This window comes from Conger conger, chromosome 10 (genome assembly GCF_963514075.1).
Source record: "Conger conger chromosome 10, fConCon1.1, whole genome shotgun sequence".
Taxonomy (NCBI): Eukaryota; Metazoa; Chordata; class Actinopteri; order Anguilliformes; family Congridae; genus Conger; species Conger conger.
In genome coordinates, this window is record NC_083769.1 from 2,396,748 (window position 1) to 2,507,500 (window position 110,753).

Here is a 110,753-nt window from a genome sequence, read left to right on the forward strand (position 1 = left end):
ACCTAAAAAAAATCATCAGACCCTACACCCCTGCCAGACCTCTTCGTTCAGCCTCCACAGGCCGCTTGGCACCTCCCCCTCTCCGAACTTCCACCTCATGCTCACGATGACTGTCTGTTCTGGCTCCACGATGGTGGAATGAACTCCCCGTTGAGGTCAGAACTGTAGAATCTCTCCCCACCTTCAAGCGCAAACTGAAGACGCACCTCTTCAAGCAGCACCTCTCCCCGTCCCTCCCTATGAACCTTAATTGTTGTCTTTCTGTGATTAACAGATTGTGTATCGGTATTTTTAGTTTGGCTAGGTAAGCAGTGTTTGGCTAGTTCATTTTTGGTCACTTTTGCTTTGTTGTTTGTTTATATTTAAAAAAAAAATTCTAATAGGCCCTGGTCCTTATCTTTGTTGTACAGGTAGCAGTTGAAATTGTACTTCCCTCTAGGGTCTTTCAGCGCACTTATCCCTGGTTATGGGTATGCACTTTGTTGTATGTCGCTCTGGATAAGAGCGTCTGCCAAATGCCATTAATGTAATGTAATGTAATATAAATGCCAACCATTTACCATTTCTTGCTTTGTGTAAGCCACATTATGTCAGAAATAGTTATGCATGCCATGAAGTATACTATTCCCAAGTTCATATTGTGGAAACAATTACATAAACATAAATACATTTTTTGATCAAATGAGAGACTGAGGTTAATCAATATGCCTATTTGGGTTATTGTTTTATTTAATTAATAATGAACACCATACAGGTTTGGCTCTTTCACATTTTCTTTGTCTGAATTCATTATCTTCCTGATGGTTCGGTTTAGTAGGCAGGTGTCCACACTTTCACCAATTGGGAGAATATTAATTCAACTAATTTGATCATTTAACAATGTATTTATTTTTTGCAGTAGTTTGCAATATAGCACAATAAGCTATATAATATGAACTTGGTATGCATAGCTATATCTGACAATGTGGCTTGCATAACCTAATTAAGTCTGCTTGTTAAAATTCTGAGATTGCAATTATGTTTGGAACGAAAACCAGCATACACAGGGGGGCCCAGGACCATGTTTGGGAACCACTGATCTAGAACATGGCGAAATAGCTTTTCTAGAGCATAAGAACATAAGAATATACTAAAAGAATAGACCTCTCAGCCCACATTAAACATACTGTAAGAATACATGAGGAGGAGAACAGGTCATTCAGCCTCTCTAGGTCCATCATTAACCAGCACTGCAGGAAATCTGGACCTGCACCTATTAAATGAATTATTAAACGAATCTGTTTCATATATTGATAGCTCTGTGTGTATGTTTGTGTTAGAATGTATTCACTGGACTGTATGTACTGATGCCCACAAACTGCTGACGACGCGGATCAGAGAGGTAATCTGTCATCATAGCCTTGAAGAGGCTCACTTGAAGCTGATCAAGTTCTGGCCTTGGGAGATTAATGTCACCTTTATTTATTGAGCTTATTGTATTGTTTACCTAGGGTCTTAGATGCGGCATTCAGATGTTTTGGTCTAAAGCAAGAAAATAAACTTCAAGTCAAGTTATGCCACCAGAGGTTGAATGTGTATTTATTACCCTCTAATTAATTAAATCCTAATTATCCTAAATCCCAAGAACAGGCTGTTTCAGTAACTGTGATATCACTATTTCACGGAATTCCTAACAGCTCTTTTAAATGCACATTTTCTTCATACAGATTTTGTGAAATGATTTGGGTACTATTCGTTTTGATACATTCACTGTGTTTTTATAACACCATCAACTCCTGTATAATCCACATAGAAATGGAAATCTAATTCTCCAAAATATGGGACCTTTAAATGAAAATCTCTAAGTATCTGAAACAGTTGTTGTGTGTGATGAAGGATACTTAGAGATTTGCATTTAAATCAAGAACATACACTTTAAATAAAAAATCCCAGAAGCTAGACTGTCCCTGTAAGTCACAATTGTATGTGCTTTGTTCTTCTATGCCACAGCGACATCTGATGGTCAATGAAAGTAATGGCGTCCAACCCACTGGTTGTGAAAGTGCAAAATGGATTTCATATCTCTTGGTAGCAGTGGTGGTGGATGGTGATACTGGATGGGAGGGCTAAAAACTAAAAGTCTAACACCCATCAACTGCTCATGCTCCAGTATAGCATTTGAAAACATGTCATTAGTATACATGTCATTCAATGAATGCAAATGAACTGACAATACCAGAGCGCATAGATTTATCAGTATGGTTGACATCAGTTAGCAGGGATTGAATCCATAACTTTGGCAGTGTTAGAGCCATGCACTACCAGTGGAGCTATAGGACCCCCAATGTCTTTGTCTATTACAGCAATAAAACTATGAAATTAAGCCTTGATTTAGTAGGCGCACTAAAGAGAAATCTCCATGACTGAACAGTCAGTAATGTAGCCTACCTAAGCACAATTACACACTGGCTAACGCATGCCACGTCAAAAAAAAAAAAAGAACTAAAAAACTGGTGAACAGAAACATGCCCCAGTGTATTGATGTGGTAGTTTCATCCTACCCATCGCAGAGCTAACTTGTGTCCTCCACGAAATTGAATACAATCCACGATTCTTGATAGTGAATTTGCGCTACGCTCGCTGTTAGCTAGCCAGTCCTTTCATTCAAACCAAGAAAAACCAACTTAGAATTTTGTTGTTTTTCCTGTTGTCTAAACTGCACATGGTTTGGTCCCCGATCTCTTTTTTAATTGTTTTTTTCTCCAAAGACATCCTACAAAACAGATGATTTACGAAGTATATAGTCCACCTTATTCATATTTGTGCCGCTATTTCCACTCATACGCCTTCACTGGATAACACATTGAGGGGCATGCCAAACACAGACCTGTAACATATTTAGCCCAAATGAGTAACAAGGGGCGTGTAACTCTATATAAAGCATGTAACACACTCGACACTTTAATACCTATACTGACCTGGTGCTGAGAATAAGTAACCGTGTAGCCAAAATATTGGTCATAAACCAAGTTTTTCTTATAACCATTAGATGGTGATGTTGTTCCTTGTTTCACCATGACTCAAACTAAACCGGTTCAATTAATTTACTGACATTAAATAGGACGAAAACGAGACCTACACAAGGGTAATTTAAAAAAACGTATTTCCCAGTTTTTAATTATTTAAAAGATAGGGAGGGCATAGCCCATTTATACCAGCCGCCACTGCTTGGTAGACTGTTTTGGAATAAATTCCTTAGCTCGATAATGATATTTTATTTACTACAGTAGATATATATGCGCTGTTAGCATGGCTTAGCAAAAGGCCCTGGAAAGGATGAGTTAAAGTGCAATAGTGTAAGGAGAAGACACCACGGGCTGGAGGGGGGTGACAGCCTCTCCTTCCTTTCCGGATGGAGTCTGGGCCAACAACAGCCCACCCTCATGGATGGAGTCTGGACCAACAACAGCCCCCCTCATGGATGGAGTCTGGGCCAACAACAGCCCACCCTCATGGAGTCTGGACCAACAACAGCCCACCCTCATGGAGTCTGGACCAACAACAGCCCACCCTCATGGAGTCTGGACCAACAACAGCCCACCCTCATGGAGTCTGGACCAACAACAGCCCACCCTCATGGAGTCTGGACCAACAACAGCCCACCCTCATGGAGTCTGGACCAACAACAGCTCACCCTCATGGATGGAGTCTGGACCAACAACAGCCCCCCTCATGGATGGAGTCTGGACCAACAACAGCCCACCCTCATGGAGTCTGGACCAACAACAGCTCACCCTCATGGATGGAGTCTGGACCAACAACAGCCCACCCTCATGGAGTCTGGACCAACAACAGCCCACCCTCATGGAGTCTGGACCAACAACAGCCCACCCTCAAGGAGTCTGGACCAACAACAGCCCACCCTCATGGATGAAGTGTGGGCCAATAATTATTTATAGTAAATCAGATATAAGGTAAGTATTAGCATATTCTCCTCATGAGGAGGCCTGCAGTAGGAACCTCAGGGCATGACTGCACCCTTTGAACGATGGTTACACCTGCTGTGGTTCAGTTGAGATCTTGATTTTTGCTGTAAATGGAAAGTCTGGCTGATGTGTGTTTGTGGACTTGAAGGGCAGGTGACTTTGTAACTGAGAAAAATTTAACAAAAAAACAACTGCGAGATAATTGACTCGTACCTTCCATATCTATAGCTATAAGTAACCTTTCTTTCTCGCTGATAGTGTATGTGACACAAGTCCCTTTTTGACTCACCTTCCATTAAAAGGGAGATGAACACTCACTGCCCATAGAGAAGAACGGCATGATGGGGGATCACTCTTTTACTGGATCTATGTAGCTGCAGTATCAACCAAATTAAATGAATGAACCAAAAGTAATATTCCAAAGCAATTATATTTGTGACTTTTGGAAAACAGGTGGCAATAACAAATGATTCTGGTGCCTTTACCTGGTATCATTTTAAAAATACACTCAGTGACCTCTCTATTAGGTAAACCTGTACCCCAGCTTTTTAATGCTAATATTTTATCAGCCAATCATGTGGCAGCAACTAAATGCATAAAGCATGCACACATGTTCAAGAGGTTCAGCTGTTTTTCAGACCAACTACGGAATGGGGAAGAAATGTGATCTAAGTGACTTTGACCGTGTAATGATTGTTGGTGCCAGACAGGCTGGTTTGAGTATCTCAGAAACTGCTGATCTCCTGGGATGTTCACACACAGTAGTCTCCAGAGTTTGCAAAGAATGGTGTGAAAAACAAAAAACATTTAGAGAGCAGCAGTTCTCTGCAAAAATACACTGTTAATGAGAGGTCAGAGGACAAGGGCCAGACTGGTCAAAGCTGACTGGAAGATGACCGTAACGCAAATAACCACTCATTACAACAGTGGTATGCAAAAGAGCACTCTAAGTGGATATACTACAGGACCAAAAGACCAATAAGGCTAATAAATACCTAATAAAGTGCTCACGGAGTGTATATACTACAGCAAATTGTATTTTTATATGTGATATTATGCTATTAGTCTAGTCACTACTTTTATCACATAAAAATAGACAATATACTGCCAAACATTTTCTATATGTGTGTGCTTGCCTACATAAAACAGCTATATGTAAAGAAATGCATGTCTGGTGTTGGAAAACTCTGGTTACTTCACTGTGGAAATCCTGTATGGTCCCCTGCAAAAGTATTGGAACAGCAAGGTCAATTCCTCCATTTGAGTTTGAAGTCAAAAGATGGACACGAGATGATAGATCCAAATTTCAGCTTTTATTTCCTGGTATTTTTATCTAGATTTGTTAAAGAAGGTTTTGGATCAGATCACCCAATTTTTAGGTGAGCAAAAGTATTGGAACATGTGACCTGAATGTCTGGTCTTGGGTTTTGCCTGTATTTGTGGTAGAAAAGATAAACCAACGTGAAGACCAGAGAGCTGCCATTTTGAAGCATAGAAAAGATGGGAAGTTGATCGGAGTTGATTGGGGATAGCTTGTACAATAACTTGCAATGTCAGTCAGTGACATCACAAACAATCTCCACAGGGTAGAGGTGAAGGTATCTCAATCAACCATTTGAAGACTTAGAGAGCAGCAATATAGAGGCTAATCTACAAGATGAAACCACTCATCAATAGTAAAAATCGGATTACAATGAGCAAATATGTAGAGATGAGGCACAAAAGTTCTGGAACAATGTTTTATGGACTGATGAGACAAAGATTAACCTCTACCAAAGTGATGGAAAGGCCAAAGTGTAGAGAAAGTAGGGATCTGCTCATGATCCAAAACATACAAGTTCATCTGTGAAGCAGGGTGGAGAAAGTGTCATGGCTTGGGCTTGCATGGCTGCTTCTGCAGTGGGCTCACTAATCTTTATTGAGGATATAACTCATGATGGTAGCAGCAGAATGAATTCAGAAGCCTACAAAAACATTCTGTCTGGCAACTCGCAGAGAAAAGTGTCCAAACTACTTGGGAGAAATTTCATCATGCAGCAAGACAATAACCCAAAACACACTGCAAACACAACAGGGAGAAAAAGTGGAAGGCCAAGACCAGACCTTAACTCAATTGAACATGCATTTCACCTCCTCAAGAGGAGATTGAAGGGAAAAACCCCCTGAAACAAACAACAACTAAAAGAGGCTGCAGTAAAAGCCTGGAAAAGCATCACAACAGATTTTGGTGATGGGTTGTAGGCTTGATGCAGCTATTGCGAGCAAGAGATATGCTACCAAACATTAAGTGTTATTTATTTTAATTTCCTTAAATACACTCTCTTCCAATACCTTTGCTCACCTAAAAATTGGGTGGTCTGATACCAAAGGTGCTATGTTGTAAGTCGTTTAACACATTAGGTGTAAATACCAGGTAATAAAAGCTGAAATTCTGAACTCTTGTCTCGTCTTGTCTTTTTATCTCAACCCCAAATGTATTCAGTAAACAAAGGAATTGGCCTCGCTGTCACTTCTGGAGGGGACTGGACACATGGAGTCTGTACTGTACAGAGCAGAGTGAGTGTACACCAGAGTGAGGCTGTACTGTACAGAGCAGAGTGAGTGTACACCAGAGAGACTGTACTGTACAGAGCAGAGTGAGTGTACACCAGAGACTGTACTGTACAGAGCAGAGTGAGTGTACACCAGAGAGACTGTACTGTACAGAGCAGAGTGAGTGTACACCAGAGTGAGGCTGTACTGTACAGAGCAGAGTGAGTGTACACCAGAGAGACTGTACTGTACAGAGCAGAGTGAGTGTACACCAGAGAGACTGTACTGTACAGAGCAGAGTGAGTGTACACCAGAGAGACTGTACTGTACAGAGCAGAGTGAGTGTACACCAGAGAGACTGTACTGTACAGAGCAGAGTGAGTGTACACCAGAGAGACTGTACTGTACAGAGCAGAGTGAGTGTACACCAGAGAGACTGTACTGTACAGAGCAGAGTGAGTGTACACCAGAGTGAGGCTGTACTGTACAGAGCAGAGTGAGTGTACACCAGAGACTGTACTATACAGAGCAGAGTGAGTGTACACCAGAGACTGTACTATACAGAGCAGAGTGAGTGTACACCAGAGACTGTACTATACAGAGCAGAGTGAGTGTACACCAGAGACTGTACTATACAGAGCAGAGTGAGTGTACACCAGAGAGACTGTACTATACAGAGCAGAGTGAGTGTACACCAGAGAGAGGCTGTACTGTACAGAGTGAATGATTGACATACAGGTTCCGGATCAAAATCATGTATCCAGACTGGCTGAAACAAAAAGAGTGGCTGCGTATCTGAAAATAAAAACAACCCCAGTAAGAGCTGAATTATGTACATTTATTTCCTTCATATTAACAGCAGTACCAGAGCAGCATGATGTGATTTATAACTTGATTTGTGTAGCACTTTTCAAGCATACAGCACAAAGTGCTTTACAACAGTGAAAAACACATATTATTATAATAATATAATTATATATTTATAATAATAATGACTTCCGCGAGATGGCATATATGCGAGTGAAGCTATTCTTTCCGGGGGAATTTCTGAAGGGCAGGGGGTAGAAAGCACATAGATGGGAGGGGGAATGGAAAATTGGCAGGCATTTGATCGACATACACGCCCACTGAAATCTAAATTAATATCCACAAAGGAGAGGGAGAAAAGCTTTGGAGTTAAAATATATAAATATTTTTTTATGGGGGGGAATATGTACTTTTAAGACAGGTTTGTGTAGTTATTGCAAATTGACTAAATTGATGAAAAAGCTCATTTTGATTTCACTGTTTAATGAAATTACAAATAATCAATTTTATTAAAAAGTATTATTATAATTATTTTGTTATTATTACATAATAATAATAATCCTGATTAATATAAGTCAATGGTTGCTTGGTAATTAATAGACGCACACATTACGCTAGACTGAATATTTCTGAATATTATGTCATCAATGAGCAGTCTACCTCATGATCATCTACAATGCGTATCATTAATCACCTGCTATGCGTGTCATTGATCACCTACTATGCGTATCATTAATGCCAAAGACATTGAAATAAAGACAGGAAAGAAAGCCCTTAGAAATAGTGTTTTTAAAAGGGTGTTTTACCCGACAAACTGCACAAAACGGCACTTTGTTAAAGCGCATTCTCCAAATTTCAAAAAACGAAATTGGACAACCACATCTTTCTGGTGAATTCCAGTGGTATAGCCATTTAAATTATTGTCTGTGCATTGATGTAAATAAATAAAAAAATTATAAATACAATAAAGTTCACCTTATAGCTCTGTCACAGTTAGTGCAAGTAACAAGTGCAAGTGTCTTTCTTTTTAAATCCTTGATGACACACAGTAGCATAGCAGTAGCAAGCAGACCTCACCAGTCCCCTGCTCTCTCAGCCATTACATCAGATCATCTTCATCATCCGCATCATCATCGTTAACATCCTCATCATAATTATCATCATCATCATCATCTTCAGCATCGCTCCATGCACACAAACTGCAATGTAGCAGCATGAGGGAGAGATTAATTTCCATCATACAAAACCTGATCTCTTTGCTTTTAAATCGTGGCCACAAACAAAACCGCACATCTTTGAACAAAATGAAGAGAACATGGTAATGTGCTTCATGGTTCTATAAGGTAGTACGAAAGGTAGTGAAAACCGAACATTCGATCCTGCCATCACGGTCTCTCTAAGTGTGTTCCACGTCAGCTGGTCTCTCTAAGTGTGTTCCCCGTCAGCCGGTCTCTCTAAGCGTGTTTCCCATCAGCCAGTCTCTCTAAGCGTGTTTCCCGTCAGCCAGTCTCTCTAAGTGTGTTCCCCATCAGCCGGTCTCTCTAAGTGTGTTCCCCGTCAGCCGGTCTCTCTAAGCGTGTTCCCAGTCAGCCGGTCTCTCTAAGTGTGTTCCCCGTCAGCCGGTCTCTCTAAGTGTGTTCCCCGTCAGCCGGTCTCTCCCTCAGCCAGTCTCTCTAAGTGTGTTCCCCGTCAGCCGGTCTCTCTAAGTGTGTTCCCCGTCAGTCGGTCTCTCAAAGCGTGTTCCCCGTCAGCCGGTCTCTCTAAGTGTGTTCCCCGTCAGCCGGTCTCTCTAAGTGTGTTCCCCTTCAGCCGGTCTCTCCGTCAGCCGGTCTCTCTAAGTGTGTTCCCCATCAGCCAGTCTCTCTAAGTGTGTTCCCCTTCAGCCGGTCTCTCTGAGTGTGTTCCCTGTTAGCCGGTCTCTCTAAGTGTTTTCCCCTTCAGCCGGTCTCTCCGTCAGCCGGTCTCTCTAAGTGTGTTCCACGTCAGCCGGTCTCTCTGAGTGTGTTCCCCGTTAGCCGGTCTCTCTGAGTGTGTTCCCCGTTAGCCGGTCTCTCTAAGTGTGTTCCCTGTTAGCTGGTCTCTCTAATTGAGTTCCCCATCTTTGCTTTTAAAGTTGAAAAAACAACTGATCATGGTCACAAACAAAACCGCATGTCTTCGAACGAAATGAAGCGAACATGGGAATGTGCCTCACAGTTCTATAAGGTAGTACGAAAGGTAGTGAAAACGGGACATCCGATCCTGCCATCACGGTCTCTCGAAGTGTGTTCCCTGTCATCCGGTCTCTCTTAGTGTGTTCCACATTAACTGGTCTCTCTAAGCATGTTGCCCTTTAGCCAGTCTCTCTAAGTCTATAAGTCCATCTCATCCTGGCCTCAGTGCTTTAGGTCAGATTCCAGCGCAAGTCCGTTTTTCTTAGTCTGCGGGTGTGAAAGGGGCGTAAAAGGGAGGGGGCCAGCTGCTCAGCTAGGCAGAAGCCACACCTCCAGGTAGTCCCAGTGTTTCCACAGAGAGAAGAGGAAGAGTGCAAGCAGCACTGTGGCCGCCACACGCTCCCTCGTCTTCATCAGAGGGGTGATGAAGTTGGCCAGTGTGGAGACGAAGACCAGCAGCACGGCCATGAGGGCCAGGATGACGTTGATGAACTTGCCCAGGAGGGCGCGGGCGTTGGCGTTCTCCACCCCCTCCAGCTGCACCACCTGCTGCTGCTGCTGCTGCAGCTCCAGCTTAGTGATGCGCGTCAGGCACGACTCCACCGCCTCCTGTGACACACAATCACACACACAATCACACACACAGCTACTCATCAACACACACAATCACACACACAGCTACTCATCAACACACACAATCACACACACAGCTACTCATCAACACACACAATCACACACACAGCTACTCATCAACACACACAATCACACACACAGCTACTCATCAACACACACAATCACTCACACAGCTACTCATCAACACACACAATCACACACACAGCTACTCATCAACACACACAATCACACACACAGCTACTCATCAACACACACAATCACTCACACAGCTACTCATCAACACACACAATCACACACACAGCTACACAGCAACACACACAATCACACACACAGCTACTCATCAACACACACAATCACACACACAGCTACTCATCAACACACACAATCACACACACAGCTACTCAACAACACACACAATCACACACACAGCTACTCATCAACACACACAATCACACACACAGCTACTCATCAACACACACACAGCTACTCACCAACACACACAATCACACACAGCTACTCATCAACACACACAATCACACACACACATCTACTCATCAACACACACAATCACACACACAGCTACTCATCAACACACACAATCACACACACAGCTACTCATCAACACACACAATCACACACACAATCACACACACATCTACTCATCAACACACACAATCACACACACAGCTACTCATCAACACACACACAGCTACTCACCAACACACACAGTCACACACAGCTACTCATCAACGCACACAATCACACACACATCTACTCATCAACACACACACAGCTACTCACCAACACACACAATCACACACACATCTACTCATCAACACACACAATCACACACACATCTACTCATCAACACACACAATCACACACACAGCTACTCATCAACACACACAATCACACACACATCTACTCATCAACACACACAATCACACACACAGCTACTCATCAACACACACAATCACACACAGCTACTCATCAACACACACACAGCTACTCACCAACACACACAATCACACACAGCTACTCATCAACACACACAATCACACACACACATCTACTCATCAACACACACAATCACACACACAGCTACTCATCAACACACACAATCACACACACATCTACTCATCAACACACACAATCACACACACAGCTACTCATCAACACACACAATCACACACAGCTACTCATCAACACACACACAGCTACTCACCAACACACACAATCACACACAGCTACTCATCAACACACACAATCACACACACACATCTACTCATCAACACACACAATCACACACACAGCTACTCATCAACACACACAATCACACACACATCTACTCATCAACACACACAATCACACACACAGCTACTCATCAACACACACAATCACACACAGCTACTCATCAACACACACACAGCTACTCACCAACACACACAATCACACACAGCTACTCATCAACACACACAATCACACACACACATCTACTCATCAACACACACAATCACACACACAGCTACTCATCAACACACACAATCACACACACATCTACTCATCAACACACACAATCACACACACAGCTACTCATCAACACACACAATCACACACACAGCTACTCATCAACACACACAATCACACACACAGCTACTCATCAACACACACAATCACTCACACAGCTACTCATCAACACACACAATCACACACACAGCTACTCATCAACACACACAATCACACACACAGCTACTCATCAACACACACAATCACTCACACAGCTACTCATCAACACACACAATCACACACACAGCTACACAGCAACACACACAATCACACACACAGCTACTCATCAACACACACAATCACACACACAGCTACTCATCAACACACACAATCACACACACAGCTACTCAACAACACACACAATCACACACACAGCTACTCATCAACACACACAATCACACACACAGCTACTCATCAACACACACACAGCTACTCACCAACACACACAATCACACACAGCTACTCATCAACACACACAATCACACACACACATCTACTCATCAACACACACAATCACACACACAGCTACTCATCAACACACACAATCACACACACAGCTACTCATCAACACACACAATCACACACACAATCACACACACATCTACTCATCAACACACACAATCACACACACAGCTACTCATCAACACACACACAGCTACTCACCAACACACACAGTCACACACAGCTACTCATCAACGCACACAATCACACACACATCTACTCATCAACACACACACAGCTACTCACCAACACACACAATCACACACACATCTACTCATCAACACACACAATCACACACACATCTACTCATCAACACACACAATCACACACACAGCTACTCATCAACACACACAATCACACACACATCTACTCATCAACACACACAATCACACACACAGCTACTCATCAACACACACAATCACACACACATCTACTCATCAACACACACAATCACACACACAGCTACTCATCAACACACACAATCACACACACAGCTACTCATCAACACACACAATCACACACACAATCACACACACATCTACTCATCAACACACACACTCACACACATCTACTCATCAACACACACAATCACACACACAGCTACTCATCAACACACACAATCACACACACATCTACTCATCAACACACATCAACTACTCATCAACACACACAATCAGAATCGCACAGGTTTCTGATTTATCAGGTGTTCAAATGCTTTCCTAGCACAGGTATAAGAAAGCTTTCAGTATTTAGTTTTGGACAGACATTAGTATACATTATTGCCCTGCACAGCACCATGGCTCTGATGAGGGAGAGCCCCTCCCTGCAGGAGGTGGAGCAGGTAGAACGGGTGCTGACCCACCTCACTGCCAGCAGGGACACAGAGCTCCTGAAAGAGCAGCTCAGCCAGGGGAGCAGGGAGCTGATAGAGACTCAGGGAGAGGTGAGGGAGCTGATAGAGAGTCAGGTAGAGGTGAGGGAGCTGACAGAGACTCAGGGAGAGGTGAGGGAGCTGATAGAGACTCAGGGAGAGGTGAGGGAGCTGACAGAGACTCAGGGAGAGGTGAGGGAGCTGTCAGAGACTCAGGGAGAGGTGAGGGAGCTGACAGAGACTCAGCGAGAGATGAGGGAGCTGACAGATCCTCAGGGAGAGGTGAGGGAGCTGACAGAGACTCAGGGAGAGGTGAGGGAGCTGACAGAGACTCAGGGAGAGGTGAGGGAGCTGACAGAGACTCAGGGAGAGGTGAGGGAGCTGATAGAGACTCAGGGAGAGGTGAGGGAGCTGACAGAGACTCAGGCAGGGAGAGGTGAGGGAGCTGACAGAGACTAAGGCAGGGAGAGGTGAGGGAGCTGACAGAGACTCAGGGAGGAGGTGAGGGAGCTGATAGAGACTCAGGGAGGAGGTGAGGGAGCTGACAGAGACTCAGGGAGAGGTGAGGGAGCTGATATAGAGACTCAGGGAGAGGTGAGGGAGCTGACAGAGACTCAGGGAGGAGGTGAGGGAGCTGATAGAGACTCAGTGAGAGGTGAGGGAGCTGGCAGAGACTCAGGAAGAGGTGAGGGAGCTGACAGAGACTCAGGGAGGAGGTGAGGGAGCTAATAGAGACTCAGGGAGAGGCGAGGGAGCTAACAGAGACTCAGGGAGAGGCGAGGGAGCTGACAGAGACTCAGGGAGAGGTGAGAGAGCTGATAGAGACTCAGGGAGAGGTGAGGGAGCTGACAGAGACTCAGGGAGAGGTGAGGGAGCTTATAGAGACTCAGGGAGAGGTGAGGGAGCTGATAGAGACTCAGGGAGAGGTGAGGGAGCTGACAGAGACTCAGGGAGGAGGTGAGGGAGCTGATAGAGACTCAGGGAGAGGTGAGGGAGCTGATAGAGACTCAGGGAGAGGTGAGGGAGCTGACAGAGACTCAGGGAGAGGTGAGGGAGCTGATAGAGACTCAGGGAGAGGTGAGGGAGCTGACAGAGACTCAGGGAGAGGTGAGGGAGCTGTCAGAGACTCAGGGAGAGGTGAGGGAGCTGACAGAGACTCAGCGAGAGATGAGGGAGCTGACAGATCCTCAGGGAGAGGTGAGGGAGCTGACAGAGACTCAGGGAGAGGTGAGGGAGCTGACAGAGACTCAGGGAGAGGTGAGGGAGCTGACAGAGACTCAGGGAGAGGTGAGGGAGCTGACAGAGACTCAGGGAGAGGTGAGGGAGCTGATAGAGACTCAGGGAGAGGTGAGGGAGCTGACAGAGACTCAGGCAGGGAGAGGTGAGGGAGCTGACAGAGACTAAGGCAGGGAGAGGTGAGGGAGCTGACAGAGACTCAGGGAGGAGGTGAGGGAGCTGATAGAGACTCAGGGAGGAGGTGAGGGAGCTGACAGAGACTCAGGGAGAGGTGAGGGAGCTGATAGAGACTCAGGGAGAGGTGAGGGAGCTGACAGAGACTCAGGGAGGAGGTGAGGGAGCTGATAGAGACTCAGGGAGAGGTGAGGGAGCTGGCAGAGACTCAGGGAGAGGTGAGGGAACTGACAGAGACTCAGGGAGGAGGTGAGGGAGCTAATAGAGACTCAGGGAGAGGCGAGGGAGCTGACAGAGACTCAGGGAGAGGTGAGGGAGCTGATAGAGACTCAGGGAGGAGGTGAGGGAAATACCCAAATTATACTGCCTGTCAAAATATTCCAATCAGTCATTCAACCAATTGCATAATATGGCAGTGAAGTGTAGGGCCTGCTCCTAGAGCAATATTTTGCAAAATGGGACAAACACCCCATGGAAACCCTACATACAAAACATCCTCCAGGTCCAGAGGAAAGCACCAAACAGGGCAGAATTAGGCCAATACCCATTATTGATTAACATCCAAAAAAGGGCAATTAAATTTTGGATTCACTTCAAAAACAGCGACCCCCACTCCTATCATTATAAGGCCCTGAAATACCAAGAAATGAGCTCAAAGAAGAGTCCCCTCAGCCAGCTGGTTTGAGGCTTAGTTCACTAACCCCCACTAACACAATGCAGCCTCAAGACAGCACCCCAGAAGTAATTAGAGTCGACCATAAACACAAAAAAATACATCACCTATTGGGACGCACAAACAAGAACACAAAGAAATTAGAATGTCATCAGGCCCTAAAAAGAGAGTACGCTGTGGCAGATTACCTGACCACAGTGAAATATTTTTTTAAAAGCTAAATATTAACAAAATATTGAATCAGTGACCTGGCCATTGAGACAGGTAGACACCGGCAGACCTGGCTGCCCAGAGAGGCCAGGTTGTGCTCACTCTGTGACTTTCAAGAAGTGGAGACAGCTTCATTTCCTCACAAACTGTGAGGAATACAGTGAAGCTAGATCATTGTACTTCCCCAAAATAAAATAAGTCTTCTGGGAGAGAGGAGGGAAGGTGTGCATTCAGCAGCACTTACCACAACCTGAGGAACAGTGAATAACTAATGACACAAACATTTCTTTACTAAAAATGACTAATTGTACGGTATGTGATGTAATTGTAGAATCTGATTTCTTATGGATGTTTACTGTATTTGTTATTCCCTAATTGTTGTTTGTTATGTCTGTGTATGCTTTGGCAATGTGAGTGTAGAAAGATCATTTGAATTTGAATAGTGGATCACCTTCGGGAAGAAAGAAACAGTCTACAGTCTAAAGACTTGTGTCTTCAAACTGTACCTCCTCTGCAGGAGTGCCTTAATATATTGTCCCTTATGCCTCACCAGTCTCAATCTTTCAGCCCCCTTGTACTTGGTATTGTAATCTAGGACTTGCATTGCATTTATCTCGGTATTGCAGTCGCTTATCTCAGTGTTTCCCAACCCTTTTCCTTCCACTGCACACTTTCACAGATTACAGAATCTCACTCAAAAGCGAGTGGCATACAGTTGTGTTCAAATAAATAGCAGTGCATTAAAAAAAAGTGAATAAAATGCAAAAAAATGTAATAGCTTTTAGTTCAATATTTCAAATGTAGTGGAAACATTACACATTCAATTCCAAATCAAAGCATTAGCTAATTTTATCAAGTCTGCGTTATTCTTTTATAGGAAGCAAAGAAAAGGAATATTAATCTGTTAAAAGAAATGGCAGTGTCAACATTTTTCTCTTCAAACTCTTTTTCAAGATTTAACTTCACTTTAAATTACTGAACTAATGTTTAGTTGCATAACCATTGATGCTGCGCATCTGCGTTGCATCGAGTCAACCAACTTCTGCCACCTAGAAACAGGTATCTCAGCCCAGGATGAACAAACTACATTCCACAGTTCCTGTGAATTTTTGGGTTTTGCTTCAAAAACTGCCTTTTTAATGTCACCCCACAAGTTCTCTATGAGGTTGAGGTCGAGGGATTGAGCTGGCCACTCCATTACCTCAATCCTTTTTGTCTGGAACCAAGATGTTGCTGCCTTACTCGTGTTGTGGCACCCCTGCTCCTGAATGTTGTGCCACGTGGGTGGAGAACCCTGGAGGGGCCCGTGCCGGTCAACCGCGCAGACGTCACGCATTGGGAGAGGTGTGCGAAGGGGTATATCTGCCTAGAGATGTGATGGGGAGATCAGCACCTTGGAGAGAGATCCCTCTACCTGCGGTCCAGGACCCCGGCCAGCGCACGTGAGTTAGCAGAGTGGAAAATCACTGACTCACCTGCAGCCTCTTTTCCTAATGAGCAGGGAATGGGATTTAAGGCGCGGTCGAGGCTGCAGCCAGGCTCAGTTGGTGCCATTCCTGAGCGTGTGAGAGTGTGGAAGGCAGGGAGAGGAAGGACCTGCAACGCCCAGCCATACTGAACCTGAGGAAGACCCCACCTTCACGGACGGCAACACCGAAGACCTGGAAACGGACGCCGGTCACGTGAGCCAGATAAATTACCTCCCTATTCACCCCCTGTCTTTGTGTTTCCCGCCAGCCCTGACGCGGCCGAAGAGGAGAGGAGGGAGGAAGCCCTGGAAAATACCCCGGTCTGGGAAGAATCTTCGTTTATTTTTTGCCTAAACGGCCCCTTTGATTTCTCCAGTTTTCCCCTACCCTTGCCCTGAGGGGGGGCGCTATCACCAATACCCCGAAAAAAAAAACACAGAAAAAATAAAAAGAAGTATTTTTTCTGACATCTGCTATCTCCTGTGTTGGTTCCTAGCTCTGCCCACTCTCTGCACCTCAGGATTCACCCCGAGGCACCACATATGGTGGAGAATGCTGGCATACTGATGCCACGCTGTGGAAGCTGATCTGGGCCGAAGAACCAACACGGGTGAGAACGGAGAGTGAATGGAAGCCACACCCCCTGGGGAAGAGCGAAGAAGGAGACGATTGGCTGCCCCTACCCTCGCTGAGATGCAAGAAGCGGAAGCAGAGGAGGGCTCCCGAGGGATGATGGAAGCGGCCATCACGGAGCTGGCGAGGTCCCAGCGGGCCCTGCAGGAAGCGGTGGTCGAACTCTGCCGCCTATCCCCCCGTGACGGATCGAGACGAACCCCCCGAGAGGCGTTGACAAAGATGACAGCTGATGATGACGTTGAGGCGTACCTCCAGGTGTTTGAGCGCGCCGCTCAACGTGAAGAATGGCCGCCGGCAGCCTGGGCAGCCATACTAGCCCCCTTCTTGACGGGAGAGGCCCAACAGGCCTATCGAGATATGGACATGGCTGACGCCACCGACTACCTCAAGTTGAGGAGAGCCATCCTAGCCCAATATGGGTTCAGCCTACCTGCCCGAGCCCAGCGATACCACGAATGGGCCTATGACGCCTCCCAGCCTGCCCGGTCCCAAATCGCCGCCCTGACCCGCCTGACCAAGAGCTGGCTGGCCGAGGGAGAGGGGCCACCCCTGTTGGAGAGGGTGGTGTTGGACAGATGCACCCGCGCTCTACCCCGGGAAGCCAAACGGGATATAGCCCAGATGGGACCCACCTCCGTAGAACTGCTAGTGGGCCTCCTCGAAAACCATCAGGTCACTCAGAAGATGCTCCAACCTGAACGCACCAAAACCCCGCGCCGCCCAGTTAGGTGCCCAGCACAGGTGAAGCGCCCACCAGCCCGCCCTGACCAAAATCGGCGGGGCAGACCTGACGCAGGGAGACCACGGCCGGAGTGGAGATGCTATAACTGTGGAGAGGAGGGGCATCTAGCCAGGAACTGCCCCGGGAGGGAGGTGTCCAGGCCCACCGCCAGGGGTCCGAGCAGCCCCGCGCACCCCTGCCTGTACCTGACCACCTGCTGGGCGCACCAGAGTACGAAGGCCCCCAGGTTCCCGATACGAGTAGGGGGACAGGACACTGTAGCAGTGCTGGATTCGGGCAGCGCCATCACCTTGGTAAGACCAGAGTTTGCGGGAGAAAAGAGGGGTGAAGAGGTGGCCGTGGCGTGTATCCATGGGGACACCAGAGAATACCCCACGGTGTGGGTCAACCTAATCACACCACGGGGGACGCACGCGGTAAGAGCGGGGGTTGTGCCAAATTTACCCGTACCGGTACTAATGGGAAGAGACTGCCCTTTGTTCCAGACTTATTGGGAGGAGGGGCCCCGGCCTCTGAGGGAGACGAGGCCACGACGGCCCCGCCGGGCTGCCCGCCAGAACCCCCTACCAGTCTGGGCCGCGACGTCTGGGGACAGTGAAGGAGAGGCCCTGCCACCTGAGAGGAACCGCCAACCCAGCACCCCGGCCACCAGTGGAACCATCACTGCGTCCGAGAAAGAGCTTGGGGAGGCCCTGCCCCCGGAGAGAGATGTCCGTCTAGCCTTCTCGGAGGGCCCCCAAGAGGTGAGCGAGGAGGCCGAAGCACCCACACGGTTTGGCACTGCCCAACTACATGAGCCAAAGTTCGCTCAGGCTTGGAGAGATGCCCGAGACATTAACGGGGTACCACAAGGGCCGGTGAGTACACCATCGTATCCCTTCTTCAGGGTAAAACAAGACCTGCTCTACCGAGTCTGTAACCCACAGGGGGAGGAAGTGGAACAGCTGCTCGTCCCTCAACCGTTTGTGCCCCGAGTCCTCTACTTAGGTCATACTCACCTGCTGGGAGCCCATCTGGGGATGGAGAAGACCTACGAGAGGATCCTGGCAAGGTTCTACTGGCCCGGGGTGAAAAAGGCTGTGGAGGACTACTGCCGACACTGTGCCGTGTGCCAACTCCACAGCCCTAAGGTAACCCTTCGGAACCCACTAATACCCCTGCCAATAATTGATGTTCCCTTCAGGAGGATTGCGATGGACATCGTGGGGCCCTTACCGAAGTCCAGCCGGGGACATCGGTACATCCTCGTAATCCTGGATTATGCAACCCGCTACCCAGAAGCCGTCCCGCTCAGGACCGCGACCGGAAAGGCGGTTGCCAGGGAGTTGTTCCTGCTGTTTAGCAGGGTCGGAATAGCGGAGGAACTCCTGACCGACCAAGGATCGTGTTTCATGTCGGGGGTCCTAAAGGAGATGTGCCGGCTGCTACAAGTGACCCAACTACGAACCTCCGTCTACCACCCCCAAACCGACGGACTAGTGGAGAGGTTCAATCAGACCCTCAAAGCCATGCTGAGGAAAATGATTGAAACGGACGGTAAGGACTGGGACCAGCTCTTACCCTATCTTCTCTTCTCAGTCTGAGAGGTACCCCAGAGCACCACCGGCTTTGCCCCTTTTGAACTGCTATACGGTAGACGACCCCGTGGATTACTGGACCTGGCGAAGGAGGCTTGGGAACAGCAACCGTCCCGAACCCGCAGCCTGATCGAGCATGGGGAGCAGATGGACCGGCGGATGGCCCAGATCTGGCCCATGATGAGGGCCCACATGGAACGGGCACAACGGGAGCAAGCCAGGCTGTATAACCGGGGAGCCCAGGTGAGAGAATTCGCCCCAGGAGACAAGGTGATGATTCTAGTCCCCACCAGTGAATGTAAATTTCTGGCCCAATGGCATGGGCCGTATGAGGTCGTGGAACGCACAGGACCTGTGAACTACCGAGTGAGACAGCCGGGGCGACGACACCGCCTCCAAATCTACCACGTCAACCTGATGAAGAGGTGGCATGAGCCACCCCCAGCTCCGACCCCAGTCCTCTCTGCCCAGTGGCTGCCCCCACCGACCCCTGACGTGAGTATTGGAGAGCAACTGAGCTCCCGCCAGCAGCAAGCGCTACGTGAGCTGGTGAATCGAAGCCGGGACATCTTCTCGACTATGCCCGGCCGCACCCACCTAATCGCCCACGACATCAGCACTGAACCTGGGAAGACGGTAAGATTACGACCCTACCGAATCCCAGAAGCTCGCCGACACGCCATACAGGAGGAGGTGAAGAGAATGCTCGACCTCGGGGTTATTGAGGAAAGCCGCAGTGCCTGGTCCAGTCCCGTGGTGCTAGTCCCCAAGCCGGATGGAACCTGGCGGTTCTGTAATGACTTCCGCCGCCTGAACGACATCTCCCTGTGTGACGCGTACCCGATGCCGAGGGTGGACGAACTCATTGAGCGGCTGGGACCGGCCCGGTTCATCAGCACCCTGGACCTGACGAGGGGGTATTGGCAAGTTCCCCTAACACCCCGTGCCAGGGAGAAGACGGCCTTCGCGACCCCGACGGGCCTCTACCAGTACACCGTCCTTCCCTTTGGCGTGCATGGAGCCCCGGCCACGTTCCAGAGGTTGATGGACCAGGTGTTGCGGCCCCACCAGAGGTATGCGCCACCATGCTTCACTGTCTTCACCGTGTACTGTGGCTTGAATTCAGTACCCGGGGGTGGTCTGATGTACTGTTGACGACCACTAGACCCAAAAATAACAATTTCGCTCTCATTAGTCCACAGAATGTTAAGCCATTTCTCTTTGGGCCAATCGATGTGTTCCATGGCAAAATTTATTTATTTATTTTTTCAACAATGGTTCTTTACGGGGGCTTCTTGCTGATAGCTTAGCTTCGATCAAACGTCTTCTGACTGAAACAGCACTTACAGGTACAGGTACATTCTGACTATTCTTCGATCAGTTTTAACAGTAGTCGCTTGTTTTCTTCCGCTTGTTTCGGGTTTTTGTTGCCATTTTAAAGCATTTGAGATCAAATGACGTTGTTCCTCTGAACAATGTTTGGAATGGCCCATTTTACGTAGCAATTCAGAAGGAAATATATTTTATAACAATGTGTGAAACAATTGCTTCCCTTCTTCCTTAATAAAGGACACCTGTTTTTTTACTGAATTAATTATCTATTTAAACTCTACACTGCTATTATTTTGAACACGCCCCTTTCAATGAATGAGTCAATTACTCAGAACAAGCAGTTTGCATGTCATGCCAGGTGGGTCTGTTGTTTTTATGTTACACTACTACATCTACAAGTAAAGTATTTGCCATGCAGAAATATCACTGCCACAAATAACAGTGCTTCATCAGGTTGCTGATGTTGTACTGCTATTTTTTTGAACACAACTGTACATTGATGTAACATGAGAATGGCAGGGCTGAATGTTCTTTTCGGGGGTTAATTCAGAGATAATCCATTTACAGTTTAATTCTGAAACTGTGGCAGGACAAATTAAACTGGCGGGCTGCCACAATTTAGTTAATTAACGGAAAACAATGTGATGTGTGTTTGTCAAGTTTTTTTATTAGATTTTTTTAATTCATGCAAACTTTTTAAAAAGGATTTTTCACATGGCACACCTGAGCTCGTTTGATGGCACCCTGGTTGGGAAACGCCAGCATCTGAAAAAAGCGTCTGCTAAATAACAAACATGTATTGGAATGCAATGTAATGACACAAAATGAAATGAAAGTTGCTTTAGCCCTTTGTGCGGCTCACCTGGATGTCTCTGGCTCTCTCATATGACTGGTATGCCACCTTTTCCTCCATGCTGGCCAGCTCCTGCTTCAGATTGCTCATCTCATTCTGGTGCAGCTCTGTCAGGTCATTCAGCTGCTCCTCAAGGCGTTCGTACCTACAGTACGGAATAAGAGAGAGCTCACATTTCAGCTACAGGCTCAAACACTTTTATATATGTCATGGTGCAAATGAGCCAGCCAAGAGGACCAAAAGGCCAGGGTTTGTAATTAATGGCTGAGAGTATTTCACAAGCTCAGTAGAAAAGCGTAGAAAAGTATTTGAATATGTAGGATTGTGTGCCAGCACAATTACTACAACTTTTATATCTTTAGGTTGATTTATTAAAGTCAGGGAACATACATTTCCATAAGTCGCTGGCTATCCACAACAAACTCACTGCATGGTCTCTATCTCTATGGCAACAGGATATAATCCGGGTACTTTGACGTACATGTCCCTTTTCGGGGGTAGGCATAACACAGCGGGAATAGTGTATTTCACCTAAATTAGCAATATCTTTTGACAATAATATTTTTTTTATTATATTACAAGCTGAGTCTTTTAAGCATTTCCATAATAAGTTTTTACGTTGAGTAGTTTTTGAGAATGAGAGCTTTGATTGACAACAGCACCAGTCTGCATCAACACATTCTCACCAGATAGACAGACAGACAGCAGTGGATAGATAGATAGATATATCGATAGATTGCTCAGGCAATCTATCTATCTATCCATTTGTCTATCGATCCATCTATCCACTACTGTCTATCTATCAATCGATCCGGTGAGAATATGTTGAAGGCTCTACACAAAGAGCCTTCATGAAAGTTCACACACAGAGACTTAATAACAGCTCACACACAGATACTTTATAACAGCTCACACACAGATACTTAATAACAGCTCACACACAGAGACTTTATAACAGTTCACACACAGATACTTAATAACAGCTCACACACAGAGACTTTATAACAGTTCACACACAGATACTTAATAACAGCTCACACACAGAGACTTTATAACAGCTCACACACAGATACTAAATAACAGCTCACACACAGATACTTAATAACAGCTCACACACAGAGACTTAATAACAGCTCACACACAGATACTTAATAACAGCTCACACACAGAGACTTTATAACAGCTCACACACAGATACTTAATAACAGCTCACACACAGATACTTAATAACAGCTCACACACAGATACTTAATAACAGCTCACACACAGAGACTTTATACCAGCTCACAAACAGAGATGATCTGGAGTATTGACCCTTTGCCTGGACTCTGTATTACAAACTTCCTCATCCCTACCGAATCTGTTTGCTGGCTTTTGATCTTCACCTGTCTGACCTGCCTGTTTTATAAGAAAGACTTTGTTATAAAATCTCGGTCTCGCATCTGGGTCGCTTGTTCTACGAACCTGATAGAACTCACAGACAGAGCCATTATCAAAACTCACACACACACACACACACAGCCTTTATAACAGCTCACATACAGAGACTTTATACCAGGTCACACACACACACACACACACACACACACACACACACACACACACACACACACACACACAGCCTTTATAACAGCTCACATACAGAGACTTTATACCAGGTCACACATACACACACGCACACACACACACACAGCCTTTATAACAGCTCACATAGAGACTTTATACCAGGTGTCACACACACACACACACACACACACACACAGCCTTTATAACAGCTCACATACAGAGACTTTATACCAAGTCACACATACACACACGCACACACACACACACACAGCCTTTATAACAGCTCACATAGAGACTTTATACCAGGTCACACACACACACACACACACACACACGCACACACACACACACAGCCTTTATAACAGCTCACATACAAAGACTTTATACCAGGTCTCACACACACACACACACACACACACACACACAGCCTTTATAACAGCTCACATACAAAGACTTTATACCAAGTCACACATACACACACGCACACACACACACACACAGCCTTTATAACAGCTCACATAGAGACTTTATACCAGGTCACACACACACACACACACACACAGCCTTTATAACAGCTCATATACAGAGACTTTATACCAGGTCACACACACACACACACACACACACACACAACACACACAGCCTTTATAACAGCTCATATACAGAGACTTTATACCAGGTCACACACACACACACACACACACACACACACACACACACACACACACAGCCTTTATAACAGCTCATATACAGAGACTTTATACCAGGTCACACACACACACACACACACACACACACACACACACACAGCCTTTATAACAGCTCATATACAGAGACTTTATACCAGGTCACACATGTAGTGCCTTTATAAGCAGCCTGTAGCGTAGTGGTTAAACACATGACTGAGACCCGCATGGGTAGTGGTTCAATCCCCGGTGTAGCCATGATAAGATCAGTGCAGCAGTTGTACCCTTGAGCAAGGCCCTTAACCCCACATTGACCTAGGGGGGGATTTTCCCCAGTTTATTCTAATCCAGGGGTTGGCGACCTTTACTAAAGCTCACCTTTACTATAAAAAAAATGTCTGGAGCCACAAAACATATTTGAGCCTTATAATGAGGGTAACAGAGCCTATCAAGCCTAAATTAGCCGACCAACATTACTAATAGGAGTAAATGAGCATTCATTAAAATGCTTTACCACATGTTACTGCTATATGTGACTGCAGTGGGGTATTTATAACTATTTGGTTCTTTAACTTTGAGTTTCCACTCCAGTAATACCATGTTCTGTTTCACCTTTCAGTGGTATTAACTCAATTATTTCTTCCTGCGGCCCATCAGAGTTCACATGCCTGCACAGAATATAGTTCACATCGCTCGACTCATCGCATGCTGGAGCTGAATTGATGTCCTCAATTTGCTGATGGGTGTATCGAGAGGCATATCTTTTATTTTATATCTATATATCATTTGCTTTTGAAGTCTGAGAAAAGTTGATAGTCTGATATTTCAATGAATGACTCTTTCATGTATTAAACGGCTTTCCACACCTCCTGAGGTGGCACAAAACTAGCAGCAGTAGTGGAGTTTTGAGATTCTTAAAAGTAGCTCCATTTGCTCTTCTCTGCTTTCTGCAGCAGCTCTGAAATGGCTCTCTCATATCCCCAGCCAGACACTTTTAGGCAAATGCAGTGTGTTTGCTGTTCAATATAACTTTTTTTGTTGCTTGCTAATTTCTCACCACAGATTAAGCATCCAGCAGCGTTACCAGTAAAAGAAAACAAATCTGTCCACACACTATTAAATTCTCCATTTTCCTCTGCAAATTGTTTTGGGGGGGGGGGGGGTTTGGAATCCATATCTAGGGGGACTCAAGAATAGCCATATGTATGCACTAACCACCGCTATTGAGGTTCGGAAAATGTAAGAGGACGTTGGCTATGATGCGCATTTTAGATCCACATGAGGCTCCGGAAATCGTTTTGGATAAAATCGTCAGCTAAATAACATGTAATATTATAAAACACACACACAGAGCATTTATAACAGCTCACAAACAGCCGGTACTGAATAGTATTACGCGGCCGTACCGGTATCTCTCCTCCTGAAGGCACTGGGTCATGTAGGAATAGTCGCTGTGCAGTTGCGACTTCATGTCGTCGATGTCGTCCTCCAGACTGGACTGGCCGGCCTTGACCTCGCGTAGCTCCTCCAGCACCATGTCCCAGGAGCTGTGCAGGTGGTGGTGCGTGTCCAGCATGTTGGACTTGGGGCTGCCCATGGGAGGAGGCAGGGCCCCCAGGGGCCCCGGGCCCAGGCCCCCGGCCCCGGAGTTGCTGCCTGCGGCGGAGCCGGACGTGCCGCTGGAGCACTCGTCCTCGCTGGCGTATTTGGGGCTGGAGACCAGCGTGGCGCTCCCGCTGAGGGCCCGCGGGGCCTCCTCCGCCTGCGGGTCCTCCAGGGTGTCCTTCAGCTGGGCGATGTTGTCGGCGCTGCCAAACTTGTTTCGGATCAGGCTGGCGAACTCGCGAGGCTTTGAGACCACGGCCGTGTGCGAGAGCGCCGACACGCCCCCCTTCACCCCCTCCACCACCCCCCCCCCAAAGCCACTGATCCCCGCACGCACATTGGCCCGCACGTTGGCCCCCACGTCCTTCAGACCCTGCTGCATGTCCCGCAGCACGTCCTTGGGCTGGCGGCTGGGTCCGTTCTACAGAGAGAGAGAGAGAGAGAGAGAGAGGGAGGGAGAGAGAGGGAGAGAGAGAGAGAGGGAGGGAGAGAGAGAGAGAGAGAGAGAGAGAGAGAGAGAGAGGGAGAGAGAGAGAGAGAGAGAGAGAGGGAGAGAGAGAGAGAGAGAGAGAGAGAGAGAGGGAGAGAGAGAGAGAGAGAGAGAGGGAGAGCGAGAGAGAGAGGGAGAGAGAGGGAGAGAGAGAGAGAGAGAGAGAGGGAGAGAGAGAGAGAGAGAGAGAGAGAGAGAGAATAATAATACATCTTTTCATTACTGTTTATTATTATTGTTGTTTGTTGTTTATTTTATTATTTTTTAACTGTTGACTTCATTCTTGATGTTTTACTTTTATGCACTTATATACATGTATATTTCATGTTTGCTTTGGCAATATGTACCCATGTAAATAAAGCACATTGAATTGAATTGAGAAGAGAGAGAGACAGAGAGAAAGAGAGACAGCCAAGATGCCGAGAGTGTCAAGAGCATCAAGACATCTTTTAAAAATTGTTACTTTTTCACTATGTTATTGATGAAACAAATAATTACGGTATGTAACAGAATAACAAAGAAAGGAGCACTGAACAAGTGTAGAATAGGATAATTTGTGTACAAAGTGAAAAAAATCTATGCAGAACACAATACAAAACAAACTTAGCATATATTATCAAACAAAGCGAATTAGCAAGCAAAGATAACTGTACTATCCATCCATCCATCCATTATCTGAACCCGCTTATCCTGATCAGGGTCGCAGGGGGGCTGGAGCCTATCCCAGCATACATTGGGCGAAAGGCAGGAATACACCCTGGACAGGTCGCCAGTCTATCGCAGGGCACACACACCATTCACTCACACACTCATACCTACGGGCAATTTAGACTCTCCAATCAGCCTAACGTGCATGTCTTTGGACTGTGGGAGGAAACCGGAGTACCCGGAGGAAACCCACACAGACACGGGGAGAACATGCAAACTCCGCACAGAGAGGCCCCGGCCGACGGGGATTCGAACCCAGGACCTCCTTGCTGTGAGGCGGCAGTGCTACCCACTGCACCATCCGTGCCGCCCTCAACAGTATTATTAATAACTGAAAGCAGTTATTTATTTAACAACATTAAATCATTTTACTTAAAGGCTCAAAAACAATTTTGCAAGCTGAACATTAGCACAGAGGAAGATGGAATAAAGTGAAAGTTTGAATTGGAGTGCTTCAGACATTGTAACAATTTTGGTTGCTATGGCAACAGAGCATGTCTATGTTCTGTGTGTCTGTGTGTCTGTGTTCTCACTCCGGTCCTTGTTTTTCCTCTTTCCCTATTACGTGTCTCCACCTCCCACTCCTTATATGTATTTCCTTCATGACAAATCATAAAAGACAACAACACCCTGATCAAGGCACTGAACCCCCAAACTCACAAAGATAAAATCAACCTCAGCAGAGGAGAGAGCCAAGCACTACATCAGCTGGCAAACAATAAACAAACTGTGATCAAACCAGCTGACAAGGGGAGTGCCATAGTGATCATGGACAGAACACAGTACATTCAAGAAGCACACAGACAATTACACAACACCACACACTATAAGAAATTAATAAATACATCACAAAAAAACAAAGTTTTTACCTAAGGGGGGAGGAAAATCCTAGACCAAGGGTTTTTTACCTCCTCCCCAAAATACACAAGCAGCCTCAGTCCTGGAGCGTACCATATGAGGTCCCGGCAGGGAGACCTATTGTTTCAGACTGCAACAGCGAATCCTACAGGATCGCAGAATACATAGATCATTTCCTCACTCCACTGTCAACTAAGCACAACAGTTATATAAAAGACACATACGACTTCATACACATAGTCAAAAACACTAAAATAACACAAGAAACCCTCTTATTCACAATTGACATAGATAGTCTCTACACAAACATAAACACTGCAGCAGGGCTTCCAGCTGTAAAACTCTGGATGGAGAAGTACCCAGACGACAGCCGCCCGGATACATCCCTCCTACAACTGTTAGAAATCAGCCTGACAAAAAATGACTTTGAATTCAATAAAGAATTATTTTTACAAATCAGCGGCATGGCGATGGGTAAAATATTTGCACCGGCCTACGCTAACATTTACATGGAACACTGGGAGGAGACAATTATTTTAGATACTTAGATGACATATGGGGAACATGGACACACAGTTCAGAGTACTTCAAACACTTTATACAAATCCTCAACACACACCATAGAACGATAACAGCTAAATACATCACGCATAACCAACAAATAGATTTCTTGGACACTACCACATACAAGGGACATTTTCCCAAACACACACTTTAGATACTAAAGTTTTCTTTAATGATACTGACACACACACACTTTTACATAAAAACAGTCTCCACCCTAAACACACTTTCAAGGGCCTGATCAAATCACAATTGCTCAGGTTCAACAGGATTTGCACACAGGTAATAGAATAGAGGCTACCCAGACCCTCTTCAATGCATTAAAACCAAGGGTGTATTCCAGATCTTTCCTTAGACAGGTCCGGAAAAACTTCTTAACCACCAGACACGCGGAAAATCATCCCGCTAATCACCACCTACTCAGCATTTAGCCTAGCTGCAAATAGAAAAATTTTATTTAATCTACCCCGCACCCTATAGAACACAAACATTACCCAGAACTATTAAATTATCTCAGCGTATAAAAGAAATAAAAATCTTATCATCTGGTGAGCAGAAAACTACCAGAAATTAATACTATACACAGGGCCCAGTATTCTACAAACAAGCCACTACGGTCAGGAACACCACTACTAACACAACCTACATAATAATACAAACACTATCCAAAAATACTCAAAACTGCACAACATATATATAATATTAGAAATCACACACACCTGGTGGCTCATTTCCTTCACCATGGACTTGAGGCACTAGAAATATTGGGCCTTCAAACAAATAATAACTGGACACCGGAGGAGAGATGCAGGTTAGAGAAACACTGGATTCTCAAACTTAGCACTCTATTTCGAAGAGGACTGAACAAACGCACATAGAACACCAACACAAGAGGGACCAAATTCTTCCTACTTAAAGGCTTCAGTACTCTGAATGGCCAGTGCAAACCTAATATGGGACAACTTGGGAAATAAAGATTTCTTACTTACCTAACCCTGACCCTGACCCTAACCCTGACCCATCCACACAGATCTCTGACCACTGCTACAGCCATGTACAATGTCTACTGTATGTCAAACAACATGTACTCTCCACTGGGCAAATTTGTTTAAGATTCAAACTTGAAACTCAAAGAATTCATAAGCTTAGAGCAGCGCACTGTAAAGTGTATTAGCAAAAATCCATATTAAAGTCAAAGGCGATGTACTTATGTACTTATTATGTGCTTTATAAACATGCCCATGCAGGCACGTGCACAAAGGGCCCAATGTGGGCTTTTGCACTCAGTGTTAAGTGCCCTTTTTATGGCTGGTGTTAATTGTATTTTATTTTTTCTTTATTTGTTATTGAAATCCTATCAAATATAAAGAGGGAAATGTATAGTAGTATCCACGAAAGAAATACACCATATCAATTTAAAACACAATTTAAAAAGTACTCCTCCCCCATCCCAGTGGTTTCGTCTCAATCAATCAATCCTCCAACATTCTGAACACAACTTGTCATGAAAAGCACTGCATCCTCAGTTCATTCTGAACACAACTTGTCATGAACAGCACTGCATCCTCAGTTCATTCTGAACACAACTTGTCATGAAAAGCACTGCATCCTCAGTTCATTCTGAACACAACTTGTCATGAAAAGCACTGCATCCTCAGTTCATTCTGAACACAACTTGTCATGAAAAGCACTGCATCCTCAGTTCATTCTGAACACAACTTGTCATGAAAAGCACTGCATCCTCAGTTCATTCTGAACACAACTTGTCATGAAAAGCACTGCATCCTCAGTTCATTCTGAACACAACTTGTCATGAAAAGCACTGCATCCTCAGTTCATTCTGAACACAACTTGTCATGAAAAGCACTGCATCCTCAGTTCATTCTGAACACAACTTGTCATGAAAAGCACTGCATCCTCAGTTCATTCTGAACACAACTTGTCATGAAAAGCACTGCATCCTCAGTTCATTCTGAACACAACTTGTCATGAAAAGCACTGCATCCTCAGTACATTCTGAACACAACTTGTCATGAAAAGCACTGCATCCTCAGTTCATTCTGAACACAACTTGTCATGAAAAGCACTGCATCCTCAGTTCATTCTGAACACAACTTGTCATGAAAAGCACTGCATCCTCAGTTCATTCTGAACACAACTTGTCATGAAAAGCACTGCATCCTCAGTTCATTCTGAACACAACTTGTCATGAAAAGCACTGCATCCTCAGTTCATTCTGAACACAACTTGTCATGAAAAGCACTGCATCCTCAGTTCATTCTGAACACAACTTGTCATGAAAAGCACTGCATCCTCAGTTCATTCTGAACACAACTTGTCATGAAAAGCACTGCATCCTCAGTTCATTCTGAACACAACTTGTCATGAAAAGCACTGCATCCTCAGTTCATTCTGAACACAACTTGTCATGAAAAGCACTGCATCCTCAGTTCGGTTACGGTGAATGACCTCACTCAGGTAGACACTGTTTTAAAACTTACTTTTTTATATATCCGGTAAAAAAACTATGAAGTAGGTCAGTAGGACTAGCCTTGCATCTTTACTAGCCTCAGTACTCGCAAGGAAGCAAGCTCGTCTAATTATGATTAAAACAAAGTTATCTCCGTCGTGCACAAATATGCAATTAATTTCTGAAGCATGTAGTTACATTTTGCCTAGTTTTGGAAGTTTAGTGATCAGTCACCCCTTTTCTTGTTTATAGCCAGTTTTAAAAAAATGTGATGGTTAAAAGTTTCAATCAATCAATCCATTTTGATTGGAAAGTAAGAAGCAACATAAACACTGCTAGAAGATGCAAATAAACTAGTCTCCAATGAAAGGCAGAATACTTCCAGACCCTGGATCAGTTTTTCAGACATATGCATAGATGTAACAAATATATAAGAGTGTGCTTTAGTAGTAGTAGTAGTAGTAGTAGTGTGTGTGTGTGTGTGTGGTGTGTGCACGTGCGCACGTGTGTGTGTATGTGTTTTTGGATATAATATAATTATTTTCCTCTCAGTGTGACGGTGAAAAAGATGTTACTAAAATCTAACTAACTCTAACCGTATGTTTCATTTATAAAATATATGCAGTGTAACAAAATGATAAGGAACATGAAAATAGTGAGTGATTATGGATGGCGGTGGTATGGCAACATCGTGGTGGGGAAAGTGTGTCGGTCGGGTGAGTGCCCTTTTATTTTGCTCGCGTTACAACAGCAACAACGTGCAGTTACAACAGCAATTAAAGATATGGCAGACTCTATTAGCTCATTGCAAACATACATACATCAATGGTTCAAGCCTTAGTGGGCAAGGTGGACCGTATACAGTCCGAAACGAGGGGCCTGAAACGTGAAACTCAAGCAGAAAATGGCGGACCTTGAAGACTTGAGAAAGACGCAACAATATTAGCGTTATGGGGTTAGCACCTGGTAGAGAGGGAGATAATGAGACTGAGTTTCTACACAGAATGCTTCCAACGTGGATACCATTGCTTGGCACTGCACCAATCCAAATTGAAAGGGCTCATGGGATATCTAGCTCACGATCCAACAATGTTGCCGTAAAAACTGTGCGGTGACACACAGGTGAAGTAACAGACCTTGATGCAGGCATCAGTTCCTTACAGTAGCACACCGAGGACCGGGGTTCGATTCCCGGTCCTGTCAAAGCTGAGTTTGGCCGGCTTTCATGGAGCGGCATTATTGGCTCATTACTCCGAGGGAGGGACTCAGCAGGGACTAGAAGGGGTCGCTGCTCTGAGGGAGGGACTCAGCAGGGACTAGTAGGGGTCGCTGCTCTGAGGGAGGGCGTGTTGTTCTCCCTCTGGGCTGCCGAAGGGACGGGGTCGTAAGTGGTTTATCCCCAGCTAACACTAATTGGATTAGATAAGGTAGAATTGCCTACCAAATTTGGAGAAAAACTGAAAAAAAAACTAACTTTCAAAGTTCTCAATTATCAAGACAGAGACACGATTCTACAGGGAGCTCATGAAACCAGAAAGAAAGGTCCAATACAAGACGCTAGAAGAACACTGCATTTTTATGTAGATTACAGTGCACCCACAAACCAGAAAAGAAGGGCCTACAGCGTAGCGTAGCGTAGTGGGGCCTGTAGCGTAGTGGTAAGGCCTGTAGCGTAGTGGTGAAGGCCTGTAGCGTAGTGGTTAAGGCCTGTAGCGTACCGGTTAAGGCCTGTAGCGTAGCGGTTAAGGCCTGTAGCGTAGTGGTTAAGGTACATGACCCTGCAGCGTAGCATAGTGGTTAAGGTACATGACCCTGCAGCGTAGCGTAGTGGTTAAGGTACATGACCCTGTAGCGTAGTGGGGCCTGTAGCGTAGTGGTTAAGGTACATGACCCTGTAGCGTAGTGGTTAAGGTACATGACCCTGTAGCGTAGTGGTTAAGGGACATGACCCTGTAGCGTAGTGGTTAAGGTACATGAGCCTGTAGCGTAGTGGTTAAGGTACATGACCCTGTAGCGTAGTGGTTAAGGTACATGACCCTGTAGCATAGTGGTTAAGGTACATGAGCCTGTAGCATAGTGGTTAAGGTACATGACCCTGTAGCGTAGTGGTTAAGGTACATGACCCTGTAGCGTAGTGGTTAAGGTACATGACCCTGTAACGTAGTGGTTAAGGTACATGACCCTGTAGCGTAGTGGTTAAGGTACATGAGCCTGTAGCGTAGTGGTTAAGGTACATGACCCTGTAGCATAGTGGTTAAGGTACATGACCCTGTAGCGTAGCGGTTAAGGCCTGTAGCGTAGCGGTTAAGGCCTGTAGCATAGTGGTGAAGGCCTGTAGTGTAGCGGTTAAGGCCTGTAGCGTAGTGGTGAAGGCCTGTAGTGTAGCGGTTAAGGCCTGTAGCGTAGTGGTGAAGGCCTGTAGCGTAGTGGTTAAGGCCTGTAGCGTAGCGGTTAAGGCCTGTAGCGTAGCGGTTAAGGCCTGTAGCGTAGCGGTTAAGGCCTGTAGCGTAGTGGGGCCTGTAGCGTAGCGGTTAAGGCCTGTAGCGTAGCGGTTAAGGCCTGTAGCGTAGTGGGGCCTGTAGCGTAGCGGTTAAGGCCTGTAGCGTAGTGGTGAAGGCCTGTAGCGTAGTGGTTAAGGCCTGTAGCGTAGCGGTTAAGGCCTGTAGCGTAGCGGTTAAGGCCTGTAGCGTAGTGGTTAAGGTACATGACCCTGCAGCATAGCGTAGTGGTTAAGTTACATGACCCTGTAACGTAGCGAAGTGGTTAAGGTAAATTACCCTGTAGCATAGTGGGGCCTGTAGCGTAGTGGTTAAGGTACATGACCCTGTAGCGTAGTGGTTAAGGTACATGAGCCTGTAGCGTAGTGGTTAAGGCCTGTAGCGTAGCAGTTAATGTACATGACCCTGTAGCGTAGTGGTTAAGGTACATGACCCTGTAGTGTAGTGGTTAAGGTACATGACCCTGTAGCGTAGTGGTTAAGGCCTGTAGCGTAGTGGGGCCTGTAGCGTAGTGGTTAAGGCCTGTAAAAATACCAGTAATGATAAATCAGGAAGATCTGTACATCTGTACATCAATCCATGGGAAAAACATGAATGAATGATGAATGATGTTGAATTATTATCACTCTCAGAATACATTTAATTACAGGAGGCGATATGAATGCAGTTTTTGACCGGAAACTTGATAGATCGAGGCAAAAAACCTCCCACTCACATCAAGCAGCCTCCAGTTCACTAAATGCAACGGCAAATAACCTCTCCCAATTTGGTGGCCAATTGTACCCCGCCTGATCCAATTAGAGCCAGTATTAGACACACCGCCCACACCCCGTCCCTCAGCGGCCCGAAGGAGAGAGACACGCCTTCTTCAAGCCGTCTCGTCTCATGCTCCTGACCGTGATTCTGAGTTGCCCGAGGTGTTAAAGATTATACTTGCTTTTCCGTATATCATAAAACATTCTCCAGGATTGACTGCTTTCTTCTCTCTAGCTGTGTGTGCAGCTCCAGTTAATTTTTGTTACTAAATTTTGTTACTAAATTCAAGGACGAATTAGTGAAATTTATTTACGATAATAAAGACTCTGTTGAGGACCCTATGTATGTTTGGCTGGCCTTAAGGGCTTCATAAGGAACTTTACATTCTCTTATGCATCTCATTTACACAAAACAAGAAAACCAAAGAATATTAAGATTGGAACTAACATGTGAATCACTTGAGCAGGTTCTTAAACACAAATATTCCACTACTGTTACTACTGACTTGCATACAGTGAAGGTGGAGCTGAATGATCTTTTACGGAGAAGGGCGGAGTTCATCATGCATAGAGTAAGGCAGAACTATTAGTTTAATGGCAGCAAACCAAGCAGGCTCCTGGCTCTAAAATTGAAACAGAGTGAATTACGGGCAAATACTGTCTCCATTCGATCACCTGAAAAAGGTTTAGTTTATGACCCTAAAGAAATGAAGGATACATTCTGATCTTTTTACCAATATTGATACACATCATCTTATTTTGAATCAGCAGGCTGTAAAGACGTTTTAGATAACCATAATCTGCCAAAATTAAATGGGTCTAACCAACCTCAGCCGCCCAATTTCATTAGAGGAACTACAGAAAGCATTACAAGGCTCCAAAAAAGGCAAAGCACCCAGCCCAGATGGCATCCCTTCAGAATTTCTTTTACATTTCTGGGACATACTAGGCCCAGTTTTACTGGAGGCTATACAATCCTCTATTGTAAAAGGTTTTTTTCATCAACATGTAAATATTGCACCAATCACTACACTGCCAAAAAAAGTGAAGGACCACACTGATTGCAAAAAAAAAAATTTTATTGACAGCTCTCTGGTCTTCATGTTCAACACAAATTCAGTCTTCACAGGCAAAACCCAAGGCTAAAACCAAGATACCAATAAACATTCAGAACTATTTATTGTTTAACTAAACAATCTAACAGGACACATCTGGACAACAAGAAACACATGTCAGTCACATGTTCCGATACTTATGCTCACCTAAAAATTGGGTGGTCTGATAAAGGTGATATGTTTTAAGTTGTTTAACAAATGTAGATAAAAATACCATGAAATAAAAGCTGAAATTCAGATCTGTCATCTCATGCACATCTTTTGAACTCAAACTCAATTGTCTTCAGTGTAGAGCAGAAACAATGGAATTAACCTTGCTGTTCCAATACTTCTGGAGGGGACTGTATATGGGCCTTTAGATAATTATTCATATTTGTCCAAAGGTAATTGACCAATTAAACAAAGTCATGGCAAACACAGCATTCACAGTCACTCAGTGGTAGTGTCATACACAAATCACTTGGATTATTATTATTATTATTATTATTATTATTATTAAATAAAAATTTTGAAAAGAGGCTGCATATAATAAACAACATGGATAATGATCTATATGTTATGTTCAAACATATGGGGAAAACTATCTACTTTTTTTACTCTCATGTTTCAATGTTTTTGATTAAGTAATGTAATTCTTTCTTAATCTCAGTCTAATGGAACTATATTCTGTCATTCCATTACTTTCTGTTTCACTAGAGTATAAAAATGAGGTAACAAGCCAGCAAAATCTCTTTGTCTTCCATGACCAATGAACTGAGCAAGAACCGTCAATTTAGAAAAGACAGATGGTAATTGACCGTCACTGGCAATGGGTACAAAGTACTGTATATAGTACTGCAAGGGCAAAAATAAAACAAGTAAAAGACATGGAATGGTTGCACACTTGCCAGGAAGAGGATGCAAGCACATGACCCCACAGATGGTGAGGAAGATGGTGAAGAAGATGGAGGATGGTGGGGGAGACCATAGGATCACAGGGATCACAGTTTTAGAGTTGCAGATATTGGTTGTGTCTTGGAGTCACCAAGTCTCAAAATTGCACCTCTATACCAACAAACTCTTTGGAAGGGCAGCACAGAGAGCCTTTACTATTATATTATGTATTATATTATATTATAGCCATAATAATCAAAACCAGACTTCATTGGAATTATGAGTGGAAGAGAGGGGGTGTTCACACAAAGTATTAAACCAGGGGTGCCAATAATTGTGAAGCCTGTTTTTTGGGGAAATAATGTAAAATATCCTGTTAGCCAAATAATCTCAAATTGGCTTACATTATCTCAGAGACCACAATGACATTTTTTTTCATATTAATTTCGATTCATAAAATCATTTAAATTATTGTTTGTCGAGTTAATGGATTTCTCACCTAAGTTTATTTAATATGTAAAAAGCAGGATAATTACATTAATGGGATTTGGGAGATGCTTTTATCCAGAGCGACGTTCAGATGATTAGACTAAGCAGGAGACAGTCCTCCCCTGGAGCAGTGCAGGGTTAAGGGCCTTGCTCAAGGGCCCAATGGTTGTGCCGATCTTATTGTGGCTACACCGGGGATTGAACCACCGACCTTGCAGGTCCCAGTTATATACCTTAACCACTACACTACAGACCGCCCCAAATCTACTCTGAGGGGGTCTGTTATGGTGGAATAATGACCTTTGCGTTGTGGATTATAGGGTATAAGGCGGTAGTGGACAGAACAGAGATGGAAGGCAGGGGGAGGGAGTGGTGACGAGAGAGGAGGAGGAGACAGAGGCTGCTATCCACAACCCACAGCATGCTATTGTTACTCTCTAAGTAGCACAGTGCTGCCTGTAACAGAACAGCGTGGGCAGGTATTCACACTCCCACAGCATGCCATCATACTCAGCACACGAGGACAGATACTGAAGCACCGTCTGAGCAAGCACATTATCACCACAACCAACAACAGCTCATCAGACACTGAAGCACCGTCTGAGCAAGCACATTATCACCACAACCAACAGCTCATCAGATACTGAAGCACCGTCTGATCAAGCACATTATCACCACAACCACAAACAGCTCATCAGACACTGAAGCACCGTCTGAGCAAGCACATTATCACCACAACCAAAAACAGCTCATCAGACACTGAAGCACCGTCTGAGCAAGCACATTATCACCACAACCAAAAACAGCTCATCAGACACTGAAGCACCGTCTGAGCAAGCACATTATCACCACAACCAACAACAGCTCATCAGACACTGAAGCACCGTCTGATCAAGCACATTATCACCACAACCAAAAACAGCTCATCAGACACTGAAGCACCGTCTGAGCAAGCACATTATCACCACAACCACAAACAGCTCATCAGACACTGAAGCACCGTCTGAGCAAGCACATTATCACCACAACCAACAACAGCTCATCAGACACTGAAGCACTGTCTGAGCAAGCACATTATCACCACAACCAAAAACAGCTGATCAGACAGGCCTAGTTACGGCTAAGCAGAAAGAGGCAGGGGCAGTTATGGCTAAGCAGAAAGAGACAGGGGCAGTTATGGCTAAGCAGAAAGGGACAGGGGCAGTTATGTGCCTACTGTTTTTCATAACTTGGTCTTATTATTGGCTAATCTAGCCTCTCCAAATAAGGGGGGGGGTTACAATAAAGTGAAAAGGGATAAAGGGATTGTAGATGGAAACAATATCCATCCATCCATCCATCCATTATCTGAACCCGCTTTTCCTGAACAGGGTCACAGGGGGGCTGGAGCCTATCCCAGCATACATTGGGCGAAAGGCAGGAATACACCCTGGACAGGTCGCCAGTCCATCGCAGGGCACACACACCATTCACTCACACACTCATACCTACGGGCAATTTAGACTCTCCAATCAGCCTAACATGCATGTCTTTGGACTGTGGGAGGAAACCGGAGTACCCGGAGGAAACCCACGCAGACACGGGGAGAACATGCAAACTCCGCACAGAGAGGCCCCGGCCGACGGGGATTCGAACCCAGGACCTCCTTGCTGTGAGGCGGCAGTGCTACCCACTGCGCCATCCGTGCCACCTGGAAACAATATATAAAAAGAAATATCAATACTGCTAGGATCCCTGCCAATCATTAATTGACATGCATGGGACAGGGGAAGCGGGGATGTCCCAGCTAGATTAGACATAGATCTTTGTTATAACTTAATTTTATTCTGGTTGTGAGATGTGCGTTTTGATGAAGGTTGATCAAACGGGTTGCTCTCCCTACCAATGAATTTGGTGTTTTCATTGAAAATGTATATTTTAAATAATTACCAAATTGGTTAAGTGAGGTGTTTAAACTGTTGATACACTTCTGTTCGGTATTCAGAGTGCTGGAAATTAAATGAGTGGTGACTGTTAAAACTGCTGGATTCAGGAATGGCTGTTTAAAACACATTTTACTTAATCCTCGCTTCACTGACAATGTATATAGACTACTGGGTGTATCTGTGCATGTTCAGAGATTAGGAGAATCTGAGAAAGCCAAAGGGCCCAAAGATTATGTCTTCCACACCGCAGGATGATTTCATTTTCACGCCTGATGAAAACATTTGACATTGAAAAAACTTTTGTCAGACAAAGAACACTTCAACTACACATAGCGTTCCTCCATTGAGACACAGAAGCCATTTTCTGAGCATGTAAAGGGCAATTCCAGCAAAAAGCACTTAAATTTGTTTGTAACTCATTATTATTATTATTATTATTATTAAAAAATATTCATGATAATAACAATAACAACAACAACAACAACAACAATATAATAAGACACCTATAATAATAACAATAATAATAATAATAATAATAATAATATTAATATGTCCTCAGATATTGTGTCCACAAATCTCTCCAAATACAAAACATCTGCATATCGTTTGTCCAGACTTTTTGAATGATCAGAAAATAAAATTCTAAAATCAATCTTACTTTTCTATAAAAACAGATGATAGGTTGACACATTGATACAAAAAGTAAAGAAAATTACTTCATGTGTTTTATTCACTTAAATGAAAGTATGTTTTTATAAAGCTCTTTAAAGTGTTAAAAAGGCTCTCCAAAAAGGATTACTCAACCTAAAGCTTTCTCAGAAATTTGCATGACATTTAAAATGGAATGGAACTAGCCCTGTTAGCCAGTACAATTACAGGTTTACATCTATAACAAGTCCAAATCTGTATATTCATTCTGCTATGCAAGCGCAGCGATATTCCTAAACTGCGTCACCTGAATATGACACATTATACCATATTGCCATGTTTTACATTAGTTCGCTACTGAAATGACCTAGCAACGTACGTAACAATGACAAGTAGTTCAAGATAGTATTTGCTTAGGTTTAGTCCCGGCAGAAACATAGTTTTCTCAAAAACGGCTTAACGGATTACAAAATAAACTTCAACGTTAGTCAGAAAACAGTCGTTGCTTCATAATCAGGTGGGCTACTTGGTTCCATAAATAAGTCTGCATCGAATAACTTGCAAAACAAACTTAATGAAATATATGAAAATGAAATATGTTGGCCGGACGTGGAATAAGAATAATAAGAATAAAAGTGAGTTAATTGTGAATTGTATATTTTTGTTCTGATATTGGAACATGGTCAAAATTGGTATCAAGGATTGTTAGAATATGCCTTTTATTGTCTAAGTCTGTGACTAGGTCAGGGTTGTGTACCAGTAGCATGGCATGGGGGAGCCTGGTAAAAGATAGTTGATTTACCCCTGAGCTTTGCAAAAGAAAAAAATGTTTCCATTTTCTGTGAGCCCAGAGCAAGCCGGAGGCATACTTTACCTGCTCAATTTCTTTGAGCTTCCTGTGGTAGTGCTCCAGCTTCTTGTGCAGGTGGGAGATCGTCTGTGCAGACTTCTGGTTCTTCTTCTCGAAGACCTGCTTGATGCGGGAGGCCTGCTGCTTGTCGGCGTTGTGCGCCAGCTTCAGGTACTCCGCCACGTTCTCGTCGCGCGCCTCCTGCTCCACGCGGATCTGCTCGGTGATCTTCAGGATCTTCTGCTGCAGGTGCTGGATGGCAGCGCGGGTTCGCTGGGGGTCTGGAGCGTCCGGGATGTCCCCACTGATGTTTCCATCCGAACCGGTGTGTCCGGCAGACGGAGGGAGGCCCAGTGTGCTCATCTCACCTTTATCCAGCTGCAGGCAAGGACAAGAACAGGACCACACTGAGACACCTGTACCACCAGCAGGACCACACTAAGACACCTGTACCACCAGCAGGACTGCACTAAGACACCTGTACCACCAAAAGGACTGCACTGAGACACCTATACCACCAACAAAACCACACAAAGACACCTGTACCACCAACATGACCACACTAAGACACCTGTACCACCAGCAGGACTGCACTAAGACACCTGTACTACCAAAAGGACTGCACTGAAACACCTATACCACCAACAAAACCACACAAAGACACCTGTACCGGCAACAGGACCACAATAAGACACCTGTACCACCAGCAGGACCACACTAAGACACCTGTACCTCCAGCAGGACTGCACTAAGACACCTGTACCACCAGCAGGACCACACTAAGACACCTGTACCTCCAGCAGGACTGCACTAAGACACCTGTACCACCAAAAGGACTGCACTGAGACACCTATACCACCAACAAAACCACACAAAGACACCTGTACCACCAACATGACCACACTAAGACACCTGTACCACCAGCAGGACTGCACTAAGACACCTGTACTACCAAAAGGACTGCACTGAAACACCTATACCACCAACAAAACCACACAAAGACACCTGTACCGGCAACAGGACCACAATAAGACACCTGTACCACCAGCAGGACCACACTAAGACACCTGTACCTCCAGCAGGACTGCACTAAGACACCTGTACCACCAGCAGGACCACACTAAGACACCTGTACCTCCAGCAGGACTGCACTAAGACACCTGTACCACCAAAAGGACTGCAATGAGACACCTGTATCACCAACAAAACCACACAAAGACACCTGTACCACCAACAGGACCACAATAAGACACCTGTACCACCAGCAGGACCAGACTAAGACACCTGTACCACCAGCAGGACCGCACTAAGACACCTGTACCACCAAAAGGACTGCACTGAGACACCTGTACCACCAACAAAACCACACAAAGACACCTGTACCACCAACATGACCACACTAAGACACCTGTACCACCAGCAGGACCACACTAAAACACCTGTACCACCAGCAGGACCACACTAAAACACCTGTACCACCAGCAGGACCACACTAAGACACCTGTACCACCAGCAGGACCAGACTAAGACACCTGTACCACCAGCAGTACTGCACTAAGACACCTGTACCATCAACATGGCCACACTAAGACACCTGTACCTCTAGCAGGACCACACTAAGACACCTGTACCACCAAAAGGACTGCACTGAGACACCTGTACCACCAGCAGGACCACACTAAGACACCTGTACCACCAAAAGGACTGCAATGAGACACCTGTATCACCAACAAAACCACACAAAGACACCTGTACCACCAACATGACCACACTAAGACACCTGTACCACCAGCAGGACCACACTAAGACACCTGTACCACCAGCAGGACCACACTAAGACACCTGTACCACCAGCAGGACCAGACTAAGACACCTGTACCACCAGCAGGACCGCACTAAGACACCTGTACCACCAGCAGGACCAGACTAAGACACCTGTACCACCAACATGGCCACACTAAGACACCTGTACCTCCAGCAGGACCGCACTAAGACACCTGTACCACCAAAAGGACTGCACTGAGACACCTGTACCACCAACAAAACCACACAAAGACACCTGTACCACCAACATGACCACACTAAGACACCTGTACCACCAGCAGGACCACACTAAAACACCTGTACCACCAGCAGGACCACACTAAGACACCTGTACCACCAGCAGGACCAGACTAAGACACCTGTACCACCAACAGGACCGCACTAAGACACCTGTACCACCAGCAGGACCACACTAAGACACCTGTACCACCAAAAGGACTGCACTGAGACACCTGTACCACTAACAAAACCACACAAAGACACCTGTACCACCAACAGGACCACAATAAGACACCTGTACCACCAGCAGGACCAGACTAAGACACCTGTACCACCAGCAGGACCGCACTAAGACACCTGAACCACCAAAAGGACTGCACTGAGACACCTGTACCACCAACAAAACCACACAAAGACACCTGTACCACCAACATGACCACACTAAGACACCTGTACCACCAGCAGGACCACACTAAAACACCTGTACCACCAGCAGGACCACACTAAAACACCTGTACCACCAGCAGGACCACACTAAGACACCTGTACCACCAGCAGGACCAGACTAAGACACCTGTACCACCAGCAGTACTGCACTAAGACACCTGTACCACCAACATGGCCACACTAAGACACCTGTACCTCCAGCAGGACCACACTAAGACACCTGTACCACCAAAAGGACTGCACTGAGACACCTGTACCACCAGCAGGACCACACTAAGACACCTGTACCACCAGCAGGACCAGACTAAGACACCTGTACCACCAGCAGGACCGCACTAAGACACCTGTACCTCCAGCAGGACTGCACTAAGACACCTGTACCACCAAAAGGACTGCAATGAGACACCTGTATCACCAACAAAACCACACAAAGACACCTGTACCACCAACATGACCACACTAAGACACCTGTACCACCAGCAGGACCACACTAAGACACCTGTACCACCAGCAGGACCACACTAAGACACCTGTACCACCAGCGGGACCAGACTAAGACACCTGTACCACCAGCAGGACCGCACTAAGACACCTGTACCACCAGCAGGACCACACTAAGACACCTGTACCTCCAGCAGGACCGCACTAAGACACCTGTACCACCAGCAGGACTGCACTAAGACACCTGTACCACCAAAAGGACTGCACTGAGACACCTGTACCACCAACAAAACCACACAAAGACACCTGTACCACCAACATGACCACACTAAGACACCTGTACCACCAGCAGGACCACACTAAAACACCTGTACCACCAGCAGGACCACACTAAGACACCTGTACCACCAGCAGGACCAGACTAAGACACCTGTACCACCAGCAGTACTGCACTAAGACACCTGTACCACCAACATGGCCACACTAAGACACCTGTACCTCCAGCAGGACCAGACTAAGACACCTGTACCACCAACAGGACCGCACTAAGACACCTGTACCACCAGCAGGACCACACTAAGACACCTGTACCACCAAAAGGACTGCACTGAGACACCTGTACCACTAACAAAACCACACTAAGACACCTGTACCACCAACAGGACCACAATAAGACACCTGTACCACCAACAGGACTGCACTAAGACACATGTACCACCAACAGGACTGCACTAAGACACCTGTACCACCAAAATGACTGCACTGAGACACCTGTACCACCAACAGAAACGCACAAAGACACCTGTACCGGCAACATGACCACACTAAGACACCTTTTCCACTAACAGGACTGCACTAAGACACCTGTACCACCAACATGACCACACTAAGACACCTGTACCACCAACAGGACTGCACTAAGACACCTGTTCCACTAACAGGACCACACTAAGACACCTGTACCACCAACAGGACTGCACTAAGACACCTGTACCACTAACAGGACTGCACTAAGACACCTGTACCACTAACAGGGTGATGCTAAGACACCTGTACCACCAACAGGACTGCACCAAGACACCTGTACCACCAACAGGACTGCACTAAGACACCTGTACCAGCAAAGGGACAACAGTAATACTCCTGTACCACCAATAGGACCACACCAAGACACCTGTACCTCCAGCAGGACTGCACTAAGACACCTGTACCATCAACAGGACTGCACTAAGACACCTGTACCATCAACAGAACCACAATAAGACACCTGTACCTCCAGCAGGACTACACTAAGACACCTGTCCCATTAACAGGGTGATGCTAAAACACCTGATCCACTGACAGGACAACACTCCTGTACCACTGACAGGATGACAAAGAGGCAACAAAGAGGACACTGCTGTCAGTTCACTTTGAAAAATGCTCAGTTAAGAATCTAATAGACCTGGTTCCAAATGAAACACATGAGTTATTATTAACTCTGCACAGAAGCCTCTGGGGCAGAGCAGTGTCTCCTATAATTACAGCAGAAGGGATAAGAAAAATAGTGTCTATCTCCACAGACTCCTTATTTTACACCTACACCATGTTATCCAGCCTCTGGATTCAAGCTTGCTTCCAAATAATTATGTCTTTGCATGTTTTTGAGAGACTTGTTTTGTGCCTTATGTTCCCTCACACCTCTCCGAATGTTCTCTATAATAATGTTGTCACCCCATTGTTCTAGGGTTCTTACCTCTCCTGAGGCTCCTACTGTATGTTCAAGTTCCCCATCTATGATATAATTATCACCTTTTAATATGGATCTCTCTTAAAGTTCTAACCTCACCATAATGCCCAGTTCAGACCAAAACCCTGTTTGGATGTTGCAGAGAGGAGCTGCAGCAGTGGTACCCACCTCTGATGCCAGCGTTTGCTGTTGTATGGCAATAAACTAGTATGATCACCGGTGACAAGTTTTAGGCTTAGGCAATCTCTAGCCTCAGGTTTCTACCCTATCCCAGGTTCTAACCCGGTATTAAGGTTCAAACACCATCCTAAGGTTCTAACCCTACTGCAAGGTTGTAACCCTAATGGTTCTACCACTGTCAGTATGGTTCTAACCCAACCCAGAGCTGTTAACTCCACCCAACAGCTTCCACTCAACCCTAAGGCTCCTGTGCCATGGTTCTAACCCTGTCTCAGGTTTCTGTCATGTCCTCTGCCATTTTACCTTCTCAGCAGATCGGTCAGGGTCCTCGGGCCCCCACTGCAGAGGGGAGTCGATGGCCAGCAGGGCCGTGTCGGTGGTGGAGGATGAGCGGGGGCGGCTATGCTGGGGGCCCAGGCTGAGGGAGGCCTCCTGGGCCCCGCGGCGCGCCAGGTGGGGGCTCCCCCCTTTGGAGCCCTCGGCGGCCGGGTTGCTCTTGGTCCGGCGGCTGCTGTGCAGGCCGGCCCCGCGGCGGATGGAGGGCCGGGCGCGGATCTGCTGCAGGACACGATTGAAGGCCGTGGGCCTTGCCGGCAGGTCATGCAGGGAGACGGCGTAGGACACACGGTGCATCTCCGGCGAGCGCTCCTTCTCGTCCGCGGACTCATGGTCGGAGTACGCCCCGGTCCGGCCCGCCCCTCCACTGCAGTCCTGGGAACTCTGCTGCTCGCGCTCCCGGGACCGCCGCCGGCTGTGGAACAGGTGCTTCAGCCCATGGCCAAACATGGAGCCTTCCGACATCTGCTGGATCTTCTACACAATCAGAAGCAGAACCGTGTTTCAGTACAGAACCCCTGCCCAAGACTAATCCGCCTCAGCTTCAGCAGATATTCACATGAAACATGCTTTAGACGATATTAGAACAGAAGGAAATTGATAATCAGCTGGAGAGTCACACCAGACCACTACCAGCTAAAGTACTGCAAGATTTCCTCCACACACTCATTCAGAAACTGGAATGAAACTACCAGTTTTTTACAAAACGCAGTCACTAATGCGCTGGTTGTTTTTCATTATTGTGTTTTTTGTGAAGTAATCTAATTTTTTCTGAAAAAGAAAAAAATATTAACACCCCTCACAAGTATTGTAAATAAAATAAAAAAGGTATGAGGCCAGCAGGCAAAGCGATCCCAAGAGACCAGCCCCCCCCATTGCCTGATTAACAATCAAACAACTGATTCACTCTAACCCCCCCATCATAGACCAGCATTTTCCTATCCACATATGTGGATGAACAAGGATTCATTAAAATTAATTAATTAATTAACATTGCTGAGATTGCAGAAATCCCCGACATTGAATTCAGCCACCATATTGCATATTTGAGAAATAAAATTAGAACCTGTTTCACCCTGGAGAGTAGAAAAAGGATTATACAGACAAATTTCTTGCCAATTATTGACTATGGCGACACCCTGTAGATGCACGCCTCAGTCACTATCCTAAATTCTCTTGACCCCATTTATCATAGTGCCTTAAGATTCATCACTGACGAGGGGTTCAGAACCCATCACTGCCCTCCCTTGAGCTCAGGGGAGAACATCATGGAGTCTTATTTCCATATAAAGCTCTCATTGCCAAACTAGCTCTGTATCTATCCAGCCTCCTTTCATTTCATGTCCTAAACTACCCCACTAGATCACACGTACCACTAGCATTAAACATTCCTACAGCTAGCACATAATGGGGAAATTCTGCATTTTGCATTGTGGGTCCTACACTCTGGAATTCCTTCCAGAAACAGAACGAGCTGCCATCCCTTATTTGCCTGTGAACACTTAAAGAAATATTAGCTGACATGTATGAGACTGTCATTTGTAATTGTCACTGATTATCTGATTGCACTGCATGTGCTTCATTTGCTTACTGTATTTTGACAGCTACTGTACTTTGCACTTCTGTACTTTATCACTGTATTGTGCACATTTGTATATTTTTTACTACTGTATTCTCTGTATATGTTGTTTGTAGCAGGTCCAGGTCTGTATGTTCTTCCCTGTCAAAATAAAGGTTTCTACACTGCTGGCCAAAAAAAAAGTCACCACCTGGATTTAACTAAGCAAATAGGTAAGAGCCTTCCATTGGATAATTACTGCAGTGATTAATATGTTTTAGCTGGCAACAAGTTATTTAAACCTAACTGATGCAGTGAGTAGCTTCTAATTTCTTAAACAACCATGTCGGAATATACAGTATATCCTGTGGCCGTGGAAAAGGTGTTAATCTGTTTCAGAAGGGTCAAATTATTGGCCTGCATCAAGCAAAGTCCAACGCATTATTAAAAGCTGGAAGGATAGCGGTGAACCATCATCTTTGACGAAGAAATGTGGTCGGAAAAAAATCTTGAATGATCGTGATCGGCGATCTCTTAAGCGTTTGGTGAAATCATACCGTAAAAAATCAACCGTAGAACTCACGGCTATGTTGAATAGTGAAAGTAAGAGCATTTCCACACACACAATGCGAAGAGAACTCAAGGGATTGGGACTAAACAGCTTGTAGCCTGAAGAAAACCACTCATCAGTGAGGCTAATCGGAGCTAGGGAGCATAAAGATTGGAGAAGGTCATGTGGTCTGATGAGTCCAGAGTCACCCTGTTCCAGAGTGATGTCATCAGGGTAAGAAGAGGCCATGACACCCCCACCACCGTGTTTCACAGATGAGGTGGTATGCTTTGGATCTTGGGCAGTTCCTTCTCTCCTCCATACTTTGCTCTTACCGTAAATTCATCTGTGTCTAACCAATGGTTTGTAGCCTTTATGTTCATTATGTTTTCTGTGGACATTGGTCATTGACAAATCCACAACTGACTCCTGAAGAGTGCTTGGGGAATTTTCTTCATTCTTGTCATCAGCTGTGGAGGTCTTCCTTCGCCTGCTAGTCCTTTTCTGATTAGTCACCAGCGCTTTCTTTCTTCTTAATTTTGTTCCAAACAGTTGATTTTGGTAAGCCTAAAACTTGTTTCTCAGTCTCATAATGGCTTCTTTCACTTTCATTGGCACAACTTTGATAGTTCTCATACCTGCATTAAGGAGGCAATTAAACACACCTGATTAATTATAAACATATGTGAAGCCATGTGTCCCAAACATTACAGTGCCTTGAAATGGGGGGACTATGTTTAAACACCGCTGTCATTTCAACATAGTGAAACCAAAATGTATAAAATTACCCAGTAATAAAATCAGAGAATGTGCACTTTAACCACGTTAATTGTGGGATTCCATATCTAAAATTGTGGCAAATCAATACAAAAAGACATTATGGAGGGCACTGTATGCCTTTCATTTTTATTTATAAAGGCCTGATGATGGAGTGCTGCGGAAATGGTTGTCCTTCCGGCTGGTTCTCCCATCTCTGCAGAGGACTTCTGAAGCTGTTAGAATGACTGTTGGGTTCTTCATCACCTTGAGGGCCCAGTCTCAGTGTGTAAACCTCGCTCTGAGGGCCCGGTCTCAGTGTGTAAACCTCGCTCTGAGGGCCCGGTCTCAGTGTGTAAACCTCGCTCTGAGGGCCCGGTCTCAGTGTGTAAACCTCGCTCTGAGGGCCCGGTCTCAGTGTGTAAACCTCGCTCTGAGGCCCAGTCTTCATCACCTTGCTGACCAAGGTCCTTCTTGCCCAGTTACTCAGTTTGGCGGAACAGCCAACTCTAGGAAGAGTGCTTGTGGTTCCAAACTTGTACTATTTCACAATTATTCAGAACTAGAAATGGCTTCATACCCTTGCCCTGATCTATGCCTCGACACAATTTTAGGTCTACAGAAAGTTATTTGGACCTCATGGCTTTTTGTCTTTATATACACAGATGTGTGCCTTTCTAAACTATGTCCAATCATTACATTACATTACATAATGGCATTTGGCAGACGCTCTTATACACAGTTGATTAGACTAAGCAGGAGACTGGCTCCCCTGGAACAATGCAGGGTTAAGGGCCTTGCTCAGGACTCCAATCAACTTCTAGACATATCTCAAGGATAAACAGAATGCACCTCAACACAATTTGGAGTGCCACAGGAAAGGGTCTGAATACCTATGTAAATATGGTTAGGGTTAAAAATCTGATTTCAGTTTTAGATTTTTAATAAATTAGCAAAGATTTATAAAAGCATGTTTTCACTTTGTCAGATACTTTAGCCTACAGTAAAAAAATAAAATAAAAATAAAAATAAAAAAGGGGGTTTTCAGTGATATTTAAAGCACTATCAAACTAGTGTTGTATCTACACACCAGCAAATGTTTTTATTTTCTGTAAAAAATAAGCTAGGGTGGTTGTTATGAATTATTCACATTCCAAAGTCATCTGACGGAAAAATAAAATACTTGTGCATGGACCCGAGGTTACTGTAGGTTGCGAGGGAGATTCAGGTCCATTTGGGTTCAATCCAGAAACAGATACAGCCCATTTTCACTGAAGGCACATCATTAGACCCCTTAGAATATGCCCATTTGAAAGCAAAACTCATGCATCCTGAAGGCAAGCAGGGTATTTTGATGGAGTGTTTTTTTTTGCAGTTTATTTTTATTTTTGAAAGGGATCCAGGCCAATTGTCAATTTTCACACTTTCCCATTTCCCCATAAATGCATTTCTGTGCATTGTAAGAAGTGCTAAGCACATAAAATATAACTGAATTACTTGCACTATTTTGAATTCAGGGGCTGCACGGATGGTGCAGTGGGTAGCACTGCTGCCTCACAGCAAGGAGGTTCTGGGTTCGAGGTTGGCTCATGTCACCCCGCTTCTCATTGGCCTCCACTGGCTTCCTATTGCCGCACGCATCCGATTCAAGGCCCTAGTGTTGGCATTTCAGGCTGCTAAGGGGACTGCCCCACATTACATACAATCCCTGATCACTCCCTACTCCCCAGCTAGACCACTCCGGTCTGCCAGCTCTGGTCGCCTTACGATTCCCTCTCTACGGGCACCTGGCGGTCGAGCTGCACGTTCACGCCTGTTTTCCGTTCTGGTTCCTCAGTGGTGGAATGACTTGCCTACCACTGTCAGGACAGCAGAATCCCTCCCCCTATTTCGACGCAGACTCAAATCACACCTGTTCAAACTCTACCTTAGTCCCCCCTCCTGATTTACCCCGCCCCCCCCTTCTGATACCCCTATCCCTGTCTAACCCCCCCCCCCCCCCCCCCCAAAAAAAAAAAAAAAAAAAAAAATTGCACTTATGATGACGACTATATGTTTAGAACAGCAGTCCAGGTGTATTTTTCTAGTTCTGGATGTGATGCTTTGACTTGTGGCAGAACCTATGCACTTGTAAGTCGCTTTGGATTAAAAGCGTCTGCCAAATGACTAAAATGTAAATGTAAATGTCCTGGTCGGCCAGGGCCTCTCTGCGTGGAGTTTGCATGTTCTCCACATGTTTGCGTGGGCTTCCTCCAGGTACTCTGGTTTCCTCCCACAGTCCAAAGACATGCAGGTTAGGCTGATTGGAGAGTCTAAATTGTCCGTGGGTATGAGTGTGTGAGTGAATGGTGTGTTTGCCCTGTGATGGACTGGCGACCTGTCCAGGGTGTATTCCTGCCTTTTGCCCAATGTATGCTGGGATAGGCTCCAGCCCCCCTGCGACCCTGTTCAGGATAAGCAGGTTAAGATAATGGATGGATGGATGGATTGATTTTGAATTCAATTATGTCAGTCCTCATATTTCAACATAATCAAACTCTTGATTATCAAAAGTCACAAAATTGTATAGCCTCATCCCCAGAGGTAATTTTTTTTTATTACAAAAGTCTTGTCAATGAGACCATGTCTATGTGTTGCAGTTCAACACTGGGTGCATCACTATGGTTTGCAGATCTTTGAGTACCAATTCACTGGTGCAATTGTCTACATACTGTACAACATGCATATGACCCACTCTGCTCTTTCTTGTTAAACTAGCTCTTGCTCTCCTGAATCTTTCTTTTAGATTAATATCAACCATAGCAGGGGTTTTTAAAAGTTACACCAATTTCTCTTTTTGACATTGGAATGTCAAAAACTCCCTTAAGTTTCACAGTCCAGGTTTTTTTTGCATTCATTCCTTTTTTCATGGTGCAATTTTAAAACTCACAATTCTATCTGTATCACCCGTTTTAAGATTGCTTAATGACAACAGTTCCTTATTTTGTAACATGTACGTGGCAAAACAAGTGTGGGAGTACCTCACCTTCTCTGCATGTTGTAAATCCAAACTGCACAAATCAACTGTCACACTCTTTACTGGCCCTGTCTCTCTTTACCAGCCCTGCAGTCAGTGACATCACAAACAATCTCCACAGGGCAGGGGGGAAGGTAACTCAATCACAGAGGCAATATCGAGGCTATTCCACAAGATGCAACCCACTGATCAGTAGTAAGAGTCAGAAGGCGAGATTACAATTTGCAAAGAAGTACAGAGATGAGCCAGAGAGGTTCTGGATTTTTATGGATGTGACCAAGATTAACCTCTACCAAATTGATGGAAATTGTGGAGAGAGAAGGAAGCTCATCTGTGTAGCATGGTGGAGGAAGTGGCTTGGGCATGCATGGCTGCTTCTGGAGTGGGCTCACTAATCTTTATTGATGATGTAACTCATGATGGTAACAGCAGGATGAATTCAGAAGTCTACAAAAACATTCTGTCCGCCAACTTACGAAGAAATGTGTCCAAACTAATTGGGAGGAACTTCATTATGCTGCAAGACAATGACCCAAAACATACACAACAAATGACTTCACTAGGGAGAAAAGGGGAAGGTTTTACACTGGCCAGTGTATCACCAGACCTTAACACTATTGAGCATGCATTTCACCTCCTGAAGAGGAGATTGAAGGGAATCCCGAACCCCCCCCCCCCCCCAGCTTGGAGATGTCAATGGGTCGCCGGTTTGATGCCGTTATTGCAGCAAGGGATATGCTACCAAACATTAAGTGTTATTTACTTAATACTTAAATACTCTCTGTTCCAATACTTTTACTCACCTAAAAATTGGGTGGTCTGATACCAAAGGTGCAAAAGGTGTGTTCTAAGTAGTTTAACATATCTAGGTGCAAATACCAGGAAACAAAAGCTGAAATTATGAATTATGAGTCCATTGTATTCCTAATCACACCAGGCACAGCCACAATAATCTGTATCCACTGAAAAACAGAAAATCTTGTCAAAAAAAAAACCCCACTTCCATTGTGCTTCAACTCCTGTATCTTTGTTTTAGTAATATTTAGTAATTCAGACTCTAGCAAAACAAACATTTTTTGTAGTCGAAAAGATTCAAGTAATCATTCATTTTTCAGACCAAATGTCAGAATGGAGAAGTGGCTTTGACCGTGGAATGATTGAATTGATTGATTGAATGATCTCATCCTCATGGAGATCTAGTGTCTTCTCTCCTCTTTTGAATTTAATGCAGTTTCTGTTACTTTCCCATGTAAACTTTTATTATTGTTGTCTATCGCCCTCCAGGTCCTCTGGGGAGCTTCTTGGATAAGATGGACATCCTGCTTAGCTCCTCACCAGAAAATGGTACTCCCCTGATCCTGGGTGCCTTCAACCTGAACTCAGAGTCCACCTCTCTCTCCCTCCTTTCTTCTGTTGACCTTACCCTCACACATTCTCCTCCCACCCACAAAGCAGGCAACCTTCTTGACCTGGTCTTCACAAGGAGCTGCACAACAACTAACCTCTCTGTAACACCACTCCATCTATCTGACCACTCCATCTTTTTCTCTTCTACTCTCCTCTAACCCTCATCCATCCCTCCCACCATCCACTGTCACCTGTCAGTGCAACCTACACCACCTGTCTGCCTCCACCCACTTTTTTGTAATCCTCTCCTCCCTACCACCAGTGGAGTATTTCTCTCGACTGTCTCCCGATAATGCTGCCACAACCTTCATGTCCTACGAGCTGACCGAACCGAACTGCTGTCAGCAGAGAGAAAATGGAAAATGGATAGGTTCTGTCTCTCCAGTGATATAGCTTCCTTCCACACCTTCCTATCATCTTTCTATTCCTCTGTCTCTCATTAAGTCTTCCTTCTTTCACTCTAAGATTAACACAGCTGCCTGTAACCTGGAATGCCAACACTAGCACCTTGAGCAGATGTGTGCAGCAGTAGGCAGTCAGTGGAGGGTAATGAGAGTGGGGTGACATGAGCCGACCTGGGCTGACTGGTGGGAGACCAGCCAGGAGGGAGTTGCAGTAATCCAGACAGGAGATGACGAGCACCTGGACTCGGAGCTGGGTGGCTTTCTCCAGGAGATGACGTATATAGTGTATGTTATGGACGAGGAACCTGCAGGTTTTGGCAGGGGAGGATATGTGTAGAGTAAAGGTGAGACGGTCATCAAGGATCACCCCAAGATTATTGGCTGTATGGCAGGAGGATACTACAGAGTTCTCAGAGTCAGTGAGAGTTCAATTGTCAGAGATGACTTAGCAGGGATGTAGAGAAGCTCTTGCCATGGTTCAGCTTCAGGTGGTGGGAAGCCATCCACATAGAGATACCAGCCAAGCAGGCAGAGATCTGTGTGGTGACCTGCATATTAGGAGGGAACAAAAGAAAGTTGAGTGTCATCGGCATAAGAGAAAAGCCATGGGAAGAGATAACAGAACCAAGAGACATGAGGAGAGGACCATGAACTGAGCCCTGCAGGACTTAGGGGGTGTGGGTCAGAGACTGAGCCCCTCCAAGTCACCTGGTAACCATGCAAGTTATCCCATCCCAGTCAGCGATGAGAGTAGAATCTTCTTGTTGACTCTATTGAAGGCAGCCGACAGGTTGAGGAAGATGAGGACAGAGGAGAGGGATTTGGCTCTAGCAGAGTGGAGTGCCTTGGTAACCGCGAGTCTCAGTGGAGTGGCCACTCATGGAGCTGAAGATTGCTCTGGACGACATAAGTTGACAGTTGGGAGCAGACAGGAAGTTCCAGAATTTCAGAAAGGAAAGGAAGAAGGGAGACCGGTAATTAAAAAAGTATCTCAGAAAAGGCTGATGTTCTGGTATTTTCACCCACAATAGTCTCTAGAGTTTGCAGAGAATGGTGCAAAAAACTAAAAACATCCAGTGATCAGCAGTTCTGCAGGCAAAAACACATTATAAATAAGAGACATCACAGGAGCAGACAGGTCAAAGCTGACAGGAAGGTAACAGTAAGCAAATAACCACACATTACAATTAGGGCTAGGTATCGTTCAAAAAAATTTGATACCGGTACCGATACCGGTACCTGAGTTTCGATACCGGTACCAAAACGATACTTTCTTCGATACCTATGTAAATAAAAGCACATTTCGTAATGCAATAGCCTGAAAATGTTTTTACTATTATGCAAGTCTTTTTACATTAGTTTTTCCACATAGAAAGAGTCCATGTTATTCATTTTAAGTGTGAAATGTTTATTGTTTCTTTTTCACTTGAACAACTATTAAACTACTAAATTAACTATTAAATATTTAATTAGAACTGCAAAACATGCACAAGTGCAAGTGCAAAAGTACACGCTCGCTCCTGGCTGATGGTGTCTCCTGCTGTGGAAAATATGCGTTCTGAGGGTGTAGAGGATGACTCTAGAAGCAGACTGTGCCCCACCACTTGTTGCCGTTTTTTTCTTCATGCAATCGAACACGGTGCAGCTCTGTTGTCTCAATGCCGTGCACGATTAAATGCTTCATTAAATTGGAAGTGTTGCCTGTCTTGGCAGCTACTTTCTTATTGCAAATATTGCATTTTACGACGTCTTCCGTTTTTGTGAAATGTAGCCAGACCTTGGACCGTTGTTGTGCTTGTGACATTTTTTCACTCCGTTAAGTTTACCTCAGATGCGGTCCCGTGATGTGTACATTAGCTGAAGTGTCGCATGGACGCATTTGTTTTTCCAACCTCAGTCAGTCGCTACCTAGCGATCCAAACAGCGGTCACGTTCGATTTTAGAACAGATATAGTGATTGGATGAGAGACGAATTAAAACCTCATGGCAACAAAGGGCAACCAATCAGCAAGCCGGATCAACAAGCATTAGGGGAGTGTCTTTTCCTTGTTTTAAATGCCACAGACACACATGGTTTTCACCTCGCGTATCCGAGAATACACTCTCTCGTGCATTGCTCGATGCGAATGGTTGGCAAATGCTGAACGCTGGGGCAGACCGAGTGCTACGACGTGTATTGTGCTTATTTGTGTCACTTTATGGGGTCATAAATGGGGTCAATACCCCCGTGAGTCAAAGTGACCCATCAACGGTTCACTTTCGCCCTCTACTGGTTCAAGATATATACTTTACATATAAAAAAAAAAAAGTAAAGTACCGAAAGTTGGCACCGAATGTTTTGACATATTTCGGTGCTCGGTAGTACCGAAGTGATTCGGTCGGTGCCAAACAAGTACCGACCTTCGATACCCAGCCCTAATTACAATAGAGGCATGCAGAAGACACAAAGCGTCAAACCTCTCAGTGGATAGGCTACAGCAGCAGAAGACCATTAAGTCTAATAAATACCTAATAAAATGCTCACTGAGTGTATAATCTGAAAAACATAACCATAACATAACATTTATTATAAATACAGAATCACTGAAATTAGTGCCAGTCTCCATTTTCTCCTCTCTCCTCAGCACACCTCCCCCACCATCTCAGTCCTCGCTCACTGCTGATGACTTTGTGGTATTTTTTGACAGGAAGGTTGCAGATATCTGCAGCACCTTCGCGACCACCACCACTTCTATGCCTGCCTCCCTTTCTGTGTCTGCCCCCTGTTTCTCCTCTTTCTGTCCCCTTACAGATGCTGATGTGTCTCACCTCCTGCTCTCCCACCGCCCTACTACTTGTGCCCTGGACCCCATCCCCTCAAACCTCTTTCAGGCAATCACGCCTGACATCCTCCCGTTTGTCACCTCCCTTGTTAACTCCTCTCTGTCCTCTGGCTGCTTTCCCTCATCATTCAAGAGGGCCTACATCACCCCGCTCCTAAAGAAACCCACTCTAGACCCCTCCTGCATTCAAAACTACCGTCCGGTATCTCTCCTTCCTTTTCTATCCAAATCCATTGAACGAGCCGCCTCCAACCAACTCTCTTCCTTCCTCTCTCAGAATAACCTGCTGGACCCCCACCAGTCCGGCTTCAGACCTGGCCACTCGACGGAGACTGCACTCCTCTCTGTCAATGAGTCCCTTCAGGCTGCACGAGCTACCTCTCTCTCCTCTGTCCTGATCCTTCTTGATCTCTCTGCGGCGTTCGACACGGTCAACCACTCCATCCTCTTGGCCTCCCTGGCATCTACAGCGATCTGTGGCACAGCCTTAGAGTGGATCAAATCGTATCTCTCTGGCCGGTCCTCCCAGGTGTCCTGGGCTGGAGGGGTGTCAACCCCTCGCCCCCTTGTTACAGGAGTCCCCCAGGGCTCAGTCCTCGGACCCCTCCTCTTCTCCATCTACACAAGATCCCTTGGCCCCGTTATCTCTGCTCATGGCATCTCCTATCATTGTTATGCTGATGACACCCAACTCTTTTTCTCCTTCCCCCCATCAGACACACAGGTCTCTAACCATATCTCCGCCTGCCTGAGAGACATCCAGAGCTGGATGGGCAACCACCATCTAAAGCTCAACCCAGGTAAGACGGAGGTCATCTTCATCCCTGCTTTAACCTCTCCCTTCTCTGATTTCTCCATCTCACTAGGGGATACCACAGTGACCTCATCCCCTAGTGCAAGAAACCTTGGAGTGGTGATGGACAACAGGCTGTCCTTCTCCAAGAACATCGCTACGGTGACCCGGGCGTGCAGGTTCTTCCTGTACAACATCCGGAGAATCCGACCCTTTCTCACCACCTACTCCACTCAGCTCCTTGTTCAAGCAATGGTCCTGTCCCGCCTGGACTATTGCAATTCTCTGCTGGCTGGCCTTCCAGCATCTGCCATCAGACCCCTACAACTGATCCAGAATGCTGCAGCCCGTCTGGTATCCAATGTTCCCAGACATTCACGTCACCCCCCTGCTCCGCAACCTCCACTGGCTGCCTGTTATGGCTTGCATCAAATTTAAAACTTTGGTGCTCGCATACCAGGCAGTTAAACGATCAGCCCCTGTATATATTCAATCCCTTATCAAGACTTATACACCAACAAGACCCCTCCGTTCTGCCACTTTGTGCCGTCTGGCGCCTCCTCCTCGCCACACCTGCACCTCACGCTCGCGACTGCTGTCTGTCCTGGTCCCACGGTGGTGGAATGACCTCCCGGTGGATGTCAGAACGGCAGAGTCTCTGACCTCCTTCAAGCGCAGACTGAAGACCCATCTCTTCAGGCTACACCTTTCCCACCCCAACTCACCACCATGATTAGCCTTAGACTGTAATGGCACTTATGTATAGATTGTATAGATATTGTTACAAGTATAGGTATTGTTATTTTTGTATTCTAGCTGCAATTGTGGTATGCTAGTTTGAAAGTTGATTGTACTCTTAAAGGGTTCTGATTTTCTGCAGGTTTACACTAGGACTCGGAACTATACTGTCCTCTCAGGTCCTCTTTGCACTTGTTCTTGTGTTTAATTTGCACTTTGTTGTACGTCGCTCTGGATAAGAGCGTCTGCTAAATGCCATGTAATGTAATGTAATGTAATGTAGTGCACGATATAAAAAAATGCTAACAAAAGCATTATGTAGTGTTTATAAACGTGTGATGTCGCATTTTTAAGAAGGCTTAAATGAATTGCCTTTTTGAATATTCCTCCATACAGCTAAACTGTGGATCTCACACTAAGGTCCTGGAGGACCACGGTATCTGCTGGTCTTCAGTGTTTGAACCTCCATAGGGCAACCAACATATCGAGCAGTCTATGACAAGATGGTTAAATGCCAATAGAAGCCCGCTTGAAATGTCTAGTGACAAACCTTACATTTTAGCATTGTTAATTAAGCCAATTTACAAAAATATGACTTTTGTACTTTGGCATATGCAGGGCAGAAAACTATTTTGCAATGCCGACAGCCTCCTCTTCAATTGATTCATTGCTGGATTGATTGCCTTTAGTGCATATCCCCCTGCTGGGCTCCCTATAAATGGTTTTTCTATAATCTTTGCTTGGAGACCATTATCACTCATTACACTTATCTTCGAATCAAGCATTTGGCAGACAGTGTTAATGCACTGTTAATGCAGAACACGGATTAGCATAGTAGATGCATATTTACTGAAACAATTCAGGTTATATTCCTTTTCCTAAAGTGTGTTCCCCAGTTGGGACCCAATATGGTAAATGGTAAATGGTTGGCATTTGAGGAGTGCCTTTATCCAAAGCGCTGTACAATTGATGCTTCTCATTCACCCATTCATACACACACTCACACACCAACGGCGATTGGCTGCCATGCAAGGTGCCGACCAGCTCGTCAGGAGCATTAGGGGGTTAGGTGTCTTGCTCAGGGACACTTCGACACAGCCCGGGCGGCGGATCGAACCAGCAACCCTCCAACTGCCAGACGACTGTTCATACTTCCTGAGCCATGTCGCCCCAATACTGCAACCAGTTCCAAGCCCAATTCTACATTATTATGTGACAACGCTGCCTATTCATGTCAAACTTGGGGGAATAACATCTTTCCAGTTCTGCAAAGTTTTGCAAAGGACATAAAATGTAACAATACAGAGCAGCACAGTAGTCCATCATCCATCATTATCTAATCTGATTCATGTGAAGGGTGAAGGGGGTGCTGGAGCCTGTCCTAGCATTCCTTGGGTGAGAGGCAGTAATACATCCCGGACAGGTCATCCTGTAGCGTAGTGGTTGAGGTAAATGACTAGGACACCCAAGGTCCGTGGGTCTTATCCCAGAGTAACCACAATAAGATCCACGCAGGGTTAAGGGCCTTCAGCAAGGCCCTTAACCCTGCATTGCTCCAGGGGAGGATTATCTCCTGTTTAGTCTAATCAACAGTATGTCACTCTGGATAAGAGCGTCTGCCAAATGCTAATAATGTAATGTAAATGTCACCAGTCCATCGCTACATACATATTTAAAACCACATACAGCATGGGTACACTTGAATACAGCTCATAAGTGACAAAGTTAAACATCACTGCTTCCTTCTTTATTTGAAATAACACACTGGTCCTCTGCACAGTGATAAGCCGCCTGGTACAGAATCTCATCTTAACCATTCTATTGCAAAGAGTGGCCAGTCATGGGCATAGTGGTAGCTTGTTAGGTTTTCCAGGGATTCCTACAGTATTCCCTCCCTTGGATCAAAACTTGTTATTGCTTTTTTGTATGGTGAAAACAAAAGATAGTATACCCAGTAGTATTACCATATGTGCACATGCAGTCATCCAGAGCAGTGAACATGCAACTCAGTCCCAGTGACTATGCAGCTCAGCTGGTGAGTGCGTAGGACTCTGATATGCATGCTGTTAATCTGGACAGGAGGGAGGCAAATTTGGAGATAAAAATGCAAGCAGCAAAGAAAAGCTCTCTTGAATTGAATGATCCAATTCTCAATTATCCCCACCACAAAGAGGACTTAATTCTAACAAGATACACCATGCTCTTTACAGAGAGAGGTGTGTGTGGAACAGCTCTTCTTTACAGAGAGTTGTGTGTGGAACAGCTCTTCTTTACAGAGAGGTCTGTGTGTGTGTGTGAGGAACAGCTCTTCTTTACAGAGAGTTGTGTGTGGAACAGCTCTTCTTTACAGAGAGGTCTGTGTGTGTGTGTGAGGAACAGCTCTTCTTTACAGAGAGTTGTGTGTGGAACAGCTCTTCTTTACAGAGAGGTCTGTGTGTGTGTGAGGAACAGCTCTTCTTTACAGAGAGTTGTGTGTGGAACAGCTCTTCTTTACAGAGTACATAGGGGCTTATTCTGATTGTTATTACAAAAGCAAAGACTATATACCTAGCTATAAAACAATACCAGTTCACTATCAGTAGCAACATGCAAATTAGCCATAGTTAGCTTGATGAATTAAAAAATATCCACCTGAAGCAATAACGAATATAGTAGCGAGCGTTGCAAGCATTGTTGCACACGCGTTGAGTCTCAGGTGGATATATGTAAATTCGGCAAGCTAACTAATAGCCAATTTGCTTGTTGCTACCGATAATGAACTGGTATCGTTTTACGACTAGGTATGTATTTTTCGCTTGAATAGTAAGCAATAGTATGTAGTAGTCTGGAGCGCAATTTGGGCAGTTAAACATTCCTTTTACCCCTTTAAATGCTCAATCATTTGTGTTCAGCTAAACTTTTATTTGTCTCAAACTGTAAGTTACAGTTCCATCATTTGTGGTAGACTATCATATCTTAGTTATATATCCAGCTAGTTACATAGCCAAATACGTTGCTTGCTCATAATATAGTTGGTTAGCTAAAGTGAAAATCTCAAAAAGACAAAAAATATAAATAGTGTTGTCTAGCACACCAAAGTCAACATTTTATAAAGTCATCTGTTCGGCAAACATTTTCTTGCTAGAACACCACGAAAAGACGGCAGGCTCTGTTGCATTTATCACTGTCAGCTTTCCAAAACAGTGCATGAGAACACTGAACTGCATAATAACACTTTATATTTTGCATTATATTCAGTCTGTGGAAAGTCAGTGTTCTGTGGTTTGAGGGTGTTTGTTGCTGCAATTCCTCTTTTGACTGTTAGCAGTCCAAACCTACCTATTGTACCTTCAATGTTTCGCTAAGCAAATTGGAATGTGGAGAAGACTGATTTAGGTGAAAGAAGTTGAAACAAAAATGAAATAATTAAAGGAAGATTATCCCCGATTTAGGAGTCAAGACAAGAATAAAATGTTATGCCCTGAATGGCCTGTTCTCCTCATTATGTGTTCTTATGGTCTTGTGTTCTCGATGGCCTGTTCTCCTCATTATGTGTTCTTATGGTCTTGTGTTCTCGATGGCCTGTTCTCCTCATGATGTGTTCTTATGGTCTTGTGTTCTCGATGGCCTGTTCTCCTCATTATGTGTTCTTATGGTCTTGTGTTCTCGATGGCCTGTTCTCCTCATTATGTGTTCTTATGGTCTTGTGTTCTCGATGGCCTGTTCTCCTCATTATGTGTTCTTATGGTCTTGTGTTCTCGATGGCCTGTTCTCCTCATTATGTGTTCTTATGGTCTTGTGTTCTCGATGGCCTGTTCTCCTCATTATGTGTTCTTAATATGCTAGGTGGCCTAAATGGCCTGTTCCCTTCATTATGTATTCTTATTTTATTCCAGTGGGGTGCATGCATTTTATTTAAATGTCTGTTACAATGAATGTGTATCATTCTCTGCATTATTTAATAAGATTCTTCCTGGCAGAACACATCTAGCTCAGAAATATTATTTGGCCTCCTTGCATGTACGGCATGTTTGAGATCTCAACAGATTTTCAGTTATATTCAAGCCTGGGGACTCTAGTGACCATTCCAAAACCTTAATCCGTCTTCCCTGGAGGTAGTTCATTGTTTATTTCAATGTATGCTTTGGATCATTGTCTTGCTGGAATACCCAACCTCTCTTCAACTTCAATGTCTGGACTAACATTAAAACATTAACCTCTAGAATTTCTTGATATTTGGTGGAATCCATTCTTCCTTCCACTCGCATAATATTTCCTGAGCCCCCTGCTGCTACACAAACCCAGGGGGGACAATGAAGACAACTGAGTTTGAGGTAAAAAAAAATGTAGATGAGATGACGGATCCAAATTTCAACTTTAATTTCCTGGTATTTCAATCTAGATTTGTTAAAAACATAACACTTTTTGTACCAGGCCACCCAATTTTTAGGTGAGCAAAAGTATTAGAACATGTGAATGACAGGCATTTCTTGTTGCTCAGATGTGTCCTGTTTGATTGGTTAAACAATAAACAATAAATTGTTCTGAATGTCTACTCATGAATGTTGTGTGTGAAGACTGCTTTTGTGTTAGAAAAGATAAATCATGAAGACAAGAGAGATGTCTTTGCAAGAGAAGAAAAATCCAAAAACAACAGTCAGTGACAAACAATCTCCACAGGGCAGAGGTGAAGGTACCTCAGAAAGAAGGGATCAGCCCATGATCCAAAACATACAAGCTAATCTGTGATATACGGTGGAGTTTCATGGCTTGGGCATGCATGGCTGCTTCTGGAGTGGGCTTACTAATCTTTATTAATGATGTAACTCATGATGGCAGCAGCAGAATGCATTCAGAAGTAGTTTGCGTCCAAACTAATTGGGTGGAACTTCATCATGCAGTAAAGGCCCGGACACACCAAACCGACGGTCGGCCGTCGGACATCGGTGGCGCCCTGTCGGCCGAGTCTTTCCGGTGTGTCCCGCACGCCGACACTCCGTCGGCGTGTTTTGGAGGGCTCCGACGCCGATTCAACATGTTGGAGCCGTCGGACGTCGGTGAGAGCTCTCTCATCAACGGCTCCGGGGCCTCCGACGCCGACCGTCGGTTTGGTGTGTCCGGGCCTTAAGACAATGACCCAAAACACACTGCCAAGGCAACAACACAAAAAATGGAAGGTTTTAGACTGGTCAAGTCAATCACCAGACCTTAACCCAATTCAGCATGCATTTCACCTCCTGAAGAGGAGATTGAAGGGAAAAGCCCCTTGAAACAAAATCCAACAGAAAGAGGCAGTAAAAGCCTGGAAAAGCATCACAAAAGAAGAATGCAACAGTTGCAGGTTTAGTAATTGCAAGCAAGGGATATGCTACGAAATTATTATTTACTTCAATTTACTCAAATACTCTCTGTTCCAATACTTTTTCTCACCTAAGAACTGGGTGACCTGATACCAAAGGTGCTATGTTTTAAGGAGTTTAATAAATCTAGATGTAAATACCAGAACATACAAGCTGAAATTCTGAACTCTTGAGTGTATAGCAAAAACAAAGAACTGGCCTTACTGTTCCAATACTTTTGGAGGGGACTGTAGGAGGAAAAGCAATTCAAATGGCATGCAAATCTAATCAGGAAAAGCAGTTCATAGAATACCAAAAAACAAAGCACTTGAGCACACAACAAATAAAGCCATCGCTTTACGGATTCTCTGTTCAATTTCTCATTTTGTAAGTGTCAAAAGCAAAAATATTAAAAATGAAAGCAAGTCCATATACTGTTCGCTAAAAGCGAGTTATTTTCCACCCAACAGACATCGCTTTTACTTCCACTTTGGCACAAAAATGCCTCCATCGCTTCCAGTCCAGTTCCTACTGACGTCATTCGACTTGAGGCGTCTGAAAATGACACCAGTGTTGCATTTCTGCAGACAACATCAAAACGAACAATGAAACCACCAACATTTCTGAAAAAAATAATTATATAAAAAAGCATGCTGCAAGGTCACATCAAGCGCATTCTAAACGAAGAAAAACGTTGTCCCTAGATACTCCCGAATCGCTAACTGTTTTAGGGATGTGTACCAGACTACGGATATTAATCACTGTCACGAAATGTTTTAGCCATTCAATACACGTTAATTTAGTCTTGACGAAACGCTAACCACAATTACAGTTTAATGTTTGTTTTTTCGCGTGTACACATCCACAAGGTTACACCTGTCCTGCGCATATTGGCAGTGCAGGGACCACGCCTTTACTTTCGTGTACAATGCACAGCATGCATACAGAAGCCAAGAAAATACCTTTAAATCTGGTGGTTTACTCCTCGGTAACGGAGTATGCGGACTCGGAGCCGTGCTGCTTAAATCGGGATTGCCTGCCGGGTTGTCCCCATGTTTCACCTCCACGATAAATACACTCGGCGTTTCTTCATCTCCAGCCCTACCCTCGGTTGGGCTACTGGTGTCCACAACCGAGGTGAAGTCGTCCGATTTGCAACGTTTCATCCTCGCTTTTTAACGGTCCAGAAAATGCCGTTAATGTCTAGCTAACGGTAGCTAACTAGACTAGAATAAATATCTACGTCGATTCGATTGAACAAGGGCGATTTTCTCATCGCAAATTGAATTCGACACGCCTTGCTAGACAGCTCGGCATCATCGCTAGCAATCGACCTACGCAAACGTATCGACCTAACTAAATGGATTAAATACATAAAATACATGCCATTTGAAATTGAAACTGATATGATGTGCAACTAGCAGCTGCCTACTTTAATTATAACACCCCTTTACGACAGGCAGCAAACCAATACATTACAAATAATATGGCTAGCTAAGTGGTGAGTTGGTTAACGTCTGCGTCCAGCTAATACTAGATTAGTCAAATAGCAAAACTTTTCACTGGCTACCACCCTTTCTACAAGAGACCCAACAACCGACCTGCCACCTAGCATCCTTTGCTAAAGACAGATGTGCATATTACAGGACGGGACAAACCAACCATAGCTAGCTAGCAAACATCATAACGGTATCTGTCTGAGTACCGCGCCAGCTAGCGTTAGGCAGCTGTCCAAGGCGCTTGCAGCCGTTGATATAAATAGTTAGACAGAGTGCTAACCTTAAAATGCAACTAACGTTGCAACCAACGCGCACAATGTTCTCCAGTTTGCTGGATATTTGCAAGACGTTTCGACGAGTAACTGTAATATTAGTTAGGCTAGCAATAAGAGAGTCAAATGCGTTATTGCAGAAAAGCCCCTGTAGCTTGACCAAAGCAAGCTCGGCAGAAATCCAGCGAAGCAACCCATCAATTATTAAAAACGAGGTTTGTTTAGCGAGCGAACAAAGCTCATTTATTTCCCGAAAAGTTATAAAAACATGTTGCCTTCTGACATGCTCCGCTGTCAATTACTCGATATATCTTGATATGAATTATATTCCGCTCCGTTTCATTTCATCGCGTTCACTAGCATCCACCCGAACTGGCCCCGTAGCAAACTGCGAATAGCGTTAATGCAGGTGTTGTATTCAGTTCTGAAATGGGAGGAAATAACTTTGCCAAGAGGATGTCATCGGAGGAAAAGGCCAATCATACTGCCTCTGCAATATTACTTATCAAAACACTGCCTTTGTTTATGCCCAATCCTATGCTCCACATAGAACGCAACTATGGCTGCCCCACGATCCAACTCCTTAATACCACAGAATCCATTGCTTTGGTAACATAGCTAGTATTCATTGCTCAAGGTCTCAATCAGCGCAAATATAATACATTCTGACTTATTTAATAATTCGCTAGAGTGCCGATAATCCCTCACTGAAAAGCATGAATTCTAATATCTTTTTTGATATTTGATATTGATGTACTGTCATTGTGACGTTTAAGGACCAATCAAAGGCGAGTATGTAGATATAGGGCGGGAAACTATACCGTCACCAGAGGGAAAAGAGCGAATCACAAAATTGAACTCTGAACTCCTATTAACTACCTCCCATTTGGTTGAGCTCCTTTCAAACAGAATGGCTGTTACTCGATATCGGCGATTCCTTAAACTCTGTGAAGAATGGCCGAGAGACGAATCGAAGAAAGGCCGGGATTTAGGGACTTTCCTACGACAGAGGGTGGCTCATGCGTTTCGGGAGGGTGAAAACACACAGGTATCTGCTAACGCAGTGAATGACAACCACGGTCAATGTCATTCACCGTTACCGCATTTTCTAGTGAATTTTCAGGAAATAAAGCGAAACCGTGAACTATATGTGAAGCAACATAATATTATGTTTGTTTATATGGTGTCGTTATTATGAGGCCTTAGTGCAGTGTGTTATTGAAAACAGCCTTTTGTAATGCTAATGTTAATCAATCCGGTAACGCTAATGTTGGCTATCGCTAGCAGCAACCAAGTGTTTCGCCGTTTAAAAGACAAGCTTCAATTTTTTGTGGGTAAACTTTTCTGAAAGTCTATTTGAAGTACTGCATGCCCGTGAAGGTTGCATACCTTGTATTCAAGATTACGTTTCAAACTAACGATCACGCTTCACTATGTTTCCGGTGGAAGAGCCCAGTCACAACAACCGATACAACACAACACAATCATTGCACTTAAATAAGTTTTACCTCAGAGCATTATGCCACTATTTCGACACATCCGCTATTTAGCCTAGATGGATTGAATTAACGTTATGCTGGTTGAATTGCAGAAACAGGCCTGTTTAGGTTAGCTAGTTCTTTAATAGTTGGTACAACAGCTACTACTAATGTACAAAAGCATTTTACCCAGCTAGCTCACAGAGAGCGATAACTGTACATGCATTACATTATAATCACTTGGCAAACACGTATCCAAAGCAATATACTGTCGTGGAGAACACCACGTAGTACCAAGAGAACATCACTTAGTACCAGGAATACAAAAAAGGGCTTTCACCAAGAAGGCACAGAGGCCCATTTGTAATGAATAAGTGTAATATTTACCAAACAAAGAACAATTTGTATTGTAGGTAGAGACTATACCGCTAAACAGAATCTTTACACAGCTTTCTATAACATTATCTAAAAGGAAATCCACAAAGAGAGAAAAGGAGGTTATTTAGAGGGGGTGATTCTTCAGTCTGTGTCTGAAGATGGGCAAGGTTTCTGCTGTTCTGACTGCAGTGGGAAGATGGGCCGGCCAAGCCATTTAATTTAATGTGCTGCAGATTTTCGATTGATATTCTGAAAATGATACCTAATACTTGTAGGTTTAGGCTATTAGGACCCTGCTGTTGTTTTGTCTGTTTCAGCCCTCATTTAAAACCAGAAATAGTAAAAATAAAAATCAGTATTGAACAGATCCTGAGTGCTATTTTGTTCTCAATGACCTTCAGATAGCAGACCCAGAGAAGTGCGATCAGATGTATGAAAGTTTGGCTCGCATGAACAGCAACTTCTACAGAGAGAAGGTGAGCCCCACGTGGTCAGGCAGACACCATCATCTCAGCACATGCCTCTTTCAAACACCGCTGCATATTGTGTGGATATCATAGCATTTCAGTGTCAGTGTAAAGTCTAGCTGCTTAGTGTGTGAATATCATAGCATTTCAGTGTCAGTGCAAAGTCGTGCTGCTTGTTGTGTGAATATCATAGCATTTCAGTGTCAGTGCAAAGTCTTGCTGCTTGTTGTGTGAATATCATAGCATTTCAGTGTCAGTGCAAAGTCTTGCTGCTTGTTGTGTGAATATCATAGCATTTCAGTGTCAGTGCAAAGTCTTGCTGCTTGTTGTGTGAATATCATAGCATTTCAGTGTCAGTGCAAAGTCTTGCTGCTTGTTGTGTGAATATCATAGCATTTCAGTGTCAGTGCAAAGTCTTGCTGCTTGTTGTGTGAATATCATAGCTTTCAGTGTCAGTGTAAAGTCTCGCTGCTTGTTATGTGGATATCATAGCATTTCAGTGTCAGTGTGAAGTCTTGCTGCTTGTTGTGTGAATATCATAGCATTTCAGTGTCAGTGCAAAGTCTTGCTGCTTGTTGTGTGGATATGATAGTGTTTCAGTGTCTGTGAAGCAATCCTCAGAGAGCAATCTATGAGAGCCGGATTGAGACTCGTGATGCAATGTACACTGCTATCCCAACCGACCGTTTTCCTCCCATAGCCCCGTGCCGTGTGAAGCTTGATTTATTCTTGACGCATCCGCGAGGGTCCCGGCCGCCAAAATGTCGTCACATCAGCAGACACACCACCAAAATCTTTCTAACTACATGGACGCACCCACACTGGAAAAAATGGCAGGATAATTACAGTTCATACCAGTTTGCTGTGGACATTCAACACACTTGTAACAGGGCACCTGGTCTCAATAGGTCTCCTAGTTTCAATAAAGGAAGATGAAACTCCTGCCTTGGAGACACCAAGAGTGTTTAGTGCCTTCAGAAATTATTAGTTTTGCACACTTTATTGTGTTGTTTAATTTTAAATTGATTGGCAAAAATGGTGATTTTATCAATCTGAACGACGAAGTGAAAACATTAACGGAAATATTACTTGTATATAGTAAGTATTCAGACCCTTAATTCAGTACTTTGTACAAGCCCCAATTACAGCTTTCTTTCTTCTTGGGTAAGTCTCTACAAGCTTTGCAGACATGGATTTGGACAGTTTATGCCATTCTTCCTGGCAGATCCTCTCAAGCTCCATCAGATTGGATGGGAAGAGTCAGTGCACTGCCATCTTCAGGTCTCTCCTGCCTAAAGGTGAACTGTCAGTCTGAGGTCATGTGCACTCTGGAGCAGTCCTTCTTCAAGGACCTCTTTGCATTTCGGTGCATTCCGTGCTTCCCTTAATTCTGACCAGTCTTCACTGTAAGGATGGTATTAGCACCATCCTTCACTGTAGGGATGGTATTAGCACCATCCGTCACTGTAGGGATGGTATTAGCATCATGCTTCACTGTAGGGACGGTATTAGCACCATGCTTCACTGTAGGGATGGTATTAGCACCATCCTTCACTGTAGGGATGGTATTAGCATCATGCTTCACTGTAGGGATGGTATTAGCACCATGCTTCACTGTAGGGATGGTATTAGCACAATGCTTCACCCTAGGCATGGTATTAGCACCATGCTTCGCTGTAGGGATGGTATTAGCACAATGCTTCACCCTAGGCATGGTATTAGCACCATGCTTCACTGTAGGGATGGTATTAGCACCATGCTTCGCTGTAGGGATGGTATTAGCACCATGCTTCACCCTATTAGCACCATGCTTCACCCTAGGCATGGTATTAGCCAGGCGATGAGCAGTGCCTGATGTTCGTCAGACATAATGCTTTTCATGCTCTCAGAATCCTTTAAATGCCGTTTGGCAGACCCCAAGCGGGCTGTCCTATGTATTTTACCTCATTTCTACTACCGTAAAGGCCTGACTGATGGAGCTGCTGTGATGGGAGAACCTGCTGGAAGGACGACCATCTCTACAGAGGACTTCCAAATCTCTGTTAGTGACCATTGGCTTCTTGGTCACCTCCCTGACCAAGGCTTACTCAAGTTACTCAGTTACTCAACTCTAGGAAGAGCCCTGGTGTTTCCAAGCTTCCATTTCACAATTATTGTGATACATCTCAAAGATAATTAAAGCAAACAGGATGCATCTGACCTCATCGGAGTGCCACAGCAAGGGTCTGAATACTTATGTAAATGAGAGATTTCTGTTTTTGATTTTTAATACATTAGCCAACAATTTCCATGTCTTCATTTTACCATTATGAGGTGTAGATTGAGAGGCAAAAATGGCAATTTTATCCATTTAAAATTAAATCTACAACACTATAGTTAAAAAGTCAGAGACCATGGTTCTTCTACTATGTGCGCTACCCAGCAGCCAATCATTGCTCTCTGTGCTGATGCCAACACTCTCTTCTGCAGTTTCAGTGCAGCAGGGTGGGTATCCTTCAACAGCTAAAATGTGAGGTGGCCCAAACCCTAAATGGGTTTCAGCCCCATGAAATACAATTCAAAGGGTATGTTTTCCTGATTGTGCTCTTGGTGCACCTGCAGTTCCCACGAGCAAAGGACACAAGCTTCACAGGTGTGACAGTGGAAGAATGCAGACTCCTGTTATCTACAGGTAGGACAAAATAACATTTGCATTAATATGACACAAACACAGAAATTCATGAAAGCATTTAACAAGTGTGGCTAATCTTATATTTAATCGGTGTTGTTTTTTCCTGTATAACATGAAGATATAATTGTAAATTGTAAATTAGGGTGGAGGAATCTAAGTGTAAAATGGCTTCCTGGTTCTGTAGGCAGTGTGCAGCAGATGGATGAGGAGAAGAAGGGTTTGTGGAAAACGTTGATGGAACGCTTTTCCTCAAAGTCACCAGAAGAGGGTCCTGAAAAGGGCACAGAGAAGTAACATACCTCGGCTCAATACTATATATTTGTTTTCCCTTCTTTACTTTGTAAAATTAAAGGCTTTTTTCTCTTCATTAGTAAGCGTGGTTTTATTTTCAAAGCGGGTCACATTTTACAAGAAGGCTCATACATTGGCATTAACTAATGTAGTTAACATGAACATTTAATGATGGACAAATACATTAAGCATGCAATCAACTTTTCATTAGTTAATGCATGATGCCACAACGTATTTTTTATATGATATTTATACATTAGCAAACCATAGGATGAAATTATCATGATATAACATGAATACATGAACTGATTTTTTTCATTCCAATATGAATTGGTTATGTAGTTGTTAACATGAATTAATGATGTACAAATACATTAACAGTGCTGTACAGATTAACTTCTCAGTAGTGTTTAACAACTATGCTACATGTTACGTACATGCCAATTCATGGAAACGTATTGTTGAAGTGTAACCAGAAAGCATATAAAAAAAAAAAGTTCCATAATGTTTTGTGTTGTCCTATATACACTGGGTACACATGCATTTCTAAAAGAGCCTCAGTCTCATATTTTAGCTGCCAATGTTTTTGTTTCCATAGAAAAATTATAACAATCGTGAATGTGAACTTTGTACATAAAATTGGCACACTTTTCTATATCTGTTATTTTCCTCACAAAAAGATCTTGTGGAGGCTATCTGGTTTAACTAAATGTGTGTAAAATGTGCATTTACTATATGAAGACAGGAGGGATCTGACATTAACGGTCATAAAATATAATGTATGTCAACCCAAAACTATGTTTAAAGTGAGAGATAATAATGCATAATATCTTGCTACTCGAGGACCATGTAAATATTATGATACTAACTACAACACATACTAGATGCCAAAAGCTGATCGGCTTAGTATTACGACTAGGACTCACGCACACAGACATTCCTTGTTTTCTTTTAGTTTTCCCCTTTATTTTGTTTTGATTTGACACATGCTGCTGTGACGTCAGGCAGCGGAAAACACCTCTATTCCACAGGTGATTTAAGTTGATGTTGGGGGGAAGGAAGACAGTGTGACACCGCTTGGGGGAGAGGAGTGGAGACGGTGTGGTGTTGCCGCACAGGGGAGACGGTGTGGAGACGGTGTGGTGTTGCCACACAGGGGAGACGGTGTGGAGACGGTGTGGTGTTGCCGCACAGGGGAGACGGTGTTGTGTTGCCACACAGGGGAGACGGTGTGAAGACGGTGTGGTGTTGCCGCACAGGGGAGACGGTGTGGTGACGGTGTGGTGTTGCCGCACAGGGGAGACGGTGTGGAGACGGTGTGGTGTTGCCACACAGGGGAGACGGTGTGGAGACGGTGTGGTGTTGCCACACAGGGGAGACGGTGTGGTGACGGTGTGGTGTTGCCACACAGGGGAGACGGTGTGGTGACGGTGTGGTGTTGCCACACAGGGGAGACGGTGTGGTGACGGTGTGGTGTTGCCACACAGGAGAGACGGTGTGGTGACGGTGTGGTGTTGCCACACAGGGGAGACGGTGTGGTGACGGTGTGGTGTTGCCACACAGGGGAGACGGTGTGGTGTTGCCACACAGGGGAGACGGTGTGGTGACGGTGTGGTGTTGCCACACAGGGGAGACGGTGTGGAGACGGTGTGGTGTTGCCACACAGGGGAGACGGTGTGGAGACGGTGTGGTGTTGCCACACAGGGGAGACGGTGTGGTGTTGCCGCACAGGGGAGACGGTGTGGTGTTGCCACACAGGGGAGACGGTGTGGTGACGGTGTGGTGTTGCCACACAGGGGAGACGGTGTGGAGACGGTGTGGTGTTGCCACACAGGGGAGACGGTGTGGTGACGGTGTGGTGTTGCCACACAGGGGAGACGGTGTGGTGTTGCCACACAGGGGAGACGGTGTGGAGACGGTGTGGTGTTGCCACACAGGGGAGACGGTGTGGTGACGGTGTGGTGTTGCCACACAGGGGAGACGGTGTGGTGACGGTGTGGTGTTGCTACACAGGAGAGACAGTGTGGAGACGGTGTGGTGTTGCCACACAGGGGAGACGGTGTGGTGACGGTGTGGTGTTGCCACACAGGGGAGACGGTGTGGAGACGGTGTGGTGTTGCCACACAGGGGAGACGGTGTGGTGACGGTGTGGTGTTGCCACACAGGGGAGACGGTGTGGTGACGGATCCCAAGGTACTCCCGCGCCGGGTTTTTTGTTTCTTTTGTTCCCGATCATAATGAACTTGAACTTCCCACGAAAGCACGATGAACACACTGCTGCAGAAGGCAGGACGATTGGGCTGGCCCTGGCTGGAATAAGGGGGCCATCTTCCCCCAGCACACACCTTAGGTTAGGAATCTCTGTAAAGTAAGTCTAATTAGGAGCATTAAGGTTCGGCCAGCACCTGATGGGGTTCATTTGGGGTATACGTTCCCAGCAGCTAGAGGGATTCATAACACTTTGAATCACATTCAGTTATTTCCCAGGGTCAGTCACAGTTGCTGTAGCTTCTCAAATCAGCACCTTTTAAAAGTTATCCTCAAAATATCTTGTTTGGAATGCAAGATCAAGGAAAAATGATTTAATACTCTTCACATAAGAAAAAAAAAGAACTTGAGCTTGAAAAAAATTTAGAACAAAAATTCAAGAATTGAATGGCATGTATGCTTGTAATCCCACAGAAGAAATACAGAATGAATTAGCGGCAACCACTTCTCAACTAAACAATATCATAACAAAAAGACCCAGTTGCTAATACAAAGACTTAGACATGACAATTTTGAACACAATAACAAATCAAGTAAATATCTGGCAAACCAACTCAAGCGAAATAAAGACAAATCTCGCATCTCAGTCATAAAGAAGGGGAACCTGTGAACACACCCACGGAGATTAACAATACATTCCACAAATTATATACCTCAAACCAAATTTTGTAGATACCCACTCCTTTCTTAACCGTGTAGACCTACCTCGTCTTAACAAAAAACTAGCAATTGCACTAGATGCACCCCTAACACTGGATGAATTATATAAAGCAATTAACCAGATGCCTAACAATAAAGCACCAGGAGCTGATGGTTTCTTTTTTTTCTTTAAGCACTTCTGGAACACAATCTCACCACTCTTCTTCAGAATGACAGTTGACGCAAAAATACCACCGCACATGAACACAGCCCTCCTCTCAGTATTACTAAAGCCTGATAAAGACCCAACCCTATGTTCCAGCTACCGCCCCCTATCGCTCATCAACACCGATCTCAAAATTATCAGTAAAGCACTAGCCACCCGAATTGAAATGGTTACCCCATCATTAATCCATCCAGATCAAATTGGATTTATCAAAGGAAGACACTCTTCAATCACTTCACTAGATGCAGAAAAGGCATTTAACAGAGTAAATTGGACATTCCTGTTGAAAACAGTTGACAAATTTGGCTTTGGAGAATCGTTTATTTTCTGTGGATGAAAATATAATTCACCAATGGCCACAGTTTCTACTAATGGACTAATGTCACAGAGTTTCACACTGCACAGAGGGACCAGGCAAGGATGCCCACTCTCACCAGCTTTATTCGCCTTGTTCATTGAACCACTAGCCACTGCAATACATCAAAATGATAAAATTAAGGGAATCCATACCCCCTCTACACACCACAAAATCAGCCTTTACGCAGACGACATATTGCTTTACCTACAAGACCCATCAAACTCCCTGCATGAGGTCATCAGTCTCATTAATTCATTCTCTCAAATATCCGACTATGCTATAAATTGGACAAAATCAACCATTTTACCCATAAATAGTGCCGTCTGGAATGCTACATCTCAGAACTCACCCCTCACCTCCACTTACAATATCAAATATCTGGGTATACATTTTTCCACCAAGCTGTCAGAGTTGTTCTTCCTTAATTTCATTCCATTAATAAATGCAATTGAAGATGATTTAAACTGTTGGACAAACTTACCACTATCTCTAATTGGCAGAATAGCAACTGTAAAAATGACCATACTACCAAAAATTAACTACCTCTTCAGAATGATTCCAACCCAGCCCACCACAAAATGGTTTAATTCATTAAACTCCATCACAACTAAATTCTGTTGGAAAAATAAAACACCCCGGATCAAACTTTCTACCTTATAGAAACTCAAAACTCAAGGAGGACTGGAAGCCCCAAACAATAATCAATAATCAATTATCAATACTATTTGGCAAACCAGCTAAACTACAGCTAAACTACGTTGAGATTCATCCCAACCAACAGGACAACCCATGAACAGAAATAGAACAATCATAATGTAAAGAAATGTCCATCTCTGATCTACCGTTCCTCAGTGCCTCTATAAAACGCAAACAACTGCTTCAAAAACACTGTCATTTCAACAACTCTGACTGCCTGGTGGAAAATTCACAAAATCTTTAAATGCACAATGACCCCATGCAAATACACTCCAATATGGCACAATCCTGACTTCTTGCTTAACAAAACATGACTTTCCTTCACCTGATGGGAAAAAAAAGGTATTACATCTTCACCGCATCTTCAGGATGGCACCTTCATCACCTTCCAGGATTTGGTCCATAAGTATAATATTGGGAAAGAGCAATACCTCCAGTACTTTCAATTAAAATCTGTTTTAAAATATAAAATTAAAATAATGAACAACTGCTTACAACCACCTCCGATAATGGATTAAATTAATAAAATAATCAAAGGCAAAAAATTATCTCCAAACTAATATCAAACTAATATACCTAACAATATCCCTCCCCATCCAAGCCTGGGAAAAAGACTTATCACTCAGCTACAATTCAGAATTCTGGACTCAAATATGTAGGAACACCTTCACGATGACCACCAATACTAACCTGAAATGAATACGATATAAGGTAATTCACAGAACTCATATCACCCACCAAAAGATGTATAAAATGGGATTTGTGGACTCAGACACTTGCACTCACTGCTCTTAAAAAAAAAAACGAATCTGCATTTTTTCTTAATTGATGATGTGTGTTAACATAAAGACAATCACATGATTACAAATAACCTTTTAGTGTTAATCCTTATTACTATTAGACCACTATCTGAAGTAAGTGCTTACTATGAGTCTTTCTCTGTTTCTCTCCCAGCAGACAGATGGCCTTTGACCTTAATGTCTCTGCTTCTCCGAGTAGGGGATAGCTAGCACATTCCAGTCTTACAGCAAGGTCAACAAGGGGTATTCAGAAGACAAAATACTGATAAATGTTAGCTTCATGTCTTTTTGTTTTGGTAAACCCCCCCTTCTGGAAAAGTGTGTATAAGAGTCTTATTATGTCTGATTCAAATCAAAAAGCTTTCTCACTTTCTGTTATTTCTTAGCAAATACGAAAGTTAAACTCAAGTATAGCTATCGTCTACGGGGAAGGAAGACGGTATCCGGTCCAGTTCTGAGATGTTTATGTGTGGGGTAACCAATACGCGATCCAGTCATTTACCTTAACCACTACGCTACAGGCCACCCTAATACTAATACTCTGGGACTAGGTCCCAAGCGCTGATAGAAGTAATAGTTAATAGTTAACTATAATAATTGATTGGCCTTAATGAGTAAATGCGTAAAAAAAAGAAAGAACTGAGCTCTAAAGTAAATTACCTTGTTGTGTAATATGGTATCTTTTGTTGTCCATGAGAGTGCAAGCTGAACACAAGCCAGCGCGATAGAGGCGTTGTGTAGCGGGTCTGTGTGTGTGTGCGCGCGTGTGTGAAAGTGTCGACATTGGAGACAAATTGTCTAGTAGATAGTGTTGAATTGGAATCCGACACTGATTAGATTAGGTGCGCCCGAAAAAAACATTTTTTATTAAGTTAATTAAGTTTAAAAAAACAAACAAAAAAATAAGTATATAAGTATAAAAATAAGTAAAAAGAAAATGATTAATAATATTATTAATAATTAGGTACAGACTAGTAGTGGGGTGAGGTAATAACCATGAGCTCAAAGAATTCAAAGAGGCATGGCGACACAGATGGAACTCGAACCCACAATCCAACGATGCTCATCTGTGAAATGTTAAAATGGGCATTTTTCCCTAACAGGCCTTGTTCTAAAGAATATCAATTTTAATAACAACTGTAGCACATGAAAACCACGACCGGGCCTCTTTTAATCATATTTTCTCCTGACATACGTGTGGCACACACTCCAAACAGTTGTGCAAAGCCTTTCACGGTCATATCTTCTGTCATAATGCATCACTTCAGGTTCTGTGGAATACATTTGTGGTGACATTTATTTTATAAATTTATTTCAGATTTTTCCCTTTTTCTCCTAATTTGGTAGCCAATTGTACCCTATCTATTCCAATTAATGTTAGCTGGGGGATACACCGCCCACACCCCATCCCTCGGCGGCCCGAAGGAGAGCGACATGCCTTCTTCAAGCTGTCTCGTCTCATGCTCGTGGCCGAGGTGCCCGAGGTGCTTTATTGTGCGGCAATTTACTAACCCTGCCTCTGGAGCAGCAAGCCAATTATGCCGCTCCACGTGAGCCGGCTTTTGGCAGGACCAGGAATCAAACCCCGGTCCCCAGAGTGCAACTGCAGTGATCTGCAACCGCAAGTCTGCTGCATCTTAGCCTGTTGCACCACCACGGCCGCTGAGGTGACACATTTTTGACATGAACATTGATTTATGTGAACTTGGCCAGACAGCTGACTGATATGATAAACATTGACAAGAACAGGTCATTCAGCCCAGCAATGCTCACCTTTTCCTCCCATTAAAGTGTGTACCTAAATGGTATCTAGTGCCTTATCAAGCCTGGTCCTGAAAACCCCCAGTGTTTCTGCCTCCACTAAACGTCCCTCTAGGGTTTTCAGTGCACTTTATTGTAGAGCGTCTGACAAATTTGTATTATTTTCAATAAATAATCTGGTTTGTCTCTCATCAGGGGTGTGCACTCATTGTGGCCACCCCATCATTGGAAAAAGAATATGTATATATTTTACAGAGCGAATTAAACCTTTTTAACAAATGGCCATTTGCCATAATAAATTAAATACACTAATTATTAGCCTTCAACTAAAAATATAATAAAGCAACTACCAGGATTAGTAGTCTACAGTTTAAACTGTATGTTCCATAATGCATCAGGGCAGGTTGGAGGACTTGCAGCAGCTGTGATATCAGGACGAGTGTAACACTTTTTTTGTTGAAGTATAAATCGCTATCTACAATGGTTGCTGCTGCTAGCTGCCAGGATGAGGTGGTGGAAACGGCCAAAAGGAATGAAAGCAGAGGAGGTGAGTGATCACACTGACTGCTCTGCTGCTTCGCCAAAAAAGGCCTCTGCCAACCCAAAGCAGTGGATGAACGCTAATTCCAAACTGGCAACTGCAACTTTCATGATTAAGACATTACTTCCAGATCAGCTTTGGTTTTTGTGTGTGTAAAGTGTCATTCCTTACGTTTTTATAAAAACTTGGTATGAGTCATGTATGCGACCCGTTTCAACATCCAGTGACATGGTAATGGTGCTCCCTTGTGACGGTGTGGTGTGGAAACTAGCCAAATTATTGGTCCGGGGCTGCGTTTCCCAAAGCCTTCTTAACGCTACGTCATTCATAAATTATATCTTAAGCTCAGCCCTTAACATTTCACCGTGTTTCCCAAAATGTTCTTAGCTAAGTATACCTTCTGTACGTGTTATTTTCGTAAGGTTGGTCTGGACCACTCTTAGCTATACCTTAGCGATGTTGTCAGCTCACTGCGCTAGTGGCCACCACTGTTACGACCGCATGCCTCTGAAATCTGTTGTCGCCCTTAGTTACATCTCAATCTGTTAAGCAATATGTACTCTAATAATTCTACAGTTGTACAGTTGGCTAATAATATTACTAAAATACCACATTAATGGGGCTGTTTTCATGCAAATAATTCTTTTTTTACATTACGATGGATGCATGTTGCACTTTATTGAACCTTTATGTTGCCTAATTGCCTTTTAAATGATATTCATAAACTGATGATTTCCCACTCTCACTGTGGGCTGGACCGATGTTTAACCATAGCTCTTTCTTTGTTTTGTTGGACACCGTAGTCCTAAAACTGGAAAATGATGTTTCTTTACTCAGCGCCAAATCCTCTGACAATATCTCCATTTCGTTTGCTGTGAAGCTGTGAGACCACTTCTTTCTTTGTTTTTATTTCTGCCATAGCTTATGTTGTTTTCATGTTGGTGCGATTTGCTTGTTGATGCGCTTTTATTGAAAAGTCAGCCAATCAGAGAGAATAGTGATTACACCAGTAATGTGATGGTGCTTCTGGAAAATCAACCATGATTGCAAAGTAATTTAAGCCACCATGACTAAGATATTAAAATAATGTAAATAAAACATGACATGCCAAAGATGTATTGCCAGGTGGTATAGTGTGATACCAAATGTGATACCAAATGGGTGCCGGGTTCTTGGCAAAAATTATATATACGGTTGGATAATTCAGTCGTCATGAATGCAATATTTTTAAGTATTCCTGCCGTGTTTTATTTATAGAAGAACACCACTTTCTCTCATAATGCAGTCAAGCAGTCGCTGCATGGAGTGAATAATCGACCCTGGCGCCGTGGATGGGCCTAGTAACATTGCATGTAGAAGCGCAGAGTGTGTTCTATGACTTAAGCAACCTCTGTAAGGGATAGTCCGGGAAACACGGCGAGAAAAGTAAACAACTTTAGTAAGGTATACCTTTCGAGTGTTCATAAAACGATAAGAGACACCGTTATCAGGAAACGTGGCCCAGTTCACTAAATCAAAGTGTCTTAGTGTCTGGGATAGTCAATAAGCAACCATAATCATAAACCATATTCCTGAGGAGAAAAGCTACTATTGGATGTTAACTTCTAGTGGAAGTAGCCGCTTCCCTGTGTTCTGTTCAGAAAAGTCTACGTTTAGTCTACGTTTGCTAAACTATTGTTAAATACATCTATATATCTATATATCTAATATCTATCCCCCCCCCCCCCCCCCCCCACGAGAGGTTGATTTACAATTCATGCACACGCCCCTTTCTCTAATAATAGATTCCAGTATTTTCCATGATACAAATAGTTAAATAGTGACAGGCCTGTAGTTTCCTGGATCATTTCTTTATCCCCTATCTCAAAATCAGCTATGACATTCTGAGTTAAATGGTTAAATCCTCCCTGGTAAAACTCAACACAAGTACAAGTAGCCATTTAACACATCAGCAATATCCTTATTCTAATAAAGCAGTGCTCCTTTGTTATTACTAATGTTCTCAACCTCGACTATCCTTTTTCGAACTACAGTATTGAAAGAAACACATTTTATGCAATTTGCCCTTTGAGGAGCCTTTTGGCTAACCTTTGTTCTTTTTTTAACCATAGCATGTATATTATAATATTCAGCTTTATTGCGCTCAGTACTGTAATTTTTTATGGATCTTATACAGTTTATTATTTTTAAACTTACTTACGTACTTTTTGCACCTTTGGAATGAACGTACACTGGATCAAGTGTAACTTCTGAACCTGCCCCACTTTTCCTTCACAGTCCTGCAATCCAGAATTTGCAGCCAGTCAACTTTACTTCAATTTGATCACATCTTTTTAAAGTTGGCACACCTGAAATAAAAATTCCTGGACTTAGAGGAGCCCCTCTTAATTTACCAAAATGCATCAAAACTTATTGTGAAATGTTCACTTGTCCCCAGTGGCTCCATATATACTGCAAATTCTGTCACAATCATTACATGACACCAGATCTAGAATTTATTCTCCTCTTGTAGACTGACTGACATACTGTGCTAAAGAAAAAAAAAAGGGTCATGACACCTTTATACCTGTCCGGTCAACAATTTCTAGTCAATATTTGGATAACTGAAGTCAATCACCTTTCTTACAAGCTTGTTCTATGTTCTTAAAGAACATTGTATTCTTAGCATACACATTAGCGACTTGGACTCAAGACGCACTTAAGTCACACATACGCGGACTGCAGGCTCGACTCGGACTTCAATAAGGACTCCTGAGGCACATTTCGAACCTCCCGTTCCTGTCTAAAGTACTAGAAAAGGTCATTTCAAAACAACTTTATTCATTTCTGCACTCCAATCATGTATTGGAAGTTTTTCTGGTTTGATCACCTGATCCTGTTGGATAGACTTGAAAATCTTGTAGGCCTCCGTGGACAGGCTCTCTCTTGGTTTAGATCATACCTATCAGACCGATATCAATTTGTACATTTTAACATGACTCCTCATATCAATCCAGGGTTAGATACTAGCTTTTCTCTCTATATATGCTTCCCCTGGGACAAGTTATTCGCAAACATGGCATTAACTTCCACTGCTATACTGACGACACACAGTTGTATCTATCAGTCAAACCTGAGGAAGTTTTCCAGCTGTCAAAAATGGAAGCTTGTCTTAAAGACATAAAGAAATGGATGAATCAAAACTTTCTTTTGCTAAACTCAGATAAGACTGAGATAATGGTAGTGGGGCCCAAGTATCTGATGATATGCTAAACACTGATGGAATTTGCATCACTTCAAGTGATGTCATCAAAGACCTTGGTGTTACTTTTGATCCAGATCTTGCGTTTGATGCACATATTAAAAACATCTCTTGAGTTGCTTTTTATCACTTGAGGAATATCTCCAAAATTCTGAAGATACTGTCCCTAAATGATGCAGAAAAGCAGTGCATGCTTTTGTTACCTCAAGATTAGATTACTGCAATGCTCTTTTGTCTGGATGTGCAAATTCCTCTCTGAAAGGGCTCCAGCTAATTCAAAATGCAGCACCTCGTATTCTTACTAGAACAAGGAGATTTGTGCACATCAGCCCAGTGTTAGCTTCACTTCACTGGCTGCCTGTTAAATTCCAAATAGATTACAAAATACTACTTCTGACTTTTAAAGCCTTACATGGGCTTGCCCCTCTGTATTTAAACAATTTACTTAATCCTTATACTTCCTCCCGAATACTCCGTTCGCAGGGTGCAGGCCTCCTTGTTATTCCTAGAATAACTAAAAGTTCCATAGGTGGCAGAGCCTTTTCCTATCGTGCTCCTTTCCTGTGGAACAAATTGCCTGCTCATGTTCGGGTGAGTGGGTGGCTGGCATAAGCTCTCTGGTGGACTTGGCGGTCAGTGCTGTCAGTGGATCATTGTTGGTAGTGCTGTGTTAAGTATAACCAGTCATGGTCTGGTGGTGACTGTCTCAAGCCTGCCCTCATGGCTGTGTTGGCCACTGCCTCTGTTTCCCTTAGCTATGCTGCCATAGCCTTATTCTGCGGGGGTTCTCCTTATCGCACGCAGGCACCTCTCCCTCTTTCTGTGATTGACCAATTACCATCTGAACCCCCTAACACTGTTACTTTCCCCTTCTCCCCGCTCTGGGCACCTGCCTGGAGCGCTAGTCCAACTTTTCCTGCACACCCACTCCTGGCCTGGAGCTCCAGCCCAAGAGCAGCCGCACACCTCCTTTCTGCCACTGCTGATTCAGCTGGAGCACCAAGCCTGTCCCCTTGCCTGACATTGGTGTTCCTGCCATCCCTCAACTTCATCTGTGCTTCAAGTTATTGGACATTTATGTACTTTTATTTAATCTGGTTTTCTGTTTAAAACCATTGTTTCTACAAAGCGGTGTCAACCAGCGGCAGATGGGTTCCCCTACTGAGTCAGGTTCTGCTCAAGGTTTCTTCCTGTTTCCAGGGAGTTTTTCCTTGCCACTGTTGCCCTAGGCATACTCTTGGGGCCCGGTTTCTCTGTAAAGCTGCTTTGCGACAAAGGCCCTTTGTAAAAAGCGCTATACAAATAAAATTGAATTGAATTGAATCGAATGGTGTTTAAGCGAAAGATATAGCTAAGTAGTGAGTGACAGCAGCAAATTTAAATTTCCTTGAAGTTAATTAATTACAAGTAGATTAAATTCATTTTACTTTTTCTGACCAAATAGTCTTCGATCACCTATTATCGGATAGGTTCCTTCAACAATAATGAAACGTGAACGTATTTTCTGTCATATAGGCTTTAGAAATAGGTGAAAATATTGGTAACACAATAAAAAATTACTTAAATGAAACCAGAATGGGAAACATTTAGCGACTGGAGGCCAAACTAGCAATTTTGGAACATAATCAACAGATTTTGTTCTCTTATTCTACTGCAGGTGATATGGATAAAGTACAAACTGAACTCCAGGTACTACTTAGAAACCACGTCAAATGTTTAATTCATAAGGTCAGACGAAACAATTATTTGCATGGTGCCCACCCCCTGGTCTCAGGCTCTGTATAAATGAACGCTTCATCAGTATAGCTTCACTCAGATCACCACAGGGCCAGTATAGCTTCACTCAGATCACCACAGGGCAACCTACTTTTTTTTCAGTATGCTTTATTGGCATGAAATACATACAGTAGAGAATGCCAAATTGTTACATGTAAAGAGCACACACAAATGCAGCAATTCCAAATAGATGGGGGATAGAAAGAAAACAGGAAATGGACTATTGAGAAGATTTATTTATTTAAGTTGAACAGGAAACGCATTGTACCTTTTATCTGGGTGAATAATCCTAATCAATCCTCAACAGATCACTGCAGAGTTTTTTTTTAATGTAGAACTATAAAATTCTGAAATTCCCTTTGATAAAAACAACAATTTGCAATCTGAATCTCCCTGTCCCAATCAATATCCATCATACCGATAAGTGTTAACACTCAACATAAAATATCTTATTGTATGCTGATGTCCTGTTATTTGTTAATGATGTTACTGCTTCATTAAAACATATTCTCTCTACTTTTAATGAATGTATGCCTGTATTGGGATATAAAATAAACTGGATAAGATCTACAATGATGCCTCTTTACTCAGGTGAAAATGCCCTGCGCTCACATATACAAAATAGTTAAGACTTTAAATATTTTGGTGCTCACATCCATCTCTCACTCCATTTGATTGCCTAAAACTATTTTCAAAACCTTTTTAAACAAATGGAGGCAGATCTCAAGAAATGGTCCCATCTTCCCAGCTAGGGTCTGGGATACTATTTGGACAACTATTTATAATACAATAAGTTAATTTAGTAAATGTGCATCATTTAGGTATAAGTGAATGCTACAAATACAAAATCAAGTCAGTGAAAGTGCAACAAAAAAGTTATTTATTTTGCAGTGAAATACTAAGAATCACAAACATATAACATCTTCCAAGTTTTAACTATCTGATGCCCCATAGCCCCACACACCACCCATTCCCCCACCCACAATTACTTTTGAAATATAGTGTAATACACTATTGTTACACATGTACATTGGGCTCCAGAATTATTGGCACCTATAAAAAATATGCACAAAAAATGCTGTAAGCTAAAAATTAATACAGTTATTGACATAAGTTTTATTTTATATGTGTAAAGCAGTTTTCACTTTTTTTCGTGATTGGAATGGAATCAAACTCAGTCTTACATAAAAAAAATTACAAGGCGTTGCGAGGTGTTGTTAGTGTTGTTAATGTATTGTTGGGTAGTTGACAGGTGGTTGCTAGGTGGTATCTAAGGTGTTGCTTGGTGGTGGCTAGGGTGTTACAAAGTTGTTGCTAGGTGGTTGCTGAGGTGTTGCAAGGCGGTTGCTAGGATGTTGCTATGCAGTTGCTAGGGAGTTAGGTGGTTGCTAAGTTATTAAAAGGTGTTTGTAAAGGTGTTGCAAGTTGGTTGCTAGGGTGTTGCTAGTCGGTTGCTAAGGTGTTCCAAGGCGGTTGCTGGGATAGGGTGGCCTGTAGTGTAGTGGTTAAGGTAAATGACTGGGACCCACAAGGTCGGTGGCTCTAATCCCGGTATCCGCACAGCCATTGGGCCCTTGAGCAAGGCCCTTAACCCTGCTTTGCTCCAGGGGAGGATTGTCTCTTGCTTAGTCTTCTCAACTGTACGTCGTTCTGGATAAAATCATCTGCCAAATGACAATAATGTAATGTTGCTAGCAATTTGCTAGGTGGTTTCTAAGGTGTTTTGAGGTAGTTGCTTGGGTGTTGCTAGGTTATTACTAGGGGGTTTCTGTGATTAAAGCTAATCGGTGGACTCTTACTATTACTACTGCTAATACTATGGTGTGTCTGGTCTTTGGTAGGTGGTTGCTAGGTGGTTTCTAAGGTATTGCTAGGAGGTTGCTAAGGTGTTGCTCAGTGGAGGCTAAGGGGTTGCATTGGTGTACTCGGTGGCTACCAATACTATGGTATGCTAGGTGGTTGCTAAGCAGTTGCTAGAGTGTTGTTAGGCAGTTGCTAAGGTGTTGCTAGGAAGTTGCAAGTGTGCTGCTTGGCGATTGCTAAGATGTGGTGAGGTGGTTGCTAGGGTGTTGCTTGGTTGTTGTTAGGCAGTTGCTAAGGTGTTGCTAGGTTCTTGCTAGGTGGTCGCTAAAGTGTTGTGAGGTGTTGGCTAGGATGTTGCTAGGTGGTTGCTAAGGTGATGCAAGGTGGTTGCTAGGGTGTCGCAAGTTGGTGGCTAAGGTGTTGCATTGCAATTACGAGGGTGTTGTAAGGCAGTTGCTAGGGTGTGGTTAGGTGGTTGCTAAGGGGTTTCTAGGCGGTTACTCAGATGTTGTTAGGCAGTTTCTAGGGCATTGTTAGGCAGTTTAGTAAGGCGTTGCTAGGTGGTTGCTGTGATTGTAAAAAATCAGTGGACTCGGTGGCTACTACTGCTAATACTATAGCGTGCCAGGTCTTTGGTTGGTAGTTGTGAGGGTGTTGCTAGGTGGTTGCTGAGGTGTTACTATTTGGTAGCTAAGTTGTTGCATTGCAGTTGCTAGGGTGTTGTTAGGCTTGGTGTTTGCTACAGTGTTGCTAGGTGCTTGCAATGGTGTTGCCATGTGGTTGCTAGTGTGTTGCTAGGTGGTTACAAGCCTTTTGCTAGGTGATTGCTAGGGTGTTAGTCGGTGGTTGTTTGGCATAATGCTAGGTTTTTGTTTGATGTATGCTAACATGTTGCAAGGGTATTGCAAGGTGGTTGCTAAGGTTTTGCTAGGGTATTGGTAGGTGGTTGCTAGATGGTTGCTAGGGTGTTGCTAGGTGGTTGCTATGGTGTTGCTAGTTGGTGGCTAAGGTATTGCATTGCAGTTGCTAGGTTGTTGTTTGGCAGTTGCTAGGGTGTTTCTAGATGGTTTCTAGTTGGTTACGAAGGTAATGCTAGGCGGTTGTTAGGGTGTTGCTAGGCTGTTGCTAGGTGTTTGCTAAGGTGTTGCTAGGTGGTTGCTAAGTTGTTGCATTGCAGTTGCTAGGGTGTTGTTAGGCTTGGTGTTTGCTACAGTGTTGCTAGGTGCTTGCAATGGTGTTGCCATGTGGTTGCTAGTGTGTTGCTAGGTGGTTACAAGCCTTTTGCTTGGTGATTGCTAGGGTGTTAGTCGGTGGTTGTTTGGCATAATGCTAGGTTTTTGTTTGATGTATGCTAACATGTTGCAAGGGTATTGCAAGGTGGTTGCTAAGGTTTTGCTAGGGTATTGGTAGGTGGTTGCTAGATGGTTGCTAGGGTGTTGCTAGGTGGTTGCTATGGTGTTGCTAGTTGGTGGCTAAGGTATTGCATTGCAGTTGCTAGGTTGTTGTTTGGCAGTTGCTAGGGTGTTTCTAGATGGTTTCTAGTTGGTTACGAAGGTAATGCTAGGCGGTTGTTAGGGTGTTGCTAGGCTGTTGCTAGGTGTTTGCTAAGGTGTTGCTAGGTGGTTGCTAAGTTGTTGCTCAGTGGTTGCTAGGGTGATGATAGGCAGTTGCTATTGTGTTGTTAGGCAGTTGCTAAGGTAATGCTCAAGGGCTCAATGGTGATGCAGAGCTTATTGTGGCTACAGCGGGGATTGAACCACCGACCTTGCAGGTCCCAGCCATGTACCTTAACCACTACGCTACAGGCCACACTACAGTTATTATATTTCAAGTTAAAGTTTAGTTATAGTAGGCTGGAACAGTCTAAAATGCTGTTTTCTAAGTACTGTTAATTCATGTTTTAAGCTTTCTATTAGAAACAGTGTAGGCTGTTGTATACAGTATGACCCCTTACTTAAGTATAAAAAGTATCTTTCCTGGATTCACCAATGTGTTTGATTAGGCAGGTGTATCATTTCTGTCTTTAGTAAATGTAGAAGAGAGCTGTTGATAGTCTTGATTGTAGACTTTGCAATTGCCTTTGGAGATTGTTGTTGGGGTGTGACAACATGGGGTGTGACAAATGAAGACAGCAGTGTCAATGCAAATTGAGCTGGCTGTAACAAGGCCGGGAAATAAAAATCAATCAATCAAATCAATGCAAAAACCCTGTGCATGGTAAATGGTTGGAATTTATATAGCGCCTTTATCCAAAGCGCTGTACAATTGATGCTTCTCATTCACCCATTCATACACACACTCACACACCAACGGCGATTGGCTGCCATGCAAGGTGCCGACCAGCTCGTCAGGAGCATTTGGGGGTTAGATGTCTTGCTCAGGGACACTTCGACACAGCCCGGGCGGGGGATCGAACCGGCAACCCTCCGACTGCCAGACAACTGCTCATACTGCCTGAGCCATGTCACATGCCACGTCAACAGTTTGGTTCATTATTAACAAGAAAGAAACAACGGGTGAATATTACAACTACTATTACTACTACTACTACTACTACTACTACTACTACTACTACTACTACTACTACTAATAATAATAATAATAATAATAATAATAATCATCAATTTACATAGTGCCATTCCAGATCCCTAACCTTGACCCTGCTGAAAGACAGGCTTAGTGGGTGAGAAAAGTACCTTGGCTTAGCTTAGTTCCACCTGGCTCACACTATGACTGGCAAATGGAAGTTCAGTAACCATGGAGGTTCAAACTACTTTCCAGCCATTGGGTCTCATTCATGAACCGTTAGTAAATCTATGTGCAGATTTGCACATAAATGTCCACGCTACTAAAAACCTACTCCGGATTCATGAACGCCGCGGGAAACTCAGATCTGATCGTAAACACATGTGTATGATCATGAATGCCAATCCATCGTAAAGTGAAAGCGCGCTCCCAGTAATCAGCAATTAGCATAAATCCCCGCCCATGAATAGACAATGATTACCATATAAGGAGGTGTAGAAGCATCCAGTCGACCTGTCAGTCATCATGGCGGAAAGAAGGAAAGAGAGAGAAAGAAAAAAAAACTTTTCCGAAGTGGAGATCGAAATCATCTTGGGTGAAGTTGAGTCAAGAAAAAGTATTTTATTTTCTTCTGTCAGTAGTGGTGTTGTGACAGGGACAGGCAAAGCAAAGGCCTGGAAGGAGGTGACAGATGCTGTCAATGTTGCCTCTGTAGACAATAGAACCATATCCGAGGTTAAACGTAAATGGTTTGACATGAAACTGGAGGCAAAGAAACGCATAAGAGCACAAAAAAAACATGCATCAGCCACAGGAGGAGGAGGCTCACGGGCACAAATATCACCTGCTGACGAGCGCATCGCTGGCATTATTGGGGAGACCTCTCTGTCAGGAATTATACCTGACGGAGACACCGACATGCCTCCACTGGAGACAACATCAAACCCAGATGGTAAGGTGATAATTGTTGTATCATAATACATTCTGAAAACCATCACTGATAGCTTAGTGGTTAGTATAGTTTAACCTAGGTCGTACAGTCCCACCAAACAAACAGAACATTTGTGGGGGTTTCTCTTTGGATTGAATGAAGTGGAAACGGGAAACCAGTAATGTTATATTGTGCGATATGGGGCGTAATGGATATCAGTGTCGGAATGTAGAGCTATTTAACATTCATTTCAAGAAAGGATATGGATAACATATAGCCCACTGCAGTTTCGTATGCATCGTCTTCAAATTATTTGAATCTTAATAGCCTAAAGCTCTGTTTTATACTGTACAGCTCCAAACAACTCTTCAAGGGTTCTGAATTTCTGTATGTTTACACTAGTACTCGGAACTGTACTGTCCTCTCAGGTCCACTTTTGCACGTGTTCTTGTGTTTGATTTGCACTTTGTTGTACGTCGCTCTGGATAAGAGCATCTGCTAAATGCCACGTAATGTAACGTAATGTAAAAATAAGTCAGTCTGCCGCCAACGTAAATTAAACATTTTTCAAATAAGATTTATTCAATGTTTCTTTCAAATGAAAAAAGAGCCACATATAAAACGGAAAAAAAACAAACGTGTTTTTGTTGTCTCATATTTCTAGCTGGCGAGTGCTCCTCCCATGATGTGGCTCCACCACCTGCTGCCACCGCTGCTGCTCCTGCTGCACCCAGGTACCGAGGCTGAAGAGGTGATCCGGCTGTCCTTACGGATGAGGTCCTGAGGAATCAAGAAAGTCTACTTACAGCAGTCAACCAAATCAACACGTCCCTCCAAGAAATTAACACCAGCTTGAAGGAAATCTGCAAGGCACTTTTGCGTCCTCAACAATAAAGTGTTATGTTGTCAGTATTGTGTGATGTCTGTGTTTTTACTACAAGATAATCAAGCTACTCTCTTTTACTCTGATAATTAAATATAGCCTATTTGTATACATTTTAAAGAGCATGACATGAAAATGAACTGAGGTAGCCTACTGAAACAGGATGTTGTATATAAAACAAAATACAAATGAAACTAACTTTTTGCAAGGCTTGTCGGCCTAAAATGTGCACAGCTTATTCAGTCTTAGTAACACTTACCTTAAAATTGCTCTACAAGTCGCTGGCGTGTCTATATAGCAGGTGGATTTCGAGGGCAGTCGTTCCTCTGCATTGGGGACTTCAGGCAGGGGAAGGCCCTGTTTAATGGCCACATTGTGCAGGACACAGCAGGCTAATATTATTTTGCACACCTTCCCAGGTGCATAAAGAAGGGTATCACCTTTATTGTCCAGGCAGATTCATCTTGCCTTCAAGACCCCGTTTGTGCGCTCCACAACGGCCTGAGTAGCAGCGTGCGCCTCATTGTATGCCAGCTCCTGTGGTGTCTGCGGGTTGGTCAGTGGGGTCATAAGCCACGGCGTCAGTGGGTAACCCCTATCCCCTATGGATATAGAAGGGTAAGTCCATATATAAAACACACATGCAATTGTATAGGCAGGCTATATTCTTACCAATGAGCCAGCCGTTCCTCACAGCTCCATCCTCCAAACGCGTGCCAACTGCGCTATTACACAGGATAAATGCATCATGCATCCCACCAGGCCACCGTGCCACAATGTTTAACCGCGTACACTTTGCATTACAGATCAGTTGCACATTAACGGAATGAAAGTTTTTCCGGTTTATATAAGCAAATGCATCACAAAGAATGTGTAATCTATTGAGTCGATTTACATAGATAATTCACAATCATTAACCTAATCTGGATCTTAAACCTGCTAATTGCCAACTAATTTAACTAAATGTGTTATATTTTTAATCGTTTGTCATGTTCATATCACGTGTTTCAAAGGCATCTGTGTATTGTTTACATAAGTGCAATATGAATTAAAATGTAAATTTCCAATAGTGACAAGCATTATTTATGTATGCATTCTTGAATTTACACAAGCACTACGCTTGGTCAGCAGCAGTAGTAGCTACTAAAATATTGATGAATGCCAAAAACCCGTAAATTTCCCTCTACTCACATTTTACACACAAATTCGTTCTGCTCACGTTTCATGAATGAGACCCATTGACTTTTGTAGGCTATTCATCAGAGTCATTATTTTGAGCAACCAAAAGTCTAGTGTTGACTCACGAGGAATAAAACAATGGCCATATTGTTTGTTCTTGAATCGTGTCAAGTAAAATTACGCATTGATTCTTATTCTTGTATGTATTTATACAATTCTAAAAATATAACTGTAACCTCTTTAGTTTGGTAGAAACCAAAACTATTATAGCCTTTGGGGAAATTAATAGTAGCGGTGGACTGGACACCGTATTGATTTCTGCAACTTCCGGCTTCGCCTGCCTGCGTTCCTTCTACACTCTATGGCCTGACCCTCCCACTCTCTCCAGTTCCTTCTACACTCTATGGCCTGACCCTCCCACTCTCTCCAGTTTTATTGACGCTCTATGAAATAAACCCTAGCTCAGTGGTTCCCAAACTCAGTCCTGGGTGCCCTCTGTGCATGCTGGTTTTTGTTCCAACCATAATTGCAATCTCAGAATTAAATTTTTTTTAACCAGCATACATTGGGAAAAAGGCAGGAATACAACCAGGACAGGTCGCCAGTCCATCACAGGACACACACCATTCACTCACACCCACGGGCAATTTAGACTTTCCAATCAACCAAACATGCCTGGCTTTAGACTCTCCAATCAGCCAAACATGCCTGTCTTTAGACTCTCCAATCAGCCAAACATGCCTGTCTTTGGACTGTGGGAGGAAACCCTCGCAAACACGGGAAGAACATGCAAACTCCACACAGAGAGGCCCCGGCCAACCGGGATTCAAACCCAGGACCTCCTTGCTGTGAGGCGGCAGTGCTACCCACTGCACCATCCGCGCCACCATAACAAGCAGTCAATTTGGCTTAATTAGGTGCTTCATGTTTCGAGGGATTCTGTAATCCTCATTCTGTCAGAAATAGCTATACATGCCATGAAGAATAAAATTCCCAAGTTCATATAAGCCAAATTAACTGCTTGTTAAAATTCTGAGATTGGTTTGGGAACCACTGCCCTAGCGACTCATTTGAGTAGATGAGTGCAGTGTTTCTGTGCTACCGTTTCCCCGGTAACGCATCCGCGCGGTCCTCCAGCGCATGTACCTTCTTGTCGCTCCCTAAACCGTCGTTGTCAGTCATTGAACCCCGACCCCGCTGAACGGGAGACGTCAAGCTAAGGCCTATGCTGCAGTGGAAGGGGGCGGTGACAGAAAAGCCTATATTTTAATATTTACCCCTTTCATTTTTCTGTTTTTGACAAGTGCTAAAACAAACCTGAATTCGAGTCGGTGTTTGGCCCCCGCAGCAGGCGCAGCCGGTGGTTCGCTTGGTTCCGTTGGCCGGTCTCGGTTCGCTCTGCAATGTTAGCTTAACATGTGAGTAGCGATTGAAGGTTCTGTTCCAGCAGGTACAAAATGTGTAGACTACTGCAGCTAGCTTATGATCTGGGGCATATGCCGCTTCCCCTTCATACAAACTGACGTTGTGTCCGGATTTAATGTTGTAGGATTTGGTGTAACGTTATTGATATGTCGGATATTATGCTCCTGCGCATCTGATAACAATGCCTTTACACGCCTGGTCACTGTCCTCGCTTGTTGGCTAGCTCGCGAAATCGTGGAGCAAGTTGATGTATTTTCAATTCACTAGCTAGCTAAAATCACTCCCGTTATTTACTTCAGTGTTTTCAAAAGTGATTGACATGCTGACTGTTACATAAAATCCCGTTGGTTGCTCTGAATACTTGTTTTAATATGACTGGTCGAGTGTTAAACGCTAGTAAATAGGCAAAGGCAGAATGAATGCCATGGTAATCAACAAAGTAGATCGATAGCTGGGTAATAAAATAGTCTTCCAGATTGCCAGCGTGCTATCGTGTCAGTTACATAGATAACGGTTATATCTCTGCAAGCCAGTTATCTTTGTATTGTGGAAGGTAATTACTAGGTTACCATTTCAACGAAAGGAATTTGTGTTACAAATTGACTGCTTGTGAGACACTGGCTACATTAGCTACTTTTCTATGAATAACCGCTGTATTAAGACATTGTTTTGAAATCTTCATCTGCATTCTGGTTTCCAGAAAATGTTAGATATTTTTAATAATAATAAATAAAAAGACATTTCGTGGTACCAGTCTCACCGTTTGTCTTTATAGTCTGTAAATACAGCTGATATCGGCTATGGTTGCCTTTGGTGGGAATCTATTATGCCATTTAACTTATGCATTTCTAACTCTGTGGATTGGTTGTACGTGTTCTATTAAATACTGCAGATATGGTATTTGTCTCTTTGCATGAGCCCTCATTTTTGTTCCAAAATGCCATTTTTATGATGTCCCTTTATTTCACTATACTGAGACAGGGCCAGGCGCCCATATGGTTGTTCCGTGTAGAATCTGTATAGAGGCTGTTCATTTTTAAACTACTCCAGTGAAAATGCAAAAACGTGCATGCTTAAAACATGCATAATCTTCAAAAGTTCATTGAAGAAGAACAGAATACAAGTGTGTGTTTTTGTGAAACTGGAAACGTTGCTGTTTCTGTTGTGATTCTGTCATGATGTTGTCCAAATGTTATTGAATGCTGGTGAGACATTGCTGATGGACCTGCTGTGGAAGTGTGTGTGTGTGTGTGTGTGTGTGTGTGTGGTGGGCGGTGACCCCACTCTCAGGGGGTTGAGGTGACCCCCTCTCTCAGGGGGTTGAGGTGACCCCCTCTCTCTGGGGGTTGAGGTGACCCCCTCTCTCTGGGGGTTGAGGTGACCCCCACTCTCAGGGGGTTGAGGTGACCCCCACTCTCTGGGGGTTGAGGTGACCCCCTCTCTCAGAGGGTTGAGGTGACCCCCTCTCTCTGGGGGTTGAGGTGACCCCTCTCTCAGGGGGTTGAGGTGACCCCCTCTCTCTGGGGGTTGAGGTGACCCCCTCTCTCTGGGGGTTGAGGTGACCCCCACTCTCAGGGGGTTGAGGTGACCCCCACTCTCTGGGGGTTGAGGTGACCCCCTCTCTCTGGGGGTTGAGGTGACCCCCACTCTCAGGGGGTTGAGGTGACCCCCTCTCTCTGGGGGTTGAGGTGACCCCCTCTCTCTGGGGGTTGAGGTGACCCCCACTCTCTGGGGGTTGAGGTGACCCCCACTCTCTGGGGGTTGAGGTGACCCCCTCTCTCAGGGGGTTGAGGTTGCCCATTTTCATGTCTGTGGAGGTGAAGCTCATGGATCATCTGCGGGTTTCCTTGCAACCCTTTCAAGAGTAGCATTTAAAAAATATTATATACAGTGCGGTCCAAAAGTCTGAGACCACTAGTGTAGTGTAATAGTGTAGTGTAATCATGTAATACAAAAGTTTCAATGACAAATTATATTATCAGCATAACAATTTGAGTTTAATCTTTGAGATTTTAGCTGAATTTCAGAAGTTCTCAATATTTGGTATGTCCCCCTTTTCCTTTAATGGCAATGTGCACTCAAGCTGCCTTGCACTCCAAATGTGATATTGTTATCCCAGCATTATTTGACAATGTTCCAAATAGTTTTTTGTGATGTTACTGAATGCTTGGTTTTTGTCTGTCTTCAAGTGCCCTGATAAATGTTCATTGGGGTTGAGCTCAGGTGATTGTGGATTGTGCAGCACTCCTTGCTCTTCTTTGCTCTTTAAGTAGTTCTTGGAAAGCAGTAATAACTTTATTTTATAACTTTATCCAGATTGACTTTTGGACCCCACTGTATATGTTGGTCAATATTCTAGAACTCAGTTGCTTCCAATTATGGGTAATGATTACAATGTTCAGGTAAGAACATTCTACTCACATACAGTGGAGGCCATAAGTATTAAGATCACTGCATTTATATAGTGCTTTTGTACACACTCAAAGCACTTGACGGTAATGACAGGGAATATTGCAATCACCACCAATGTGCTGCACCCGCCTGGGTGATGCATGTAGCCATTTTGGGCCAGAACGCTCACCCCTACTGTTTGCGATGAGTGTCATGAGATCTTGACCAGAGTCAGAACCTGACATTTCATCTGAAAGTTGACATCCCCAGGGGATATCACTGCTCTGGGCTATTGGGGATAATTTGACCAGAGGGAAGATCTCTCCCTCCTGGCCCACCAACATCACTTCCAGCAGCAACTTAGTGTTCACAGGAGGTCTCCCATCCAAGTACTAGCCAAGCCCACACCTTCTTAGCTTCAACCATTTGGCAGGAGCAGGGTGCATGATGGTATAGCTGCTATTTGTTGTACGTGTTGTACTTGGAAATGGTTTCAGTGTGCTCCAGCTTGCCGCAAGAAGTAACATAAGCAGACATACTCTCAAACACAACAATTCATTGTCACTTATTTTTGCTGCATTACAAAGTCTAGCTTTGTGTATCTACAGTATTAGGGATGTGACAAATCGTCAGTTTTTGTTCATTTTTTCCATTACATTTGTAAACCGTTAACCATGCAACCGATGCTGCTTATGACCGTTAGGGGCCGTATATTATTTATGGAAAAAAAAGTGATCAAAATTAAATTGCGTTTTCAAACGCAAGTCAGATAATAGCCTCATAGCCAAAGTAAGACTTGCATTGAGATCATGCTCACTGATTGCTCACAGCAGTCTGTAGTTAAAGCTGTGTAGGGTTTGTCCAGCTCACAGCAGTCTGTAGTTAAAGCTGTGTAGGGTTTGTCCAGCTCACAGCAGTCTGTAGTTAAAGCTGTGTAGGGTTTGTCCAGCGCACGGCAGTCTGTAGTTAAAGCTGTGTAGGGTTTGTCCAGCTCACAGCAGTCTGTAGTTAAAGCTGTGTAGGGTTTGTCCAGCGCACAGCAGTCTGTAGTTAAAGCTGTGTAGGGTTTGTCCAGCGCACAGCAGTCTGTAGTTAAAGCTGTGTAGGGTTTGTCCAGCGCACAGCAGTCTGTAGTTAAAGCTGTGTAGGGTTTGTCCAGCGCACAGCAGTCTGTAGTTAAAGCTGTGTAGGGTTTGTCCAGCGCACAGCAGTCTGTAGTTAAAGCTGTGTAGGGTTTGTCCAGCGCACAGCAGTCTGTAGTTAAAGCTGTGTAGGGTTTGTCCAGCGCACAGCAGTCTGTAGTTAAAGCTGTGTAGGGTTTGTCCAGCTCACAGCAGTCTGTAGTTAAAGCTGTGTAGGGTTTGTCCAGCTCACAGCAGTCTGTAGTTAAAGCTGTGTAGGGTTTGTCCCGCTCACAGCAGTCTGTAGTTAAAGCTGTGTAGGGTTTGTCCAGCGCACAGCAGTCTGTAGTTAAAGCTGTGTAGGGTTTGTCCAGCTCACAGCAGTCTGTAGTTAAAGCTGTGTAGGGTTTGTCCAGCACACAGCAGTCTGTAGTTAAAGCTGTGTAGGGTTTGTCCAGCGCACAGCAGTCTGTAGTTAAAGCTGTGTAGGGTATGTCCAGGGCAGGCATGCATCTGATTTTTAAAACTGCATCGGTTAAAATAATAATGATAATTCTTCATTTTTTCATCCCTCTTCTCTTTGACTTCTGCCTGAGAGACTTGATTGGCATCCAACGGAAAACTTTGTTAATCTAGAAATGGGATTTTGTACAGATACCATAGATGACTGATTTTCATTTTATGCCAATACAGGTTTCCATACAATTTGGCTCATATTTTTATGTAACCACAAACTTTGCCAATGCGTTTGATTTTATATGGCACAGGGCAAACGTGTTGGTGACACGATTAATGTGGTCTATTCAAGGTGGTCGCTTTCAATATCTGATGGATAATGATAGGCTACTAATCTAAGTTCTTTGTGATTTTAGAAATAGTTAATCGACACAGTCTCACGTGCCTCATTAGACACAGTACATACACAGCCACATGTTCCTGTGTCCAGACGCATACCTGAACATTCACACATTGTCAAACAGGTCCAGCAGTAAGGAACATTTCTGTGGGTAGACCTGTTGCTATGATGTGCGATTTTTAATGGACAGCTTTTGAATTTAAAGAATGTAAATATTGTATATGTAAATGTGAATTTTTCTAATTTTGCCTGGGTCAAATACATTATAATGAGCACAGTATGTTTGCGTTGATTGGAACTTCCATTCGAAACAGCAAATTTGGATATATTTGGAACCAATATTTTGGAACCTTTTTTTTTGTGCAAAAATAACTATTTAAATCCAGTGGATCCCGTCACAAGATGACTCATTATGTCCGTAATCCAGAAGCATGCATGCTTTTTCTAATTCATGAATGTACATTTTACTAAATTTGAATTCGACCTCAAATTCTAAATTTCAACCCACCAACTTAACATGGAGAAACACAATGCTAACTTGACTGTGGCTAATTCTAAATGAAAAAGTTATCAATCAATCCATCAATTTTTATTTTTATAGCACTTTTAACAAAGGGCCTTTGTCACAAAGCAGCTTTACAGAGAAACCAGTCACCAAGAATATACCAAGGGCAACAGTGGCAAGGAAAAACTCCCTGGCTAACAGGAAGAAACCTTGAGCAGAACCTGACTCAGTAGGGGAACCCATCTGCCGCTGGTTGACACCGGTTTGTTGAAAGAATGGTTTTAAATGCAAACAGATTAATAAAATGACATGAATGTCCAATTATACAGTTGAAGCAGAGATGAGGTTGAGGGATGGCAGGAACACCAATGGGTGGCGCTGTCAGGCAAGGGGACAGGCTTGGTGCTCCAGCTGAATCAGCAGTGGCAGGAGGGAGTTGTGCAGCTGGTCTTGGGCTGGAGCTCCGGGCCAGGAGGGGGTTCGCAGGAAAAGTTGGGCTAGCGCTCCAGGCAGGTGCCCAGAGCGGGGAGAAGAGGAAAGTAACATTGTTAGGGGGTTCAGATGGTAATTGGTCAATCACAGCAGGAGAGAGAGGTGCCTGTGTGCGATAAGGAGAACCCTGGCAGAATAAGGCTATGGCAGCATAGCTAAGGGAAACAGAGGCAGAATAAGGCTATGGCAGCATAGCTAAGGGAAACAGAGGCAGAATAAGGCTATGGCAGCATAGCTAAGGGGAACAGAGGCAGAATAAGGCTATGGCAGCATAGCTAAGGGAAACAGAGGCAGTGGCCAACACAGCCATGAGGGCAGGCTTGATATGGTCACCACTAGACCATGACTGGCTCAGCTTATAAATGTTAATATGAGACCATTATGTGCAGCAAAGTTATCGTGTGCAGGTCATGGCTAAATGACAAGGATGGGCTAATGAACAGCACCCAGTCATTAGGACAGTGCACCCTGGAAGAATGTTTGAGACAGTAACATCAAATCAGTGTCCAAGTCAGTCTCCTGTAACATTGTTGAGATAATTATTTTTGATACTGTGACACAGTGCCATACAGTAAACAGAAAACACAACAATGCAGGGGAATCAGTTTGAAATCACCAGCACGCCAGTTGGTTGTTGGAAAACTTCCCTCGATCTATGGAAAATGCCGCTCGATCTATGGAAAAAGTCCTTCAATCTCAGATGTACTTTGTTAGCTGTAGCATGCTAACTGTTGAAATTAAGTGTAAAATGGTGTAAAAAAAAGAAAAGTAGCATTTTGTATCTTGTAAGTTACATATCTGTCCACTGTAGTGGACCCCATGCATTAACAGTATTAAAACAATCGTTCCTTGGAAACTACTTAGGACAGCATAAAATATATGTTTTTAAAACATTAGTTTGCAAAAAAGGTAATACAAAACATGATTAGGTCCTAAAACATTTCAGATATCAAAACTTTTAAATTTTTATTTTATTATATCACTCACACACATGTACACACAGAAACCCCATCAAGCTCATATAAGCCTATGTAATGTAATTATGAACATTTACAGTTGAACCAAATCAAATGACAAACACAGTAATTATATATAATAATTTCTAAATATTCTAAATATCTGTCCACTGTAGTGGACATCATGCATGAAATAGTTAAGCTGTTTTTTTCAACAGGGTGTTCAAATGTCTCAACTAAAAAAAGCATAATGTCACGTTAACAAAAAGTACAACATTAACGTAGCCTACTTTATAAAAGAATACGTCTATACAACAATAATCTCAGGATTTCCCATGTTTCCTGAATGTAACGTGACTTCAAGTTGTTGCTTACCTCCATTTCCGGGTCAGGCTTGAGGGAATGAATTGTAAACAAACATAGCGGTACCCACGAAGATAACAGTGGCTACCTAACTAGCTATGAAAGCAGCAGCTATACTATTGAATATGCATACAATAACCTTAATGTGGCTAACATTAGCTAGCTATGAAAGCAGCAGCTATACTATTGAACATGCATACAATAACCTTAATGTGGCTAACATTAGCTAGCTATGAAAGCAGCAGCTATACTATTGAACATGCATACAATAACCTTAATGTGGCTAACATTAGCTAGCTATGAAAGCAGCAGCTATACTATTGAACATGCATACAATAACCTTAATGTGGCTAACATTAGCTAGCTATGAACGCAGCAGCTATACTATTGAACATGCATACAATAACCTTAATGTGGTTAACATTAGCTAGCTATGAAAGCAGCAGCTATACTATTGAACATGCATACAAAAACCTTAATGTGGCTAACATTAGCTAGCTATGAAAGCAGCAGCTATACTATTGAACATGCATACAATAACCTTAATGTGGCTAACATTAGCTAGCTATGAAAGCAGCAGCTATACTATTGAACATGCATACAATAACCTTAATGTGGCTAACATTAGCTAGCTATGAAAGCAGCAGCTATACTATTGAACATGCATACAATAACCTTAATGTGGCTAACATTAGCTAGCTATGAAAGCAGCAGCTATACTATTGAACATGCATACAATAACCTTAATGTGGCTAACATTAGCTAGCTATGAAAGCAGCAGCTATACTATTGAACATGCATACAATAACCTTCATGTGGCTAACATTAGCTAGCTAGCTTGCCAACGCGGCCACTGTTGTAGTTGGCCTGTAGCGTAGTGGTAAAGGTACGTGACTGGGACACGCAAGGTCGGTGGTTCGAATCCCAGTGTAGCCCCAATAAGACCCGTACAGCCGTTAGGCCCTTGAGCAAGGCCCTTAACCCTGCATTGCTCCAGGGGAGGATTGTCTCCTGCTTAGTCTAATCAACTGTATGTCGCTCTGGATAAGAGTATCTGCCAAATGCCATTAATGTAATGTAATGTAATGTAGTCACAGGCTGGTTAAATTCAATGACTTTCATTATTTTCAACAGTTTGGATGCTACAGCTAACAAAGACAGGGGCTTATTCCATAGAACAAGGGATGTTTTCCATAGACGGGATTATTCCATAGAACAAGGGATGTTTTCCATAGACGGGATTATTCCATAGAACGAGGGATGTTTTCCATAGACAGGGGATTATTCCATAGAATGAGGGATGTTTTCCTTCAACCGAGAGCCGTTTTACGTATGTCGTCTTAGGTCCATGAACTGATGGTCATTTTCCTGAGATGTCATCTGAGGGCCATAATAATGACATACACAAAGATTAGTTGCACAGATGTGTTGAAGAGTAAAACTATTCAACAGAAAACAAGAGAATCTATTCTGATCAGCAAGACGCTGATTCATAATTGGGCCAATTGTACACCAGTTTTACTTTATCATTTGCATAAATGTTCTTCACATGTGCAGTTTGTAGAACAGGGCTTAAGCCACAAGGCTGAAAGTTCTCAGGCACGGTGCCGGATTTCCGCCATTTGGCTGTTTTTTCCACAAAATAATATTCTCGCCAAGAAAAATAAAACTGAGAGAGAAAACGCAAGAGAGTCAAGAGAATACATAACTTTGCTACTTTCCCCCTAAATTTATAGTATGTATATACTTTGTGGATATCTAAGACTTTTGAATATAAAAAATGAAATGGAAATAAAATTATTTTAAATCTCATCACTTATGTCTGCCAGGAAAGCTAAAGAGCTGCATCACCATGGAAACACACTCTGAACCCATGCGTTTCTGCTCGCCATGACGCCCAGCAGAGGATTCTGGGATTGATGTGGGACTCCCCCTGATGGCCTGGATTGGGTGAGGGCTGTGCCTGAGTGTATGAATACCTGGGTCTTGGCATGCTTGTGTGCTTTTGCGTGTGCACTCAGTGAGCACTTTATTAGGTATTTATTTGACTTATTTGTTTGACCTATTCAGTCTTCTGCTGCTGTAGCCTATCCAGTTACAGGTTTGATGCATTGTGTGTTCAGCGATGCTCTTCTGCATACCACTGTTGTAATGTGTGTTTATTTGCGTTACTGTCACCTTCCACTGTCACCTTTGACATGTCTGGCCCTTCCCCTCTGACATCTCATTAACAAGGCATTTCTGCCTACAGAACTGCAGCTCACTGGACGCTTTTTGTTTTTCGCACCATTCTCTGTGTGTTTTGCGTGAAAATCCCAAGAGATCAGCAGTTACAGAAATACTCAAACCAGCCTGTCTGGCACCAACAGTCATGCCATGGTTGAAATCACTGAGATCATATTATTTCCCCATTCTGATGGCTGATGTGAACATTAACTGATGCTCCTGACCTGTATCAGCATGATTTTATGCATTGCACTGCTGCCACATGATTGGCTGATTAGATAATGTGTTGTGTTTGTGTGTGTGTACATACATGCTTGTGTATTTATGGGCTTGAATGTGTGTCTGCATGCGTGTTGTGTGTGTATGACTGTGTGCATGTCTGTCAGACTGTAGTGTGTGTAGTGTAGTGTGTGCATGTGTTTAGTGTATATGTCTGCATGTAGGTGTGTGGTTTGTAGTGTTTCTTTTTGTGTTGTATATCTGTATCACTCTGTAAGTCGCTTTGGATAAAAGCATCAGCCAAATTACATGTAATGTAACGTATGGTGTGTATTGTTTGTGTAGCATGTGTATTATGTCTGTATAATGTATTGTGTGTGGTGAATGTTTAGTGTGTATGTGTGTGTAGTGCAGCTTATTAAATCTTCTACTGCTGTAGCCTATCCACTTAGAGGTTTGAGGCGTTGTGTATTCAGAGATGCTCTTCTGCATACCACTGTTGTATATGTAGGGTGTGCGTGCGTGCGTGCGTGCGTGCGTGCGTGCGTGTGTGTGCGTGTATTTAGGGTGTGTTGTGTGAAGTGTGTGTATGTATAGGGTGTGTAGTGTGTGTGTATATGTGTTGTGTGTAGTGTGTGTGTATGTATATGTACGTTGTGTTGCGTGTAGTGTGTGTGCAGTGTGTGTATATGTAGGGTGTGTAGTGTGTGTGTGCAGTGTGTGTGTAGTGTGTGTTGTGTGTAGTGTGTTTGTGTATATGTTGTGTGTGTAGGGTGTGTTTTGTGTGTAGTGTGTGTGTGTGTAGGGTGTGTGTGGTGTAGAGGCAACCAAAATAAAATGTGTGACCATACAATACATGGAGCATTAAAACAGTTATGCACATTCAGTTACAGGAGCTACAGTTAACTAGATAGCTATATTATATGCCCAGGGTTACAACCTTACTTGAGTCCTTCAGTATTGTTTTTCTCGTCGGATATGTTCGGGTTTCCTGGGTGAAATCTGGAGGAGTTGTGGTATGAAGAAGGATATGAGGGCTTGCCCCTCTTCCAGTTCCAGAACACGCAGCGCTGTCTTCAGCGCAGGCCGCGCGCCTCCTGGCTAGGCTGCTGCTCGGGTGCGTGGCTCTTCTCAGACTCCTGGGAACACCGGCACTCGTGTATGCTCAGGACCGGTGCTCTGTGGCGGGGTGCTGGGACAGGCCTGTGAGAGCGTGAGGTGCTCAGTCTGTGAGAGCGTGTGGCGCTCAGTCTGTGAGAGCGTGTGGTGCTCAGTCTGTGAAGAGCGTGTGGTGCTCAGTCTGTGAGAGCGTGTGGTGCTCAGTCTGTGAGAGCGTGTGGTGCTCAGTCTGTGAGAGCGTGTGGTGCTCAGTCTGTGAGAGCGTGTGGTGCTCAGTCTGTGAGAGCGTGTGGTGCTCAGTCTGTGAGAGCGTGAGGTGCTCAGTCTGTGAGAGCGTGTGGTGCTCAGTCTGTGAGAGCGTGTGGTGCTCAGTCTGTGAGAGCGTGTGGGGCTCAGTCTGTGAGAGCGTGTGGTGCTCAGTCTGTGAGAGCGTGTGGTGCTCAGTCTGTGAGAGCGTGTGGTGCTCAGTCTGTGAGAGCGTGTGGTGCTCAGTCTGTGAGAGCGTGTGGTGCTCAGTCTGTGAGAGCGTGTGGTGCTCAGTCTGTGAGAGCGTGTGGTGCTCAGTCTGTGAGAGCGTGTGGTGCTCAGTCTGTGAGAGCGTGTGGTGCTCAGTCTGTGAGAGCGTGTGGTGCTCAGTCTGTGAGAGCGTGTGGGGCTCAGTCTGTGAGAGCGTGTGGCGCTCAGTCTGTGCGAGCGTGTGGTGCTCAGTCTGTGAGAGCGTGTGGTGCTCAGTCTGTGAGAGCGTGTGGTGCTCAGTCTGTGAGAGCGTGTGGTGCTCAGTCTGTGAGAGCGTGTGGGGCTCAGTCTGTGAGAGCGTGTGGTGCTCAGTCTGTGAGAGCGTGTGGTGCTCAGTCTGTGAGAGCGTGTGGTGCTCAGTCTTGCAGCCTTCCCAGTGCTGCATGCGAGACGCCGGTCCGGCGAAGGTTTCTTCCGGAGAGAGCGTTTGAGGATGCGTTCACAGAGGAGTTGTTGAGGAAGAGTGGTTTGAGTGAGAGACAAAATGGCGTGTGGTGTGTGTAGGGTGTGCAGTGTGTGTGCAGTGTGTGTGTATATGTAGGGTGTGTGTAGTGTGTGTATAGGGTGTGTAGGCTGTGTGTAGTGTGTGTAGTGTGTGTAGTGTGTGTAGTGTGCGTAGTGTATATGTAGGGGGTGTGTAGTGTGTGTGTAGTGTGTGTAGTGTGTGTAGTGTGTGTAGGGTGTGTAGGGTGTGTAGGGTGTGTGTAGGCTGTGTGTGTAGTGTGTATAGCGTGTGTAGGGTGTGTAGGCTGTGTGTAGTGTGAGTAGGCTGTGCGTAGGCTGTGCTCTGAAGGCTGGCTGCTCTCCTGTAGGTCTCAGCCGGTGTGTGTGTAGGCTGTGTGTAGGGTGTGCTGTGTATGTGTAGGGTGTGTGTAGTTTGTGCAGTGTGTGTGTAGGGTGTGTGTAGTTTGTGTGTCGTGTATATGTAGGCTGTGTGTAGTCTATGTGTAGTCTGTGTGTATGGTGTGTGTGTAGTCTGTGTGTAGTGTATATGTAGGGTGTGTGTAGGCTGTGCGCTGACGGCTGGCTGCTGTCCTACAGGTCTCGGCCGGTGTGTGTGTGTAGGCCATGTGTAGGTGTGCAGTGTGTGTGTAGGGTGTGTGTAGTTTGTGTGTAGTGTATACGTAGGCTGTGTGTAGTCTGTGTGTAGTCTGTGTGTAGGGTGTGTGTAGTGTATATGTAGGCTGTGTATAGGGTGTGTAGTCTGTGTGTAGTCTGTGTGTAGGGTGTGTGTAGTGTATATGTAGGGTGTGTGTAGTCTGTGTGTAGTCTGTAGGGTGTGTGTAGTCTGTGTGTAGGGTGTGTGTAGTGTATATGTAGGGGGTGTGTAGTGTGTGTAGTCTGTAGGGTGTGTGTAGTCTGTGTGTAGGGTGTGTGTAGTGTATATGTAGGGGGTGTGTAGTGTGTGTAGTCTGTGGGTAGGGTGTGTGTTGTGTGTATGTAGGGTGTGTGTAGTGTATATGTAGGCTGTGTGTAGGGTGTGTGTAGTCTGTGTGTAGTCTGTGTGTAGGGTGTGTGTAGGGTAGATGTAGGATGTGTGTAGTCTGTGTCTAGGGTGTGTGTAGTGTATATGTAGGGGGTGTGTAGTCTGTGCATAGGGTGTGTGTAGTCTGTGTGTAGGGTGTGTGTAGTGTGTATGTAGGGGGTGCTCTGATGGCTGGCTGCTCTCCTGCAGGTCTCGGCCAGTGTGTGTGTGTGTAGGCTGTGTGTAGGGTGTGCAGTGTGTGTGTGTAGTGTATATGTAGGGTGTGTGTAGGGTGTGTATAGTCTGTGTGTAGTCTGTGTGTTGGGTGTGTGTAGTGTATATGTAGGCTGTGTGTAGGGTGTGTAGTGTATATGTAGGGTGTGTGTAGTCTGTGTGTAGGGTGTGTGTAGTGTGTGTGTAGTGTGTGTGTAGGGTGTGTGTAGTCTGTGTGTAGGGTGTGTGTAGGGTGTGTGTAGTGTATATGTAGGGTGTGTGTAGTCTGTGTGTAGGGTGTGTGTAGGGTGTGTGTAGGGTGTGTGTAGGGTGTGTGTAGTGTGTGTAGTGTGTGTAGGGTGTGTGTAGTCTGTGTGTAGGGGGTGCTCTGACGGCTGGCTGCTCTCCTGCAGGTCTCGGCCGGCCTGCTGAAGCCATGGGAGGCTGCTGGAGCTGCCTGTACAGAGACGCACTCCCAGAGAACCACCCCACCAAGTTTAAGGTCCTCTGCACCCTGTATTATTTTTTATTTATTTTTTTGGAGTAGGATGAGTAGGATGAGTAGGATGAACTCATGGCCTTGCCTAGGGATGCATCGATATTAACATTTCTGGCCCATTATTTGGGGGAAACATTAGCCAATACCGACACTGAATGTTTTTTACGTTACATTACAGTACAGTCATTTGGCTGGCGCTCTTATGCAGAGTGACGCACAACAGTGCAGAACACAGTGCACTGAACCTCTGAGGAAAGTGCGGTTCCCAGGGTAATCACATCGATAAAAACATTTTATCCCTTGTAGATTAATCAGATAAACTGACCAAGAAGTATCAATAGTACAGTTTTGGCAACTATAACCCTAAGAATAGTGACATAATTGTACATAAGTATGATAATTACAGCATACAGCATACAACATACATGGCTAATTACAAATTACGGGGAGGGAGAGCAGGGGAAATGTGCAGACTTTTTTGTGGTTTTGTGTTTCTGTTTCCATAAGTTTTATGTTTAAAATCTAAATGTTAAAAAACACAAATTTAATTCCACAACTGCAGACATTTATTTGGAACAGCAGCTGTTTTGCTTATGCAGTCAAAAACTGCTTCATGTTTACAAAGTGTTTAATTAGATTGGTGGTCTTATCTCCCTTATACGCAACAGCTTTTTGATATTAATTCCATTCTGCTTTATTTTGGTCTGTTTTAAGTGGGCTCACAATTTTTACAATGTCCTAACCAGTCCAGGATCGCACAGAACATGGTCAGACAAGGAATATAAGAGCAAACATTCATCATGAAGGAATGTTTTTATGTAACAATTTATCTATTTAACACATTTTCTTTACACTTTTTGCTATGGTAAGTCAATTTAACAAATTAATCATGTGGTGTAAATACTGACAGTGGCACCATTTGGCCAGGACCTTATTGGTATTTCATGATTAGATAGCAGTGTTCAGTACCCATCCCTTGTTGTAACCCTGCTGTTGTGGCTGCAGGTGACGAATGTGGATGATGAAGGGAACGAGTTGGGCTCAGGAACGATGGAGCTCACTCAGACCGAGCTCATCCTGCACACCAGGAAGAGAGACGCCGTGCGGTGGCCCTACCTCTGCCTCCGTCGTTACGGCTATGACTCCAACCTCTTCTCCTTCGAGAGCGGCCGGCGCTGCCAGACCGGGCAGGGTGAGTCTCTCACACCATCAGCAGCACTAATACCCTGCAGAAATGACCCATGACTTGCTGGGAATACCCTGCAGAAATGACCCATGACTTGCTGGGAATACCCTGCAGAAATGACCCATGACCCCCACTAATACCCTGCAGAAATGACCCATGACCCCCACTAATACCCTGCCGAAATGACCCAAGACCCCCATTAATACCCTGCAGAAATGACCCATGACCCCCACTAATACCCTGCAGAAATGACCCATGACCTGCCGGGAATACCCTGCAGAAATGACCCATTACCTGCTCGGAATACCCTGCAGAAATGACCCATGACTTGCTGGGAATACCCTGCAGAAATGACCCATGACCTGCCGGGAATACCCTGCAGAAATGACCCATGACCTGCTGGGAATACCCTGCAGAAATTACCCATGACCTGCTCGGAATACCCTGCAGAAATGACCCATGACCTGCTGGGAATACCCTGCAGAAATGACCCATGACCTGCTCGGAATACCCTGCAGAAATGACCCATGACTTGCTGGCAATACCCTGCAGAAATGACCCATGACCTGCCGGGAATACCCTGCAGAAATGACCCATGACTTGCCGTAAATACCCTGCAGAAATGACCCATGACCTGCCGGGAATACCCTGCAGAAATGACCCATGACCTGCTCGGAATACCCTGCTGAAATGACCCATGACCTGCTGGAAATACCCTGCAGAAATGACCCATGACCTGCTCGGAATACCCTGCAGAAATGACCCATGACCTGCTGGGAATACCCTGCAGAAATGACCCATGACCTGCTCGGAATACCCTGCAGAAATGACCCATGACTTGCCGTAAATACCCTGCAGAAATGACTCATGACCTGCCGGGAATACCCTGCAGAAATGACCCATGACCTGCTCGGAATACCCTGATGAAATGACCCATGACCTGCTCGGAATACCCTGCAGAAATGACTCATGACCTGCTCGGAATACCCTGCTGAAATGACCCATGACCTGCTGGAAATACCCTTCAGAAATGACCCATGACCTGCTGGGAATACCCTGCAGAAATGACCCATGACCTGCTGGGAATACCCTGCAGAAATGACCCATGACCTGCTCGGAATACCCTGCAGAAATGACCCATGACTTGCTGGGAATACCCTGCAGAAATTACCCATGACCTGCTGGGAATTCCCTGCAGAAATGATCCATAACTTGCTGGGAATACCCTGCAGAAATTAGCCATGACCCCCCACTAATACCCTGCAGAAATGACCCATGACCCCCCACTAATACCCTGCAGAAATGACCCATGACCCCCCACTAATACCCTGCAGAAATGACCCATGACCCCCACTAATACCCTGCAGAAATGACCCATGACCTGCCGGGAATACCCTGCAGAAATGACCCATGACCTGCTCGGAATACCCTGCAGAAATTACCCATGACCTGCTCGGAATACCCTGCAGAAATGACCCATGACCTGCTCGGAATACCCTGCTGAAATGACCCATGACCTGCTAGGAATACCCTTCAGAAATGACCCATGACCTGCTCGGAATACCCTGCTGAAATGACCCATGACCTGCTCGGAATACCCTGCAGAAATGACCCATGACCTGCCGGGAATACCCTGCAGAAAAGATCCATGACCTCCTGGGAATACCCTGCAGAAATGACCCATGACCTGCCGGGAATACCCTGCAGAAATGACCCATGACCTGCTCGGAATACCCTGCAGAAATGACCCATGACCTGCTGGAAATACCCTGCAGAAATGACCCATGACCTGCTCGGAATACCCTGCAGAAATGACCCATGACCTGCTGGGAATACCCTGCAGAAATGACCCATGACCTGCTCGGAATACCCTGCAGAAATGACCCATGACTTGCCGTAAATACCCTGCAGAAATGACTCATGACCTGCCGGGAATACCCTGCAGAAATGACCCATGACCTGCTCGGAATACCCTGATGAAATGACCCATGACCTGCTCGGAATACCCTGCAGAAATGACTCATGACCTGCTCGGAATACCCTGCTGAAATGACCCATGACCTGCTGGAAATACCCTTCAGAAATGACCCATGACCTGCTGGGAATACCCTGCAGAAATGACCCATGACCTGCTGGGAATACCCTGCAGAAATGACCCATGACCTGCTCGGAATACCCTGCAGAAATGACCCATGACTTGCTGGGAATACCCTGCAGAAATTACCCATGACCTGCTGGGAATTCCCTGCAGAAATGATCCATAACTTGCTGGGAATACCCTGCAGAAATTAGCCATGACCCCCCACTAATACCCTGCAGAAATGACCCATGACCCCCCACTAATACCCTGCAGAAATGACCCATGACCCCCCACTAATACCCTGCAGAAATGACCCATGACCCCCACTAATACCCTGCAGAAATGACCCATGACCTGCCGGGAATACCCTGCAGAAATGACCCATGACCTGCTCGGAATACCCTGCAGAAATTACCCATGACCTGCTCGGAATACCCTGCAGAAATGACCCATGACCTGCTCGGAATACCCTGCTGAAATGACCCATGACCTGCTAGGAATACCCTTCAGAAATGACCCATGACCTGCTCGGAATACCCTGCTGAAATGACCCATGACCTGCTCGGAATACCCTGCAGAAATGACCCATGACCTGCCGGGAATACCCTGCAGAAAAGATCCATGACCTCCTGGGAATACCCTGCAGAAATGACCCATGACCTGCCGGGAATACCCTGCAGAAATGACCCATGACCTGCTCGGAATACCCTGCAGAAATGACCCATGACCTGCTGGAAATACCCTGCAGAAATGACCCATGACCTGCTCGGAATACCCTGCAGAAATGACCCATGACCTGCCGGGAATACCCTGCAGAAATGACCCATGACCTGCTCGGAATACCCTGCTGAAATGACCCATGACCTGCTGGAAATACCCTGCAGAAATGACCCATGACCTGCTCGGAATACCCTGCAGAAATGACCCATGACCTGCTGGGAATACCCTGCAGAAATGACCCATGACCTGCTCGGAATACCCTGCAGAAATGACCCATGACTTGCCGTAAATACCCTGCAGAAATGACTCATGACCTGCCGGGAATACCCTGCAGAAATGACCCATGACCTGCTCGGAATACCCTGATGAAATGACCCATGACCTGCTCGGAATACCCTGCAGAAATGACCCATGACCTGCTCGGAATACCCTGCTGAAATGACCCATGACCTGCTGGAAATACCCTTCAGAAATGACCCATGACCTGCTGGGAATACCCTGCAGAAATGACCCATGACCTGCTCGGAATACCCTGCAGAAATGACCCATGACCTGCTCGGAATACCCTGCAGAAATGACCCATGACTTGCTGGGAATACCCTGCAGAAATTACCCATGACCTGCTGGGAATTCCCTGCAGAAATGATCCATAACTTGCTGGGAATACCCTGCAGAAATTAGCCATGACCCCCCACTAATACCCTGCAGAAATGACCCATGACCCCCCACTAATACCCTGCAGAAATGACCCATGACCCCCCACTAATACCCTGCAGAAATGACCCATGACCCCCACTAATACCCTGCAGAAATGACCCATGACCTGCCGGAAATACCCTGCAGAAATGACCCATGACCTGCTCGGAATACCCTGCAGAAATGACCCATGACCTGCTCGGAATACCCTGCAGAAATTACCCATGACCTGCTCGGAATACCCTGCTGAAATGACCCATGACCTGCTAGGAATACCCTTCAGAAATGACCCATGACCTGCTCGGAATACCCTGCTGAAATTACCCATGACCTGCTCGGAATACCCTGCAGAAATGACCCATGACCTGCCGGGAATACCCTGCAGAAAAGATCCATGACCTCCTGGGAATACCCTGCAGAAATGACCCATGACCTGCCGGGAATACCCTGCAGAAATGACCCATGACCTGCTCGGAATACCCTGCAGAAATGACCCATGACCTGCTGGAAATACCCTGCAGAAATGACCCATGACCCCCCACTAATACCCTTCAGAAATGACCCATGACCCTCATTTATACCCTGCAGAAATGACCCATGACCTGCTGGGAATCCATCCATCCATTATCCTCACCCGCTTATCCTGAACAGGGTCGCAGGGGGGCTGGAGCCTATCCCAGCATACATTGGGCGAAAGGCAGGAATACACCCTGGACAGGTCGCCAGTCCATTGCAGGGCACACACAGCATTCACTCACACACTCATACCTACGGGCAATTTAGACTCTCAATCAGCCTAACCTGCATGTCTTTGGACTGTGGGAGGAAACCGGAGTACCCGGAGGAAACCCACGCAAACACGGGGAGAACATGCAAACTCCGCACAGAGAGGCCCCAGCCGATGGGGAATCGAACCCAGGACCCACTGCACCATCCGTGCCGCCCCTGCTAGGAATACCCTTCAGAAATTATCCATGACCCCCTGGGAATATCCTGCAGAAAAGATTTAGATATACATTTCAGTGATTTAGCAGACACTTTCAATCCAAAACATGAAGTGCATGAGTTCCGCTGTTCTGACCGAGGTGGGCAAATCATTGCACCACTGAGGAACCAGAACAGAGGCCTGAAGAACCATAGGGCATTCAGATGGCCACATCTTCCAGGAAAAGGGAGTTAGTGATGGTGGTGGACATTATAAAGGGTGTTGTGATAGTGGGGGATGTTATAAAGGGAGTTTGTGATTGTGGGAGATGTTATGAAGGAAGTTGGTGATAATAGGGGACTTTATAAGGGGAGTTGTTGATAGTTGGGGACGTTATAAAGGGTGTTGATGATAGTGGGGAATCTTATAAAGGGAGTTGGTGTTAGTGGGGGATGTTATAAAGGGGAGTTGGTGATAGTGGGTGACTTTTTAATTGCCTTAAATTAATGGCGAGTAAATGGCTGGCATTTATATAGCTCCTTTATCCTAAGCGCTGTACAATTGATGCTTCTCATTCACCCATTCATACACACTATCGTACTCCAACGGTGATTGGCTGCATGCATGGCACCAACCAGCTCGTCAGGAGCATCTGGGGATTAGGTGTCAGGGACACTTTGACACATTGAACCGGCAACCCTACGACTAAGTGTACATTTCATAATTTAATAAACTAAAATAATGTATTTAATGTTTATAAGCATTGGTCAGCTTTCACTGAACTAGCCAGCTAACTTGTGTGATCACGTCACTGTCCAATAGAACAATCTGTTAGCTTTTCTGTCCAGCAGACAAAGGTTAGTTAGGAGTTATGAATTCCTAAAAAGGAATTTTATTTTCGCTTGAGGCACAAAGGGGGGCGCCAGCAGGAACAGTAAACACTGATCTCATACGGGCACGTGGACGCCCAGGAATGTCCTCCTGTCTGCAGTGTGCGTCCCAAATCTTTTGCCTTCAGAGGCTCCTTTTCAGTCAGGATTCTGCCTTAGTAGGGAGCTTACTTCTGAGTATGCAGGCAGCAGAGAAGCTGCCTTCGTATTGGGCCAAGGACTCGCACGGTGTGCTGCCAGCCTGGTGCCCAGGAAGGAGATCTCCTGGAGCACACGGACAAGCTCCTGGCCAGAGCAGGGAGGGATCCAGTGTTTATGGGCCATGTTGAAGCCACTTACATGGGTAAGGACAGGTTTGAGGTTGTATTGGAATTGTGGAATTAGTAGATATATTTGTTGAACTGGAGGAAAAATTTAGTAGTCTTCTATGTAAAACAACATATTTTGCCCAGTCTAGCCAAGGACTGTTAAACATATCTCAAACCCACAAGCTGAGCCTTAGCAGAGACAACAGCACATACAGGTGTACCTCGATTTTCAAAGGGGTTACGTTCCTTAGAAACTGTTGGTAAACCAAACAGCATTTATCATTGATGTAATAGAAATACGTTCCGGGCAGTTAATAACAATAAATTGAA

At 44.5% G+C, this 110,753-nt stretch overlaps 3 protein-coding genes across 3 annotated transcripts in view; 2 read left to right on the forward strand and 1 right to left on the reverse strand.

The window, feature by feature from the left end:
* Positions 1-7,321: 7,321 nt before the first annotated feature.
* On the reverse strand, positions 7,322-65,030 carry LOC133138183 (transmembrane and coiled-coil domains protein 2-like). Its single transcript, XM_061256724.1, has 6 exons — positions 63,531-65,030; positions 45,174-45,683; positions 40,055-40,408; positions 25,589-26,208; positions 21,940-22,075; positions 7,322-10,066 (listed from the first exon to the last, which is right to left on the reverse strand). The coding sequence occupies exons 1-6, from the start codon at positions 63,732-63,734 to the stop codon at positions 9,767-9,769; spliced, it is 2,124 nt and encodes a 707-aa protein (XP_061112708.1). The 5' UTR covers positions 63,735-65,030; the 3' UTR covers positions 7,322-9,766.
* Positions 65,031-65,174: 144 nt separating this feature from the next.
* On the forward strand, positions 65,175-69,703 carry LOC133138185 (ubiquinol-cytochrome-c reductase complex assembly factor 2). Its single transcript, XM_061256727.1, has 4 exons — positions 65,175-65,387; positions 66,597-66,671; positions 69,264-69,333; positions 69,518-69,703. Exons 1-4 carry the CDS (start codon positions 65,250-65,252, stop codon positions 69,625-69,627), a joined length of 393 nt encoding a protein of 130 aa, XP_061112711.1. The 5' UTR covers positions 65,175-65,249; the 3' UTR covers positions 69,628-69,703.
* A 20,759-nt stretch (positions 69,704-90,462) lies between these two features.
* frs3 (fibroblast growth factor receptor substrate 3) overlaps positions 90,463-110,753 on the forward strand; it is a 59,616-nt gene continuing 39,325 nt past the window's right edge. Inside the window, exons 1-4 of the mRNA XM_061258836.1 lie at positions 90,463-90,670; positions 99,191-99,311; positions 103,533-103,621; positions 104,624-104,810. Coding sequence (XP_061114820.1) covers positions 103,556-103,621; positions 104,624-104,810 — 253 coding nt within the window. The 5' untranslated portion in view covers positions 90,463-90,670; positions 99,191-99,311; positions 103,533-103,555. The remainder of the gene's footprint in view (positions 90,671-99,190; positions 99,312-103,532; positions 103,622-104,623; positions 104,811-110,753) is intronic.

Bases quoted from the DNA above. Each gene is read 5' to 3' on its own strand.
- LOC133138183 (XM_061256724.1), bottom strand. From the start codon at position 63,734: ATGAAACGTTGCAAATCGGACGACTTCACCTCGGTTGTGGACACCAGT. The intron at 45,684-63,530 runs GTATTTTCTTGG...CTGATTGTGTAG, and splicing joins GTAAACCACCAGATTTAAAG to AAGATCCAGCAGATGTCGGA. The intron at 10,067-21,939 runs GTGAGCCGCACA...TGTGTGTCACAG, and splicing joins AGAGAGCCAGAGACATCCAG to GAGGCGGTGGAGTCGTGCCT.
- LOC133138185 (XM_061256727.1), top strand. From the start codon at position 65,250: ATGGCTGTTACTCGATATCGGCGATTCCTTAAACTCTGTGAAGAATGG. The intron at 66,672-69,263 runs GTGAGCCCCACG...GTGCACCTGCAG, and splicing joins GCAACTTCTACAGAGAGAAG to TTCCCACGAGCAAAGGACAC. The intron at 69,334-69,517 runs GTAGGACAAAAT...CTGGTTCTGTAG, and splicing joins CAGACTCCTGTTATCTACAG to GCAGTGTGCAGCAGATGGAT.